This window comes from Camponotus floridanus, unplaced genomic scaffold (genome assembly GCF_003227725.1).
Source record: "Camponotus floridanus strain SB8 unplaced genomic scaffold, Cflo_v7.5 scaffold95, whole genome shotgun sequence".
In the NCBI taxonomy this organism is placed as follows: Eukaryota; Metazoa; Arthropoda; class Insecta; order Hymenoptera; family Formicidae; genus Camponotus; species Camponotus floridanus.
Genome location: NW_020229866.1, coordinates 275,446 through 419,624, shown reverse-complemented (window position 1 = coordinate 419,624; position 144,179 = coordinate 275,446). Strand labels below are relative to the sequence as shown.

At 38.3% G+C, this 144,179-nt stretch overlaps 4 protein-coding genes and 1 non-coding gene across 11 annotated transcripts; 2 read left to right on the top strand and 3 right to left on the bottom strand.

Annotated features, from left to right (window-relative positions):
* Positions 1-27,369: 27,369 nt before the first annotated feature.
* Positions 27,370-27,441, bottom strand: Trnap-cgg. Its single transcript has one exon. It is a non-coding gene; the product is annotated as a tRNA-Pro (tRNA).
* A 3,243-nt stretch (positions 27,442-30,684) lies between these two features.
* LOC105255721 (nuclear hormone receptor family member nhr-25) lies at positions 30,685-41,651 on the top strand. The gene is made up of 3 exons (XM_011265175.3): positions 30,685-31,447; positions 37,299-37,376; positions 40,211-41,651. Exons 2-3 carry the CDS (start codon positions 37,299-37,301, stop codon positions 41,351-41,353), a joined length of 1,221 nt encoding a protein of 406 aa, XP_011263477.1. The 5' UTR covers positions 30,685-31,447; the 3' UTR covers positions 41,354-41,651.
* Positions 41,652-45,825: 4,174 nt separating this feature from the next.
* On the bottom strand, positions 45,826-60,890 carry LOC105255720 (serine-enriched protein). 3 transcript variants are annotated; one of them, XM_011265173.3, is made up of 11 exons: positions 60,566-60,890; positions 58,488-58,701; positions 53,233-53,353; positions 52,363-52,528; positions 49,094-49,287; positions 48,786-49,003; positions 48,536-48,718; positions 48,261-48,339; positions 47,887-48,065; positions 47,551-47,793; positions 45,826-46,009 (listed from the first exon to the last, which is right to left on the bottom strand). In XM_011265173.3, exons 2-10 carry the CDS (start codon positions 58,682-58,684, stop codon positions 47,592-47,594), a joined length of 1,539 nt encoding a protein of 512 aa, XP_011263475.1. In that variant the 5' UTR covers positions 58,685-58,701; positions 60,566-60,890; the 3' UTR covers positions 45,826-46,009; positions 47,551-47,591. The 3 variants fall into 3 exon arrangements, with proteins under 3 accessions (XP_011263475.1, XP_019884488.1, XP_019884489.1); XM_020028929.2 differs by lacking the exon at positions 45,826-46,009 and having other exon boundaries at positions 47,462-47,793; XM_020028930.2 differs by lacking the exon at positions 45,826-46,009 and having other exon boundaries at positions 47,463-47,793; positions 48,834-49,003; positions 60,566-60,889.
* Positions 48,616-143,039, top strand: LOC105255718 (frizzled-2). Of its 5 annotated transcripts, none has more exons than XM_011265168.2 (3): positions 48,616-48,759; positions 52,121-52,215; positions 138,561-143,039. In XM_011265168.2, exon 3 carries the CDS (start codon positions 138,587-138,589, stop codon positions 140,897-140,899), a length of 2,313 nt encoding a protein of 770 aa, XP_011263470.1. In that variant the 5' UTR covers positions 48,616-48,759; positions 52,121-52,215; positions 138,561-138,586; the 3' UTR covers positions 140,900-143,039. The 5 variants fall into 5 exon arrangements, with proteins under 5 accessions (XP_011263470.1, XP_011263472.1, XP_011263471.1 ...); XM_011265170.3 differs by lacking the exon at positions 48,616-48,759 and adding an exon at positions 51,125-51,274; XM_011265169.3 differs by lacking the exons at positions 48,616-48,759; positions 52,121-52,215 and adding an exon at positions 75,814-76,165.
* Positions 49,784-50,655, bottom strand: LOC109610337 (probable small nuclear ribonucleoprotein E). The gene has a single exon (XM_020028931.2). It carries the CDS (start codon positions 50,551-50,553, stop codon positions 50,269-50,271), a length of 285 nt encoding a protein of 94 aa, XP_019884490.1. The 5' UTR covers positions 50,554-50,655; the 3' UTR covers positions 49,784-50,268.
* Positions 143,040-144,179: the final 1,140 nt, after the last annotated feature.

Sequence of the window (144,179 nt, the reverse complement as noted above, 5' to 3'; positions counted from 1 at the left end):
AATTGGCGCAAAGACGATCAACGATCCAGAGATGGAGAATCAAGACAATCTTAATTCACTTTTATATTCCGTGTCAGGATGGCGAAAGAGAGAACGGCCCACGCTTACCGCGACTCGACAGATCTCACGAGAAACAGCTGACGCGAATTACGGAAACTTTTATTTCCTATAAATCGATTCAATTCGCTCGCTTCTTAAGATGCATTAAATTGTAATTTGATTAAGTGCAAGCGAATCGAAATGTGCATCGGCATTGATCATCAAATATAACGAAAAATGTTTTTATTGTATCTATATTTAATATATAGAGCTTTTTTACAATAAAAAAGCTCTTCTTGAAACATTTTCAATGACGATCGTTTTTCGAAAAATCTTCGAAATTTCGTGCACAAGCGACGGTTTTTTGACGCGGCCGTCTCTTTTTTTCACGTAAACTCGTTTCGTATTCCCGTGCCAACGTCAGGCACAATGCCACCATGTACATTCTAAGAGACTGACTCAACCACCGAGTCCAGTGCCTCCTCTTCATCGACACAGGACGCTCGGCGTCTGGTCACGTCCCGCGGTACGGAGAGGTGCATTACCCACCCTTCGTACGCGCTTCTATGCGCCGAAGTCGTAACCAGGTGCATACGAGCGATGACACTTGGACGAGTTCCCTTGTCGAGCGAAGGAAACAATAAGTCGTTCGTCGCGTTTGGGTAAGTGCCTCGGAAGAGACACTTTTACATCTGCACCGCGGAAAATTTTATGAACGTGTCATTCAATTGTCGCACGTTGCCTGAAAGTAAGCTGAACGAGGCCAGCATAGAAATAAGCGCGTTAAATAACCGTGGCTTTTCGTAGCTCTGTTTTTTGGATTAAGTTGAGTAACATGCGATATTTAAAATATCCAGAATTATGCCTTTGATGGCAAACTTACTGACTTGGAATTAGATTATATCTTTGATATATCAAACCTGTGACTTTAAGTAATAAATTGCTACATGCGTGTACGCGCGGAACGTCACGCATTACATTTACGTCAGCGCGAGCATAGCCGTTGCGTATAGAGCTCGTGCGAGAGAGCCTGTCGATGCGTATCCGACTGTCCACGTGCCGAGCGTTGCACGCGACACGCCCAGTGCGTGGCTCGGACACCGTACGCATATACGTGACGCACGAACTGAGATTTATGCCATTGGCTGCGAAGCGTGCACCGTCGCGTTTATCGACGACCGACCGTTTTACACGTGCAGATTCGAGAGACGCGCGGCCGCTCGACACCATCTCTCGATCGATCGTTCGACGACCGCGAATCAGATCGGTGATCCTTCACGCCTGTTGGTCACTATTGTCCGTTCGGTCGACAGCGATCTTCCTCCGAAAATCGATATTTTGTAAAGAATATTATAATTATGACATCAAAACTTTACGTGTTAATTAATATATCTTAATTTTTTTTTAAAGGAATAAAAAAGATATTTAATTACTTGCTATTAATTTTCTGATCTGATGTGGAATCATGGAACAAAATTAAATTAATTCTGATGGATACCTAAACCGAGAACAATTAAAAATAATTATTCAAAAATAATAAAACAAATAATTAAAGCATATTACTTTTAAATGTTATTAAAGCTCGCTAGAACAAAATCGATCGCAACTGGCGAGGAGATTGATCGCAGTGAAATCCGGTGACATACATCAGAGGGGAATGAAAAAAAGGAAGGGAATGAAAGAGAAAAAGTCCCGAAGCGGCGATGACGACGACGACGACTTTCTTTGTCGTCGGCCCGGCGTCGTCCCGCACCCACGGCGCGGGGCTTGCCGGATGCGGCGCCCGCTGCATCTGTAACGAAGGGATGCGCGTCTCCGATAACCGCTGCATCGCACCAACCGGGCGCGCGCGCTGCATAAAACCGCCGGGCGGTTGCATCGACGACTGCCGAGCGCCGGTTGTCGCGCTCGCGATCTCGCCGCTGTTACTTATCCAGCCCGGGGCATTGAAATGCAATCCCTCGCGCGGATGATTTATACCTCGCCAGTGCCCGCCCGCGGGGCAGGATGTCGCACGTTCCTTCTTTATGTCTCTATCGCTCGTCTCGAAAATATCCTGCAGCGCGCGAATGGACGAGCGAACGCGGTTTGACACGTACGTTTATTCGCGCGACCAGCTCTTTGCGGATCAAAACGGGCGCCAACATGGCTGATCGCGTACCAAGGAATAATGGGAAATGTGGACTCTTCGATACACGTTTCATCTCTAGATGATTCCAAAATACTCGATAATTTAAGAATTGTATCAGTGAACATACATTATTTATATGTAAGATTTTTTATATGAATTTCATTTACAGAAAAGTTGCCTGGTCTATGGATTTGCTAATGTTAAAATGGCCTAAAATCAATTTGTCTTGCTTTATTTGTATTCCCGACCATATAATCTTCCGACATTATACGTGAAACCATTAGTCCTAATTGGCAATCATTCCGTGTTAGCGTTCCAGTGCTAAAATTTCATATTGCACTTAGCGTGCCGCGAGAGATCGAAACGAGATCTACGTCGGAGGAGCTCTCGCTAGGATCGAGTTAATAGCCGGTCGGGAATTTGCTGGCTAAACTCGGGGAGAAAGCGGTTTAACACGTCATAGAAGACGACGGTTCCTTTGTTTCTGCTTAAGATCGAGCACGAGCGGGCGGGATCAACGCGATATCAATGGGATAAGCGAGCGGAGAAACTTAGGGCGTCGTCCTAAAGCGAGCGGATTGCAGTATGAGTCCCGTCGCTCTACATCCGAACGTACTGGGAACGCCCGTGCGCGTAATAAGCCGGGACTTAAAAATTAGCATCTGTCGAGCCTCGGAGACAATAGCTGATTTGAATAACAATGTTCGCTACCGTGTGGGCTTCTAAGTCCTAACTACGGGTTCTCCAGACGCAACAACGCGAGCGCGCGTTACACATATATCGCGCTCCCTTACACCAGGCAGAGCAAATGACAATGTCTCTCTGCCTCCACGATTTCTTTCCCCTCGACGGTCTTGTATCTCTCGCGAAATAGGAAAGCAGAAAAATGTCGCGCGAATAATAGGAAAATAATAGGCATCTCTTCAACAAAGGTAATAAATAATAATTAATGTGCATTTGTTAAGAATATACGCGAAACGTGTAGTAAATGGTAGCTGTCATAAATTTACAATATACATACAATTATCGTTTATTATCTTATATAATTCTGCATATATCGCATCCATCTTATTTTCGCGGTTTTCAAATATGATTTAATAATAAATACATGTCATTACGAGGCAAGAAATTGAATTTATAGAAACTGAATATCCTTAATCACGCGACGGTATCTTAATCACGCTGCAGCGCGGACAGTTATGCGTAACTCGCGTGTGGTGTATGAACTCACGCGAGTGGTATACGAGGGCCACATATCGATGCGTGAACGGCTGACCCTGAAGTCTTCACCCTCTTGTTGGCGAGTCTTCTTTATGTTGCACGTTACACGACCAAACGCTCATTCGTGAGACAAATATAGTTTGTGCGTGACCAGGGCGACAAGTTTCATATACCACTACTTATATTCATCCAACAAACTTTATTCCGTACGAACAATCCATCTTCATCGGACTTTTATCCATAATAAAAGCCTTACACAACATCTTGAGGAAAATTAAGTTTTCATTAAAAATTCCAAACGTATCTTTGAGATGTTTTCTCTTACATACGACATCGTTATTCGAGGAACAGAAAAGTGCATGTTTATTTATTTATTTTTGTCTTTATTTATTCGTGATAAAATTTTTAGTTTGTTTGCAACTAAAAAATTTCTTCGCAAATCAAAATGAGACGTGATGAATCAGTCGGAAATCTTTCAGAGCCCAGATGCCGACCGACACCGCCAACTTGACCTGATGTGAATGCGCACTCCCAAGCGCTAAAAACCGATCCTAAACACACTACTCGACAATGGTCCATAATCATTTCTTCTCGACCGCCGCCGCGCACACGGGAGAATGCGGGCAGGTGCGCGGCAGCTTCCTTCTCGGGGGCCATAAAATCTGGATTGTTCGACAGTCGTAAGAGCAGAGATAAGATAGTACGGACGACCTCCGTGTTTGGGGCACCGACGAATCAATTTGAGCTTTGACTCGTCAAGGGTTTTTATTGCGGGCGGGTAGATTGCGAGCCGATAAAGTTAAAAAAAAGAGAGTGCCTCTCTCACAAAAGGATGCCGCCGAATGCAATTTGAAGTAATAAATCGTATTTGACCCTGCGCAAAAGGATCTCGCCGACAGGATGCGATGTCGCTTTATCGAGGCCGAAATAAGTTGAACGGCGATTCGGAGTGAGTCGACGTAGGCCACATCGTGTTTCGTGAACCTGTTAACGGATCTCGAATTCGCTCGCGGGAACATATCACCTTACCTAAGCCGTAGATCGTGCTGCTCGCTGGCTCTTGTTGAGAACGTTTTCTTCTTATTGGCTATGTACTGTCGATTTCTGGACTACCTAATCGTAAATCACGGCCGAGACAGTACTCGTGCGCACGTACATATCCATGCATTCTTAAACGTACACGCTATAACTCGACGGCCGGCATAGAACGTAGTCGAAGACTGCGCATGTGAACACGATAAGAGTGATTAAAGTGACACCGATAATAAGCTTTAGCGTAGGAACGCGTTCGATATATAGCTTGCTGATAATCAGCTGTTTGTTCGCTGATTTCTGTCATGTTATACATAAAATTATATTTCATAAATTAGTTCTCTTTAATGAGTCTGAATAAAGTTGTACGTAAAATTTCGAGAATTTTTAGAATCATGAAAGATGAATTGATTTTCTGCCAATTTATGACACCGTTATCTATGACTCTCGTGATGTTTATCGAAACTTTAATTCTCCTCGATAACCGCAACGAATGCAAGTGGCGCGACGACCCCGCTCATTCTTGAAGAATAGCGCGCATTTTCGCTTCGCTCTGTCGAGCAACGAGAGAGCGAGCGGCGGGTCTCTCGATCTCGATGGCTGCAAAACGGTTTCAAGGTTTCCCCTAAGAGCTTTCCGCGCGCGAGGTAACGAGGGCGCGATGCGCGTCTCCGCGGGGCACTGGTAGGTCAAAACACTTGCACAAGACGGTATCCCCGTTCACCGCCGCGGCCCATTCGCTACGACACGTCCGGAGGAAAGGAAAAGCATGGATCTCGCAAGGCGCATCGCTCTCGTCGGAGGTGGTAAAGGAGCTCGGATGAGTGAAATGAAATCGGTGAAGAGGAGAGAAGAGTGTGTGTACCTATCTACACACACGCGCGCATGAAAAAGAAGGATCGCCGGATTCGCCTCGTTGGTCGTCGCGTCGCCTGACGCAAGGACCCACGCCCGCATTGTGTTTCGCGTCCGACTCCAACTTGTCGCTCTCGCCTGTTCATTCTGCACCAGCCTTTTCTTCCTCGTGTTGCCATCTCACGCGCCGTCTTTCCCGCACTCGCTCGTTTGCTCGTTCTTCCGTCGCGGCGATCGGGCGAACGGCGAGCAGTATATGATTGGATTAGGTGGGTAGAAGACGCGTATGAGTCACCTGGAGCGCACGCGAGTGAGATTTTCTTGCATGCGGAGAGTCGACGCCCTAACCCACATAAATCCGTGGCATTAGCCGGCCAGGAAAGGCCTTTTCTCGCGGCTCTCGTATGTGTCGGCTGAACGAGCGCGGTTCGACCGAACCGGTGGGAGGCCCGTCCGTCGCCCCTTTGTTCGCCCGCGGCGGATGGAATCTCATCTGGCGTAATCGGGATTCTTTTATTAAGTCATTCAGCATCGATGATGCACGAACGAGGAGGCGTTACATTATGCGCCTGTGTGATCGAAGGCGTTGCGCGCTCGCTTTCGATATCGGTCGGAGATATCATCCGCGGGAGCGGGAGGATCCTTGCGAGCGCAGCCGGCGAATGCGAATCCTGCACCCGGTAGAAAGTATGCATTTAAGTTGGCGCACGTTAAAAGAGCGCATTGCTCGATCGTAGAGGATTGTCTTGAGACAGAAGATGAGAATTCCTGTGTAGACTTTTCAATGAGCGTGGGTGGCGGCGGCGGCCAGATTTTTTCTCCACTCGTTCGATCTACGCCGCGAGGTAATGCTCGACTTTTCGACGAGCGTGGGTTGCATCGTTTATTGCGGTGTGTGATCGATCCATTAACATGATAGAATATGATAGAACACCATTGAAATCCTCGGGGATTGAAATCATGATAAAATATAAATTAACAATCTACTTAGCTATCTTCCTCGTGTAGCATTCTATTATATACTTCTCAACGATGGCTTTTAAATTAAATATTTAAAAAATCCAAGTTTCTATAGAATGTCTACAATACTCTTCGAGGGAAATCATCTCTTTCTTATAGTAGTTGTTTCAGCGTGATAAAGGAATGAAAAAGAAGGTCAAAAAATATTGCAATCTTGTTAATTTAATTAATTTAATAATACAATAATGTACCTTTTATTAGTTTGATATGATTTTTTGGAAGCATATGACTTTGATCTCTCGTTTAATATAACATTATGCAATAGAATGATTGTGTTTTCGAATAAAATAACTTTCGACTGAAAACTTAAAAAGATTGTTGCTTCAAAAAGTTGTTTCTCTTATAATATATGGTTTGACAATGTATCTCATGCATCGAAAGTTTTCCCGAAAATCTCGGTAAATTGTATATGAGAGAATTCAATCTCGTTTTCTTACAAAGATTTTATCAGTTTTTACTAGTGACATATGAGATAAAATTAAGATGTAGATAAACTTTATTAGCATGTACAAGAAAACTGTTCTTGTTCACAATCGATCGTTCTTTTTGAAAATCTTCGCATTTAATTTATTAATTATTATTTAAAAAGCGCTAGTACTTTTGTTCTATATTTGATTGGATAATCTCAAACACTAATAATCTAATCTGCGTTTTACAAGCGGGAGAATGATCGCCTACACCGGCATATCTAGCGCAATCGAGCGATTCAGATCGCAACCGATCGAAGTCGGAACGTAGGTCGGCAAATGAAAAAGAGAAAGAGAGAGCGGGACCGCCGTAAGATGCGGGGTGGTGCGGCGGGGGAGTGCGTGGAACAATGGGAACCACTGTCGGAGCATTGCCTGACTGTGCCGCACAACTCGCGCAGGAGATCCGATAAGATAGGGAGAAGGTCCCTGTATCGCTCGTAGCCACCATTCATCGGCGCCGTATCGTCGTGGGCACCTCTTTACCCTTTTCACGGCGCGGCATATTAGAGCCATTGTGTTATCTGTCATGTCGGGGATATCCGAAGGGCCAACAGACGGGACGCGGTGTCCCGCCAAAGGAACTAGTCGCGTCAGAGGCGTGAAAAGCATCTCGCGTGGGTGGCACGAGGCCCGGCGCCCCTTTCGGTGCCCAAAATCGATGAATGCGCGGCCTATCGACGAGTATATATAATACGTGGCGAACCGGTAGAATAGCCTGTGTCGAAACGTGACGCCAGCTGCGATCGATTGATCGATCCGACCGATAATTATATTTGTCTCGCAATACCACGCGCGCGACGTGTCTTTCATAAAAGTGGTCCGGTTGAGTCACACATTACGAGGAATACTATACTATAGAGTCACTTCCCTCGTGCGGACAATTACGTACGCAAGATTGGTCTAACGGTCACGCAACGATAACTCTTTCGTCATCGGAAGCGATTATTATGCGCGACCGGCCCGTTCTGCGAGTGAGTCGTTTCCCTAATTGCGCTCCAGTAAGAATTGATTCTTACACGCGTGCGATCCGTTTTATATCGACGACAACGATGATAAAGACAGGTTGGGAGGAACGCCTGCCCACGTGCCTGCGTACGGAGTTATCTATTCATTCGTTCATCCACCTACCTATCTGACACCTACCCACCTCTAACCCTTCATTTCAACGTCTAGCGCTGTTACTTTCGCGCGCCTCGAATTATTGTAAAAGGCTGCGTAACACTTGCAACGGCGCTCGCGAGCGAGCTTGAATAACTCTGCTGTTGTGCTACAATAGTGGTACACGCCACTCTGACGTTTCTCATGACGATTAATTCGCGAACAATACACGGATTACACACTACGACAATTAGCGACAACACTTTTGCCGACAGGCAAGAAGGAGCGAATGTGTTGTGCGCGCGAGCGAGACGGAGAGCGTCGCGTGAACGCCGTACGCACTCACGCACTCGTGTGCACTCTAATACGATCGCTCCAGTGTGCGTTTTGCTTACGTTTATCTATGTGCCGTCGCTCGCGCGTGCCTGCCGCGCTTTGCGTATGTGGAGCATGGGATCGCCATTGTCTATTGTTGCACATTTTATTATTTCCCGGGTCATGGTCGCTTGCGTTGACTTGGCTTGCCAAATCGAAAAATCGCGCTACCACCTAATCCCTCGTCTGTAGATAAGCATGTATCTCTCATAGTGTTGATGTGTTGAATCGTTAATCTCGTGATAAAAAATTTCTTTTGGTATTCTCGCATGTATTAAGTTTCGATCTTTTGTAATTTTTATTAGCAAAAAATTAGCCTGCAGCACTTATATTTTAAATTAAAGGAACTATTATGTGGAATTATTTGAAAAAATTTTCAATTGAAATGATTATCTTGCCTCATCTTCTGACCTATCTGAATAAAATAGCGAATGTCTTCCTTCTGTCAGAAGTGGATCTATTAGATTGTTTTGAGACTCGTTTTTTTAAAAAAGATGAAGAAGATGAATTATCAAGATACTCAAACATGACACAGTTTGATGACATTTGACAGAATTTCTTGTAATGTTCACTAATAGTTTATTAAAAAAAAAAAAAAAAATATATATATATATATATATATATATATATATGTATTTATATTGTATTCTTAATAATGGCAATAAGAATCATCAAAAAAACGCGGCAACAATCGAGATTATTAATGTGATTATATTTCTAATTCATCAATTGTATATGTGTGTGCTCGTAAGATGCTCTGTAAATCACGTCGATTACAAATGAAGCAGATACTCGCTCGAGACATGTTTATTCACGCACGTCCGATTATTACTAAGCAATATATAGCATCGCTCGCAGATGGTTCCCGCAGCGGGAAGAGGGCGACGCACGGCAAAGGAGAGTAAAATAGAGAAGAGAAAGAAGAAAACGGAGGAGATCCTTATAGGAGGAATAAAAGAAAAGGCGAGAGAGCGAAGAAGGCGTTGGAACGGTCGCCCGCAGTGCCGCTGACTATTTATCATAAGATCGATCGGTATCTCGAAACGATACCGGTCCGATCGGCGTCGTATCGATTCTTCTAAGGGCTTCAATTAACGTTATTAAAGCACCATTAATCTCCAGGTCGACACGACGTACGGCATGCACGGCATGCCGCGTCCCGATCCGGCCTCCTACGATTTTTTCCTCGCGCTCGATCCCGCGGGAGGATTTACAGATATATAGATCGATCCAAACTCTCGGTCCATTTATTCTACAATCCCCTATTGCGCCCAGGTGATCTTTGACATGATCGAATCAACGATCACGTTGGAATGAAAGACGTAAATATTTGTAAATGTAAATGTTTAAATCATTCAATCATTTATTTTTTTTAAACAACCTATGAATCTCGCAGTGATTGAATTGTCGAATACAGAAATTAAACGGATCAAGCTATATCCACAACAGTTTTATAAGTTAACATTATATGTGCTATAATATATAAAATATACAAAAATATATAAAAAGAAATAGATAAAAAGAAATATATAAAAAGAGATATATTAATTTTTTTTACTCAAATCTTTCATCTTATTATTACGAAAAAGTCAAGATGTTTTTTCAAGAGACTTGGTTTAGAAATAGCATTTTTTGTGCAAGATGAAAGATCAAAGTCCAAATACCTTTGTCACTAGCGCAACCGTCACGCTTGGCTTTCTGCCAAATTGCATCCGTCGGAACTGACAGACATTACTATTGAGGCTTCTCCTCTTTTTAAGTAAAAACTATTGCGCGAATGCCGTAATACCATGCAAGTTCCTTGAATAATTGCCGCATGTCCATTACCAGATACATAATACGCGAGGATCACACGGCAAGGGGAAAAAGTATAAAATCAAGCGTTTCTTTCAGACGAGCGATGGCTCCTTGCCATGCGGTGCGTAAATCATACTGTGAAAGCTTTACGATAGGTCGCGAGTAAGTACGCACAGCTACTCTTGTTAGTTAGCAAATTAGAAGCATCGGCGGCGTAAAAGCCGTTTGCAAAATCGCGTTTCATCATGATTAAAGTTTGAACATTTGTTGAGCGTATTTGTGTAAATGTAGCAAGAACTTGGAAAAGGAAGTCGTAAATTTGCTACGCAATCTAATATAACGTTCTTTTTTTACAGTATTTCAATAAAAATAAGAGTAGTCAAGAGTAATTATCAGAATCAAGAGTAATTAAAAATTGCGAAAAATTTTTATTATTAATTATATTATTTTAATCTTCATAAATACACATATATGTTATATTTGTGTATATATGTAAAAAATAATCTAGTTCTTTATAATTTTTTTAAGTGTATTCAACCAAATATGCTTCCTTTTGACATGTTCTATGTAAATTTCGTCACATAAAGACGGATGATTCTTTCCGATCAAAGCTTCAATACGATGGAAATATATTGACATGAATTCATGCACGATTAGCTTTCGTGTTGTATGTAAAATCGTGTTTTAAGTATATACCGACTCAGTCCGCGCTAATGAAGTAGACCAGACGCTGTAGCAAGAAGCATGGTTCATACCGCACTACTACTGGGGCGTGGTTGCATACATGAATACGAAAAATGTGGTTCCTGAACGAATGAGTGCACGAAGCATCAAGAGAACCGAAAGTCAAGGATAATGTCTCTCGGGAGGCATCATCACATCACGATGTCTTCGATGGAAGTAAATCGCGCTGCTTATGATCCTAATTACAACATCAAGTGTACAAGAAATGATTCGAGAAAACAGTTATTCATTTATATTTCGCATTTCAAATAATTATTAATTGCACGCGAGAAATTTATAGAAATATATCGCGTAAAAGCGGTTCTTTTCAATATATTCATAATCAATATATTCATAATGAGTTGATTTTATAAATATTTAATTCGATTATATATATTCACATATATTTCTATGCCTAATTTTTTTATACATACATAGTTTTTAGTTGCCTTCTTATTCATTTATGTACTTTTATTACTCGTTAATTGTAGCATCGGCTTTTACAGCGGATAATTACATTTCATGAATCAAGGGGATATTTAGTTCCTCGAAACAAAACATAAAGATCTCCAACCTCTCTATGTACGCGTCCTCTTTTCCGTACATTACGAAAATCGTGGCTTAACTATATTGTTAAGAGTGCATCGCATCGCGACAGGTCGCACGGGGTATATTTGTGTGCTGCGAGCCGCGAATTTCCGTTTCCAGCGGTAAAAGAAGAAACCGCCAGCTTGTGCAGCGAAGGATGCATCTGGCGCGAGGTCCCGAATCGTCCTTGTCGATTCTGTCGCCGGAAACGCAGCCTCTTGATCCCCCTCTCCTGATCCTGTATGCGCAACTCTTCCGGCAACCAGAACGATTAGAGAGAGCTCGGATTCGTTTTGCTAAAGAATGTCTAAACGAAATCGCGATTGGACATATCTAAAGTCTACGTGTTGCAAGCAAAAATAGCATTAAAAAGTATAGTTATCCGTTGCAATTTTTGACTTAATTTTTTTAAACATTTTAAAGAATTTTGCGCATTGGAATAAATTAATTCAGTATCAATAGATTTTTAAAAATAAAATTTAATAAAAATGATAAAAAGGTTTTACAGAGTGCATCTACAAGAATCGCATATTTTTAATTAATCTAATGACATTTTTCTTAAATCACAATGATAAGCATATCTTACAATTAGAAATATCGCTCAATGGACTTTTGCCGTATTTGCAGTCGGATTTCGCTTCGTCTAATCAGAATTACGAATCGAGCGTGTCCTTCGTCGGAACTTTCTTGCGATCGCGATCGCGGCACTTGCCGCGAAGTAGGGATCGATCGAGAACGAGACAGCGAGTCGACGAGGAAAGGGTGGCGAAGTGGGGTTGAGGGAAGGTAGAAGGAGCGCGAAGAGAAGAGGAACGCGGAGAGGATGTCCAAACGGAATCAGGATCGGCATGGGCAGAGAAGCGTGCACTAAGCAGCCTCGTCGACATCCTGCCAGGATTGCGACACTAGCTTCGTGGCTCGCGCACGGAAAACACACTGTGCCTCGGGAGCGGAAGCAGATCTTGCGCAATCGGGCCGCCTATTGTCTTGGGATCCTCCGCCACGGGGTCGACTTCGGCATTAACGTCGACATCTTTAACACTGTGCCGTATCTGCCTGCGCGAACATCTCGTACTATCGGGCTACGCTCGATCTTACCACGAAACGTATCGATCGTATTTCGAACAAATTTGAATTGCAATCGCTCGAGTCTTACTTACGCTTCTCTCGCGTTGATTTCGCATCCTGGTGTATTTCGTCATTAACTCTCCCGCATGAAATAGTCTTAACGCAGTAAGCAATCGTGTAATTGCATTGGATTGCATATCACGTGTAGTTTAAAAACATTTACAATTGTTATTTCTTATTATTTTTTTGAATTATAAGCGTTAAATTTATGTCATTTTCAAGCATTGCAAGAGTAACCGCATTTCACGGTCTCAATCAATCTCGCAGTTTTCTCATAATGAAGTGTTCAGGTAATCATGATTACGGGGAGCGAGCCGACGACTCTACGATTCTGCGTAAGTACGCAATTTTGCGAAGGACGCGTAGGCATAAGGTAATGCTAGCGCGGAACACGATTGCTACACTATTTCCTCCTCGCGCAATTTTACACTTTGCGTGGTGCACATGCGACTGTGTAGCCGCGATACGCCGCGGCGTGGGTCGGGCGCCAGAAAAATCCGCGCATGTGAAATCTATGAATCACCATCTCTCGCTTGCGCGCCCGCCGATATATACAAAAGCCAGCAAATATGTAATAATCCTTAGACGCGTCTCCTCTCCGGGTAAATCCGGCAGACCGGAACGCGTTTATCACGCCGCGCTAAAACGCGATCCGAGCGTGGGAGGATTATGTAAAAGGCCGACCTCGAGAATGCACGCGATAGAAGTAAAATAGGTGAAAATAGTCTCGACGAAACTACGTGCGTAAAATGGCGAAATATCTTAACAAAGCGCTAACGAAAGTGCCTAATGAGCGATTACTATTTTCCTCACGCGGACTATTGCCTTTCTAACGGATAATCGTCGTCGATTTGTTTTTTTTCCCCTTTTCAAGACGATCTCGTTTCTACGACCGCGCGATTGTCGTTGCCCGCATTTCCTGGCGATGCACTTTGATTCTTTTGCGCCACTTTCTCCAGTCGAAATGTCCGGGTCCGAGTTAGACCGGCACCGAGATCTTGGAACGTCGCCGTCGCGATTAATTAAACACGACAGGCAGTCGCATAAGTGCACTTATCGCGAGTACAAATGGCAAGGCGGATTAAACCGACGTGCCATATTTTTTTTTTCTTTTAGAACCGCTCCAAGGCAGTCGGGTGGCACGATCATAATCGAGACGAGCTTCATCCGGCAGTGCAGGTTGCTGCAGATGCGCAAGGATAAAATATTACGCGAGTGCTAGATTTAGAATACGATAAGGAGATTGTTAATCTCCGGAACGACGTAGGAAGAGAGAAGACGCATATGTTTGTATAGCATTACATCGTTCTCTAAGTGAAATCGTGTTAAAAGTGAATGTCAAATCAAATCTCATCTGAGACAGAAACTTGCGCAAATAATTGACCTTGAGGATCTTTGAATATCCATAATATAATTATCTATTTAGATGATGCTAATACATAGTAGTTTTCACACACGGTTTAATTTGATCGAGTTTCAATTTCACGCATTAGATTCAGATTTCACTCTATATTAATATGTAAGCGGATCACTGTGACACTGTCACCCTCCTTATTCATGTATGCGGATGAATGAGCAACGGAATCACGTAAGGTATCAATGTAACGTAAAGAAGAGAGAAGAACTTGACCCTCCCTCCCCTCTCGGGCGCACACACGCATCTACATTAACCCCCCTTACCACGAGATCACATTGCGGCGAAAAGACGATTCTATTTATGCGCGCAACCGACTCGGACCTGGGGTTAATACGATGATATCATTCACGGGATATACTTACCTACGTAAGTCGATTAGCGCAGGAAAGGTAGGGACGAGTTTTGCGGTCGAAACCGAGCACGGTGGACCGAAGTATATATCTCTCTCTCGTAGTAAAGAGGGTCCGCTGTGAAACCTGAGGGACAAAACAGGTGAAACTAGTTTTCTAGTTCTTCCTCGAGATATTTAAGTTTCTGATCCGTTGTGAAAAAGTCTATTTCTGATACTATCTGCGTAAGTTGCATACATATCAAACGAATCAATCTGGGAATCAAACTTTTAGCATTTTGCAGGATTTAGATCTGGATCTAGTTTAATAGAAAAGAATAATTGAATAAGCGATTCTTTTAGCATTCAATATAGATCACATGATACGAAAAACTGCAAAGAAAAAAAGAGAGAGAGTTTTCTCTATCTCTATCATTTTTTATATTATGATATCACATTAACATAATTGTATAATTATATCTAATGAAACAAGTTAAAAATAAATATTATTTAATATTATTTATAAAATAATATTAAATATTTATAAAATAAATATTATTTTATATCTCGTATCTACAATCCATATATAAAGAAGAGAAAGAAAAACTGGTCTAAACCCGAATACACGAGCATGGTTTTGTATCCTCTTGCGTCTAGAAAAAACGAGACCCTAAACGACTGGTACTACGGTACTCGCGAGGTAGGCAATAAAATATATCTCGCTACGCCGTAATTATAGTCGCCGAGCTTTAAATATTTCTCTCCGCGCCTTCCTCTCTTTCGATCCGTCGAAATGCAGTGTACGAGTCGTTCCTCTTCCTTCTTCTTTTCGTTGCCTGAAAGGTAGCCCAATCGTTCTGTCTTCCCGCTCGTCCTTAGCTATTTTTTTCTTTTCCCCTCTGCCGCGTCAGACTCGTGAATACATCTACGAGTTAACGAATTTCGTGGCGCGCGAACTGGCACCCTTCTAATCCTGACTAACGTCCATGACGTCGAGAACGAAGCTGGCGGAACACGCGAGGACGCGGGGCGACTGGCGGCTTAAGTCTTAGGGATCCGCAGGATCCCGACAGCTCGACCCTGTTTCGCAGATCCCCTGCGTGAAGAGTGCGAGATGTTGTGGACGACATCTTTATCGTCTCGCATTCACCTCGTTTCCCAAGTAACAATTCTAACATTCATCACATATCTCTTTAAATGCATAATTATTTTGCAGAAAAAGAGTTCATTAAATGTTTAAGTTGAAATTATTAAAATAAACGACACTGCTCACGCAATATCAAGATAAATGAAGAAATTGACTATTATTTTTATTCTTCAGAATAACGATTTCTAGTAAAATACTTTTGAAATATTTTAATTGAGTAATTATCATTATTATCATGGAATACAATATAACATCTTCTGGAATAGTTTCATTTCATAACGGATAGAACTCATTTGCTTAAGTTTCCCTTAGCTACAGATTTTCTAACGAGATTCGAATCATCAAAAATTCCTCGTTCAATTCTCCTATAATTTCAATACACCACATTGAAGTCATTTGAACTCAAAAACAACAAACTGAGACGTGAGTACAAGCACAGAGTTGGGACAATACTGAAAGAAAGTGCTCCAAAAAGTAGCCTCAAACGTAAATACCATTTACTTGAAAGACACGTGTGTGAATGGAAAAAGTTAACACGACGCGCTATTATTAGTCTCATTGACAAAGCGTCGCGAAGTCTGGTTAAGGTCTGGCCGAGAGGACTCGTCGGCGCCGAGGGCGTCTCGTCGAAGCGACGAGACGAGAGCGCGTAGAGAATTGCTCTCTTTATTTTTCATCCTTTCCTCTGCTTTACATACACCGCGTGGTGACGGCGGGGCCATCGTCCTCCGACCGCTGTTGCAATGTTGCAACGATTATTGTGCCTCGCTACCTTCACACGGTAGCGCGGTAGCAACAAGCAACTTCTTTTGTGCTGCGAGGATGCTGCGCGTCTCGCGCGGCGACACAATGGCTCGTTTCAGCGACGACCGGATTTCGGAGTCCGCGTCGCTGAATGGGCCATTGGAGCGAAGAGCAGACGCACGTTGCCGAAGCCAATAAGGTAGTAGACATCACGATAATAACGTGCATGGGTGTTAACATATTAGGAGCGATTTCCGTTACATTGTTGCCCGTTCGGCTCACGGTTCCGCCGAACAGAGCAGAGCGATCTCTCAAGCTCGCGTCATTGCCTCTGCAACTCTGTTCAAAACTCCCAACTCGCGTATATGGACCGGCTTACTACGGACAATTAGCTGACTCTTCGATTCTTGTTTGATGCGATACGCGTCTTACCATCGAAAATATAAATAGATCGCGATGCTAGCCTCGAAAGAATACTCACGTTAATTAAACGAACCGATACATATATGTTGGCACAGATGCTAGCACGCAATGGCAGTTGCATTCACCTTGATTTTGTCCGTAAAACTATTATTCACGGACGGTTCTTCTTCGACGAATGCTAAGCACGCGAATTCGCGAAACTAAGCGGTTCGTTTGCGGCATTCGACTAAAATTCAAGGTCTCGGATTCCACTTCCGTGATCTTGTCTTCGTCGACGAATGCGTCCTCGGCTCGCTCCCCGGGTTATTCGAATTTTTTCAAGGACGCGGTCCCACGCGACGAACAGTGTTGCTCGATTTGGGAAAATCCGCTCGCACGATAAATATTATACCTGTGATATGAAATGCACGTGTTTTAGTAATTCACGAGCAGTCTTGAGTAGCATCCGTGTTGCGATAAGCGATTACGCAAGGTAACGTACACAGCATTCATTGCCGGGGCCGCAACAGCGAATCATTACGCGCAGCCGGGCATTACGGATATATGGAGCGGTGGATATTTTAGCAGTAACACGATCATCTTTGTCTACCGACTTTGTATAATCCTGATAATGAAAGACAGATAAAAATAATTTAAATAACACTCGATATTTTTTGGATTATTTTGAAAGAAATATGAAACAGGAAATATCGAGCTATAAATAGAGAGTTTAAAATAAAATACATGTCCTATATACGAAGTTTTGAAGAAAAATAGTGTCTCCAAAAAATAATAATATTTCGTTGAATATAATATAATTTTATAGAAAATTAGATTTAATATTAAAATTACCTCTATTTTATTTAATATATAAATTTTTATAGCTTATCAGTTTATTCCGAATGACATAAATACTGTTGCTATAATCGCAAATTGGCAGATTAGCAAACGAAATTGGATGATAATAATGTGCAAAGATAAAGAAACGGGAAAAGAGGACGCAGAAAGAGGCGTAGGGTAGAAACTGGAAGGAAAAAAAGAGGGAGTATAAAGAAGAAGCGCGCGAGATCGCGGTAGCAATCGGCGGACCCATCATTAAAAATCAGTTAACCTCGCAATTACCGTGCGAGTCCCAACCTATTAAGTGCGCGTAATCGGAAGAGGCTTTTTTTCGAATAATTGTCCGCGGCGAGCGCATGGAGAAACGAGCTCGCTCGCGGGCTACCCGCCGATTATGCGACCGCTCGGCGGGAAGGAAGCGCTTTGTTTCGTAGCGAGGGCACGAAGGTAATAGCCGGAGACGAATGCCGAGTCTTCTTCGAGACAGTACATTTACGAAATGCTGATGGCTTTGCGCAAACCATTGCCTGATAAATTCGCTCGAGTTGCCGTAAGAAATTTCAGACGTTCTCCTAATGACACATCTTTAGGAAAAGGAAATTTTCTCTCTAAGAAAAATAGATCATCTATACATATTTTCTTTTTCTATTCAAATCCCTAAATTAGTTTAAGATTTTTCATACAAAATATTAATCCTTTCTTAGTAAAAATATTTAACGGATTAAAGTAATTTTTCAATTATACGTCTCTTTTCTTTTTATTTCTAGGAAACATGAATGAAATCATTAAGGAAAAAAGTTTTCATCTATCGACCATTTCAACAATCATTTAAATGGCTATTTACCAGTTTATAATCCTATTTTATATTGCTTTAGCAAAGTGTCATTTTTTCTTCTTCTGATTTCCACTGTTTAAAATATTCGACGCATGGTTATGCGGCATTTGCTGGAGTTATTCTCCATTATTATTCTATGCATTTGATTTATCATCATAAAAGATTACTGGAAAAATTGTTTATTCTTGATATATTTCAAGAAAAGAAAAAAAGAAAAAAACAAAGCAAAGGTTGACTGGCAGCGAATAATTACGAGATAAACTCGTCGGTCTTTAAATAGTGCCAAATAGGGACACATAAAAGTGATCTGATGATATTGATAATATATATATTTACCTATATATGTTTATACAAATTAAAGTCCAGCTAGCTGTTTCGATTGGTATGAATAATCCGATACTTTAATCAATGCACTGGTCAAGAGTCGTTCATAGCTTAGCAAACTTGAAACATTAATCATAATGTATTAACTCTTAAGCATTAGATATATAACCATACTTATGCGCATATACTAGTATTCCACTAATTTTTAAATGCATAATTTTACAAGATATAATAAGGAAATACCTTAAATCAGAAAGGTATATATAAATTAAAATATTAATATTATTCAAATATTACTTGTATATAATATAAAATAATATTTTATACTTGATTGCGAGTTATTTTTCTTATAATATAATATTCACATGAAAAACATTGTTTAAAATTCTTAAACTTATTTTAAACTTTTTTTCTAAAATAATAATAAGTTTAAAAATACATCTCTACGAATAATGGAAATATATTTTTATTAATAGAGGATGATATTAATTCATATAGTGATCTCTTCTTGATAAGATAAGTCATATCATGTCGCTTGCTTTGTTGATTATTCGCGATGGGAAGATGGACGAAGCGAGTCGCATGGACCAACAAAGTCGGAGTCGGCCTTGTGGGCCTCGGTTGTGTATGATTAATGCGACCCACTGTGGCGAACGCAATATAGAACGACGTTCCTCATTTGCATCTGTGTTTCGAGGACCACCGTGTTTGACGTCGAAAACCTCTTAACGAGAAATTATTAAAGAACAATTAGACTCTTGACGAAACTCACAATGTACATTGTCGACATCTCGCAAAACGAAAACCATCCAAGAAAAAAATATTGAACGGTTGTAATTGATCTCGTGTTTTATCTCATGTTTTCTAATAAGATGTGTTTATTTTTTTCACGATAATTTAATGGAAAATTTAATACCTATTCTTCCATTTTCTCTAATTTTTCATTGATCTGATTATTTTTTATAATATGAAATATAATTTATATACATATACATACACGTACAAAAAAAGAGAAGCAACTATATTTAATTAAATAATTAAAATTTTTTATTATATTTAGATTTTTTTAACTAAATTATTTCTCTTTTATACTTTACACTTTATATTTTCTCGCTTCAACAAGTGTAAATATAAATAAATGTAAATATAAATAGATATATAAATTGATATCTTATCTGTTTAAGAAGGATTAATGTAATACTAAAAGTAACTACTATCTTTGTGTACAAACTTTGCAACATTGTCACAAGGATATTTCCAAATTATTACTTTATAATAATAAGATGTCTTGAAAGAAACTGGCAACATATCCGTGCAAACAGCGACATGTATTTGCAACCGCGTGGGCGTTTATTGGCGACCTGTTTAACACAGGCGACAGTTAGTGGATTCAATGATCGTGTAATTGTCAGCGGAAAACCGGATTACCTCTTCTTCGCTTTGCCCGCAAGCTATTTTGCAAATCTTATGATTACTCCAAGGTAAGATGAAGCATGAGAATCGATGGGGGATCACTAACATAAGTTCTTTTGTGCCAGCAATGTCGTTTATTTCATTCAAATTTATGCAAAACTGTTTGACAAACGTCGCTTAGTATAAAAGGTAAAAAAGACGCGATATTTCATCGAAATTCACATTTTTCTAGGATTATCATTTATTGCGTTTCCGCAAAGAATTCAAGTAATAAAACTGACAAAGATATATCCTTAAACTTGATTCTTTTAATTCACATTAATCTAGCAAAAAAGAGTTTTATCTTCGCGAGATCTTTTTAAAAAATCTTTTTCCCGATGCAATATTACCGACGATTTTCTTACGAGGTGTTGACGATTTTTAATGACTTCACTCAATCATAAGATATTGCTTCTCTCAATTGGAAATCGTTTCTCATATTTTCCTACGACTTTCCGTGATAAGCAGCTGCCGATGGATCCGCGGGCCACGGATAAAAATGATACACGCTCAGAGAAATCTTCCGCGAAAGACGAGCTTCGATGCAGATTCGCATACGCCTACGCGAAAGGACACGCGCAGGTGCGTGCCCACGAGTTCGCGGGGGTTAATGCGTCGAGTAATAATTAAAACGCCATTTCGCGCGGAGAAAGGAGAGACGTGAGGCGCGATTATAAAGGCGCTGCCGCGCCTATTTCGTAACGGTTTGGTAAATGGACCTCATATTATCTGTGGACAGTCATATTATATGTACATACCGTATTGCATATAGTATCTAGTGAGTACAAAAGGAAGAGAGAGAGAAAGAAAGAGAGAGCGAAAGATACATATAACGATGAGGGCGTAGATCTAGCGGAGTCGCGACAGAAGGGAGAGAACGCAACGAGATTGTTGGCGACCTCTCGAGAGACCTCGGAATCTCCTCTAGGATACCAGAAACCATCGACTTTCGGTCGAATCGGCACTCGATCTCTCGTTGATGTATCGCGCGTACGATCGCGGATACTGACGACGTTTATTAAAAAGACCGGCGGCCTCGGTGTATCCTGGTAATCTTAATAATGGCATCTCGGCGATTCTCCGCGGTAACGTAACGCGCGATGTTGAGAAGGAAAATTTTTCAGCTCGTATCGGATCATTCCGTATGCAGGCGCATACGCGCGACCGGTCATAAGCGCGGTAAACGCGAGTACATATTATAAGAATGATCGCGCGCGAGCGCATGTCGCAATTAACACTTACGTAAGAAGTAATTGAGAAACCGCGCAGCGCGCCTATCTCGTGGGCAAGATGTATCGTATCGAGGAGGAGATTTATAATAATTCGGTACCGTCGCGAGATGATCCACACGTATTCGCATTCGCGTTCAGCGCGTCTACGTTTAATTCCCTGACAACCGCCGCAGCCTCATTCGACTCAACAATCGATTCTGTGCTCCACGCATTAAAGTTTCCATAACTCGCGTACGTGAAACCGCGTACCTATAATGTTTATCTCGCGCCAAACGATTTATCGTTGCATACGTCTTCTAGTATCGATGCATCGTCTTTTTACTCATGGAAAAACTACTTCTCCATACTTTATATCTTGTTTTTTCTTCTCGGATACGATGTGTTTTATGCAAGTGCGTTTACATGATAATTTAATGTACACGTGAATGAAATTATCATATAAATATTTTGCGTGAATGAAATTATCATATAAATATTTTGCACATGTATTTAAAAGATCTGAGATAACTAAGTAGGAAGAATAAATTGATAGCGATAAGAGATACGTGAGGCGATTAGTTTTTGAAGATTTTTTTTTCTCAGACAACAGATAAAAAAATCTTAATAAAAACGAGTAAAATTGACACTTGAGAATTAACGAATCGAAATCAGTAACATCAAGATTACAGCGAAAACTTTCTTATGATACTAATGAATAAGGAAAGTCTGTTAATTATGAAACGCACGTTGTTAAATTTAGTCACGATCGGCGATCGACAGCCGCGCCTGGGACTCTTCGTCCTAATCATAGGCGATTAGACGCGGTGAAGCGTTCACGAGACATGACAAAGAACGAGGTGTCGATTTTTGCCCCTCGCGAGCAATTATTAATCGCACTTAGCACTAATGACGACCGCGCCGCGTTCGTATATATATGCTAATGAAGCGTTCTCCTCTATTTTCCACGGGGATAATATAACATTGAACGCCGCAATGTGATTAGCGGTGTGAGCCTCGACGATGAGGCGATTCCTCAGGGCAGCCACGAGTGGATAAGTGCATAAGGGGAATATCCCTCAATGTCGCGCCGGCTCGATGAAGACCTCACCTGGACCTCACCTCATGGGGGTGGCCGGGAGCCTTGACTTGGCTATCGCCTTAATCCCGCGTTTTAACACGAGCGAAGGAGGCATCTCTCTCTCAGGCCACTTAAACGAGCGGTCAAAGTGCGACATCCGGTTATGCGTTAACCGGCGTCAAAGCGAAGAAATATTGCGCTTGTATGCTTGCCCTTTCATATTTTCATGTATTCTCATTTATTTTCTTGCTCGTAAGAAATTATAGCGATTCGCAACGTCGTTAGTAGAATGAGTTTTCTATTAGATCGTCTTTAACTAACTAAGGAGACAGCAATCTAAAAAATTATGTTGCACTTTAATAATAATTATTTTTGTTATAATTAAAATTTTTTTACTGGGGGGGGGGGCTATATCGTTCGATATATTTCAACATATTTCAATGTAATTTTTAGCAACGATGACTATGTTTGAAACATACCACGCAAGTCGCGTAACGAGATGAATAATTAATGGCATTCTCGATAAAGTGAAACTAGAATAATTGAACGTTTCAAATACCGATTAACTACGTAAATTTATCGTGTTGCAACGTCGCAGCTAGCATGGCTAGCGATATGCGTGAAATTGATTTAAGATCAAGTCACAGATGCGCAGCTATTAACGGCAGAAGAATCATTATTTACAAGTAACTTACTACGCCGCGTATAGTATTTAGTATTTATTTGAAAAAACTGTTTTTCAATGCGAAATATATTTTATTTTAAAATATGCAGACGAGTATGCATATCCACGAAAATGTTAATATGCACATTGTGGTAGTAAACATTTATTATATCTTATTTCTCTTATTTAAAAATTGCATTTTCAGTCCGAGAAATAGCACGCCGCAAGTAAAGTTAGCGCAAAATTGCCGGAAACTGCATTGCCAAATATCCGCGGCTATGTACATCATTCGTGAGAATAGTTATTAGCAGTGTGACACAAGACGCAATTAAATTGCGCGGACGAGTCCCTGAATACGTGATGCACGCATCAGGCGACGCGTCTCTCCGCGTCTCGGATGACGCTACTTCGAGGGTGAATTAATAGTGAGACGCGATGCGCGCGCATTAAAGATAAGAAAAAAAGATCCGTAATTACGAATAAAAGTTTCAATTAACTCCCGTCTTAACGTAAGCGCGTCCCCGCTCGTGATTCATAGGCTATATAACTGTGCGCATCGTAGTACCGAGTATACGGTGTGCCGTCGAAGGATAGTGCTCCTTTCACTTTGTTTTCCCGGATGCTTGGCTAGATGTTAACCTCCCTGCCGGAGATGAACATTCTCCCTCGCTGCTCCGTAAAGAGTATCATCTACATTTTCGAAAAGTCTTTTACGTTAGATAATTTCAAGAAAATTAAGTTAAAATATACACGACTGTTACATTTATAATATCACGATAAAATATCATTGCATCTTCTACGAATGTTTAAAGATATAAACTAAAGCAGGATAAACCTCTCGACTGTGAAGGAAGGGAGGCATTTATATAAATACTAAAAACAAAATACTCGTAAGAATATTTCAATAAATATATTAAAAGATTAAAAAAAAAATATTTTGAACTGATTGAGAGGATTTCGTATTTTCTTAACATCTTTTTTCTAGAATTTTAGCGAAACATCGCTTACAAACGTAATTCGCATCGCGTTCAATTGCGAACTGGGAACCACGTATGTGACGTTAACGGGCGACGCGACCCTCATAATGGGATTACTTTGCGTAAATCACGAAACTGGTCGGTCGATCTCACCGCGTGTCATATATGACGTGTCTTCGACGGCTTCGCCCCTTTTCTGCTTTGAGATATGTCGGACGTTTAACCCCGAGGTCCGCGTTTACTGAAAACATCCGGAATCAACCGCTTGTCCATCGCACGTTGCGTGACACAGGTTCTTGTTGGCACGCAGGATGTCAGAGTTGCAGTCAATATCGTGCATCAAAGTCATGATATCGACAAATTTCCTTTAAATAAGCTGAATCTAAATGTAATGTAGACTCGACTCTCTCTTCAATGATAAATTATATAGGAATAATAAATTATAAATTTTTTTATAATATCACTTCAATATAACTGTTACTTCCAGATTTTATCCAGAGTTTATAATAGCTGTCATAAAAAAAAGAATATACATGTAAAATCAATTTTTAAAATTATAATTTGGAAAAAATACTTAAAATGTATTCTAATTTTGCAATGCAAACATATTAAAAAATGTGTATAATTTATTTATTACAATTTTAATTAAAAATAATTTACTATCGATTTTTTAACTAATTTACTTTGTTTTTGAGCATTTTGACAATAATATAAAACTTAATAATAATAATAACAACATAATAATTGGAATAACTTGCGTTTGTTCATAAGAAATTGTCCTTACAATTCATGTCGCAGTTCTTTAGTGCATCCGATAATAATTTTATGGATCAAAAGCATAGCCCACACGTAGAGAAAAATAAATTAACGACTTGGCCCTAATTGCACGTTCAGATTTTTACGGGCGACCCTGTCATATGCGAGATGCGTGCGAGATTACAAACACAGTCGAGTGGAGGAGTACGAGAGAGGGAAGACGGCGGGGAAGTATATGACGTAGGGCTATAATTACTGCGAGCGTGCCCTCGTGCGCGGTAAAAAATCGGGATAAAACGGTGCCTCTATTAATTACCTATTACTTAATCGCGCGCTCTTTCTCTTTCCCCCTTCATCGAGCAACGGCGCAAAAAGCGACGAAGAAGAAGCGTAAAGAATGGAAGTGCATTCAAACGCCTCGCATGCGCCTTTGGCTGTCGATAAAAGGACTCACGGTTCAAAGGATCACGTCCTTTTCCATGTGAGGTCGATTGCACAAACACATTTTTGCCGAATCGTTCACTTTTGCAATTTTTCAAACAATCGAAATAACTGCTTTTGCATCGTATAACCTTATGATTACGCAAAATTCAATCTTTCCTTAATTTTTTTCTTGGATGCGCATCCGACAGCTTGTCAAATGTCGAAATTTTTGCCCCGAATTAGCCGCGATTGTGTGGCTTCATGGATTCATGAATCGCGCGAGATAGCAATGGCTTCGAGACATCCATGTGCAAGGAAAGATATTCACGAGGCTATTTCTTACACGAAAAATAAGTAAAATAAATGGACATAAGATCGAGACGAGAATATTATGATAAAGCAGTATAAAATTAATATACGGCACGAGGCTTTATTTAACATTTTTTAAATTTAATTATATTCATCTATAGGCCAATTAATTTCATGCATTAAAAAATATAAAAAAATAAAATAAAGGAGAATGATCGCGTAATGTTTTCTCAAAAAATTCTCCACGTGTTACATCGCATACATATTCGTAACGAATTAAAAAATAAAAAAAAAAAGATTAATGAGCCAGGCTCCATTTTCAACGCGCCAGCGAATGTCGTTCCTCGCATAAATCGTCGCATCTCAGATATATTTTCCCTTACGAATGACTCATACAATTTCGGACGTATCGGCGATATGCGTGCACGGTAGCGGAGCCAAAGATTTAAATAACCGGAGTTTACGATCACGATGCGCTCCGCTCTTGCGAAATCTCGCAGTGTTCGTCGGTGGACAATTTATTATCGCGATAAATTGCGTCGGGACTCGCCTTAATATTGCAAAATTTCAATTCCACGCTAATTTGATATTCCGACATATAGATCGATTTTTCATATTTATCACCATCGCTGCGCGACAAGCTAAAAGGTGACCGCCGATTGACATTTATAATTCGCGTGGTGGCCTTTGCATTTAAAAAGGCAATGTAAAACAAACATATAAATTATACAATAAATAAGAAAATATATAACATGAACGAAATATTACAATTTATCGGAAAAACGGTCAATAAAATAAGTTTCGTCGATGTGATACGCTCGTTTCCGTCACTACGCATCGGAGAAAGGAATAATTGTCGCCGCTCGCACTATACCTAGTGTTGATTATCCCGCAATAACATCTGACATGCGATTAAGGCGACGAGTATTTCGATGATTTTAGAAGCTACGTCATCGTTAACGGGTTGGTAATCGATCACACGATGCATATCTTCGTTCCACACGGTAATCTAAAGGAGCATTCTTTATCGTCAAGGTTTTTTGAAATTGTATGTCTTTGTGAATCTGTTGCATACTGCTTTGATCACCTCTGCGTGGCATGTATGTATAATATTAACTAGCTGTCATCATTTATTTAGGTCTAGTCAGCGTAAATAAATTCAGTGTCAACAAGAATCGCACACGTTTCTAACGTTATACGTTATAAAAAAATCGTTAATATATAATATTCAATTTATTGTAAAATTTAAAAATATATAAAGATATCACTGATACAATATAAAAAAAATAAATCGTATAACATATAACAAAATTCACACCCATTATAACATGTTTTGTCAATTTATTGCATACAAAACTCATTCCGTTAAAAGCTGAGAATTTAGCACGATTTTATATGTGATCCTGCCCTTAAAAGAGCAATCAGGATGATCCCGTTATCGGGCAAATAAAAAGTCTATCTTTAGAAACGCATTAGAACATCAAAGAGACCGATGTTCGAATTAGAGGGCACCGACGTAGCGTGCGATGTCCTGATGTAAACCTGAATTAATGAGATATAATTCAAGGGATTATACAAGCCCTGGTTGTGCTAAAAGAAGGGTATTACCCTGACTAGACCGAATATTGATTGTCCATTTCATACATGAAGGTAACATATGTTTACGCAATATACTCGCACGTCAAAATATTCTTCTTAATATCTATCTTTATCTCACGCGTCACATATAAAGAATTAATTGACGTTGATGAACAGCATATAATTAACTACGTCAGGGCGGATGTAAATAGAAAATTGACAGAATAACGATTCGATATTTCTTTATAGACAGAACTGTGCTTTAGAAGAAAAAAAAGCATGATTTCTAAAATTATACATCTAAAAAATTTAATAAAATGCGAATACTCAATATTATTTGTGTGTTTGTGTTATAATGTTATTTATTGTCAATAAAAGAAAGAGGAAGCAAAAATAAAGCATTCTACGGGCTCGTCCGGGATTTGAACCCGGGACCTCTCGCACCCGAAGCGAGAATCATACCCCTAGACCAACGAGCCATCTTGACTGCCTTTTCCTTAAGGAAATACTAATATAATAGCCACAAAGTTACGTTGGTTTAATTGATGATCTTACAATACGATTATATGAAATATGTGTGATTAGTGTTCCAGTTACCGCACAAGTCTAGTCACGCTTGTGTGCGACTTATTATCTCGTAAGAGATGGAAACAAACATTCTTTATATCTTCAAAATATATTTATAATTTAGCTTTGGAAATTTCGAATTCGAAACATCCTCGATGATTAATCAGTTTATCTCAATATTTAATTATAGAATTTTATTTTTTATCCGTGTTTTCTGATAGTATTAAAAAACATTTTTAAAACTATTTTTAAAATCACTCTTCCGTGAATCTCAAATCGCCGATCATTACGATAATAATTTGATTACGTACCTTATATCATTTAGATAAGTGCTTCGTATAAAATTAATGTACCAAAGAACACAAACAAAAAATGTGATAAAATAAAACAACTTAAAACAAAGCCACACACAGAAAGATATACTGACATACATGCAAAGCGTGCGCGCTTGATCGAGATAGCAAAAGATATAGAGAAGGAGAGATGACAAGTAAAAGGCGGGAAATCGAAGTCAGTGCGGAGCCCATGGCTCCATCTGTAGTCAGCAAAGTAGATTTGCCTTGCGTGTTACTCGCCTCAGTCTCCGCACATCATCCCATCGTGGAATAAGCGGCTCGTTTTGAGGAGTGCATGTGGCCTACAATAAAGTTGAAGAAAGGTCACGTGGTGGAAGCGTGGGTTGTGCAATTACTTTTCATCGAACGTAATTGCGGGACCTGTTCGCGCAAAAAAAGAGCAGAAGAAGCAAAGGGGTAGAAAGAGGGAGGAAAAACTTTTTTATGTAAAACGTTTCTATGTTTCGTTTCGCTCGAACCTTGTGTAGGCCACATGCACTCCTCAAACGCAAACGAGGCTTTCGTGAGGTAAATTTTCAGCCAAAGATGAATAGATCCTTTCAGAGATACAGCTTTACTCGAGACAGGCGAAATAAATGAAAACGAACGAAATTATTTACGTTGTGATGATTTAAAAAACGATACCAGAATATATAAATGCTATATTAACCAATCATATCATAGAAATTTCCCTATTTTTATGATTAAAAGTTCTATATATTCTGGATATAGATTATAGAAAAAAATTTCTACCGACAAAAATTTTAAAAACTTTGAAAGTCATTCTTCCTTTCTGTCTCTTTTCTTTGTATTATTATAATGATAGTAATTTATTCCAATTCTTGTGTTATTCAATTGTCAAAAATTTTTCTTATAAAGAAGAAAAATGACAATCTTTCTAACTTTTTAGAAAACTGCTCGACTATGAAATATTAAGATATGGTATTCGCAGGTAAAAAAAGGAAAGGGTTCGTGTTATTCATAGATGCAATGCTGCGAAAAACTCAATATAAATGCTAGGACCAAAACGAGAGCAACAAGTGTTACAGATGCCGTTATAATACAAAAGGTTTCATAACGTTATTTTAAAAAACAATGTACATAATTTTGAATTGGATTCTCAAGTGATTTTTGATCATAAAAAAATCAAAGGATTAAGTTATTGTTCTTTTTTGTTTTCTTTTTCTGTTTCTATGACTAAAATTGCATTTTAAAATAAGATCTCAGCCATTTAAAAATTCTTTCACTCAAAAGTTTGCCAAATGTATTTAAAGATTAACTAAATTAACTTGTATTGTTTACTGTATTTGTTACGCATGCGTCACGCACGTATTTATCTTAATTTTAAATTATTTATATGTTCTATTTTACAATTAAATTTTATATAGAAGAAAGAATCTTGAACAAAAGATAGGAATGGTTATTTTCAATAGTATAGCTATAGTATAGGTGATTAGGAAAACGATGATTAGGAAAAACACTCCAACAGACAGGCGGCTCCAATTTCATAATGTCAGCAATATTTGTCAGTTTTAAATTTAGAATTTTAGTTTAGAATTTTAGTAAAAAAACTTATTATTATTACGCCAGTTATTTAAGCGATTTTTATACCTTGTGGTGAATTTTATATCACGCGATGGAAATTTTATGCTAGTAAAAAAAAACTTTCATTTCACGTGTTTTTGAAATATCATTCGGAATAGATAAATACGAGAAAAATATCGCACTTTGAGGGGAAATAATTATAGAAAATCTTGAAAATCTATGCAAACGAGCGATCGAGCACGTCATAAGCATCGAATTTATTTATTATTTGAGAGCGCAATCCAATTGCCACGTGTTATCATGATCGTCCTTCGAAAGATGTATCTCGAGAATCATCTCATTACATATGTAATGTAAATGCGTTCATGTCAAATCATATAAAAACGCATAGTCGATGTCTTTCGCATAAATGTCATAATCTAAATAACAAATTATTATATAAAGCAAACTGCTGTAAATTGTTTTCTTGAAATAAAGTTTCAACATATGGTCGTTGTCACTTGTTGAAAGTGTTTCCCATGTTATTGTTTGTTCGAAAGAATAATACGAAAATGCGTATTTAATGCGTGATGTGAAATAGGTCGACATTATAGAAAAAAAGATAAATCACTATCGAGCGACTAACAATTTTTTTTCTTTTAATGATTGATTACTTACATCTGAAATTTGTAATACATTAAAAAATTAGTCTCATCAGTCGAGATTATTCTTTCTTATATCATCAAAAATTTCAAAAAAGCTACTTCAAAAAAAATAAAAGAAAACTTGTAGATTTCTTTTAACATTATTCTTCTGATATAAAACAAATTATTAAAAAAACTTCAACAATAATTACAACATACAAAATGGAGAGCTAGTTTATAATATAATTTTTGTACACTATGATATTCAAATCAAATCAATCAGTCTGTCTTTGAAGTACTGGGAATTTTACAAATAACATTATGTTGTTCTTTCGGCTTTAGCCGTTAATTTTTGGATCAATACCTCATTGAAAAAATATAATCTGCAATAGAGATCGTAAATCTTTATTTCTAAAAAAAACAAAAAGAAAGGATATATCACAAAGAGTCTACGTGAAGAATCTGAATCCATATGTCGTAGGTAGATATCTAAGATTCACAAAGGGTAGGAGAAGATACAAAGAAAGGAGTAGAGGAAAAGATAAGTGGAAAGGGTAAAGCGTTGAAGCCCCTCCCTCGTCAACCCCCACCGCGAAGTGTAGAAGGATTATCCGGTCGTCCAGCAAAATCCCCACCAAAGCTACGACAGGACCGCAACCCACCTGTACCACTTGGATAGTGCCGATCCGACGCACAGTATGCCTATAAGGCCCATTCGAGAAACACTTACGAGAGCGAGCCGTGCCGCACGGCAAACGAGCGAGCGAGCGGAAACTCGATCCAAGTGGGACCGTGGAAAATAAATGTGCAGAAGTGGGGGCCGATTCAAGAATCGACGTGGACACCCTCACCTACCAAAGTCATTCACCTAACGGTCATCGGCGCGTCAAGAGTCTTCATTTTCTTCCGTTATCCGGTCGCACCAGTCGCGAGAATTTGCACTCGCCGTCGTCGGTTCGCGACCTTTTGCACGAAACTAGTCGCGGCAAGGTGCAATCAAGAGGCACAGACTGGTGCGGTTCAACTTGACGTTCAAACTGTTGGATGTTGTTAATAGTGATTTCTCTTCGATGTCGAGCGGATGTCTTTTCGCAAAAATTTGACACATTATAATAACAGTAAGAGACCTTACTTAGAGATGTATACATTGTGGAAAATATCCTGCTAAGTGTTGATCGACTGTGGAATTTGGTGTCGTGTTGCTCTTATCTGTGATCCCCTAAGGACAATGAACAACAATTGTCGGTGTCTTGTGTCTTGTCAAATGCGAATGTTGAGGTGACCAGTGGCGAAGAGCGCCACTTTCTGGAAGACTTGGCTTCGAAAATTAGTAGTGATTCAGAATAGAATCCGGCTAAGCCAAATCAATGCTGAATGCTGTTTACATCTGCCGTTGATTCATCGCAACAACAAAAGTAAGTAATATTTCATAATAATATTGTCGTTTCATTGAATTAAGAATCTGTTTCACACCAATATCGGAGCAAAATTTTTAATGCAGCGTTCAGTTAGTTTTAGAAAATTGTTGAAAAATATCTAAATAAACATCCAATAACATACATAAAAAAATAGAATTAACTATGAGAAAAGATAGATTTATTCACAATCGCGAGAAAATCATAGCGAATCATAGCAAACATAACGGTTTTGACTCGGTAAAGTTGTCTGATAAAACTTTCGATCGATTAAAATTATCGATATGATCACAATTCATTGCGATTAATCAATTCTTTCATATTTCCTCGTATTCGATACAATCTTAATGCTATCGAGTCGCTAGTGCCTCGAAATCGACGATCGGGAACGATCGAGAACGCGAGAGCGATGAGAATTTGCTTCGGAATCGTTTCGTCGCGGATTAGATGCCGTGATGAATTCTCACTCGTGACTTGTCAATTCTGACAGACGCGCGTGCATCCGCAAAATTGTCTGTCATCGTAAACCGTAGCATTTGTCCGCGACTTCATACAAGCCGCGACAAATCGTCCGCATGTCGATCGCGCGTCGGTTGCGATATATAGAATAGAATCGGAAACATCGTCATCGCACACGCAGGCCGATGCGAAGGCCGGAATTGGCGGAACGCACGTTGCGAAACGTCGCTCCGTTTCGAAAGAACGGAAGTTGTTCTTCGCAAACTGGAGCGCCGTTGCGCCGTTCGCTGAGATGAGGTTGCGAGATGCCGGGGAACCGTTTCCTCGCAGGCCGATCGATCGCCGCATCGATTGGCGTTTGAGCGAAATTCTCGCATCAATTCGGATGGACGTGCACTGCGAGTGATGGACTGATATTTGGAATGGTACCGAGCGGCCTGTAATCAATAGCAAGATGAATCGCCGTCGGCCGCCGCTGATGACTATATACATGTTGCAAATCTTACGTAGCTATATATGTCAAGTTTTTTCATTCGAAAGGAAAAAGAATTCCTCTTTGTTATTTAATAACACATCATTTGTGTTTTTCTGTTTTTGACCTCCCATAAAAACAAGTAATAAGAATATATCCATCTTTTTACATTTTTGCCGTGTTTGTGTTCAAAAAAATTCCACTGCATTATTAATATTTATTTCTTCGTTAATCATTATTCGCTTCAATAAAACTGATTTACAATAATTAAAAAGTAGAAGCACAGTTTTTTACAATTTTACAAAAAGATGCAATATGCAATAGAAAGAGAAAAAAATGATAATATATTTTCATAATATACACACTACATGTGATAGTTCGAAAATTTTTTTCGCTTTTTTTCAAGAACGATTTTTAAAGATTTACTTTCCTTAAAGAACTTTAAGAACAAAGAGGAGTTTTTAAAGATGAGTTCATAATTCGAAATATCTGTCCTTTCATTTTCTGAAAAATTCCGAATATCAGATTTTTAGAAAAATTTCAGCTATTACAGTGCGTAGTGATTGTTACAATATAATAGACAAAAGAATTTTAATTATTTCTGGTTTATTTCTGAATACTTCTTGGATTCTAACTGCAAAATTTGGGATCAGTTAAAATAAGTCTTTTGGAAAGAATCGTGTTCTAGATTTTCCGTTATTATCATATCTTTGAAAAAATATATTTTTCTAGAGACAAGAAAAAGCGTAGTATTAGATTCATTTTTTATTTAACCGCATCAATAGCAAGCGAAAAGCATGAATATGAAGTGAGAATGAGTGTTTTCTTTTTTTCGTTAGGCTCATGTTTCTCGTTTATTTGACCGAAAAAACGTGAAAGTCTATTTTTCGGCGATGAAAGACACAGTGGGTGGTTGTTTGTAGAGAATATCGGCATATGAAAAAAGAAAAATATGACATGGCCCGCAAAGGAATTGCAACGATCAAATGCTTTGCGACCATCCTGACAGATGTGCATCAAATGTCTCGCAGTCATCGTCGATGATCATCGGTCAGAGATTTTGCGATTCGCGGGAGTCGTTACGATTCTCACGGCTCGCTCGGATCTGCGCAACAATCGCGCAAGGTCAGGCCTCGTGGCGGTCCCCGACGATCTTGGCGATGATCGTTGCCGCCGAGATCCGCTCTCGACGATAATACACGCCGAGTCTCGTCGTCGGTAGACAGGATTGCCGAGAGACGAGTGCTTATTACGGAGCACCTTTGCGTCCGCACGAGCGGGCCGCCGATCGGCGGCGAATCGAAGATCGGGTCGCTTTTTATTATTATCCAGATTCGTGTCCGGGTGTCTCGAGAAGAGTGATTCGCTTTCACGGGAAAACTTCGTTGCGACAATCGTAAAAATCGATATAACTTAGCGAACGAATAGTAAACGAACAGGATATCCATCTTAAAGAGTTCAGATTTTTTCGCTGTTATGAAGAAACAATCCTCGGGAAATTGGAGGAAAGACAATACGTAGCTCGCGATAATAGCTCGTAATTTCTAATACCGCGCGAGCTATTACGATTAGCGAGCCGTGAATCAGCTGTTTGCATGCACCGACTAAGGCGGATAGAGATCGGCGTAACAAGCACGCGGCAACCACTTACGTTGTCAAGTGTAATTGTAAAATTCCCGATTACGCCGAATAATTCTCGCGAGTCGAGAAGGCATAGGAGGAAATAGGTAGATAGTGTTTATTAATTACCAAAACCAACGATTTTTGAAATTCATTTATAGAAATATTATGTATAGCAAATAAGAATCACCTTTCACTATTGGCGTTTTTATGTCTTTTGTCAAGATTTTTCAATTAAATTTTTAAATATTTTTAATAATGATTACTTTATTTTATACATAATATTTTAATTTATTCCTTCCTGGCATGCAATCTTCTTCTTCTCTCTGTTTCTTTAAATCTGCGGTTGCTTTTCGTGCGTATTTTAATTTGTTTATTTTGTTTCACATTATTATTTTTCTATGCATTTTAATTTATTTGTTACGTTATTGCTTATTTTTATCTATTCTATCTATGCTATCTAACAAACTTCTTCCTGTAGTTATGTTTTGTAAGTTACAGTTTTTTTTATTACTAGGTCTTGTAGCAATGGTATTATTATCATCGCCTTTTGCATGCATCTATTGATTTATAATTTTTTTGTAAGTAACCTTATCATCTTAATATATTTGCACTCAATAAAGTTATTACTATTAATAGTTGCATGTGATTTTTTACATTTTGAATATTATTAATTTATATTGCAAAATAATTAATATATAAAGTAAATGGACGAAATATTTTTATATTATCAATTGATTATATTTCATAATTTGATATTTTTATTTGTTTTATTTATTTAATATTATAATTATTTATATTTTGCGGTTATTTTTTTTCAACGGAATCTAATTCACTAACCTCGTTCGATTTTATCTGACGATATTGTATGTATCTTGTTGCGACACCTCAACACGACACAATATCATTTAAACATCGCGATTGCATCGACGTGGAACGCATGGGCATCCACCGAATGAGATTTACCTGTTACCGGATGTACTCTACCTGTATTAACACAGGTTGCCATTGATCAGGCGTCGGAGCCTTGTTGGGCCTTGTTGAGCCATTTTATCAAAACGAAAACCAGTCCCTATCTATAAAGAATGCACAAAGAATTCATTTTGTAAATAGATAGGGCAGGTTCTCCTTCCTTCCTCCCTCCCTCCCTTTCTCTTTCTCTCCCTCCATCCCTCCCTCTCTCCGGATGTAATGCAACGCCTTAGTGAATAATATACTAAATAATTTAAAATGGAGAAAGACTCATTTATAACGAAATCGATTAACGATATCAACGAATACAGCACGAATATATCCAGTTTTTCCACATATTAGGTATTTTAAGCAGGAAGTATTTGGGAACAGTAGACGACCACACTTTAAGAAAAGTATGTGCACACTGAGAACGTAAGACATAAAATAAAATAAATTATTAATTGTCAATATAAATGATGAATTTATAACAAACTATTAATTGTCGATATAAATCAATTTATAACATATAACATGATTGAAACGTGGTTTTGTGCTGTGTGTGTGTAACGTGATAGGAAGTAAGCGTGCGAACGCAGATAAGTGAAAAAATACAAATGCGGAATTGTGCGGTGCTTACAAGCGTAAACCTGTAGAATATACCGCGGCAGAAACGGCGGCATCCGCGAATGACAAGTGTCAACGACTGTTGGGTGTAGGTCAGGAGAGAGAGACTCCGTTGATCAAACAACGTGGATGTCTCTTCCATTAGTTGAGATTTACTTTCCCATTTAGCGACAGTCCGTCACGTATGAAAGTCGTCGAAGATGGGCACAGTTGTGCCCTCGGGCCGTGGTACAAGCATCTAGGTCACCGCTATTGTCCCATATATTCGTGATCTTCTGACATTTTGTTTAAAAAATAAATAAATAAAATAAAATAAAAGCCGGAGAGACGCGAGTGGACGAGTTCGAAAAAGGAGAAACGATGGAGATAAAAGAGAACATTTCGGAGTAGGAGTCGATTGTCTCTGTTTCGGAACGTGGCATCGCTTCGCTGGCCTACACAAATGCACGTTATGCAAGGGAGGAATAAAAGCGACGAGGTGTGAAAACGAGACCGCGGAGCCACGGTCCGTTTTCTGGACGATCGGCCAAAGAAGGCGAAAGGAGCCGGCTCGGCGGAACCGGCGCGAGAAAGAGAGACAGAAAACACGACTGAGGGGAAAAAAGCAAGCGCAAGAGTTTTCCGCTCGTTGAACGTAACACGCACCGCTTTGCCACGATCCAGCGATTCGCGTGCGCGCGCGCGCGCGAGCTGCACTGCAAAGCGGCGCATTATGCAACGCGCCTCTTCTCTTACTCAATCGCGCGCTCGATCGGTGTAGACGCACGATAAAGATTGCATCGCCGACTTGTCAAACGTACGTGTATCTTCGGTCGATCCACTTTCCGTTTCCGTCGCGTAGGAAGTGATTCGTTAGAGAAATATCACAATATCGTTGAGTTTTATGCTATTGCAACAAACTTGCATTAGTTAGGTTTTTATAATTTCGGTATCTATCAGTTTCTAATGTCTGTTCATGATATCCATTTATAAGTCATGTATTTACTGAATATTTAATACAAAACTGAAGATGTAAAATTTGAAGAGAAGCGTAGAAATAATGACTAAACAAATTGTTTAGCGTAGGACAAAATTGAATAAATTTTTGCTACGGGGGTGCCTCTCCTTCTCTATGTTACTTATTATTTTGTTACTTATTATTTACTATCTATAGGTTATTATTATAAAATAGTATAAAAATAGTGCATCATTTAGGATTTGGATACAATTCATTTTCAAATATTGTATAATTTCATATGTAATTAACTGATCAAATTTTAGCTATTGCATACAGCTATTGCCCTACTCTGTTAGCAAGAAATAAGTTTAATTTTTATACGAAAAAACAAATTTCTATATCTGATAAATTTAGGAAATAAAACGACAAATAATATACACACACGCACAAACACGAAAAGAGTGAAAAGTACAATTATTATATTTTATTCATCTTTTTGGTTTACTTTGATCATTATGAACAATACAAAAAAAGACTATTAAACACTACAATATAAACTATTAAATATGATAAAAGATTAATGTTAAATAGCAAGTTTTATCTTAATCTTTTAACGAGAAAATATTTTTTATTTATATTTTTTACTTCAGTCTCTGAGATAATATATGTATTAGCATTTTTACGAAATATATACTAATTCATACACAGCTCTAATTGCTTAATGTAACTAGAAATCGCTACAATACAATTTGTTGCAATTGTTTAGCTATTGTTTTCTCTTGCAGATGAACCAACAGTGCAAGGTATGCGGCGAACCAGCGGCTGGCTTCCACTTTGGCGCGTTCACCTGCGAGGGCTGCAAGGTAAATCTTGCCATTTAATATTAAAATCTTTTTCTCTTCCTCTCAACTTCAGAATATTATTACGTTGAAAATTATCGATTAAAAAGTTGATTAAGTTTCCTAGCTTCGCTTAAATTTAATAACTCATAACATCTTCTGCTATAATTTTCGGAAAATTATTATTTGGTTTAAAAACTGTTCTAAATATAAATAATATCTGCAATGAGCTCTAACTATAAACTGATTTACATAAATTAAGTAAATATAAATAAACACTAAATAAAATAAAATAGAAAGAATGATATAAAATCAAGTCCAAACTCGTTTCTTTACATAATGTGATCGGGATATCCGCAAGCGGAGAATCGCTCTATCGAATCGAGAAATAACGAGCATGAAGGAAATCGATCTCGCCGTGAAAAAAGCACGGCACGTTTGTGACCGAGAGAGGAGAACCTCGCTCCTGATCAATCGGTCTAATAGCGAAGTTTTCCTCGGTGGCTCGTTCGCACTTTTTCTCGGTCGAAGCGACACGCTGCGCCGAACGGGGCGACGCTCTTTCCCGTGGTTTCGCAAAGACCCATAGCGGTAGGTCGGCGAGCGGTCGCTTTCACGAGTAGCTCCGTAGCTCCGAGGTTAAACGTTCGGTCAGGCATGCGTGTCAACCTGGCTCGAGGGGGTCCAAAAACGGCAAGCATACGCGCGCGATTCGATTAAAAAATGACGAACATCGGGCGGCATCAGCGTCGAATCGCTCGCTCGAGAAGCGTGAAGCGAGAAAAACGAGACCGGTAGCGGCGAGGAAGAGCCTGGGGATTGCGCGGAGGAGGGAGAACTGACATGCTACGATGGGCCTGAAAACGAAAATAACGAAACGAAACAATGTCGTGCTGACGTAACCGTGAACTAGGGCGGAAACAATCGTGGCGGACAAGTGCGAAGCACCGGAAGCGGCGTCTCGAGGCGGCACAGTGATCGGAACGAGAAAGGGGGCTCCCCCTCACGCGTGTGTCCGGTGTGAGATTCTCTTTTCTTCTTTTTTCTTGTAAAATTATTTAACGATTGTAATTAAACTCTTTCACGCATAGAATTATAGATATCATAGCAAAGTATTGCGAAAAGGCGTGCAGCAAGAAATATAAGAATAGAATTAGAAGAAAATTTAAAAAAAAAGGAAAAATTTAACTTTACTTCAAGGAATAATAAATAACTTTGGCTTGTTAGCTCCAACTGCTTCCCTCCAAGTATTCAATATTTAACGATGGGAGATAACGTATCATATAATTAAAATTTTCCAAATTAATTAATTTCTTTTTCGCGAATAGATATATTAAAACAAACTTCCCAAAGATTCAATAATCGTCCAAAGCTAGTGCTACGAAACGAGCGTGTCATGGCTTTCAAGTAGGGCTGTTTGCATAACTTTGTGCACGACGAATGAAGGGGGCGTGCGGCTGGAAAGAGGGGGGCACGTAATAACGGTAGCATTTTCTCAATTGTGTCATCACTTCTGAAGCGTCGCGCGTTCCTTTTCTTACTCGCGTAAGCGACGTCGGCAAGAAGGTGGAGGACAAGCGACGACGTCAACGGCGAAAATAAGTGGAACGCGATGCCGGCCCATAGGTCTCGGCAATCCGCGCATCGGGACCACCAGGCCGCAGGAAGAGCTCGTTTCCAGGACAAACGAACCAGAAACGATTAATAATATAGCGTGCGTACGGGCAGAAAAAGCGAAAGTGGACAACGCGGTCGCGCGGGCGTCCCTTTAAACGCTCGACGATTCGCGATGTGACAGTCTGTTGTGCGCCGAGCGACATATTAATCGCCGATTGAGAAATTCTAGCTGTCAATTCAACCGAAACTGTTGTCTCGCAACGATCCGGTTGTAAAAGAAGCAACATTTCGCAATAACGATACGTTTGAAGTTATTATAAAACGATTATTTAAGCTTTTATAAAAATAATTGATGTATTAAATACCATAAAATCTTCTCTACATACGACGAAATTTGCAAATTTTTCTAAAATTATCTTTAAAATGAAGAAGATAAAATTCACTTATATTTCGATCGAAATATTATATGTATTATATTAGACAGTAATTTTATATGCGTTTTCTCGTATGCAAAAAAAAGGAGGAAAGAGAAAGAAGCACATAGACATATTGTTGCTCGTGACACGAAAGCAACGAGCACGGTGTCGGAATCACGTGGAATTGCACCATTTTGGGCAATTAGCACGAGAACAACAGGCCGCACGCGCCTCCGACCGTCGACCTCACCGCGCTCCCCTGGCACTCGCACGCCATGAATGAGACAACGAGAGCGTACGGTTACACGCTAACAACTCCGACGTTACGTACCTGTTACAAGTGTTACAATGCCGTTGCAATATCGTGCCGCTGGTTTCCAAGCCTTTCGTCTCTCGTCGTCGTCTTGACTGAAACGTGGCTCACATAATGATACCGATTTGACAAGTCGATAGTAACTGATAGTGTCTTCAATAGAAACAGCGCAAATGTACCTGTAAAAAAATAGACAATAACAAAAATTGAAGCAAACGTATTTTTAATAAACATTACGTGGCGATTACTTTAATTTAGCTGATTAATGTAATTGTCATAATCAAAGAGATTTCGTTATTTCCCCAAAATATTGCTAATGAATACGCTTCGAGCTTTTTTTATATCATACAAATAATATATACTATAATTAAAATTTGATATTTTACAAATAGAGTTAAATTTTTAAACTTTTCATATAATATATTCTTTTCTGAAAGATGATTTAATATCGCACGTCCTATGACGTATATTATATTCTGTTAGTGCTAATTGATTAATGATTCTTGTTGCAGTCATTCTTTGGGCGCTCATACAATAACCTGAATAGTATCGCCGAATGCAAGAATGGTGGCGAGTGCGTGATAAACAAGAAAAATCGTACCGCGTGCAAAGCCTGTCGCTTAAGAAAATGTCTCCACGTCGGCATGTCCAAGTCTGGTTCACGATACGGCCGCAGATCAAACTGGTTTAAAATTCACTGTCTCTTACAGCAGCAACAACAACAACAAATAGAACAACAACAACAGCAGCAGCAGCAACAACATCATTATCAGCCGGCTATTATCAGTCGACAACAGTTGCCGCATCAGCTCTCGCAACAGCAACCAACGAGCTCTCCTATTCATGGTAGCCAACGCAAAGACGAAACCATGATGCTCAGTCTAGACGATTACAAGAATTCGAACTCGCCTAGCATCAGCTCGCCTGAGTCTCACAATAGCGATAGCTCCGTCGAGGTCTCCGAGAAGAGAGCGGTTTTCATCGGACACCCGAGTTTCCGACCACTGCACCCGTCATTGCAGTTGCAGCAGCCCGTGGCTGATCTATCCGTCTTGAGCAAGGAAATGATAAGTCTAGCAAATCCACTGGGCTTTTCACTTGGTAATATGTCGCTACTGCCATCGGCCTTTCTGCAGCCGCCCGGTCTTACCATGTTTTCCCCTTACGCTCATATCTACGCGTCGCATCACGGTGCGTCCCATCCTCTCGTGACGAATCACTCATCCAGCATGTTGCGGCGTTCCCCGGTGCCGACGAACGATGAGAACGACAGTCCTGCGACATCCACCGTGACAGCAGCATCGACGACGGCGACGATCGGATCAAGAGTCTCGACTATCAACGAGAATGATTTTTGCGAAAGAAACAATAATAACGATCGATTTTGCTTGGACACGGTTCTGAAGAGCGAAAGAACATTGTCGGAAAGATCACCGACTCCGAAGGAAGTGCGAACTTCCGAGGACGAATCGTTCGAATGCAGTTCGGAACGAGAAGACGTCTGTCAACCGCTACAGGATAATCCAATGGATCTTTCCATGAAAACCATCGCGATACCTGTAAACAATAATTTGCAAGATGATGAAATAGAAAACGCCAGCGACACAGAGAGTTCGTCTGCGAAAAAACCAATAGATTTAACGACGAGATCCTAAAGTTTAAAAGAAATTTTATTAAAAAAAACGAGAACGCTTAAAAATTGGAAAATAAAGATTTATTTGGTCTTAATTTCGCTATTGTGTAAGATGACTCAATAGGAACAAGATATCTAAATATCTCCATTGCAATCGAAAAGTGAAAAAAATATCTGTCCAAGTCGAAATTTTGCTCCTATTTTTCAATTTAAAATTTTTCACATTTATTCTAAAGGATGTCAATAGATTTTAATTTATACAGAAGTTGAACTCTCCCTCCTACTTTGTACTTTAAATAAGGTAAGTGAACAGTTTCCCATTCAAAGGTAAAGAAAAGTTTTTAACGAAACTATATGTTAAATAGTTTAGAAAAAAAACATAATCTGACTGTTTAAAATATCAAAATGTTGAATTGAAAATTAAGATAAAAAAATAGAAGAAAACTTTCGACTCAAGTGAAAGAAAAGTTTTGCACAATTTCAAAACGCAACTTTATTGCAAACTTTTCCCTCAGATATTTTTTTTATCCTTAAAAAAAACGAAGATATTTTAATGCTTGATCATTTCTAGTAAATCATTCTCTATATAAGATTTATAGATATATAGTGTAATTTTTGTATCTTATGATTATTTTATCATTTATATAAAAAATTTAATTATCTTAAGTAACAAGATTTAATATTTAGTTTATGCACACATACGCATACAATCTTAAATTAATATACATATATGTATATAACACACACATATATACTATATACACATAGTATATATTTTTATATATACATAATTTATATTATTTATTTTATTTATATGTCGCAAACTCTTTATATAATTTTAACCTTCTTTCAAAGTATGACATAAATAAATGTATATATACGATATATGTATGACGAAAATGATGGGACATACATATGTGTATAGTATAATATGTGTATTGATATGGTGTATGTATGTCTTATCATATTTTTTCAAATATCAAAGCAATTTTGAATTTATTCGATAAGCATGTTTTTAGATAGAACATAATAGATATATTTATATTTATTTTTGTTATACGATCAGTTTAGATAAGGTTTTTTCTTGTGTACCTATAATTAATTACATTTTTATTGTAGAATTACATCAATTAACTCTTTAACTATGGATATGTATTCATACTCGCCGTCTATATTGACGACAACCGTAGTTAAAGAATAAAATAAAATAATTTATTAAATAAAATCAAAGACTTCTTGTACATTAAAAAGTAGATCTATTCAATATTCTATTCTGTTCCATATTCTTAATAAAAAGAAATACCACGTACTTGAATGTATTTCTGCTAAATCTGTTAATTCGTTGCTCTTCGTTATTAATTGCATCTTCAAAATAATAATTTTTTTTTCAGAATCATGTACATATATAAAAAAAATATGCATATATGACATATACACACATATATTAATATATATTCATATATATACACCTATTATTACTAATATTATATGTGCTACATTAAAAGTGTGTAATATATATATATATATATATATATATATATATATATATATATTTTACACGCTTTTAATGTAGCACATATAATATTAGTAATAATAGGTGTATGTATATATATATATATATATATATATATATATATATATATATGAATATATATTAATATATGTGTGTATATGTCATATATGCATATTTTTTTCTGTTTAAGATTGTATTATGTGTATATGTGCATAAACTAAATATGAAGTCTTGTTACATTTATATACATAGATATTATTATATATATTATAAATAGATATATATATATATGTTATATTTCTCTTACAGGTACAAATGTAAAGTATGTTCTAACAATAAGTATTAATAGTGGCGTCAATAATTAATGTTAGACATAATGGCCATAGTATTGTCATGGTTATTTGCGATACAGTTAAAAAAATAGGATTTTCAATTTGACAAGCTGACATTTAGTAAGATTTAATTAGAATGTTTGCATTATGAGAAGTTACATAAGGAAATTATACAATGAGCAGCAAATTTTCAAATACATGTATGCAATATTTTCGAAATAAAACGACAAAATATAAACGACAAATATAATAAAAAAATTTGAAATGCTGCAAAAAATCATAAAATAAATGTATCATATATTACATATATATATATACACACATATACATACATGTACATGTATATACATTTTATAAAAATGTATAGATGTTATGTGTCGAATATAATATCTCTTTTTTTCTAGAATATATTTCTTCTAGAATATATTTTTATTCTTTATCTTTTATATTTTTCATTATATATTTTATTATTTTCGGGATAAAAATTCTTTAATTTTCAACTACAAGAAAAGATAATTTGATATAGAATAGATCTCTTTTCACACTCTTTATATAAAAATGAAATCGAGATATAAAATTAAAGAAGTTCGCGCAAAATCTTAAAAGATTTTTAGTACGTAGAATTTGACTAACAAGACAACAACTTTTTAATTTTTCATCTTAAGATTGAAAAACTGCTCATAATGCAAATATTTACGAGATAACTGGCATAAAAAAGCAGCGCACATATGAGATATGCATATACCGCATGAATGGCAAGTTTCGTTTCGCATCCTTTAATTACTTTCTTGCGCGCGAACTTACCAAACTCCCATAGCCCCCTTCCTTCTTGCACCCTTACTCGTGAATAAGCTTAAGTAAATGCAAGACACGCGCGCTCTATTCGCACAAACAAGCCTTGTGAAGAAAAAATTACGACGGTCGACATCTCAATTCCGACACGAGCAAGCCGTCGATCGATGGTCGCTTACGCAACAGCCAATCGACTTTAACGAGATTCCACCGTTTTAATTAACGAGCGCACGCGTTTTACTCGCTCCTTCATTCGCGGTAATCATGCGAGACGAAGACGAACGATGGAGAATAGGAACGTCGTCCGATAAATACGTCGTTGCAGCACATACATTGGTGCATGCATGTCTCGTGTACGTTCACATATGTACATCAGTGGTATGTACACCGTTTTATTTTACAAATGTATTACCGATGTCGTTTCCGCCGTCGTGACCTTCTTACCTCCTCGTGATGTATCCGGGAGGAAACGTTCGCGAGAAGAAAACCTCGGAGATATCGGCATTTTCATTTTTTTTATTAATATGATAATACGCAATACTGTCACGCTATATGACAGATTTTTCTTTAAAACATTAAATTTTTGCTTGTAATTCCTAATTAAAATATTTTAATCCGTATTAAAATATTTTAATGTAAGCATATAAAACCTGTATAAAAATTTGTGTAACTATCTTAGTTTATTAAACTTTATTTTTTAACTTTGAATTTAAACTTTAAATATGCACAGTATATATTAATTATTTTGTTATTATTATCAACGTTCGTACTCGAGAATTTTATTTCTTTGAGTAAATTCAAAAGGAAGAATTCATCGTTAAGAATTTCGATGATATTCTCCTCCCCTGCGTATCCAAATTCTCACACAGGTATCACGGACGATACTTTTGCCGTTTCTTTTCCGACAGCGTAATTGTCGAACACAACTTCGCTTTTAAGACGGAATAACGGCGCGATTTGTAGACCGGTAGTGCCTTTCTGGAATTTAAGACAAGCTACGTGGCAGACATAAATAGTTCCGCGATCCGGTAGACGAAGAAATCGTCTACCGAGTCGTGTACCTCAGTTACATGTCCGGTAATTGATGCTTTTCATCGGGGAAATAGATAAGAGAACTTACTGACGATTGTATGATGATTCGGTAGTGATTTAATATTAAAAATCAAAGTTTTATCATAAACTAGACATTGAGGATGTAAATGTAAATATATGAAAGTTCTCGTCCTTCAATTGTTTCTAGCTAGTCGTTAGCTTAATAAAAACATCTGATATTAATATATGATATTATATGATAATCCTGTGGTTGCCACCCTCCTGAATTTGCTTAAAATCTCCAGCTAATAAAATCTCTCACGTGAATAGAAAATCTCCGGGCTATATGGAACGAATCAATATTTCTTTTAGAAAAAATAATTTAGAAATATTATTAAGTGTGATAAGAACATTTAAAGAATTTTATGTTGTAATTATTGTTGTTGCGTCCATATATTTTATCTTGTAAATAATGTGATCCTGTCTTAATACTGTATGTATATATAATAATTACTTTGAAGAAATAAAATAGTTATATGATTTAAAACATTTGGAACATGATGTCTCTTTTTCTCGTTGTGATGAGACTGTAATAATTTTCCTAATTATCATGCAAAGATTGATATTGAGGTGTGGCAACCGTAGTAATAAAAGCTCGAATTATCTCGCGGATGACAAAAATTGAATTGTGCCGTACTACAATTGATCCCAAGTTTTACATGACGCTTCTGGATAAATACTCTAGAATATTGTATTGCAAATACAATTATGAATATTTATGAAAAATCGTGTACATATGCATATAAAATTTGTACATAAGGCAGAAGTATATTAACATTTATTCTTACATACATTTGTTCGTAGCGCAATCCAAGATTCCTCTCGTATTTGATGTATATTTGTTAGATAAAATTTCAACGAATTACTTATTATTGTTGATCACTGTTGACACTACGTCTCGTTAGCACTTTTTGTAGATGAATGTAGTCAATAAAGGCCAGTATAATATCTGCAATTTAAAAAAATCGTTTTATCCCGGACACATGTATGATATAAATATAAATATATATATATATATATATATATATACACAAATACATATATTCTAAGTTTATTGTATTTAATTGATCATTTTGATGAAACGTATGTGAAACATACAAAATATTTCGTATACGTTTAATAGTAATAAGATGAATGCAATTTGTAAATAAATGATTGGCATGGGAACGGGACCGGGCCAGTAAGTACTTGTACATTGATATTAGATGATAATAAAAGTTCATTATTTTACCATCTTTTTGTAAAGCATTAAGTAATGTAACCTGTTTAAATGATATATACCTATTCCTTTAATTTATCTTATTACATTATCTTTTTTTCCTGCGATAATTATACTTCGTTATAATATTATATGGAGTAATAATTTGTCTTCTGGATTGTTTCTAATTTGGTTAAAAGATTGTTACAAAATTTATTATAAATATTCTGTATAAAATGTGTATAAATTTGCAAAATCGGGATCGTGAGAAAAAAATAGAGGAATAGGTATACTTTCGCTAAATAGATTAAGTTGTATAAAACATGCCAGATAAATTATACTTCGTTATAATATATATTTTCAATTGTTACATGTTATGACAAAAAGAATATTTTTATTATGTTTTATCATATTTTTACTAAAAAATGGTTCTTGAGCTCAAATTAAAAAAAAAATAGCAAAAATGTATGTGAAATAACATTTTAATATAATTGTGATATCGAAAGGAAAATATGTTTTTAAAAGAAATTTTGTAATAACATTAAAACAAAAAATAAGAAAAACATTTTTAATAATCTACGAAAAGAATGCAATATTATATTATTAAGGTTATTATTAATAATGAGTCGTGTTCTATAAAGCAAATATGAGAAATTGAATTTTATATCTTGACGTTAATGCATGTATACATAAATGCACTGCGAAAAACACGAGAATACGAGGTCGGCTAGACTAATTTTACGAATGTAACTGTTTAACGTTGTAATGTTAGGTGACAGACGGCCGCATTTAGTCGTAATACTTTGATATGAATATTCAATGTACGTATGTCAAGAATACTCTATAGGACGGTTTCATAAATACACACATTCACATTGCCTACACTAACGTGTGTCTTTTTCGCAATGTTCTGTTTGGCGAGCACATAAGTCATGTATTACGTATAGTTCCGCGAGAGCACAGAACATTTATATACTTATTTTTTTAGACTATGGAGTGTCGAAGCCAAGTGAATATTACGTGAATATATATTGAATAGGTAAATTTGATATTTATTTGACATTACAAAAAATACATATAAGTATAAAATATTATTATATAAAAATATAAAATAACAAAATCAGTCTTTTAATTATGCTATTTTTTTTAAGAATAGATATATGAATATATAGAAATACAATTTTAATAAGACGGATAAATTATCGCTATTTTTTAATATGTAAAATTTTTTAAAATTTCTTAAAAAACCACGAACAAAATGTAATGAATAAAATAAGTAGTAAGTTTCTTACAAGCAATATATTCGTCAAATGCTGATTTTACGATAATCAAGTCAATGATTAGACTTCGGAACAGGATGACTCGGAGTGAAAATTTCATAGTCAACTACTGAAAAGTGATAGTCTCCCATGAGTAGCTGATTAGATGCGTGATCTCCCTCGTAACTATGCGGAAGATTGCTGTAACTTTCTTTGTTGACATTACAGTTGCTCGATATGAGCAAATCAGCTCCGGCACCAAAGATTGGTCCTATACTGTAATATATAATATATAGATTAAATAAAATTAATTTAATTTAATTTTTTTTGAGAATTTAATAAAAATTTTTTATGAAAGTCGATTTTTACTCGGGATGATAGCAGATTGCGAACGATTTCTTCACAATATCGAATTTTGTTGGTGGTACATCTTGATTATTCGTCAATGAGAACAAAAAACTCTTTTCTGAAGCAATATATTGTGCTTTCGAGTTAGTTTTACCCCATGGAACATCGCTAAATCCTCCGCATATTTCGCCGCGCACACCCTGAAATATAACGGATGATACTTTTTGTAGTAGATACACAAAAAATTAAAATAAAAATATTACAGGTTGCTTTCCATTTAGGAACATAAATCAACACAAGTGTCATTCAATCTTTGTTTGTTGTTATTCACTGAAAAAAGATAGAATGATGTTTGTGTCGACTTGTGTCGCTAAATGGAAAGCACCCATACTTACCAGCACTATCACATATGTTGGGCAAACGTTATCACAGTGTCGATGAAAAGACGCAGCAGAATAGCCATGAGTGGATGCTCTGAAAGTAATAGAATATGAATCATATATAAATATATATGAATAAATTGTCAAGAAGATCATTGAATCACAGACTGAAACAATTTGAGAAATAAAAGTAAAATTTTTACGCAAAGACTGATTTGATTAAACTATTTAATTCACCGTTTTAAATGAATTATTTCTTATATGATATCTCTATGACTCTTGAAACTTACCGATAGACTAATCGCCAACTCTGTTTAGGCACTCCATACCATTGATTCAAAAGTCGTTGAAAACCCACTTTGTCTCTGGAAAGGATCTGCGAGCTCGGAAAAAGGAATGGACTCACTCGCGGATGCAGCCGTTTATCAGAGCAAATCTCCGAATACTTATTTGGCAGAGCTGCATACCTATACCTAAAGCGAAACGTCGAGATCGAAGGCGATACCACCAAACGGTGAGTGCCGCCCCGTTAGATCATACCTTAGAAATTTCGAGCCGCTCGATCGATCGGGACTGAAAAATTCGTACCTCTCCAACGACATTTCTATCGGCACTGCTCCAGTCGGCTCTACTTCTTCCGCAAACACTTGGCTATCTATCAGCAATAATCTTACATGATTTATCACACCAGACAAATGTTGACACACTCTTAAACGTTCCTCTTCAGTCCAGTGTTGCGTGGGTTGTGTCACTCCAGCCTAAAATGGTTAAACAATTAAAAAGCATGTCCTTAAATTATGATAAATTTGAAGCATATTAAGAAATTAAATAGAGCAAAATAAGCAGACCTGATATTTTGCCCAATTGAGAACAGCCCGCCATACATCCTCTTCTTCCAAACCGAGGTAGTCTGACGATATCAATTTTACCAAAGCATCCTTTGGAAGATTACAAAATGCTGTTGTTTTTACAGTATCTACAGCATTTTCTCCAATAAAAGCAAAGCATTTTTCAATAAAAGATGAACATGCAGCTTTCCCACCTGAAACAAATAGTTTTTACATATAATACAAATTTTTTTGTAAATATTACTTAAAATTAAATAATGTTTAAAAATGATTATACGTTCTTTTTACAAATAATTACAAAAAGAAATAGAAGTTTATTTAAAAACCATAAGTGATAAAATTTCTATAAAATATAATAAATAATTAAGTCTTTTTTGTAAATAAATGAAAACCACAAACACAATCTCACCTTTTATACCTATTTTTTGTGAAATATATGTAAATATTTGTTTCTTAGAATTTTTTTAAATTGCTCTTACATCAGTTTCTTTGATAATCATTATTCAAAATTGTACAACTTAAATATCTCTCTCTACATTAATTAAGATTTTTTATTCTTATTTCTCGCTATATATAGATTATATATATTTATAATGTATATAACTGTAATAGATACATGGACGTTACAATATAGGTGAAAATAAATAGAAAAACACTTTTTAGAGAATATGGAACTATTTAATAATATTGTTATATGTTATTTATCTTTTATAAAGCCACACATTATCTTTTATAAAGTACACATTCAACATAGATTTTTACAAAAGTTGTCATTCAAAATAGAATCCTACATTGTTTGTATCGCTAATAAAGACGGGCAATATATGATAATATATTGCAAGGAATATTTGCTCACATAAGTTTAAATGAGACTAATTCATTAATGTAAAATATTGAATGTTTCTCTCTCATGACAAAATTTGATTTCTTATTTGTCAACATTTATATAGAAATTTGTACTGAGATAACTAAAAGTGTTACAAGATATAAATTTAACGCATCCATACATTCGTCACGCAAATACATTTTTCTTAAATGATCGTCAACTTTTGCAGCTAAACAATCTCCCTGAACGCTTTGCTCACAGTCCAAGAAATTCTGAAGAATTGAGAATATGATAAACTCCTTGGCGCCAATTTATTGCCGAGTTGAGGTTAGGTTACTCTTCATCGCCATTAATTTGTGCTGGGATTAGTATTTTGTATTAACGTAATATTGTCGCCTTTCAGCATGATTCGTCCAAGTTGCTTCCTATTTTTCGTCTTTTGGTGATACTCCTCGGCATCATCCAGCACCAAATTCATGTATTCATCGAAGCCGACGATGTGTCCCTCGATTCGCAAGTTGATGTTCTCGAATAACCAGACTTGCACGCGTGAACGGTTTTGCAGATAACGAAAAATCAAATTAATAGGTTGTACCATTACCTTCTGGACTTTCTGCGGTCCTTTGTACGACATTTTTCGTGTTTGTTTAAAAAATGTTTAAAAACTGGATAAGGGCGAAAAAAGAGCGTGCTCTGTAACGCGGAACGCCGACAAATATGGCGATCTCGTAGCAGTGATGCCAACCTGACAATATTAACCGAGACTAGTCGCTTTCATGGTTGTCTTGTTCTGATTGGTCAATCGAACAACTCGAAGTGCACTTCGTGTCTCGTAGTCAATCGACGCAGGACGCGTAAAGTATTATAAATAAATTGTTGCAATTAAATTTATATGTATTTCGAGAGATTTCTAAGTATTTACCAAATATTTGAAATTTTATTTCTATTACATGCGCGTGTATTGCAATATTAAATCATTCTTTTGAACGTTTCGACATTTCGAGAATCGTAAAGTGCAATGTTTCGCACCCTTCGATAGATTTCAAATCGCAGTGAACGTGTCGAGACGCGTCGCGGCGGCTGCAGAATCGTGTTTGTGTTTTTTTCGCGAGTGTTATTGTCTCAAAACAATCTGCCGCGTGAGAAATTATTACGAGTGTTTCTCGCGAAGTGTCGGATGTTCATGGTGTCGTACGTAACGGATGAAGTATCGCGTGCAGTCCGTATTGCGACTTCGATAATCGTTTCTTTACACTCGGACAATCGCCATTTTTCAACGTTTTCGTACGTTTCAAATTTTCTCACAAGTGCAGTAAATACGTCGTAAATGCAACGAGATGCACAATAATTGCCAAGTATGCGCATATTTTTGTTTAAAATATTGTTCTAATTAATATTGTTAACAATAATAAGTTAATGCTGATATAATTTTGCTAGGTTTATATATGGATATTGCATACAATATACTGCTTATTTATGACTAAATAAAGATACGACATAAGGTTCTTTTTCGCATATATATAGTATCGAAAATTAAACCGAAATCAGTTTTAATTTTGATAATATATTAAATATTAATCACATTCCTGTTTCTAATATTTAAATAGCAATAAATAAAAGAGTAAATGTCTTTTGATTTTATTGCAGGTCGATAAAGCTATATTAATAATCATAATTGTAACACACAAAGTGTCTAATTCAATCAGAATTGATTTTCTAAAACTTGCGATATTAGAAGCATTAAAATTATATAGTTTTTAGTCGTAAACAAATGCATTGTATTTTATCATTTTACAAATGTTTTTTAGTAAATAATTTTATTACTAAAAATATTTATATTTAATAAAATATTTATAAATAATTATTTTAAATGATATTGGATTAAATATAAATAGAATATTGTTCGAGTCGTTTTATTTATGAATTAAAGTGTATTAAAATAAGATGATGATTTTATTAAAGATTTAAATAATATAATTTTTTATTATTTATTTTATATACTTTTATATTCTTTTATATACTTTTATATTCTTTTATTTTAATGTAATGTTTTTTTTTATAGAAGATAATACGTACATTATTATAAAATATATATTTAAAATAATGTTTGAAATATTATTATATATATAATTCTATTTAGTTAAATATTTATGCAGTAAATTTGTGTATACATATATTTCATATTTTATATTTTATTATAGGAAAGATGGATCGAAGAGATGCCTGTAACGTGCTGCCGAGGACATATATGCGGTGCAACATAGTATCGATAAAAGAGAAGTCTTCGTTTGGTATCGTGAGTAAAAAATTTTTATCTTTTTATATCTTTTCCATATGATATTACAACGCAATGGGAGAATCGAAAGTTTTCAAGTATCTAATTTGCCGCATGCAATACGCAAACTACGAGAAACTATTAATATATATATATTTAAATAAGTACCTGGAACTCGTTCCTGAGCTTCCAAAGCGGCGGTTAAAAGTGCACACGCGTTTCCGGGGCTTAAAGTGGCAGATACATGTTCCTCGCAACTTCTCCAAAGTTCCTCGATATCGAGTTCTTGTGCCAATCCTAGCATTTCGAAAATCCCACTGTCTTGTAGTATTATCTGCAATCAGTTAAGACAGAATTTATGACTATTTGTCGTAATCTTGTGCAATATAATAGGCTTATAAGATTTTGCAATATCTTATCGTTTAAAATATATACACAGATTTAGGAATTTATTTATCCGACATATGCAGTAATTAAAATCTAATATTGAATTTTAAGAGATAAAGTTTTATTTCTCTCACATGATTAATCTCTCTCTATAATCATCACTTGAAATAGGTAAAAAGTACTTTAAAAATCATATTAATTTTTCTATAAATATATGGAACAGAGCATAGAAGTCTTACTAAACATTATGTAATAAATAATAATTTAAGTATTTTATAAAATTAATACAAATAATATTTTGCAGATATAGTATAATATTTATTCAAATTTTCTTCGCGAAATTATTCTCATAAGAAATATTTTTTTATAATTTTAATTTTTTAATAAAATTTTTTTCAATAAAAAGGAAAATCTTAAATATATACTGTTAAATTAATCGTGAGGATATCAATGAAAAGATATGTTATATTTATTTATAAAATTTTCGATCATTTACAATTCAAAAATGATCCCTTGTTCAAAAAAGCGAGATGCGAGCAAAGTACTGTACTTAAAGAGTGCCGAATAACAAAATGGTAAATTGCAAAATCACAGATTTAATTTTATTTGATTGTATATAGAAAGCTATCAAATTTTATACATGATACCTACCATGCCGGTGTAGATGTAACGAATAAACTGACGGAATGTTTCCGGATGCGCGTGCGGCATTCGCACCGGTGTCGGATTACTGGCTGTGCCGATTCTCTTGGCGGCCGTGAAATTCTTGCACCTGTGAAATAATTTTTGAAAACAAACCTGTCTCTATCGCACGGCATCGCATTGCGCTTTGCGCAGTTTGTTATCTTAACGCGAATCCTTTTCTCAGAATAAACAAGCGCCTTTTTCGCCATTCCTTGTACGCTACTTCTCGCACACTTTCGTAACGAAAGAGCTTAATTGACTTCGTCACGAAGCTGTAGAGACACACGAAACCAAGGTACAGCGGCAGAGGCGTATTCTTCCTACGTTAAAAATTAATGGTAACTTTCAGAAGCACCCTCACGCCATGTATCTTTGCACTGTTGGAAACAAGGTAGTGAAAATAGAATGAAAATATAATCGACAGAATAACAGAATATCCTTTCTTTTCAGATATTCCATTAATTGTTTGATCTAGATCGAGTCACACTATAAATCATATCATTAATGTAATGAACGCGAAAATATGCGTGTAAAGAATGTGATTAGATCGATAAACCTTAAAAGCGTAATAAAAATTGTTGCTTTGTCGATATTTTTTATTTCTATTTAAAAACATAGAATAGTTTCTCCCTAAATATGTGAATAAGTTATATTTGATAATAGCAAATACCTAGGCAGCACACACGTCCAAAAGACATCTAAAAGACGACTTAAAGGCATCTTTAAGACATCTTTTGGCCTTTTTGTGCTGTCTGGGTATCGAGTTTTTATTTTATTATCACCTCTGAATAAACGCGCATAGCAATTTATCAAATATTGATATTGAGTTTGTATAATATAAAATCCTGACATACAATGTGTAAAGCCAAACGTTTCATATATCGTTATTCTATTTGGCAAGTTTCATAATATCCCATAGAATAGATTGGAACGAAAACTGATATATAATTAAATGAGAAATCGAATAAACGTCGTGTCCAGAAAAATACAATTCAACATTCTAGTGGTATGCTATTGTGACCTCCTCGATATATCGAAACAAAATTGAATTTACGAACTGGAGTGTTTTCCAACAAGGAGAAAAACAGAAAGAAGCGAGGTTACGTAGAGTAGAAGAGCGTAAATTGATTCGTTTTTTTAATCGACTCAGACAGACTTTGTTTTTATTCCGCCTAGTCTTAGCAACATTAATTAGTTTTGCCAGACAGTTTTACAGAAAGAAAAAGAAAGCCATGATAATTCATACTTTCAATAACGACGCTCAGAAGTTAAATCCGTTAATAGCTCTTGTATTATTCTGCTTATTCGCTATTCTGCGAGCACTCGTCGCAAGCATTTTCTTTATTAAAGATAGCTCGCTGTGTAATAATTTTTCTTTTCACGAAGCTCTGTAAGATTATATGACTCTAATATTGATTTTAGTACACGATTCAATATAATATAGGATGTCGTATTTTCCCACTACAATGCATTGGTATTATTTTAATTTCATTTCGACAAGCAGGGGGAAAAATATATATGTATTCTTATTTAAATACCATTATATATCAATTTATAATGCAAAAAATATTATATAATAATACCTATTACTATCTATAATATCTTATTGCTATAGAAACTTATGATACAATAAATCCTTTTTTTTAAATCACGTATAAGTAATTATATGTATATCGAATAAAAAAGCGAGTCGGAACGTAATCAGTCGAATAGTAAATTAAATATTTATATATACCAAACGAAAAGATGAATCGGAATGCATTCGTTCGATTAATTCGTATATATATAAGTCGATATATTCGATATATATAAGTATTGAATCAATTAATCGAACGATTACATTCTAGTTCGCTTTTTCATTCGATATATATAAATATTTAACGAATTAATCGAACGATTGCATTCGGCTTGCCATTTTACTCGCCACGTTACAGTGAGTATCGCGCGAGAGAGGCAAGCAACATGCGCGGCGTCGTGCACGATTTCGACCGTCCGCGCGCTGACAAAAAACGGCCAATTTATATCTCGACTTCCGGACGCGATAGCGATTTCGTTCTTTTTGCATAAAATTCTACACCATTTCGCGGTAATACCGTTTAAATCTCGTCCCGATCGCCCGAGGAGCGGATGACTTACAGTGAATATCCGAAATCTGCTTCTTGGACTCACACTTAAGTATAATATTTATATACACCTCCTCCTCCTCCTCCTCCTCCTCCTCCTCCTCCTGCTCCTCCTCCTCCTCCAAAACATCCGAATTATGCATAAAGATTACGTAAAGTATTTTTCAAAGAGCATGCAGCCTTGAAATTACACGAAAGTGCTTTAAATAAAATCAATATGTTATCATTATCATGATTATCATTAATCATGTTATCATTAAGCATGATTAAGCATGATTTAAATTATAAATATAGCATTGCAAACACAATGAAATTTTGTTAAAAGAATCAGTGATGGCAGCTTTTCAAATCAATAATATCTTAAAATACATCTTATATTATAATATAATATATACTATAAATAGCAATATATTTTATTATAAAATTATCTGAGTTTTTTGTCTGAATAAGAATGTTATGAATTTATTTTTGTGGATTTATTACATCTTAAAAAATGTGATATATCTTATTGCCATAATCACAGCGAAACATAAAATGGAAGAGTAAAGCATGAATGTTTTATTGAAGATCAATAAAATATTGTACAGATCTTCGTTAAAATCTTGTCACTGCTTTAATCAATAATATTTTTATTAATCCAATTTAAGAGAACATAATTGCAAGCGGGCGTTAGGAAGAAAATATATGAAACGCTGCAAAATATATGAAACGCCTAGATCGTGCGAGAAAACCAGAGATAAAGTGGATGAAAAGCGCGAAAATACAGCTGAGCGCTCCGGTCTCGGTTAAGCTGAACGTTTTCGACGAACGAAACGTGGCAAAGTTTCGAGCTCTCGACGCGAAACTCGAGAGTGTTGACGGTGCGTATGAAATCAGGGAAGGGTGAAATGATGTTTATCCGAATAAACTGGTATTTTGTAAACCGCGGTTTTACCCGAAAATATTATATAGCAGACTACCTCTGCGCCGAGATTTCGCGAAAAATTTGTTTTGCCATCCGATAATCCAAATTATCAATAATTCATCTCCATGATTGATTCATATATAGATAGATTGAGTTTCTATAATTTATATAATATTTTTATATACGGTGTAAAAAGAGCGTTTATTCCATTTAGTCAATTATCAAATTGTATAATTGTAATAGGAATTTAATAGAAAGTGTTTATTCCATTTAGTCAATTATCAAATTGTATAATTGTAATAAAGGAATTAGCATGATTTTTTTTAATTGTTGGAATGTTTGTAGAAACTCAACAAGATCGAAAAAATTATATATGTATACATTTATAAATATATATATTTTTGGCTGTATCGACTCCAACTTTTCTGTCACTTACATTTGTATTCTAATATCCTCCGGAACTCCGTCGAATTAAAGGTAATCCGAGGTCTACTGGGAGAGAACAGTAATATGCTCTTAGAAAATTTTATTTCCACCTTTTTAGCCAGTATTCCTCATCGCGGATGGGCGAATTCTCGAGTACGCGACTCTTTATCACGATTTTCAATGCGGAAGAGCGTCGTAAAGAGTTTGAGCGTGCGGTAGCATGCATTGTCCATTCGTTTCGACTGCGGACATCTGTCACGAGCACGCGTAACTTAATTTTCCCAGGTTCGCATTGGCGGACGGCCGAATGGAGAGAAAGAGACAGAGAAATAAAACAGAGATAGAGATAGAAAAAGAGAGAGAAAGAGAATAATATCAGAGGGTGGAAATGACGGCGCGATGACAAAGGCCCCGCCGTTACTTTCCGCGCCCGATATTAAAGGGATTCACGGAAATGTCATAATTGACTTTACAATTAGCGCCGCCTTGTCTCACGATGCGCCAACCCTTCGGACAAGTTCGCCTTTCCCCTAAATATCGGAGTCCTCTCCTTATGGATTCGGGTAAAGGAGAGAAAATGCGTCGAAAGATGGAAGAGATGCAGAATTCCGGGAAAAAAGAGTGCTTCTTTCAATCTACCTAATTAGAACAGCCGATCGATTCGTTTCGCCGTAACTATCTTCATAAGCCGTAACATACCCTTAATTAAAATTCATTAGTCGCACGAACTTTGGCGCGGAAAATTTCAATAAATCTTTGCCTCTTTCGTGCTTTATTATTTTTTCTAATAATATTTTCAGTGCGTTAAGAACGATTGACTTTATTCTTCGTTTCATTTTCAGTTCATGTGAAAGGAAATCAGTTGTTTTTCAACGAAATTATCTTTAATTCTTACATTAATATTCCTAATTAGTGACTGCTGAACTAATAATTTTTTTTATAACAGTTAAAAATTTGCAAAAATATTCCTTTTTTCCAATTATTACATCTTTTTTACTTTAAACTCCGCGTAATACATATATTCGCGTTGCAAATGTTGTATTAATATTTGCAGTGGAAATATCTTTACATATCAGAGAAGCATATGAGTTAAAATCGCAATATTGACTTTCTCGTGTATGTGTGTGTGTGTGTGACGATTCATCGCACGTTGTACAGTATTTAAATTCTCCGAGGAAATCTTACACGTAGTTCGATCGACAAAATAGCGCGGCGGGATTATAATAATTACTACTGACAATTAATGTAATATTCCCAGAGTGCATCGCACTTCACCATTTATCGAAGTGATTTGCACGCTGCCTCATAATTCGAATTGCTCGTAGTATCGGAAAATATCGGAAATAACTGCTTAATAGAAATGATATCATTTTCTTCCTCGAGAAATTTTCATGAGTAATTCGTCGGAATTATTATATCCAATAAATCTCTAGAGTATAAAACTTGTAATTGCCGTAATAATGTAATGCCTAATATTTTCAAAAATAATATGCGGTTTTCAATATTTTTATTTGTAAATATTTACTTAATTATATATATATATATATATATATATATATATATATATATATAAATTATATTTAAGAATATCTCTTAAATATTTTTATTTAAATATTATTGAAACTTTTCTTGCGATATTTTAAGAATTTCATTCGCTACTTACATAATTTTCTAGAAATATATCTCAGAAAGATCCTGTTCTCCTGCTTCTTTTTAAATTAAGAACAGAATTAATGTGTTTTCATAAATAATGGCTCGTTAAGACCGACCTGGCTTGAAGTATTATTCTGTGGGCATAAACTGGGGTCTCGTCCCTCCCTAGCAGAAACACGATATCAGCTGAGTCCTTATCCTCGGAGAGTCGCGCTAGATCTTCCAACAGTCTCGGTACACCAGCCAATCCTGCCTCGCCAGACATCCCGGCAGCACCTGCCGCCGCCGCAACGGCAACGGCCCTAGTACCCATTGTTCTCGCACTTGTCCCTGTATACAGACGATCGTTAATCAAAAGTGAATTAAGTAATATCGGCTTGAGTAATTAACAAAACAAATCCTTCGGAGCACAAACTTGTCGGTCGCCCTATAAATATTCGCATTATGTTCGTAGATTCCACTTAATTCCCACATCAAAAGCATAAACGTGAATAATTATAATTTATATTTATGCCCTTTTAGAAAAACGATGCAAATGTATTGCGGCTTTTTTGTCTAAAAAATATTATTAATTAAAACAATATGCATGATGGGAAAATAACTATATCCAGAATTAAAATCCATATTTTGAATCGGTCCTATCCTCAAAGAAATAACCGAAAGAACGTATTTGCTCTAAAAGAAGCATTAATTTATCATTTATTTCTTATCCATCCACATTGCCGGGAAAATCTCATAACGGAGAACAACGCCAGCAATTTGCGATAATCTGAAATTAATAGGACTGCACGTAAAAGCGGCAAGAAGATGACAGTTGCGCGCGCGCGGATTGCGGCGCGTCCGGCTGAATTTTTTGCGAATGGTTTGCGACGCGTCGCGGACGTGGAAATTTGTGGGTGTTGGGAAAAAGAGACAAAACCGATTAAGGTACAATTGCCGCTAATTGCGCTATTAATATTTGATTTGCGCGCGCGTTCGTTGATACGTTCGGTCGATCGCGACATGCGGCCGAGAGAGAATTCTGTATTACTGCGATGGCGCCAACGATCGGGTCTCCTAATTCTCTTTTAATTAGTTCGGGTTTTGTAGTTTTCGAACGCATTGGACGTCGATTGTACTGCCACACGAGAGCTCGCAATCAGCGGCAGTCATTTATCCTTCCGGCGTATCACCACCGTTCACATCCTCGTATTGCGTTCCGGACAATGTGATTTGATTAAAATGTCATTGCCAGGGATGCTCTAACGTCCGTTTCTGATGATTCCATAAAGAACTAATTAGCGTTTAGATCACTTCTGCACACGCGAACGGAAGTTTATGGGACAACATATGCGTAAAATTGATCGCTACTGCTTTTCGCTATGGGCGCTTAAAAGTTTAGTATACTATATTTCTCGTTGATGTTTTTCCAAGTTGATAAGTTTCGACTTCAAGCTGATAAATTTCGTAATAATATGTCAGACATTATGACTTACTCCGGAGTTTTACATTCCTATATATATACTTATACAATAATCATGCAAATTTTTAGATAGATTTTTAAAATACCTGTATTTATTTTATTTAATTAAAATAGCTTACAATAATAATGACACACAATTTACTTACTTCTTCAAGAAAATCTATTTTTATATCATCCTCAATTCCTTCAGGAAGAAAGAAAGCAAAACAAAAATTTTATCTGTTGTAAAATAATTAATCTATTCATACTTAAAAATTGCAACAGATAATAACAGACATGAATAAAATTTTTCAAAATTATCTGCACATTATCACACTGAATGTATATCATCATATTGGCGTCAACGAAATAATTTCAGTTTCTAATGAAATTAATATTTCATAAAAATTTTACGCAAAATTAAAATCACGCATAATTATTTTTAATTAATCCTCTAACAACCCTCACGACCGCTTTGACGGTCATTCTCAATTGTAACTTTACACTTGTATCAAAAATATTTGAGTATATTTTCTATTTTAAATCCGCAAATTCAAAATATCACACTATCGGCTTACTAAAAACTCTTCAATAATGCACAAATAAATGCAATATATAATTGGATTCTAATTACAAATTAATACGAATATTATATTTTAGAATACAACGACGATAATACTATCGGTAGAAATATTGTTTCTTTGTTAAAATTTTCGGAAAATCCAAGCGTGGGATCGATTGGGCGGTGCTTACCTTTACGCACGACCGCAGATCAACTAGACGCAAGTCGAGAGCAACAGAACCATGTAGTAGATCACATGGAGATGATAGTCGTACGCGAGTCTTGCACTCCCTATCTCTTCTTCCGTATGACTGCTGCAGCGTTCTCGACTTTCGATCGTCTCTGGCTTGTTCGGGATCCCGTCAATAAGAAGAAAAACCGTGAGAAAAAAGATATACGGGAAAACTTTAGCGTCTCTCACTCGTTTCACGAGCGCTGGACCAGACCCTCACGCTCAACTATGCTGCTTCTCAGGTATACTTCCAGCAATCCGTTACTCTTTCTCTCTCACTTTCCGCCTCCTACCTTCTTCTCAGCTCAGTCGCACTATGGCTGGGACTTATACGGTTCCTCTTCTCGCTCGTGTTCATCGTGTCTCTTTCTCACGAGACCTGTACTCCCGCGAGATCACTGCTTCTTGGGGCCCCGTTGTTGCCAGATCGTCCGTGAATCACACGGTCGAAAAGCGTCCACGGTTCTACATTCTCTCGCTCTTTCACCTCTTCCAATTTCATTATGCCTTTATAAATCATCATGTATATGTACAAATTTAGCAGTTCCAATATCTTTGAAATTAATCTATTTGAGAAATTAGTTAAAATTCAATTTCTTAATGTTAATTAAATTAAATTTTCATATATATGTGTATATATATATATATATATATATATATATATATGCTTAATAATGTAAGAAATTTAATTATCATAAATTTTAGTCAAACAGTCTACTTGTAACTGCTTTTTATATTTCTTCCTGACAGAAATTTCGCATTCCTTCGAACTTGACATTATGTGACAGAAAGTATATAGTTACATTTAAAGCTAATGCCATTTCAAAAATGACTGTATACTTTGCGGTTAAAGCGATCTATACATTGCGGTTCCATTTATTTCTCAAATCAGGAAAACTCTGTTCACTTTTACCACCGCGTTAAACTTTCTTCCGATTTGAATCTAATTGTTAGAAACCACGGAAACGAATGCTGTCATGCACATTATAATTATGCTTTTAGTATTCTTAGTCAATCAATGATATAACTGAAATGTTTTTGTATTAATTATTTAAGATAAATAGTTGACATTTAAAAAAACATTATTATTTTATAAAAGTGAAAAAAATGTTTAAAATAATTACCAAAAATAAATTCTTAGGTCTACTTTAGATAATGTACACAATTCATGAAAAAATTCGAAATAAAATTCTATTATCTATTTACGTAATTGTATATAAAAAACATTTAAACAAATAAAAAATATGTACAAAATATATTAAATACAATATATATAAAATTATAAATAGATTTTATAAATAGAAAATTATAAATAGAATTATAAATAGATTCCTTTCTCGAATTGTGTTGTATTAAATTTATCTGAAATAGATTTTAAACATATAAAAAATCATTTTTTGTCATCATACATTTGCATCAGAATATTATATTTTATAAAAAGAATTCATGCGTGTGATATATGATAAAATAGATTTTTTATATTGACTAGAAAACGAATTTGAAATCTGATTGGATTTTTAAAATGAAATTTGTAATATTCTAGTTGTTTATTTTTTTCCTGGTTTTCTCACATGTTTTTCTTTATAAGTCGCTTCTCCTTCTGTAACTCTGCAGATATTGAAACTGGCATATCGTCAGGTATAATACAACGAATATACAAAGTCGATTGAGGGTATGGGGAACCGGTCTGTCAGATCAAAACAAATCATCGGTGGATGGTAAAACAGCCTTAAAATTTTCACGATCCTTAGATAGATGTCCAACATTGAGCATTGATCGTACAGTTCAATTAATCGTACAATAGATATATGAATTATTTTAATAATAATTAATTTTACTATCACTATGTAATCTAAACAATGGAAAAAAATAGTTATTTTTCAATTAATATATTTTCTTGAATTTTTTAAATTTTATTAATATGATATAATATTACTAAATAAAAAATATAATTAATATAATAAAAAATATAATAAATATTCAAATATTTTAAATAATAAATAGATAAATTTTGTTACAAATATAATTAACTTAATTTCAGATCAATCAGATTAATTATTATGCTTGTATGCAAATATTATTGCAAAGATTACTATCGACGAATTTGCACAAATAAAGCTCGTCAAATTATAAGAACTTCAATGCCGGCAACGCCCAAGTCTTTTTTTCTAAAAACAGAGTCACATATAATTATTGCAAATAGACCATAATAAATCCCTGGGGCAAGGGTCAATGGCAATTGTTCGTATATCTGTGAATTCGTTTTTCTAGTCGCTAACAAAGTTAGTGGATTATAACTTACTGTAATTCAGCAATTGCACGAGACACAAAGATAGACAAGCCAAAAGAGATAAAAACGAGAGAGACAGTACAGAATTTTCCCAGAACGGATCAGTATGATGGGAAAAAAGAGATCTAACAGACATGGAGAACTATTTTACATAATAGATTCCGTACTGCTTGCATGCTAGTGCAAATAGAAACGAATTCCTCGGCGCATTCGACGTAACAATCGAATCGGTAATCAAGCCGGCCTGGATAATCGAATCAGACCGGGTACACGTGTAATTGAAATTTCACAGTCGACCAATGCAAATACCATAGTGCGTAGCCATTCTTCGAAATTTCGTTTTGCTTATCGGGGACATAGATGACACATGATGAACTCGCGGGAATTTCAATAGCAAGTGTATTCGATTTAAAAATTAATATGAACTATACGGATCAATAATTGGCAATGGGATATTAACCGAGGAAACATTTAATGGAAATTTAACGGAAATTGATGATTTACCGCGACTTAATTAATTTTCGATATAACTGTTTTAATAATTAAACTTTATACTGAAATTTCTACTAAACTTTTACTAAAACTAAGATCCACTCGAAATTAACTGAGTAATGAGAAGCTTCGCGTATACACTTATTTTACTTCTAAATTCATACTTATTATACTCTTAAATTTAATTCACCAAGAGCTTTAACTCTCGATGTTAAGCAATTACTAGTAATTGAGATAAAAGATATTCATTAGAAAGTTTGTTATATCCTTAATGGAAAGGGTAATATTGGTGAAACACAGTTTGTGTAGCTGCGATAAAAATAATTCCAAGTATACTGTGACTTCGCCAAAGAATCTTAAAAACGAGACAAAAATAGAAATCTTAATAATCGAAACATCGAGTAAATCAAGGACCAAGTACCGAGTACTCTGGTACAAACAATTAATTACAACGGAGCGGGATAGACACTCAATTATCGCAACCACTCGCGAGGTGCTTTTATTCCCGTAGGCGGAGTCGGTATCGGGATGTAGTTCAACGCGGTAAGCAACCGACGTGGCCGAGCTTTAACGTAAAAGAAAGACAACAAAGCGACGGCGAATCGCCCCTCGACCTCGCCGTCGCCTTCGTGCAAATTGACCCTAGCGAAGAAAGCTTTTCTCGCAAACTACATGCTTTTCCGCCACCCCCGCGAGCGCGCGAGCATTACCCACCCCCAATGTGCGGCTTTGTCTCGGAAGTCCTGCGAATCCGTGGAGCGTGCACGACCAGAGAATAATACGCCAATGTCGTTGGCGACTCTAATACCAAGCGATGGTCGTTATTACCATGGGGCCGACCCGAATAACCAGCGCCACGAATCTCGAATAACTTTCTATAGTCCTGAACACCTTGTTTTCAGTATGTTTATTACGACTGCGGGAATGTCGAGAACGGTGAACGCGAGCAATACATTCTCTGCGTAACGACAGGTGCACCAACATTGGTTAGCATAAATCACACTTAATCTTTCACGTTTATCTTTCGTGTTGTACAGAATTCGAAGAAAATACAAAAGCATAGAAGATTAATAGCGCTCGTAAAAAAATAAGTAATAAAATGTTTATAAAATTAAATTTGAAAACCATTTGTATCTAGAAGTCTTGTCATTTTTATGTGTACAGTCTTTTCTATCTACTATGCATCCTATAGTGTATCGTATATCTAAAAATTCTACAACAAGGTTATCTATTATTATCTATTATTTTGTTTTCAAAATGATTTTATATATTCTATTTTACATTTTATATTCTACAGAACTATACTGACGGCATTATTGCCAATGACTTGCCAATTTCAATTAATTAATTCGCGAGCCCTCTATCCATGCGTCCTTTCATCTTACATCCGGTGTCACAGCATCCATCCATCCATCCTCTTTCTCTCTCTCCTTCCTCCCCTTCTCTCTCTCTCTCTCTCTCTCTCGTCTCTGTTCATGATTATTACGATGTAAACACAAAACTCGCATCATGGAAGAGAGATATGCGACGTAGCGACGGTCTTCCACCGTGTACACACCTGCGGAACGCGTTGAATTTTTTTCTAAAGACGGAAGACACACACAGGGAATATGTAATACGCTGGACAATGCTCGACACGCTTTCTAGCGACTTCACTTACATTCACGCATGGCTCGCACCATTATCTATTCAAGAACATCCACTTTGTATCATTTACGCGACTCGCTCGGACCGAGTAGTCCATCTCTCGCAGATACAAGAATCTCCGGTTCTCTAGCAAAGTACAAGTCGGAATGTACGCATACATCACGAATTTCATATCAACGATTAATCAAACTGGAAACTGGTCTCAACCCTCATGCGCTTCGTGAATGATGACGCATCATCTACGACTTTTAACTAACTGCGCGTATGTAGCGAACATAAAAATCTAATTTATTATTATCAGACATTTGCTTCAAAATGTTAAAAGTACATATAGAGATTATAACTTTATAAAAAAAAGAAATTAGAATATTTCTTCAGGAAGATATGCTCCAATCATCTTTTAATTTTATAATCAGGCGTTCGCGGAATGTAATCGACTATTAAATTTCGTGTGCACGCGCGAAAATTACGTGTGTTACGATACGAGAGAGGCTCGTTCGTGACGTACGAACAATAGTCCGGTATGCAAAATAAACGCGGCCACCGCTGGCTCGACAGCTGAGTGTATCTCGAAAACGACGAGGCGTTCCGCGCATATAATATTCGGCGACGCGCTATTGTGACCGCTAATGGAGAGTTTGGTGAGAGAGCGAGAGAGAGAAAGAGAGAGAGGAGGAGATTGAACGACGAGGAGAAATGGAGGAGGGATATCGACGTATATTTCCGCTTACGCGTCAACGCGACGAGCGTCGCCGGCACCCCTCGCTCTGGAGTTGGTACTAGAGCGTCAGAGCTCTCCGCTCTCATAGAGCTCATGGAGCACGTTCTATGTCCCACAGGACACAAGCTCTCACACGCGAATCCACCTCTGTCATGACGACCGCGTTTGACGCCTGGGTTCTATCTCTACCTCTCCCTTTCCGTACCTCTCCGTGCGTTCTATCGCGGCCATTATGTGCCGCTATGAATGGAGTCCGCGTTCGAGTACGAGATTCGAATCGACGCGGCACCCCCGGCCCACACTGTCGACACTTCGCCTCTATTCGAATCGTCAATGGAGTGGGACCCGCGCCGAGAGGGAGACGCGGGAACCGACGCTTCTCGACAATGGGAGACCCGCGTGGTCGACTCTAAGCTTTTTTTCTTCCCGATTCCCGGTGACTGTCACTCTCATGGCTGACACTGACGTCGTACTCCAGCGAAAGGAGGTATCGACGTTAGAATTAGAGAATAACGCAAAAGAAAAAGAGAAAGAGAGAGACTGAGCCGGATCATGCGATGCATACATGAGCGTTGGGTTCATTATCAAGATGATCATCACATATCCACGAGACTTCGAAAAGCATCTTTGAGCTCGCGGCAAAACAGATTATGCTCGTCCACGATTTTTATAACATTTTGCATTTTTTATTAGAACGCATGCATTTTATTGAATTCCATGACACACGTATTTTATATAAAAATGTGTCATAATCATTAGATATCTGAGAATTACAAATTGTTATATAAAAAAATTTATCATATGCAATAATATTGCGTCTAAAAAATATCTAGCAATTAAGAATATCTATCTAGCAGTTATATTTGTATCTTTCGACTTTTCTACTTTAAAATGATTGTGCGCCAACGATAATAATTTAATTTCATAAAGAAATCGCTTTCTTTTGTTTTATTATCAATACATTTCGTATCTCGAATGAACACGCGTTGATTTTAAAACAAGCGAATTTGCACTGGTAATCGAACGGTGAGAGCAACACAAATTTCACCCGAAGTTCGTGGATTAAATCGCTTGCGCTATTCTGCCCTCGAGTTAATCCGATTACTTTCTTTGATTCGCGATTGCTCGCAGGCACGCATACTAGGTCACCCTCCGATCGTTCCGTTCGAGGGCGATTCGCGTTGCTCGTGACATTACAACGGGACGGACGTATGGTCCTGCTCCGATCTCGAGGAGTAGATTCGAAATTGTGGGTTGCTGGCGGTTGTTCCGGTTCGTACGCATGCAACTATCGAAACGTACGAGACGATAACGAAGAGAAGGACTTCGCCCCCCTGCGGCGATCAATTGCTCGTAAGGGGTCCGAAGAAATGTCTGAAATTCGCGCGCGTCAGCGCTTTGTAACGACAAAATCGTTACTTCGTTTTGACTTTATATGACTCCCGTAGCTCTTGTCAAATATGCGGACAATCGCTCTGCCGGTGGTAGCAAAGCGGTTTGCTCTTTAACTTTGAGTGCTCGTCATGCTAAGGGTTTGCTAAGGATCACCTGCTGAGTAACGTACTAGATGTATCTATACGCGTAAGAATTTGGCAATGTTATGTATGTACATATAACAGTTACACTTAAAATTATTTATGTAAGAATTCTCTTTTAAATCCTTCTGTTGATGCATATGTTTAAAAAATAAATTGATATGTCTAGACATTTTTATACTGATTTCATATTGATTTATCTAGACATTGATATATCTAGACACTAAAATCTAGACTTTTTTTTCATTTATATTTTTAAGCTGAACATTTAAATCTTTAAGTAGACGTTTTACCTGTTCAAAGAGAGTAAAGTATAGCCCGAATTGTCTATCAGTTAAGAAATCGAGATATATTTCAATTCTTAATCGGATTTACAATACTTTTCGTATTTTATCTTGTTAAAATTATAAATATAATTATACTTGACTATCTTTTATAATTGATGTGTAGTTGTGATTCGAAACATATATATAATTTCAACGTATCCCAGACTGGCTCTTATCGTTCCATGAATAATTGTTCGTTACGTGTCAACCCTCCGGCATAATTATTATCGTCGCTATTGTATCGCACGCACACAAGTTTATTCCTCGGTATTCGTTTGATCAATAATTCGATCGCGTATTCAGTTCGCGGCATTTTTTTTGCAGAAGAAGGGAGACGATATCTCAGTGCGATTTCAAGGAGGCGGCGATATTTCCGTCGTAATTCTCGTTTCGGAGTTGCTGGGTAAAACCACTAATGCCGCTTCCATTATAACGTCACATTCGATTTGGCATACCGTTTTGGTGTACAACGGCGAGCACCCTCTCCCATGGGGCGGTTCGCGCGAGATTCACAGAGAGACGAGAGCAGGGCTCTGTTGTATGTATCGAGATTCAAATTTCCGTGATGTAATTCCAAGACTACGCATATACAATAGCGGCTCTCATTTGCATTCATTGGATTAAAAATAACCGCGTCGCTACCCATGACTTATTTGCGTAAAGATGAAAGCACAAGTGAACGTTTCAAGTTAGATAAATGATAAGATTCTTTTTCTCTCTCGAAAGATTAAATAGTATCTTAACTTCAATTTATAATGTTATAATTATATATACGAATAAATGAAAGAAAATTGAATACAATAAACAGGATATTATATATCTATATTAAATGTATATAAAATATTTTATATTTATAGATAAAATTTTGATTTTTTAAATTTTGACGGAAATATTTTACGAAGATTTGTATTACTGCGTATGATGTTCAGAAAATTTATAAATAATCGAGGCTTAAGCGCTCCATAAGTTTTTCCCAGCAGCTCGACTTTCTCCGATTTCTTTTCATTTCACATCTTCAATTTTTCGTTTGTCAAACGCGCTCGCAGGGCAAAGTCATGCGATATTGCAGTATATGAGCTTCTCGAAAAGGACGCAGCGGCGCATCCCATTTCACACGGATGATATTTAACGCTCATGCGAACTGCGCCAGGACGATTCGGGGAAAACAACCTCAAAAGAAAATAAATGAAGCTTCGTGGATTACGTACGGAGGGAAAAAAATGTGGCAAAAAGAAAGCGCGAGAAAGAGAAGGAAAATGAAGCGATAAAATGAGGGTGTGAATGAGAAATGTAAGGTAAAGCGGAATGAAGGGGTACAATCGCGATAGAAAAAAACACCTATTTGTAAAGCTGCTATCATAAAATGCGGAGAAAGAAAGTAACGCGACACAAGAACGTCATAAACACATATCCTTTAATCCTATAATTCAGTTTTCGAGGGCTTTCCCTTATTTGCAGTTTAGTATAATGGATATATATATCAGAGAAATAGCAATATTTCTTACCAATACAGGTGCGGTTGCATTTTTGTAATGGATTTTGCTTCACGATCACGCATGACGAGCGAGAAAAAAAATCCGGAAGATGAAGAATATGACGGTAAAGAGAATGCGTGGCAAGAGTGCAAGAGTTGATGCGCCATTATTGATTCTACAAGAAATTGTAGCATGGAATGAACTATTTTAACATATCTTTAAAAAAATTATATAACTTTTACGATTCATTGTTACCTTTTTCAAGTTTGCATAAACCAAATTAAAAAATTAAGAAAAATATATATTTTTCTTAATTATTTTCCTCTTCAAAATTTTTAAACATATAGCGTTCAAATATTTTTAATACATTTCAAAAATTTTCTCATATTAATTTCATATTATTTATGATAAATATGACTGTAATTATATTTTTTCTATTAATATTTTTATATGAGTCTCTCTCTTATTGAGTTCTTTTAATATAAATAAATTTTCTATACACGTGACTTTACAAAATAATTTTAATGTTCCTTTAATTTATTTTTTGATAAATAATGTTAGCATTAATTTTTAAATAAGACATAAAATATAATCTCATACACAAATAGGCTAACATAAATAATATTTACGGAGAATTCAAACTAGATAAAATTAAATCCAAAATTAACAATTTATTTTTACGAAAAATAGTTTATTTGTAAATATTCAATATTTTATTATCATACGAACAAACGGTAAAATATAGAAACGTGTATTATGACAGCAATTGCACATAACACGCATGCACGCTTGAAATTGCATAAATGCAAAATATTTACATACGTAACAAGCACTCGGTATCCATGAATAACAAGACTGAGAAAAAGACCAAGACAAATAAGACCGCACTTTTTCCGAGTAATTAAAAATTATGCAGTCGTCGCCCTTATGTGTCAAAGCGCGCAGCTTCGTTAATACATTCAGTTGTGGCTTTGGTCTTGTAAGAAGACGTAACAAAGTCACTGCTTATTTCTATTTTTTTATGCTTCCTCTTTTTTTTCTGCATCATCTTTTTCATTTATGTTCAAAGCTTTGTTTTCCGCAAAATCTTTTTTGATTCCATTCTCATTAAAGAACGTACGTTCCTTCATGAAATCGTGTTATGCGGCAATATTTTATATTTGTTAAATAGATTCTTTTAAAATTTCCGCTTTAATATTATTCGAAATTTTTTAAATACAAAAGAGTGATTCGCAAAAACATGTTTTTTTAAAGCTAATGGTATGTTTTCCTTGAAAAGAAATTCTTTAGAAAACAATGTGATAAAAATATTGTACATATAATATTAATATGCCTTTGTATACAGTTTATCATTTCTTTTATTAAACGTTTCAGTATAGTTTTGGTATTTATACTAAAACTTTTTGTATACATATCTGTATTCGTTTTACATATGTGTAATAAGACAAAAAACAAGCTATATTATATTTAAATTTTATTTAAAATTGTCTAAATTGGTTAAAGATTTGTAAAAAATCTTTATAAGTTGTAAAAAAAGTATCCATGCAATTGATAATTTAACGAACTATTTCCACGATTTACAATCATGCTAGGAGGGCAGATCTCGTGTTCCTTTCTTCGTAGTTCTGTCGCTGCGATAGGGCTGGAATAACAAACAGGCTGGAGAAAACGATTCCAGAACGTAGATTATTATTTTTTCGGCATTGCCATAAAACTGTCTGGAACATCGTCTGACGATCATCGCTTTCAGACATGAACACGCTTCTCAATACATAATACGCTATGTCTCTTGCTGTATAATGCTTATGAGAAAGAACAACAAATAGTCACTTTGCATATGTGACTCCTTGTTTCTACCAACATACATACGAAAGCTTTCTCCACAAATTACAGAATTATTCAATTATATAAAAAAACAATTGTGTAACAAGTATTATAAATAAATAAGTTAAGAAAATTTATGCAAAAAAATTAAATATATAATTTAGAGTTTATGAAAATTGTAAATGCACGTACTATTAATTCCGTAATATTTCAGTTTAATCGCTAATAAAATATTCAAATATATTCAATAACTCATAACTGTCATTGTGAAATTTCGATGAAAGGGATTAATAGAATAATTTGTCGTGTTTTATGATATCTACACGCAAAAACAGTATATTATGACTTGCAAGATGATAGAATGTTTACATGCTTCGGGTATACGTTGAAAGTAAATAAGAAGCTCGATTAAACGTGTTATCTATGCAATCAATACATTAGTTTCTTGTTGCTTGGTAAAGGAAATAATGTTTAGGTAATATAAATGGAATATGAAAAAAATAAGTGTAAGTTTCGTGTAAGTTTTATCGTTAATTTTGTTGCAAATGTTAGTAACGCGACAAAACTAGAATGCCTTATTATATGCTCTAATTCCTTGCTATCAGCAACTAGCACAATGAACGACCTATATCGACGCTTACTTGCAATTTTCCACTTTAATGAAATTTGCCACTTCAATAAGTCACTTCATACGATCCACATTTACACCGGCTTAAATTTAGGTACCTGTTGAGGACACTCTTCTAGTTTTGAAGCGTATCAAGAAACGCACTTTGCAAAACGCAATCGAGTGATAAAACAAAAATAACCTAATATAAACGATGCAAAAATAGAAAAATATATGATAGATTTATCAAAATGCGTAAATTTTATATATATATTTGTTTTTTAAAAATATATTTTGCAAAACAATTTTTAGACAATTTATTATTTGGTTTATATGATTAAACTGCATTCTTTATTTCGCAACATCACGTAACAAAATCAATTTAACGATAATGCAACTAATTGAATTTTTTTTTCATCAAAACTAGATATCAGATAATTAATTTCAATAGCCGCGCAAATTTACAACGTATAATTTCGAACGTTATTAGTATGCGCGAGAGCTTATACAGCTCTGTTGTTGGTTAATAATTATTGGTCGATTATCGCGATCTCCGAGCGGATGCTAATTTTTTCGCGGTGAAGGAAAAATTCATATTAGCGAGAACTCGATACGCGCGCAATCCTCGACCCTTCTACGACGATCGTTATATAATGTTTCGCCTTAATTGAGGATTCAAACCCCAGCCATCCGCGCGCGCGACAGAACTGCCGTCGCTGCCAGTGATACACTTTTAATTGCATCTAAATTTACAATTCAGATTTGTCAGACTCAAATCGCACGTTCGGTCCCTCACGCATACATCCTAAATTCGCCCGAGTGCATGAGCCGAAATATGACACATTGCAGGCGGCAGCGATACGCGCGCGGCTTTCAATCGATGGATTAACTAAAAAAAAAAAAAAGAAAAAAATCGGTTTGATAAAAGTACGATACATTGGCGCGGATATTGTAACAATATTGTTCCACTGGATTTTCATCCAGAAACGAGAATACAATACGTTTGTTATTAATCTATCCTGGTTTACTATGAACAAAATTGAAGTGCTCTCTTTATCTTTCTTCCTCTTGCGAAAATGTATGACGGAAAAATTTGCGGAATTAAAAAAGAAAACAACCTTACATTTATTTATTAAAATTTTTTATAAGCGCCCATTTTAGAATTATTTTGTGTTCTTCATCATGTTATATGCGACTCTTTGAAATAAAATTTTGCTTTGAAAAAAATAATTTAATAAAGATGTAATAACTATGAATGCAACAGGAGTAAAATTTCCATTTTCAATTTTTTTAAAAAGCAATATATCTTTAAATGGCAATAAAAAATTAAAAAAAATAGCTAATAACTGCCACAATAAGATCTTTTTACGGAATATCGCACGAGACGCGATGGTGAATGTTCGAGCAACGTAATTCTTGGCCGCCTTTCTTATCGTTTTTCCAATATGCTCGGCACACGCTACCGTCCGCCCGATAAGACGGCGAGAGCATCATGCCGGATGGGAACTCGATCGAGTGGCCGATTCTCCTTTTGAAGGAACCGACCGCGCTTCTTCATCGCTGTGGTGCATTCTCTCCTCTTCTTTCCTAGCCAACCCTGTTGGCGGTGTAACAGGGAGCCAAAGACGTTCTCGACGGGTGTTGCCATGACACCGTGAAACCTGCATCCCACGTCGAAATCTCTCTCCTTCGGAGCCGCGCACATTTTTCCCCTGCGGCGTTCTCTTTCCCGAGGAACTGGCGTTTCTCCGATAGGCATCTAAATGAGCGAGGGTAACGCGCATCGTCGAATTGTATGAATTGTGTATGAATTGTATCTATTCATTGAATCATATATGTCGAACGGAATGTTGCGGTTATAAAAATGCTCGCAACATGAATTATTTTCAAAAACATCACAATGCAGCTTTACAATCACTGAACTTGCTCACCGGGCAAGCCATTCCATTAAGCGAAATTTGCCACGACGCGCGATCATCTTTCATGATTTAAAGGATGCTCCTTAATTCTTTCTGGCACGGCTTGCAGTAGCAAACATTGGTCCCCATTTGAAAATGCAACCTGGCTGCGTTCCAGCAATTTCTCCAGTTCTCTTCTATATCTCTCGACTTTTATTACAAAACGATGCGCTTCTCCTTTTCGTTTTCCAACATTTCCACTCTGATGTTCCACTCCGCAGCTCGGTACATTTTACAATTGCTTCCGAAGCAGTCTGAATCTGTTTGATCGCCATAGAACTTTATCCACTATTTATTACTTTGCTCCGTCTGTCGCCATTCATCGATATCAATCTTATTTTTATCGCAGTTACACAGTCTAACCGAATCGATCGAGTCTCCGAATTTATATGGTTTATATAGTTACACATATAACGTTTTTAAATAGATATCAATTTATTAATTTTTTAAATAGAGTTTTAATTGTTAAGTTGATGACAATCAACGCGTGATATTTATCTGACAAATTTGTAAATAATTTCTGTCAATAGAAAAAATTTCATGGTAGCGCTTTGCTTGTATCAAAAAAAAATTTGATTAAAATTATTCTTAAGTATTAACATGTAAACTAATATATAATTAAAATGCAATTTTAATTGTAGTTTAGTGTGTTTGATACATGCTCCTAGCTTAAGTAATAAATTTCTTTCCATTTCTCTTTGCAAAAATTGCAATTATTTAAAGAACAATAAACATTCACAAGTTCCTACCATATTTGAGACCGCGTTGTCGCATTTTACTGCAGCCCCGCAAATAAATCTTGAGCCTATTTCAGCGGTCAAGTTTAAAATCGCGAACTATTTTGCGTCTGGACACGAGAAATTTATCTTTCCCCCGCAAAAACACTCATACCTGTAAGAAATGAATCTCTGGATTTTTCTCTTCTATGAAAATTTGCCGATGTATGCGCTGAAATTTACGACTGCAGAAATTTACTGGAAAGTGTGCCCCGCCGGCTATCCTTTCCGAACGATAAATTCCTTGGACTTTATCCAGCCACGTTTATCCGTGATTGTCTTACGCATAGTTTGTTCTACTTTAGTTTGCTCTCTCGCCGCTCCGTTGATTCCTCACCGTTTCTCTTACGTCGTGCGTTACCGACAACGCAATATTTCGTCGCACTAACCCTCGAACGAGGAGGAACAAGCTGAGACAAATTTCATCTCAAGCTAGATCGCACCTCTCTGGTACAATCCAGCGTAAAATTTAGAAGAGAGAGAAAAGAGAGAGAGAAAAATAATCATACTGTTTTTATTTTTATTTAAGTGAATTTATAGTTTATTAACGCGTAAATCCAAATTTGTTTTTCTCGTAAACGTTTCATATATATATTACATTAGATTAAGAATAAAATAAAAGAATGTTAAAAAAAGTAGGAAATGAAAATATAAAAAATAGAAAATATATAAATATATAAGTGTGAAGGATGTATGTGTATCAAGGGGGCTTTGTAAATTTAATTAGTTCATAAAAGGCTTAGACTTTTTATTTAAAACAGTTTTTTTACTTGTATAAAAAAATTTTGCAAACAGTTGATAACAAACAGCTGATAATATATACATATATACATATATTGTATGATAAATGTAGCTGATAATATATACATATACTGATAAATGTATTGATAAAATCATATAATTAGATATATATAATTAGAATAAACATTTGATAAGAGAGTAGTTCTTTTTAGAGATAACTTCGCGTACTTATACTTCATAGTAAATACGCGCTGCATTGAACGTTAATATTACTGGTATTATTTCTAACTATGATATTTTAGAGTGTATACGTGAATCACTCGCAAGTATAGATACTCTCTCGCAGAGTTCTTTAAAAGAAATATCATCTCTAACACGATGCGCTCTTTGCGCAAACGATTGTAATACACCTTCAAGGGATGTACGCTCCGCGATCATCGTAAAGAGTCGAACGGAGGCACGAGAGAGGGCGAAGTCCTCCCGTTTCGGAAAAAAGCTCGCCGACGAACAGAGGAAAAGGAGGAGGAAGAAGAGATACACACAGAACGGCAAACGCGCGAGAAAGAAATTCCCATTACTTTGGCGCCGGCGACGTCTACAACCCTACCGCCCGCGTCTTCCTCTTCTTCCGCTTCCTGCTTGCAACCCCCGCCGCCTTCGCCTCCGCCGCCTCGTCGTCGTCCTCATAGGTTTCCCCCCTAGCAAGGGAATAAGTGAGAGAGGGAGAGGGAGGGAGGGGGAAACCGTGATGCACGCATGTGCCAGAACCATTCTATCGATTTCTCTGTTTCGCGTGGTACTCACGGGGAGTCTCCGGTGTGTCGCGTCCGCGCTTCTCCCGCCGCACTAAACGCGCCACCCAAAACAGCCTCGCGTATACGATCGTCACCAGGTTTCCTTTTCAAGGTTAACCCGTTAACCCTCGCTCGCCATCTACGTGTCAAACAAACGTCGGTCGGCCGCTCGATTAAAACTACCGAAGTGACCTTCGCGCGACTTGTCCCGTGTTGCTCCGATTGTGCGATTGTGCGAGTGACCGAGACAGTTTTTCAAAGGAGCACCGAGGAATCACGAAGGCAACACGATCGAGAATACCTCTGTCGCCGTGTGAGACCGAGAGCCGGCGAATATCCCCAACAGGATCATAACACGTACTTTTATTTTCCGGTAAGTAAATGTTTCGAAAACAAGTCTCTGCGAGAGATCGCGAAATTGAAAACCGATAACGAGTTCGATGATTTTAAATTTTGATGGAAGAAATATGATAATAATCTTTTTGTATATTCTGGATAATTAAGCTAAATGCTTTTTCTTGCTAAACTAAAATTACAGCAGTTGAAAAATGAGAATACAAACTTGACGATTATCGGTTGGCAGTCTCAACCTCGAAGTAGACTTCTATGTCATATGACGTTTCATACTACACAACTCTTTAACATCACATTTTTTACTTGTCATACATTAGCGTCAATTAACAGTAGAAGAACTTCTTTTCTCACTCGACAATACAAAAAAATCGACGATACATAAATATTCAATTCTTGGAATTTGAGTTTGTTTAGCCAATTATGTTGTAGCTGTTTGTGAGAAATTTCGGCTTAATTAATGGTATATGCACGTTTCTTCAATCTTAAGATTTTTTTGTTATAGCAATAAAAATATATGTTTTTCTCGCCATCCTTGAAATATTCATATTAAAAATATGAATTTAATACATTAAATTAATGAATAATATATTAAATACAATCGAATCCAACGTTATTCATTTGCATTTACATATAATCTTGTTTTCATTATATTTCAAAATATTTTTGCTTGAAAAATATTCATTTTTCATAAAAATATCCGTTCATAATAAATCTGAAAGTTAAAATAAATTCATGATAAATTTATGATATCTTTAATAATAATGAAAAGGCGAAAAATACATAAATATCAGTTCTTGGATTGTCATTTTTTTAAAATATATTTCACACACTAACAATAAATTTAACATTTATTCGTTAATTGTAATTCTTTTAATCTTTTTAATCTTTTTACGAGACTTAAACGAGACTTTTTTACAAACTGTCACTGTGTATGGACTTCATTTGCATTTTAACTGTCTTTCTAACCGATGCGATTTAACGGCATCGTTAATAACAAAGTTCTCGCCGTATTCAACCGCTGTACAATGGCACGCGACAATTTTTGTCAGCGAATACCGTTACAAATACGTGAGGCTGTTAGCGTAGCCGTGAGCGATGTTGGCCGACAATGTAGTTTTTTTCACGGCACTTTTTTTCCCTGTTTCTTCCATCCGCGATAAGCGCCGTTATCTTTCACCGCGTGGATAATCCAAAGGATCGTTTCAGCCCTTTAGGGACACGTCGACTGCGGGCGTTATCGCCGAACAGACGATGCATTCGTGCAACGAGTAATTCTTGTTACATAAATCGTATCCAGAAAGACCTCCCTCTCGCTCTCTCTCTTTTTCTTTCCGCGTTGCCTCTCTTCCCAACCGATCGGAGCAGTCTGGAGAGACTGCATCGCTCATTTAACCACTTTTTAGCACCTCTATCTCTTGTACATACGCACACGCGAAAAGCATGTTCTCGGTGCTAGGTAATTCGAGAGCAATTTGAATTGACGTGCCGCGCCATTAGAGGAAAGTAATTACAGGGTGGCGAACTCTGCGCGAGAGAGCGACGGACTTTACCGTCCGGATTGTACGATATGTACCAACCTGTCCACCTGTGTGTGTAATCTATGCGAGGAACGTACGAGCGACGCACGTGTACCCGCACAGCTACGCATATATTGTAGTTTGCGGTAACGTTGATTAAAATTACTATGCAAATTAGATGAAACCGGGAGATAGAGCGTGCGCGAGAACCGGAACGAGGAGTAAGAAGAAGTAACGAAAAGCCAACTCTCTCTTTGTCTCTCTCTTCCTCTCCCTCTCTCTCCCTCGGGAAGGTGTAGAGAAGCTCGGCGGCGCGGTCGTTAACGTTTTTAGTAGTTTGTCTACAAATTTTGTCGCCGTCCGATAAGCGGCTTGCTCTTAAATGGCGCTGCGACACAGATAAAAAATGATCTTAATCTTAAGTGTGCTGTGCCGGTTATAATTTGATTATGTGAATATTTCTTCATTATTGCTGTGCACGTATGATATAATTGTCTCGATAACTTTACAGTATATTTTTTAATTATTAATGAATGTGTCAATAAATACAAAGCTATTTTATTAAATGCGTTGTTGTTGAAAATAATTTTTGCATATTGATGTCTATTTATATTTTAAATATTAATAAGAATAATTCTCTCGATGCTTTTTTAATTCACAATATGATAATGAAAATTTACATTTTAATTGTATATTTAACTTATTATAGATTTGCAATAAAGTTTATGATATAACTTTGCCGCGAATATAAATATTTAATTCTACAACTAAAAATAAAATAAAAATAATTATAAAAAAAATGTATGCAGCAACAATGATGAAGTTTTATCTTACAACACACTTACATTATACAAGTGGATTTCTTTCTTTTTTTTTTCGTGTTTCGGTTGATTTCTCTATTTCATTTTTATCTAGAAACCAAGAATGTAGAAACATTTCTTCTATACTATTTCGGTGACTCGTAGCTCCCATCGATTTCACGAGGAACGTATGATTCCTTCCTGCCAATTCGGGTGCTTGCAAGAGAGGAATGCACCTTCTCGCTAGATCGAGAGGAAGCATCGCGATTCCTCAACAAGCAACGAGCGGCGTACAAGGCACGAGGGTAAGCTTCACCCTCGAGGCATGTGCGCGTAGGGCAGGCGAATTGATCGCGTTGGGGTAGAATCATCCATCACCGAGTGACAGTCCCGAGCTACCTACCTACCTACCCTATCCCGCAATCCCCTTCATCCCCTCGCCGGCTTTGCTTCTCCTTCGACAAGAGGGACGAGGTGGCGAAGGGTGCGGGAAGGGTGAGTGTAACCGAGGCGGCGAGGGAGGACGATGGCAAATGGTGGCGGCCTCCAGCGACGGGCGACGAAGCAAGCGAGCAAACCCTCTCGACAATGCTCAAGCTGATCCCACGGGACAACGCGTGCCTCTCTTCATTCTCCCTCTCCCTCTTTCTCTTTCTCTCTCATCTAACGAGATACCGGGTGTTCCTTCTCTCAACGCTCGTATACCTATCGCTACCCGCTTGTATTCGACTCCTCTGCAATGAGCTATTTTACCTTAATCGCTGGACTCTCGCCCGTCGCATTCTCGTGCCTCATCTCGTGGTATTTAATCCAGCGTTCTTGCAAGCTGTTACAACGTACGGAACGAGTAGTAGTTTTGTTGAATGCTGGTATCAGCGTTCTCCTCTATCGTCATTTACCGCTTGCATTATGGACGCTTCTCTACACGCTCATTTACATACATTACCGAATCATTAACAACTCTCTGCAGCGTATAGTGTATTTCGCCCATCCCAAATACTACTGTGGATTAATAACTAGTTTAGCATCGCGTATAATTTTGGTATGTTAGAGCTATCGTTTCAGCGAATAAATTTCAGGATTAATTCCGTGTAATTTATTTGTCGGGAAAGAAATGTTTTAAATCACCTTTTGCTCACTGACAATGATGTGTCTCGTATTCATAGTAATCACCGCGAGCGTCACGACGGGCTTTTTAAAAATATGCAAATGCAAAAGGAATCGAAACGCGGCCACAAACGGTCACGCAGAGGATTACATACCACTTGTCGAGCGATGAATATTTAGTCGGCTTCTCTGCCGCGCGGCGAGCGATCCCGCGGAAGAACGATAATGACATTACTGTATCACATCGGGCTCGCGATGCATTACTCAGCGACGGGTAATCGCATCACCGATTTCTGACCCCTCCGATGTTGCGCCTCCTTGCTCTGCGCTGCCGCAATTTTCTCGATCACGCGACACAAAGGGCGGAAATCAATAAAATACTGGGTAAAGTTCCTATTTCAAACCAAGCGTTTCTTTCTAACCAGAAAACTTTCAGATATGGATATTTCCTTGTTATCAATACGGCTTTAATTTATAGATAATCGATTATTTATTTTAGATCAAAACTATTGTGATATGCCTCTTTCGTGTTTTTTTTTCTTAAATTTTAAATCCTAATGAATATTTATGGAGTGATATAAATAATATTTCAGGTCTTGTGAATTATATGTTTCATTCTATGAATTATGATCCTGAAGACGCGTTCTTCAAATTGTCACAAGGACAATGACCGTTCGCGCTTCGGTTTCTTGGGGCCGGCACTCTCAGAAAAGACCGCAAGTATTAGATATCGTACCGACTCTGCGCTCTTGTAATCTTGAGGCAATATTTGCGCTGCGCGTATTCAAATCCACCCCGGGGGCGATATCACGCGCTCTATCTCCGCTACGTTGCCGCCTACTGTTCGCGAACACCGATGATTTTGCGCGTGTGGTTAGAACTATAATTGAAATGCAATGCAGGATATTCAAGAATATCGCAATGATATCGGGAATAAATTCCCTGAATTTAAAATCTTTCTCTGGCAGAAGATTATCACTCTATAACCACTTATATCTAATATTCAAAAAGTGTCTGCTAAAAATTTTATTTGTTATCTTATCATAGATAAAACATTGCATATATCGTATTGTAATTATGTTATAATGTACATTAATTCTTTATATTTAAAGAACATTTGAAATTCTAACTCTCTACAGGGAATCTGGTAGCACATGTCATGCGACAATCGATAATAGCCTTTAAATATGAAAATGCTTAACCGATCATTTTACGTCAACGGTGCACCATTAATTACATCTTTGATGCGTAAAGCGAGGAGGAGTTGCAGTTTTAGTACGTTGACAGTAGGAGACACGAGGGCGTTTATCACGTGGTGGGCGGAGGACGCACATGTGCGTTTTACATACGTCTCAATTATGCTCTATTCGCTCTCCGATAATGAATTTAGGAACTGCTCGCGTGGGATAGCAAGCCCACCTACGTGATATTCGCGACATTTAATATGAATCTCGTCTGTTCACTGTGAATACAACGTTGCAATATATATCCGTTTTTTATTATTTTTTTATTTCGATATATGTATATGTACCTAATTACTTGATTGCGCATGTTAAACGTAAAAACCTGAACAAATTTTACAAAATTATTTCATCGTTTGTTGCATGTTATTGATAACATCGAGTATTTGTATGCCTTGCATTCATCTTTATTTATATTTATCTTCAATTTATTTTATAAAACCAAAGAAACGGAAGATAATTTAATATTTCGAGTTATTTCATGTATATGTTATTTTCACGTATATTGAGAGATGTAGATTTTATTGTGATATATAAAACAAATAAATAGATAAAAAATAAACTTACAATATATATTTTCTATTTATCATTTATCGGTTAAAAAAGTATTGTTAAAGACTTTTGACAAATTTTTGTGAATCATTATATCAATCAAACTCATACAACACATTGCAATCCGATTCTCGCGGGACTAATCAATTTTATTAATAGCAATTACTTTAATAAAGCAAATAATGCGACGTCTCTGAGAAAAACGCGTTTTTCAGCTCGCGCTTTTATCCAATTTTTCGTGATATCATTGCTCTTATATTTCGCTTTAATTTGATTGATTTCATCAATTCATTTGATTGCGCTTTACATAATTTCGCATCGGCGCGTGCAAGGCCTGTTTCAATCGCCTGTGAGGAGCTCTTTTGAGGTTAACACTATGCGTGGGTACAGTCAAGGTGAGAGAGTATTGTGATCTCATAATGGACCAATATTTGCACACTAGGGGGTTACCGCGGCTTACATTCGCTCGCAACCCTTGCTAGTTAATACATCGCGAAAATTTAATGAAATAAGTACGAGATTTTTCCATGCGGAAATAATAATGGATTTTATAACATTACAATGTTAATATAAAATTTAAAAAATTTCGTGCATTACATAAAAGTAATATTTTTTGACCACAGTATTTAATGTATTTTATTTCATATCTATACTAATGTTAAAATATAGATTTCAAATTTTAAATCTTTTTTAATGATTTTATGAAAATGATTTCATAAAAGCTTCTTCATTCTTTGATTCGTAAAATATATATGTAAAATCATTTTAATTAAAAGAAAAAAAAGTTAAATATCAATCGAATGTTTAATAATCTTTCTCTTTCTGATTTTGAATAATCTTTCTCTTTCTGATTTGAAATTGGAATTAAATATGAAATGAAACAGACTTTAACCCTTCGCCTTTACAATAGCTATTCACAATATAGAATTAGGATGTCGGGACGAACGTGTGAAGACGCATGTTTGTACGGCTCGCACAGCGAGCTATTTTCGCCGGTTATGCCGAATCTGTCGACTTTATTGAGCATCGTTGCGCGTGGGACGGGTGTTTCGGTTGGTCGGCTATTCATATGAAGACGTAATTGGGCCGGTTGACAGTTTCCGAGTCACTCATTTGACATGTGACATGATTCAGACGCGTCGAGTCGTTGTCACATCTTCAATTGGCTCCTCCGTTCGAGCAATCAGCGTCCCGCGGCCAACAAGAATCGCATCGCCTTCGTCATCTTTGTCCACTATCGTTTTGTCTTTGTCGCATTGCTCTTTGCCACTTCGAAGTTTGTCCAACAACCGCGGTCCCCTTTTTTTCACGACGTACTTGAGCAATTTCTCTCGCGACGCATTCGTTTAATATACGGGAGCATCTACATTTTCTTGATTAAAATCGTTTATCGAAGCGTTTATATAGAACGAAGAATATTTCAGACGAGAAATAAAAAATGTTTTTAACAATTCCGCCATTCACGTATGAAAGATGTATTTGAAAAAGCGATGATTATTTAATATTTCCTCGATTTTCTTATAAACTCAGCGAAATCGATTTATGTAAGATATTACACAACAAGAAATTAATATATCATCGTTATAAATCTGATCGTAACTTTCAAAGAACAGGCGTGTTATCGACATCTTCTTTAATGTCAGGTGGTGTCGGATAATGCGAACGAGGAAATATCGTGCAACCAGGGAGATCGTGACAGCTGAAAGGTTAATTGTACGGCATAGATTTTCCATCGATATGTCAATCATTGGTCGCAGGTGGTGCGTTCCGGATATCGATAACGGTATATGGTCCTCTGCGTAATGCATGTTATTATGCACGTGTGGTCGACGTTACACCTGTCTAATTCGATGGTAAATAGAAATCCTACGCGATAACGAGCGACGACGACGAACGACGGAGAACGCGAGATGTTCACTGGTGTTCGGTTCGGTATGCGGCCCTCCTTGGAATTTGTTTATCAAAGCGTTTAGTCGGAAATGATAATTCCCCGCCAGCATTAATCGTAATTATATCCGACGTGCTAACTATACGTTATTAGACGTCCGCCAAGTGCCTGACAAACAACCGCGCGCGATGTCGAGATCCGTACATATCCGGTGTTCCCGTCTCATCGGAGGCCGATTGTTGGAAGAGCAGCCACAATCCGACACTGGAAATCCGCAGTAATCTCTCGCGATTCCCCGTAAGCTCGTTTGCAAATGTAGCAAAACATCGGACGAGTCGCAGGACCTGGATAACGAGACATCGACGACGCGCACTAATCGAATAAAGCGTTCATCGTGCGAACTTGATGCGTTATCAAGCGGGATCGATCTTCGGCGAAGCGGGCGCATGATTGAGCACCTCTGCGCGGTTGGCAACAAATCAGCATGACAAAGAGTGCGGGAAGGAAGAGGTAGTGGTGGTGCTCGAGCGCGTTCGGCTCGGTATACGCGTTGCCGGTAAAGACTAAAGGGGTGTGTGGCTAGTGAAATCTGTCACCCGGATGTCAATCAATATTTCGTGGGGTTCGTACGCCCCCCTCGGCCAACCTTCTGTTCAGCCTCTCTTATCCGCACGTCCCCTCCCCCGTGCGTACTTTCGTCTATGCCACCTCTCTCATGTGTACGCGTCAACAGGCTAGGCAAAATTTGCAGGACCGCGTGTGCGACCGCCGCCAACGAACGAATGATGAACGGACAACAAACCCTTCCTCGAAGTGATTAATTTTCTAGTGGAAATTAATCAAGAGGAAAAAATACGTGGCGGGCGTGCGCGAACGGACAATGGAACGATCTGATGGGAATGTAACAGCCGGTCGTAATCGTCCGACGTAGTCATATCGCCCCCTACGACGCATAATGTCTAAGCGAAGTACTCTATCCATTAATAAATCATAACAGGTTCTTCCGATTGCGTCGCGTTAATACGCCAGGCGAACTATGGATGGCTGATATGTTTCTACATTATCATTTTAATTTCTAATGAGATCGATTATAGATTACATTGTCTTTTAATCGATCCATTAACTTTTCACAACTCCTTATATTTATTCGCAAACGAGATACATGTAAAAAAATAATATTCGTACTATTAAATTAATTTCGTATTTTGTACTTCGCGAACTTTTCGCACTATCTTTATATCGCATTGTTCATTGTTATTACAAATAATCATCATTAATTTTCGATGGACGTAATTGAGCGAGGAAAAAGAATAAGAATCGTGATTTTCCCATGGATGCAAACCGACTAGGCTTTGCAATACTTTATACAATATTCAATTTCATGTCAACGTTCCTCACCATCAGCATCATCATCATTATCATCATCATCACCATGTTAGCCAGCCGACTCTCGGTTATCTGCGCGCCATGGAATATTACGAAAATCAGGGGTGCGCGTTACTCGTGCGCGTCCTTCAAAATAGAGTTACGAAACTGTAACTACGTTTCGATGCATTAATGCGACATAGGGCCTAGGGTCGGACCCTGGGAACTTCGTCGGAATTCATGGCGGCGTGGCACGGGCACTCGCTGTAACGAATCGATCGCGGTTACATCGCTTTTTGGTTCAGAAGGGAAAGCCGTTTATGGCGACCTGATCGCTTCGCTCGCTTGTGAATGTAACTTTACCATAATCATTGAACAAGAAACGACAAAATAAATATTGAATAAGGAATAGGTTGAGAAACGTAGTAGCATAGTGAGACGGATTTATAAGATTGCCTTGTAATCCGCTTACAATAAGGATATACAACGCATTAGGATTATGTCTGCTTCGGCAGAAAAATAAGACAATATTGTAATTATAAATATGAGATATATGTAATATTTAATGATGAATTATTTTAAATATTTTCACGCGCACGCCAATCAATTCAAAAATCAGCAAGGCAAATAAGAATAATTCGCAAAAAAAGCATAACTATTTGTTAGTTCTCAAACAGCTTACACACGTTCTTGTTAGTTCTCGGCATATATCCAATCTTTTACTTTGTTATACTTTGTTTTGCACGTGCAAAGTTTAACGGCGTTCTCGCGTAAGAGGATTATTCCACGACGTTCAGCAGCTAACTAACGAGTGCCGTGGAAACACAATTTGCTTTATGCATTACGCATTTCTAAACTGATCGAAAAATATAAAAATATTTTATTTAAAGAAATTGAAGTATTTTAATATTTATTTTAATTCTTAATGCGTAAAGACGATAATAAAATTTGACAATATGAATGTGATGCATCTCTTTCTCTAAAAATATCTGTAAGACATGACGAAACGTCAGAAGATGCATATTTTTTCTAGATCTCGATTATACCAGCAATGCGGATCACTCGCAAATGGATCGCAAGCTATGAATACAAAATGAAACTGATTTTGCGACTGATCTTGAGAAATTCGAATGGCGCTCGGATTATCCACGCTTGGTTTCCACACAGATGCATTAAATTCCTGCACTGAACCGCTTGAGCTTTCCACCGCAGCTCACCGACATCGCAGAATGTCTCGTGTCGTGACGGTACTTTAAAAGCGTGGAGTGCCAGCACTCGACAAGTATCTTACAAGCTCCAACCTTCACTGGCTCATACATTATATTCAAGAATATTATTTTGTCACTCTTTTAACGTGAAATGAATTTCATTGAAAATCGTAAATTTATCGGCGAAGTACTCATAATGTACTATTAAAAAAAGCATCAAAATACGTTGCGCGATAAATAATTTTTGCTTAGTATTTTTGCTTAGTATTTTTGCTTAGTATTTTTGCTTAGTATTTTCTTGGCATTTTGCTAATAATACAACAATTAACATAACAATATTCTTAACAAATAAAGAGAATTAAAATAGAGTACAGAAATTTATAAATAATTTTTCACAAGACCAAGTCTACATGTTAAAAAAATTTATTCGTATACATAATACTGCCTCATTTGTCTCTCGTCGTCAATGACGACGACGATGTCGTGGGTAAGAAGGGAGGGTTGTACACCATGCGGGGGTGTTCCTTTCTGTTTCTCGCAGTATTTTCTCGATGCGACAAAGCACTCGCGGCACAGGCTACTTTGATCGCCACTAAAACATTTTCGCTACCCTTCTTCGCCTTCGTCGACCTTTTGCCTTGCCGTCACCGATAGTATACCTGCTGCTATTTACGCGATGGCGGGCGCGGTTGCATTGCCCGTTACCAACTAATTACAGCGCAGATCAAAGAATTCATCGACGCGACAACGCGAATGTACGAGAGAAGCGTAGAAACAACATCAAGCAAAAGGGTAGCAGTCAAGCTGCTTACGTGTTATGTAAAACTCTATATAGAAAGGCTCGTACTTACACTAGAGAACGCGTTGCTATACATTTCTATTGTATATGTAGCGTATTGTAGCTAGCTTGAGACTAAGGTTGCTAAGAGATAAATTCGTTTATGGATACTGAGAGATTCATGAAATGAAATTGATAATAATTAATTTCATGAATTCGACACAAAGGATTTTGACACAAACAAATCGTGATACGGCTTTGATGAGCGAACAATTGTTCTCGAAGGTTTATTATAACGTTATCTACAGTTGTTTTCACTCAAATAGCTTTTTTTATCCGCCTACACTTGTATCTCCAGAATTCTCTAGAAAAGCCATGAGAAAGCAGTACCGTGGCGTCTCCTTGACGCTTGACAAGCGCGCATATAAAAACATCGAGAACATATTTTTCTCCTTTCAAGCAGTCTTCAATTCGTTTCAACATGTCATTGCTGTCGACCCATTTTTCCATCTTAGTTTTTTTCTATTTTTTTCCCCTCTAATCAAGCGTGGTAACCTAAGTAAACGAATTCGTATGTTGTGTGAACGAGAATCAAAACCGGTTTCCTTATCACGAATAGCTGCGTTCGATGTTATAATGTGATTTACATCGCGTCTCATCAACGCGATCTCTCCTGTCGTAGCCTTTTCTTTGCAAAAAATTCGTCAGGCAAACATAACGAGCGGCGGGAACTACGAGAGAGCTTTGGAGAAACTTAGAGACCCGACGCATCAAAGCAAGAATGCTCCTTCTGTCGGAAAATTAGGCCGCGTTACGTCTTTGAGGATTCCTCCCCGTCGCCCACCCGCTATCGACTACTGCGCTTCGACGTTAACGAGAACATTCCGCATCGGTAAAAAACAAAATTATTTCTGCGTGCTCATCGGAGTGCGAACGAGAGTTGCGCCCATCGTCTTTGAGATCGGATTCCTCCTCCCGCAGTGGCCTCGATGAGATCGAGAAACCAACCATCTTCCATCGAGCTGCGATACGCGCGCTCGAGAATTACGAATTCATGAAAAAAAAACAAGCACACTCATTAGGGTCTCATCGTGGATTTTTCTTTTTTTTTCATTCCTTTGTTCCTGCGTACGCGAGCGAATGTACTTTATGCCGCGCATTCGACCGTCATTCGTCACAAAGACTTTTCGACCGAGCGACCGTTGTTTCCCGTTTTGTTCCTTCATCCATTTGTACGAAAATTAGCGTGCAAACGACGAGTAGCTGATGGAAAGGGGGAAAAAAGGAAAAGAGAAAAAGTGGATTGCGGTTCGATATATGTACACATGGGAGCTATCATCGAGTGGATGAAGAGCGCAAGGTCAAATTTGTAATAGAATTCGAATGAGAGAGAGAGAGAGAGAGAGAAAACATAGGCGAGAAGATGAGGAATATGAAGAAAAAAAGACAAAAAGGAGTCTCTTTTGCTCTTGACCAGCCGATGTCACAAAGTATAACACGAACTAATTACTTCATCGTCGTCAAAGCTATACTCGACTACCACTAGAGGCACAATAAGTGGGCACTTTTGTCAACTTTTCTGCATACGTGGCATCGGAAGCGAATTCTTCTTTTGACCCGAGAAGATAAAAAGAAAGAAATACGAATCGAGAATCTAGAACAAGAAAAAAAAGAAAAAGAGAAAGAAAAAGAACAGTCAACCAGTGGAATGTCCTCGGGAACAGGAATTCGCAAAAGATCGACAGAGATGGACGGAAAGAGCTTCTTTTCGACTGATTAGACCTGCAATACGAAAAATGTTGAAGAAGAACGAGCGCATGTATATTGTCGCCACAAAGCTTCATCACCCTCGACTTACTTTTGCTTCCTCCCTTTCTCTCTCTCTCTCTCTCTCTTTTAACGTGCAATACTGCGTACAAGGGGATAAATCAAAGCAGGTACCATCCAGCTACGATGACCATCGTGCAAATCTCCAAAAGAAAAAACACTGTAATTAGCCTCTTCAGCATGCCATCCCATCTAGATCCCGTTTTATCAGGCACGGAGGCACGCTTGACAACATTATCGCTGTATCTCTCATACTCGAAGGAGGGGCAGAGGATTAAGGATACGAGAGGGTTTAGGGGGTCGAATATGGAGAACCTGTCTCTTGTTATTATCGACGTCGCTGGTCGTCGTTCTTTCTCTGCAAACGCAACACATTCGAAAAGGCCGACGCAGGGGGAGAGAGCGGGAATGGAAAACTTCAAAGCCACCGAAACGATTGTTCGGCAACGCTCGCTCCTGTGCGTGTGTACCTCGAGAGGCGAAGGGACGCAAGCACTCGCGAACGTGCGCGCCCACCCCTTTGATTACCTTCGAGCTTCTCGTTCTCCTGCTCCTTTTCTCTTTCTTTGGGGAACTCTCTCCCTCTTTCAGTAGCGAGAGGAACGGAGAGAACCGATGGGGAACGGCGAAAAACACACCGGAGAGACGCATACGGTCTTCTTTATACGCGAAGAAAAAGCATCTACACGATGAAGAAGCGTCCCGACGTGTTAAGACGATGAGGAGGGCGTCGCGATGGAACGGAGTTCATTGATTTTACGAGCATTCTTTTGACCTCGCCTTCGAGAAAGGAACGGCGATAATTAGTGCATCTCAATCTCTTCATTTATTTTCACCGAAATGATAAAAAATTTTACATTATTATTGGCTCGATAAAAATGCTTCTTTCGTCATTTTATTGGTTGATTTTTAGAAATCCAATAGCAATAATCTGTAATTCTCAAAATTTGTGTTAATCTTTCGAAAAGCATAATTGTTTTCGATAGCATAATCTTTCGAAAAGCATAATGTCTGAATTTTAAAGTTGTAAAAATCGTAATGAGACTATAACGGGTTAAAATTATCCGCCTCTTATAATCCTATAAGCTTTAAAAACCCGATAGTAACTTGAGAAATTAATCTATTATGTATTATAATTATGAGTTCTTGTGGAAAAGACACGAATGATTAAAGTTTTTAAATAATTCGAGTTTTGAATAATTCGAATTCTTAGGTAAACTTTACGCCATATCAGCTTTAAAAACTACTACTAAAAAACGGTTTCAGAAAATCAACCAATCGATATTTCTTATGAGAATAAAGCTGTATCTGTTACGAATATCATAACTTACGTAGTATCGGTCCTGAGAGGCCACTGCGATCATTATTTTGAATGTTATCGCCAAGAATTACGAGTACCATTACATTGACTGGAGTAATGTAGGGTCCGAATCTTTTCACGCTTCAAAAAATATAGCTCGATCCTTCTATCCTCGCCATTATGATAAAATATGTTGCGCACTATACGTAACATGTCATGTCAATTTAATGTCAAATATTATTATATAAATTTATAATATTATTATATATTATATAATATTATTATACATTATAATATATGGCTTTTAAATGTCGATAGTCCAGTTCTATAATGTTCAATGTTGCTTTATTTGAGATATATATAAAAATATTTGATACTTGGATGTGTGACATGACATATACATAATGACGTTATGTATATAGTGTATATAAATCTTGACACGATGATAAGATGCTACTGATTGTATTCTTAATCTATAATTAAAATTATGATGTATACACACATTTATTTAGATGTAATCGCAAAATAATTGGCAAGTCTATAAATTCAACTTAATTTGCGATTTATTTATACTTTGTTTCTACTCATTTAATTTATGTAATAATTTTACTTCGATAAAAATTTTTAATCGATTATTTTCAAGGGATTTCCTATGTTTCATTCGATGCTCCGTAGAACCGTTCTCGATTATACGACGTGAATAACAGTTGCGCTCGAGAGTTATTAATATCTTAATTACACGATAGGCTTTCGTTTTTGCGAGGATGTCTGGTCGATCGATTCTTCGAGACAAGAATCCACTTACACCATCAGCATCAGATGGAACATGCAAGATTGCTGTTCATTTTATTGCATGCGATCTTAAATTCCTGAATCCCATTATCATTCAACTGGATTATTAATAATTATTATAATCATGTTTTTAAAAAACTCGTAGAAGTGTTGATTTAGATTGATGACATTAGATAAAAATGACGAAATGACAGAAGAACGTAAATCAATTTTTTTCTCTCACACATACACATTCTCTTTCTCTCTTCTATCGTTAACATTCGCTTCTTAAAAATGTGCGCTTTTATGTTGCTGATATCGTGATTTTTAAATTTATTTACTTCTTTATCATTTGTATTCATTGTATTTCCGAATCGTAAATCGCAAGTCATAATTTTACATAATTGCGCGGGTTCATTGGCGCCGTCGATGCAGACGACAAGGACTTAATCGCGGACGGCATATCAATTTGCGGTACCCCTCCAGTAGGTCGTGTCGCGTTGTCGGACGATCGCGAGTGGTGGCACGCACGCGCTCGCGATCGAACGCGCCGAATCGGTGAAAAATTCGCGGCGACGAGCGAAGAGATGGAACGTCGGCGTCAAACGGGAGAGAAGAGTTTGGAAAGTGCGAGGGCACACGCAGGACGCGCGCAGCTGACGCGCGAGGAGCGTCGATAAAAGCCAAGCGTCGCCGTGCGTCACGTGCATTTATCACGAAACCGTCAATCGACACGTGGGGAAAACGAAGGCGCGTATGTGCGCGCGAAAAAATCACACGTAAACCACGATTCCTCGAAATCATCGCACGATGGCTCGTCTCATTTTCTGTCACTGCGAGATAAATCTTGCAAGATAATCGGCGCGACGATAGGAACGACGAGAGTAAACTTCGTGCTCGAAAACGCGAAGAGAGGATAAACCGACTGCTCCATTTTTTCTTTTATCGTTCTGGACTTGGAACAAAGATAAATCTAGTCGCGTGGGCAGCTGCTCGTCGAAGTTATATGACTTGAACCGGTGGCAAGTGATCCGAAAGTGCCGGGAGAGCGATTTACTGCGAAGGAGCGACTAAGACGAATCGAAGGTGACAGCCCGAGGGCTTGGATTCAGTTGAGAGGAAAATCGCATCGGTGTCACCCGGACCGTGACATCGAGGACATCGTGGAGAACATCGCCGACTGCGCAACGCAAAGATCGAGAAGTCGAGAAAAAGAAAGAGAGAGAAGAAAGAAAAAGAGAAGACGACCAAAAAAATCATTCGCATGATTGCTCAACGCATCAATATGACATCAGTGAACTGAATAGTGAGCGAAATAATCGTTGCGTGATAACTGAAGGTTACATCGATACTTTATCAGTGGACAGTTTGTAAGGAAAGAAAATATCATTCGAGAATCGCACGTCCAAGGAGTCCATCTGTATAATCTAATCAGCATTGGCTGTCAGGTGAGAATTCAAGATAACGAGATATGGAATCAGCAGTGCGTATATTACTGTTACATGGTATTATCGGAATTAATCAGTTGCCACGCGATCGAATTATCTCGCCGAATAATTCGCGATGATTAGATGCGTCTCGGTCGTTGCCTCGAAACGAGACTGTAAAGAGTCTTGTAAAGAAAATAAATGTCTTTCACGGCAATTAAGAGCAGGAAAATAGATATTCATCTCGACAAAATTCTCATTTTTCTTTCAAGACAAAAGAGAGATTTCCGTGTCTTATTATCAATTTGATAGAAAAAAATCGAGCAGAATACGAATGACGGTTTTATTCTGTGCACATATCAGCAATAAACATTCATTATAAGAGAATTGTAACCGTAATATACAAATGCAAATCACAGGGATAACCCATCCATATCTAATCGTCGTTAATTAAAATGATTAACGAGGAAAGCTCATTAACACGCATGCAGATAGCAATCAGATTCAATCAGATTAGCGAGATTTCAATCTCGATGTTGCGCACCTTCGCAGATATTTACAGTTTATTTAAAATCAACGTTGCATGCAAATCATGAATATTTATGGCTAGCACACAAACTATCTGCACGAATTATTCTTACTCTTCGCAAGAAATCACAACGATAAGAAACGCATCCCCAATCTCCCAATCTATCCTCATTACGTACGTCATGAGTTATCTAAAATCTCGCTGGCTTATCGCTCAAATTCATTTTACATTCGATAATTCATTAACATCATTAGGCTAATTCAGTTCTGCACACTGGACTTATCAGTGACATAATCACAGTATTTGAAATACTTCGCGCGAATAAGTTCGCGCTCCCGTCGTAATTTTAAACTAAAACTCGCAGCTGTCGTACTTTTTAGACCCGATCGTATCGAAAAACGCGCGTGCTTCGGCGCGCGAAATAAGTTTCGCGAATTTTTCGCTTGTGTCGGGATTTCGCGTCACGGAAGAGAGAGTCACGCTAGAAGGGGTGGAAAAAGACCGGCCGGCTTGGCCTGGGCGTTTCTCGAATTACCGGCGGAATAACCGGGCGGAATTAGCCGCGGCGACGGTACATCACAATTAATTCGTAATTAAATCCTTCGGGCGGAGGCAGGGGACGCGGTATCCCCCTTTCGTGTGTACATCTCGCGTGGGCGGTTGGAGGGTGCTCCGAAAGTGTGCTTCAGCGAGCGAGCGCGACGATGAGGGAGAGGGGCCGCGTATCACCGCGCCGGTGTGACAGCAGGAAATAAAGGGCAGGCCGTGCATTAGCGTCGACGGTCAAAGGGTCGCTCGAATATCGACCGAGACGGTGTTAAATTGCCATTTGTCGGTCGGGGAATGCCCTCGCTTGCGCTTTGCACTCGCGTCGACTGTCGTCCGATATATTGTCGTTCGCCTTGTACGCACTTTGGCTTTTCAACGGCAAGATAATTAACGTTTCGCAAGACGCAGTGCCATTTCGAGTACGTATCGTCAAATATTTTTTATCGTTTCGACTCATTTTTTCACTTATCTGTCGGATTCGTGGCTCTTATCGCGTGAAATCTTTAATCGCGATGAAATATTCCATTGGAGTAAGAATCAAATGAATCGTAACATTTTTCTATGAGACTTCTCAATTGTACTTTCCTGCATTTTATGCATTATCAGGTAACACGGAATTATATTTAGAATTTCAAGAGAGAAAGGGAAGAAAACGATCAAATCCATTATTATACTTTATTATTATACTTAGATAAATCTGTATGTGTGATTCTGACACAACTTGATTCTTTCTCCGATACTTTCATTAATTGCCTTTTAATTATCACAATAATTTATAATTTACATTTATTAATAAATTACTTGTATTCATCTTTAAGACTCTTTAAAAATCTATCTGTCTAAACATCCAATTATAACGTTATAAATTGTTATTAATCTGAATAGTTTAAAAAAGGAGATTTATTTTATGATTTTGCGGCCCGGTTGCACCAACGTTATTTTAGCTTTAAGCGAAACTTAAATATATGTCTGTCTTTATTTATTTAGAAAGAAAGATAAAGATAGATATATATTTAAATCTCACTTAAAGCTAAAATAACGTTGGTGCAATCGGGCCTTAGTCTTATAAAAATAAAATCTGTAAACAGAAAAATGTTTTCCTCCTTTCTTAAATTACTTAAATCAATAATAATTTATGAATGTGATATTATAACTAAATGTTATAATCAGATAGATATAAATTTAAATGTGAATGAATGGCTATTTGAGAGGAAATTAAGATTAGCTACGTCAAAAATAAATCTAATACATTTTGAGATTCATAAATTTGACATTGTATAAGGCACTTTTAAAGTATAAAACAGCCTTTTAAAGTATAAAACATAATTAATTTGTGTCAGTTAAAGATTTCCTCTGTAACTTAAAAATTTTATTTTCACGAATTTTTGTCATAGTTAATAAATCGTAGTACAATCACTATAAATACGTTAGTTTGATGCAAGATAATATTTATGATTTTGAGATCAGGTTATATATTTTAAAAGATTCAAAGTGTTTTGCGCAATGTCAAATTGATGAATTTCGAAATGTATTGTAATAGATTTATCAATTTTTGACGTAGCTGATCCAATTCTTAAACAATTTATTGAAATTTATTTATTTAAATTAAAATATTTTACCAGAATAGAGGCACTCGAGAAGTGTGAAAATAAAATACGGAAAAAAACTCGTTCTTAGAGAACGCTTTCACAAATATAGTAGTCCTCAGATTGTTTACCATAGAATCGTGTTTGACGCGGCCGAAGATTACTTTCGCCATCCTGATCGCGTTTCCGATCGAGTCCCCAGGCAGCACGAAAAACTCGATACGAATTACCGCCTCGGGATATAATATCGGCCGTTCGAACCGAGTTGCATCCCCTCCGATGCCAAGTGGAAATCCCGTCTGATCCTTTTTACCGGTTTCGCGTACGTCACGTTCATCCTCCCTTTAATCCACAACGCTTTTATTGCGCTCTTATTATTAAGACGATACGAAGTGCCAATAAAGAGCATTGATGAGAGGCATAAACCTACGAGTAATCCTGGCACAATTTCCACAATTGAATATTACTATTCACACCAATTATCGATGGATTCTCGATATTTAGGATAAATATGCCTTATTCAGTATTGATTATTTTATTCTCACGGTCCGTTGTTTTTGCTACAGTATATATACATACATGGATTATTTTAAAATTATTGTCCACAAAACATAGTTACAATCCTCTTGTAGAATTTCTTGTATGTTGCATTATCTCACTCTTTTAATCAAATATCTAATCTGTTAATGTTGTGCAAATTATAAATATTAAAGGACGAGAATTCATATTTTTCTTTTTCAAAAGCTCGATTCTCTTTTTATTTTCCACAGTAGGCTGATGTAACTTCAAAGCGCTGTAACAGACAGATAACGTGAGCGGCACACAAAATACAAACGAAACGCGAATTCCCACGTTTCTCGTTTAACATACACTACCGTAAAGTGCTTATCAGACATGACTATATACAGATACAAGATTTTCGCCTTTGTCTTCTGAATCCCGCTATTCTCATTCATATCATGCACAAGTTTTAAGCCAAGTCCTAACTGAGAAACTGAATGAAGTGTCGCAAAATACCGCTTTGAAAAAAATCGTCTAAAATTTTTTAAATACGTAAAATACGTAAATAATTTTAAAAGATACCAAAAAAGATCGATGTTATGCACAGATTTATATTATTATGTATTGATTTATATTTAATAATTGGTGTATATTCAATAGATTTATGAATTATTATTGTCTTGAGTGGATTCTTACACAAAATTACATATAAAATATATCTTCCATCGCGAAAGACACGATTTCTTAAAATAATAAGAAATCATATTTTTACAAAATCGCATCTTCCGCAATATCAGATCCGCAATCTGATCAGCTGATCGGCTGTCATCTTGCACCTTCTTGATTCTTTGATCGCGGATACGTATGTCAATAATATCATTTTATTTTATATTGCAATCGCAAAAATACCATCAGAATGAGAAAGATGAAGTCGCGTTAGCGATGGTAGCGCCATTAACGCTTCGTCAAAGGGGTAAACCGGTCACGCACACGCGTCCACTTGGGAGCGCGCGCATAATAAATCCACCGTGGTGACTCGCAGGAGTGTACTCGTTAAAAAACGCACTCTCGTTTATTATACATATTGCGTACATGTGTGAGCGCGCTGCGACGCTTTTGTCGCGTCGGCGTCGCTCGACTATTGCGGCAAACCGACGCCGGAATTTCGGTAGCGCGCTAGGAAATGCCCGGAGAAATCATCGCCACCGAGTTCACGTATTTTCATGTAAATTCGTACCGTCGCAGCCACACGGTCTTTCTTCTCTCCTTTTTCTCCGACGTTCATTTGCCTTCGCGTTCTTAACTCGCGTCGCGTCGGTCTCCCTGCCATCGTCGTCACGTCTTTTGTCTCTCTGTTGGTCCGCGCAAAACGGTCCCTAGAATTAGTATTCGACGCCGCATCTCCACGGCCTTTTTTCGTATGCCTCGGGGCAGCTCCGAGGCCGTCGAAACATGCGGGGGCAACCGAATTTTTTCTACGACTTTTCCCGCTTTTTCGATGCCAGGACGAGTGATGCACCCGTTGCACGGACGCTAGGTACACATATATACCTCGAGCCGGACATACCTTGAATGCGAATCGCCGTTTACCACAATCACGGTTCAAATGCCGAGAATACAGTCTTACTCGACAAACTCGTTCTACGCACGTATGCGAGCTAAAAAGTTTATGCAATTATACACTACCATCGAGCAACAGCAAGAAAAGTTTTGCAGTAAGAAAGTATATTATTTAAAATATTAAAATAAACGGGCAGATAGAATGTTAACATATTGATATTAGTGATTTTTCGTCAACGACAATAAGATAAATATTTTTTTCCTCAAATTTATTAATCCTATATGTTAATCTATGAGCTGATAATTCTGAAAATGTAAATTCCGTGAGCAAACTCTAGAAATTTGAAAAGCAAATAAATTTTTCACTTATCAAAATACATATACCTGCCTTTTTTATCTTTGCTTACATTTTCTAATCCTAAATGTAAAAAGTTACTTACCTTGTTACTTAACTTGTGTCTCAAAATACATCCGGTTATCTATCTAGATGTTCTCTTTTTGGCAAGCGAGTATCGATCGAGAAATATGTTTCATCGCGCGCGCGAGAAGAGCTACATTTAGTCCTTCACATAGAAAAGAAGCTTTCAAATAGGCGAGATTAGGCCGCGTCGAAAGTAGGTAAAACCTTGTCAAAACAGAATTCTAAGCGCGTGACTTGAAAAGCGGGTTTTATCGTTTCAAGTCTTTAGGCATGCCAGATTAGTTTTATGCGTTGACAGGTACATCGTGCGCCCGAACGACATGAATCCAAGTGATCGCGACGCATATTGATTAGGCTCGTCCGTTAAATCGCATCGGGCAAAAAGATATCTTGATTTTTCATAAATAAATTAATAGCATATCCAATTTATATGATAAATTTATATGATAAAGTGATTTTTCCATAAAATACAATCATTTACGTGAATATAATTTATTACATTAGTATAAAATGTTTATTAGTATAAAATAACATGTTTTTAAACAGACTACTTATTTGATATAAATTTGAAATTATATATTAAAAATACAGAATTTATTTTTTACTCGAAGAAGAATTTATTAAGAATTTAATCGATAAATGTATTTACTTAAATGTTTAATGAACTGTTATTTTAAGCTTTAAATTAAACTTTTAATTTTATATCTTCTCGTCGCGTAAACGAAACTGACTTTCATACATTCATTGTATCTTCCCTGTTACATTTGTTCATACTTTCACGAAAATCTTTTATACAAAAATATTCTGTCATTTCTGTCAGCTTCGCGTTAACATTTGACGTTATTCCTTAAGGTTCGTGACTCGTAATCGCTTTGTTCCTCCTCGCTTCATTTCTCATCGATTTTGCAATTATCTTCTAGTATTTCTGCTTGCTAAACGACGATAGGTATCTCGTAACCGAGCTTAAATTGCCATTATTTATACGCGCGGCACGCGTCTCATTGTCTCGTTGCTCACCGGATAGCTCGTCTACGATGCGGCAATAAAGTAATGAAACATCCGCGCGAGCTTCCGCAGCATTGCTTCGTATAAGATAATCGCAATGTCCGATTGCGAATTCCAGTATTAAGTTACGATAAAAACCACTCGTAGTACTTGAATTGACAGAATTTTATATTATATTATAATAATAAAAGGGGAACACATGATATAAAATATGCAGAATTCAAAGAATTTAATAATATTCGTGTTTGCTTCAATTTGCATTAATTCAAAATCTCGTAAATTCAGCAAACATTCTATGTATAAGAAAAGATAAAAAACATAATATAATAAAAATTAATAAAGAAGGGACAAAAAATGAAAAATTTGTATATTTCATCCATTTTTTTTCGCTGATAAGCGAAATTTTGCGAAAGATTCCATTTCTATATTTTATCAATTCTATATTTCGCTTTACTCATTTCCGCGCTATTAAACGAGGCTAGCGCACCGCTTTTAAAGCGGTTTCGCGCCGGCGATATATCAACGTGGATACCGCATACAAGCATACCGAAGCGGCGCATAAAGCGCGCTCGATGAAGAAGTAGATCGTGGAGGAGGAAGGAGCGAACGAGATGCGAGAAAGGCGGCGGCCTGTGCGGGGGAGGCTCGCGGGATGGGAGAGAACGAGGAAAAGGGGTGCAAAAGGTAGCGACAGGGAGCGCCCGTAACTAACGCACCGTGAAATCCACTGGGCACGCGCCATTTCACTTAGCCCATGGCGGCTCCTTTTCCATGCAACCGCGAACAGTATGCCGCTGCCTCCCTTTGCCGCGCTGGAACAGCGCCCGTTGGACTTTCCATTCCCATCGTCCTCGTCGACGGTCATCGATTCTCGAAAGTCGGGAACACGCGAATTCAGCCGTTTCGCGGGAAGCGTGGAAAAAGAATCAACGTCTTCCAACATCCCTCTATGCGTTTATTCGTCTCAGCGATCCTTCTGTTTCCAAGACAAGACGAGCATTCGAGTTTGCTCCGCGATGATCGAGACGCTGATGTAGTTATCATCGATCGTCGAGAATTTTCGTCGCGTATTTTCCGTTTTACGAGCGTCGCGAATCGTAACAATGCGTCGACCACTTTACCACTGTAGCTAACGACCTTTCCCGATAAGTCGCGCCACGCCGTGCAGTCGTACAAAGCCGTGGAATATTCAAAAGAATTTCTAACTGTCTCTCCATCGTTGCTGCCTGGCGAGCGGAGCGCGAGTTGAAACGCGAGGGGCAACGAACTTTCGTCGAAGTCACGGCAGCAGACACGGCAAACGCCACGTTAGGGATTCCGTAGTGGTATGTGTCGCTTAAATAAACTTCAACGAGAATAGATCGTCGAAGTGGAACATTTGATTCCGGCTACGATTGTCAAAGGTGTACGTGTGATTTTTATCACGTTGCGAACAACGATGTGTTTGCGCTTCGACGATTAGAATTTAATTTACATAACTCGTTGCACACCTAATCGTTTTTTCATAAAACGTTATTCGGTTAAATCGCTTCACTCATAAATTGTTCTTTTTTTTTTAAATTTCTATAGAAGTTAGCACTTTATACGCCGGAATGATCGATCGCTTCGTGAATGTGTATTTTTAATCGGTCGAATAATGGACAATAAATCTCCACTTGAATTCAGAAAAAAAGTCATCAAGTTTATATAACAGTTTTTCAATATAAAAATATTTTTAAATTTCTACTGATATTGTAATGTTTAATATGATGCTGTTTTTTTTACAATTTAAATAAAACTAGAAAATAATTTTGACAAACAAATCAATATTCTCTGACTTAGTTTTCTAGGTGAATCGATCAGGTGAAATATTATATGACACGAACACACACATATGTACGTATATATTTATCCTTCCATTTCCTACAGCAAAATGTTAGCTTCCGGCATTTAGATGAAACTGAAAAGTCATCGTCAATCGTTCGACCCGTTAAAAATACGCATTCACGAAGCAAAAGATGTAATCGATCACCGTGACATATACACAATTGAGTTTGGACGGAGAATGATGCGCGCAGTAAATGTCGTATGTGATGGACTATCGAGTATCAAGATTACTTTGCCTAAATCACATATAGAAATAAGAAAAAAGATCGATATATCCGGGAAAAGATTTCAAAAACACTCGCATTACATCTATCATTTCTCCTCTTGAAACGAATAGCGCCATTTAATATTTTCTATAGAGCCCGGCGAATCCCGGCTGCAATTTATTCTCCCCCCGATTCACCCCCGCGGCAAACGTCTTCGCCTTCACCTTTTCGTGCAGTGTCGCGTCGTTCGCGTCTTCGAGAGTCCTTTTACCGCGCGGTTAGCGAAGGGACGAGGTGTGAACGAAGAACCACAAGTGGCCTGGAAAGGGCGTCCCTTCTCATCCCCGGTGGTAACTCAATCCGCCGGCCGACCGACCTGGCCGTCGCCCGCGACTTTCACGGAGTTACGCGTTTTCCTGCCGACATTACATTCGATATATACGGGGGCGTCGGTGAAGGTCCGATCAGCCACGGTCGATTGGAGCTACGCCCTTATGCCACGGGAATAAGCCGCGTGCCAGAGAGAGACGGATAGAGGAAGAGAGGGAGAGAGAAAACGGGACCTGAGGGAGTTTGGCGGATCGCCAGGACTCCCCTCCGCAGCCAAAGCGGAGATATCACGGTGCGATGGGTGATTCACGTGCGCGCGAGCGAACGGTTACCGAGCGACGATGCAACAAATTAACCGGCAGTAATTGGTTGTCGTATAACGTTACCTCGCAATTCGCGGAATTCTCTGGGGAGGCCCGCGGGGTGTACCCGTCAAATAACAACGTCCGTCGTATTATTTCAATAACAGACCGAACCGTTACGAACCGGCCGGCAAATGCCTGTGTAAATCTCACTTGGCTTAAATCACTTAATCTCTGGCCAGATTACGGAATTTCTTTTCTAAACGGTGGGTCCTGCGTAACTTTAGGTAGACATGTTTATTTATGTTAGGGCTGCCGGAGCGTGTGAGCTAGCATCTTTCGAGGGGTAGAAGCACGAACAATAGCATACCTTGAATAATGGGTTGAAAAAAAAGAAGTAAGCGGTTAACTTTTTTATGTATACATTTTATGGTGTGTGTGCACACGGGCTTTCACTTTATATGTTAATTATACATCTCTATGTATGTGTGCATCTAGAGAGAGAACGCGCATAATTATGTACATCTAACAGGACATTAATCTTGATATAACTCGTCGCTCATTTATCTTTAGAACTTTAAGATATAATTTAATTACCAAGTTGATTAATCGCGCAGGAAATTTATATTAATTCAGCATTTACAATATTCGCTCGCTTTTCTTCTCATTTGTGTATGAGAGTACTTAAATAATTTATAACGAATAATATTAAGTGTTACGTAAACTTTTGTGAGAAAAGTCAATCTAAATCTTTGAATAAATATTTCGCCGATTCATAAATTTTTCGAAACTTCAAAGATGGGACAGCCATGTTACAGTTATGGCATTAAACGCGTAACAAGTATCACACGGATTAAAGAGCCGTCTCCGAAAATTAATTGGCGCGCGACGATTTTCACGGCCGACAACCGGCCGACGTAGTAATTGGGAAGAGAAACGAGCGGGCCAATTGTGGCCACCTGTTTTGTTATGGGTGCGTAAAACGGAAGGGGCGCCTTAAACACTTCGCGTACGCGTTTCACAATTCCCAACCGTTACCTCGCTCCCTAAAGCGTTGAGTATACTCGAATAATCCCCAAGCAGGACCTCGCGCACGAATACGAAGGTAAATACTCGGTGAACTTTTGCATACATGTACAGAATCTATGAATGTGAATTAATATCAATCAAATATCTAGCATTACCGAACAAAGTTAACAGAATTATTAATTCACTTTCGCTTGACGTTTAATAATATCAATTAATTTGAAATATAGATATTTAAATTTTTTCATTCATTTTTTTGGGAAATAAAACACTTTATACATACAATTAAAATGTGATTTTTATACTAAGAGAAAAAAATTCTGAATTAAGTTCCACTTCTTTGAATTGAGAAATGAGATAAAAAGGAGGAGATATACATAGCTGTTAGAAGTCATTAGCCGCCTATGTAGGTTACATAAAAAGAGGAGGCATAAAAAGAGGATTTACATAATTTACGCATAGATTATTGTTGCTCACAAGGCCGGTTGAAAGTTTCTTTGTGCCGCTCATCACAGTAATCACTTATTTATATTAATTCTCGAGAATCCCGAGATATAAACGTATTTACGTGAAAAGGTAAGCGTCACGCACGTCACGAAACGCGGAACTTTCACGTGAGAAAGTTTCCCTTTATATCAGAGAAATTAAGATTGCGACTCTCTATCGGGCGGTTCCGTTAATAATTTTTTGTCTCGCGCGCGTCTCGAGGGGATAAGGACTCTTTCGAAAACTTAATAGCGAGGAAGCAAGCCTTGTGAAACCTGTCAACTGTTTCCAACGTGCCCAACGAGCGACGGCTTACTCTCCCCTCTGATTCTCTCCGTTAAACGATGCTTACTACGAGATACAAGAGACGTAGGTACATCTTGCCGGTTCCCAGGGTTGCATGCGGGCGCGCGCGATAAACATCGAGATCGGGAGGACCGCGTCGAAGAGGGAGCAGGTAGAAATCCTCGGGACAATTTTTAACGACGACCACTAACGTCACACACCGTCAAAATGCGCCCGTGTCTACCAGCTGTCCTCGAGATGATGGCGCCTCTTCTCTTGGCAGTCTCAAGTATTATTCGTTGTTCCGGCATTTGCTACCTACACTTATGCAGCGACCATATTTTTCGGAAATAAATTTACGACATTCATGTTGCGGTTAGCATCCTTTTGTAACCGCAGGTCTGTGAAGCAAATTTCGCAGTAGATTCGAAACACGTTTTAAATAGAATATGATCAAGATATACTATTCAAATTCAATACAAATTCTTTTAAAAAGTTCGGCTGCTTATCTCTTTCGATCAATCAAGAAACTCACAGGTATTCCAACAACACCAGAAAATCAGAGAGAACGGAATTATAACTACTTTTGCATAAAATAAATTTATCATAAATCTTGCTGTGTCCGAGATTAATTGGTAGATGAAGATTGAGCCATGAATCTTTCCGAAGAGGAAGAGAATGTTAATAAACGTCGATGGATTCAAGCGCGTCTTCTCTTGAAAAATGTCGTTGCCAGCAGCGAGAGATGATTACACAGTCAGAGATTCCATGGGAAGTTATAGAACGAGATTGCATCTTAATGCCTTCGCGCGCGCGACGGGGGGAACAAAGTTTATTTATCGCCACTGGTGTGCACAGCCGCGTGTTTGTCATTAATGCAGTTTGCCGATAATGCAGTTTTAATAACTCAAAGTTTCTATTCTTCTCCAATAACAACTCCTACTTGTGCAATTCTCCGTCCGCGCCATTGTCTCGGTGCTCGCTTCCAGCGGATGCAAAGTTATCAGCATGGATGCGCGCGGTCAAACAACGACCGCTGCATCCAGCATTTCTCTTTCAAGCTACACGGCCGACATATCATATGTCGCGTTCGTTTTTCACTCGCATATATCTTCCGCGACGCTTACAACCTCTTCGGCAGAGTATTCAGGCCACGGCGAGTGTCCCGTTTCACGAAACCGATCAGCAACCAAAATGGTGCCTCGTAATAGGATCTACCACTACGAGGAGTAATCGGAAGTCTCTTATGCAGATGGACCGGTAAGAGAATTCAAACGCTGCCTCTATAAAACCATCCGCGCTAACGACGCTAATAAATTCCGACGTCTTCCGAGGGGTAGGGAGGAGAGGGCATCGCCGGACGCTGCAACACATTGCGGGAAACGGCGGGATTCGCGATGAGAACCACTGCGATATCGCTTGTCATAAGTCACTCAGCGTGTGGCGTACAACGAACATGGGCAGCGTACGTAGGATCTCTGCACACAAGCCCGTTCTCGACTTCTTTCCTTTCATTCTATTTTCCTTGGTGCCTCTTCTCGCCTTCCTTCTCTCAGCCTCTGGCTCTTTCTTTTATCGACCGTCCTCCTCCAGCTCGCTCATCTACCTCCTCCTCTTCGTCATGCTCTCGTCGTCCATTCTCTCGTTATACATTCAACCAGTTGATCTTACGAGCATTTTACGGACACTCCCAGACCGCGTTCAGGACAACGCGCGTCCTGTGCCCCGCTGAGCTGCCCCATCGCCATCGAGCGAGCGGTTCATCTTGCGCGCTAATCCAGTCGCACCATCGAATTCGATGCTGTGATATGGTTTAATCATTAAATGGGACAAGTAGAGAAAACACCGATAATTTATTTTACGACCCACATTCGTATAAATTCCGCGAAGAAAAGGAGGAAGAGAAAATGAAATGAGAGAGAGATGAGTCGAGGTATTTACGTATTACGTGCCAATTCAAATCTCACGACTAGTCGCGACGACAAGAATCTTTTAATATAAGTATTACTAAAAGAATTTCTAATTAAAATAGGGCGAGCTCTTACGATTTGCAATAGAAGTATCATTTCGAATAAAAGAAGAGATTGATTAAAATATAACATCATAAGAAAATATAATTAAAGTGAATATTTTTCTTTTTTACATAGAATTCTTTATATAGAAAGAGAGAAACAATTGATATCATTCTAATTTATGTCTCCAACATGTCTAATTTATTTTATTTTTCTCTAAGCGTCATATAAAAAGATAATTATTATTTGTTTTCAAATATATTAGTCTTAATAGTAATAATATATAATGTGAAAAATTATCCTATTCTCTTCGTGAAAAGAGTATATAAAAAATAATATATAAACTGAAAAAGGCTCTCAATACCTCACAAACGTTTATAAAAAATAAAGGATATAGATGTGTGGATTATTTGCACAAATGACTAGTACAAGGAGGAAAAAAACAAAGATTTATAATAGCCGTAAAATCGGAGAGAACTCCAGGAGGTATTCTTGAATATATCTCAGGTTTCCGATTTCGAATAATTTTTTTTCTCCTTGCGCGGGATCCAGCGTGCTGCTACCTGGGAAGAGAAAAGTTTCTTAGGCTGCAAGTCTAACGTGACAACACGGTGTCATGTAACAGTTTATTTCGAGTCTCGAATTTCCCGGCAATATTTAATCGATCCCCTATGAATGAGAAACGTTCGAGCCGGCATTTCTCAATACGCGCGACACCTGGAAGTTAATTTAAAGTTTCAAATTTCCAAGATATTTTCTCGCGATCTCTCCGATCGCAGAAAGCGCAGTACACGTCGATATCCTCGACGAAGACGCGCGATCGCTCACGCGGGTATCGTTCAAAAATAGCATTAAGGCATCTGGTGCGTTGCTTTGAGACAGTGGAATCGATTCGTTCAGCCACTGGTAAAATATACATAAAAAAAAAGATCGTATAAATTATAAAATCCGCGCGCGTATACGTTAAAGAGACTAAATTTGCAATTCATCTTTTCGAGACCGTCTGTTGTATTTTCGAGAATTTACGTGGCAGCGTGACTTGTTCCAGACGATGTAAATCCATATATTCCGTGATCAAATTTTTTTTAGCATCCAATTTATATGTAGCGCGACGTGTTCTTACTTACACGATTGTTTTGACGCCTTGTGAATATGAAACATTCGACCGTACGCACTTCTTCACTGTATATATCTCCTCTCTTTTTTTTTCTCTACGTTTCTCTCATTCCTCTGCCGGAACAGTGCTTGCTTCCGTTTGCCACACCGACATGACTATCGTCTACGAGGCAAAAAACGAGAGAGACGGAAGAGAAGAATCGGGGAAAGGGAAATTGGAAGAGGTAGCATGAAGAGAAAGAGAGAGAAGACACATAATGTCTATTCATCGCCGATCGAAGATGGACGTTCTTTCGAAGGGTCTGCTAACGTAGCACGCATTTGAATATGAAAATATGCCACGAATTAAAATAACACTGACTGTGGCGAGCTACGCGGGGCGCGATCTTAAATAATTCATGGGATTTTTCACTTTACCGCGAGTAACCGTGATCTTGATGCCGGAGCGCCCCGCCCGATCACGTCAAAGAATATCGTAGGAGTCAGTTGTATTTTTTAAGCAGTCTAAAGAAAGAAACTTTCTATAGCTGCGAGAAAAACTTCCCGAATTATATTCTCTCAAAGAATTTAGAAAAAATTCCACACATTTCTTTACAATATTATAACATATAACATTTCATAACTTGAGCACAATACAAAGTTGACATGTGCATTATTATTCGTGAAAGTTCAAGACGTTATCAAGAGGAAAATGTTATTTGTGCATCGTTATTGTTTTATAATGCGGTCACCAACCATCACAAGCTATTAATACGACTGATACAAAAAGGCGTTGTATAATATTAACTACTAAATCAGGTCACGCATAAATCCGTACATTAATATGAAAAAGTCCTTCGATTCAATGTACGGACACATAAATCACGATTCCATTTTTAACACAATTGTGCAAAATTTATTCTGATCATTTTGATATTTACAATATTATTATTATTATTATTATTATTATCATTATTATTATTAAATTATTAAAGCACTGTTTATTTAGCGTTATGAAAGAGAGAAAGATTAAATTCTCTCAAAACCATGTAAATAAATAATAAATAAATAATTTTAATGAAAGTACAATATGGCAAGAATTATAAATGTAGACAAACGGATAAAAAAATATGAAAGCAAAGTTTCAAATAAGAATAATTAAAAGATCACAAAGAAAATTAATTTTTAATCAATTAGAGAAATCGAGAAAAATTAAAAAATAACTTTGCCATCTTAGATGAAAAATTTGTATGTATGATATGTTCGTGATCTGAAGAATGCGGAAGTTCAAAGAATCCAGTGATCTAAAGAATGCGCAAGTTCAAAGAATCAGGTCTTAACTTCTTGATTTTGAAAATAATTGTCATTGCTCTAATAAAGAGGCGGCACGTCTGAAAGATTTTACATAAAAGTCAATGCAACAAAGCATCAATTTATCAATACGTGTTCTACTTTCGGACGCTTTTCAAACTTTTCTATATATATTGTGTAACATTACATATCTATAAAACAATTTTTTTAAAAACTTCCTTAATAGAGATCTCGGATATATCCCGGATATATCGTTAGATAAAAATCTTTTAATAGTTTTCCTTAGTGAAGACCTCCGTCCCTAACGTAAAACTATTATGTTACGGAAAGGTTATAAATTTTCGACCTAACTTTTTGTTCCACAATGTCAGACTTCAAAGAAACGCATTGTGTAGCTCTTTAAATTATAAAATTTATGAAACGTAAACGCTTAAAAAATTCGTCGAAAAACAAAAGTCATAAAATAAATCCGTAGTTTGTGGACAAGGACAACTCGCAGAAAGCTCAATTGAAACGACTTAGGTGAGACGATAAATATAATTTGGACAAGCTTTTTTACATTGAAAAAAAATTTTTTCGTCCGTAATTTATGAGCACAAGCGCATGTTGTAGATCTGTCATAATTTACGCGTTAATCTATAACCGGACATGCATTATCTCGCGCGCCATCGTTTCGCAATTTTGTAATCGCGAGTACGTTGCTATAAATCACGTAATAACTGATCTACATATATACTCATATATACTACTATCTACATATATACTCATATATATTACTATCTACATATATACTCATTAAAGTCATGACATTATGTTGGTCCTTTGAGCGTAACTTTCTCTACGGTCGGCTGCGACACGTGTCATATACATTCTCGCCTTATCGTTATTTATCTGACCGATGTCCAAGTAAATACGGACCACCATGCAGCTTACAATGATACAGAGATTTCCTTATGCCCGAGTGTCAAAAAGGGTTCACGAAGATAGGCTGCATAGCTATTCAAATTTTTTCGCAAAACTACCGTAGTTACGCAAAGAGAGAGATAAGGTTTATCTCCGTCACGAAACGGATAATCTCGTAACACATTCTCGGTTTATCTCATTCACACGAACAATTTCCTGTACTAATATTTTTTATCTAATATTTTTTATCTATGTAAAAGAACTTCTGCCTATATTTTTTGTCGGTAGATCCTACGATAGAAGTTAATCTGTACTTTCAGGCAAAAAGGCAGATTAACTTCTATTGTAGTATTCATGGACAAAAAAGTCCTTTCTTTTTCTTTCTAAAATTCCAAGTTTTTTTTTTACGTAATAATCATCTGGCAAGTAAATGAAGATAGAAATACCTGGTCAAGTGATGTCGTGGATAAAAAAATATAAGCAGTCCTAGTAGCAAAAGAATCTGAAGTAATACAATTCTCATACGTAATACAAGTCTCATGAAATATACATTATATATTAAGAGACATCAATACTTTTTTCTTTTACATTAAGCGTTTAAACAAATATAGGCTTTAATAATATACGTACGAAATCTTTTTTTTTATTTTTTAAAAATTTTTTAATGTTGATTTTATGCTAATGAATAAGAATTTGATTTAATGATTCATTATCAGGATATTTTGCTAGAAAGAAAAATCAGAATGCAAATGGATAAAAAAAGGTATATGCATATTGCGCGAGTGTGGACTCGGTGGGCGCAAAAATGTAACACGTCGTATAACAAAAATTCCGTTTTACGTGTAACATTTTCGCACGTCGCGCTTTTAATGGTCCGTTTTAATGTACATAAAAAAATGTAGCAGCGTAAGCTGGCCGTCGGCGAGCGAGAGAAATTAATTGCGAATGGCGGTGCGGGAGAGGCGCGCGTTTCAGAAGATTACATCGTATCCGTCCCTGGTGTCTGATGCGGATACCGTGTAGCGGTGGTACAGAAACCGGTGGATTTGACTCGCGCGTTTCTCTGATAAATATACGCGCGAGTGTGTACACACACGTCGCGTTTACACGCCAAGGGCCGAGAGGCGTGCACGCGCGGTTATACGATGAGAGCCGACACGTCGGTAAATTTCAGCGTGATCACTAGCTACAAGCCTTACGACAAACGAAAGGCGTACAGGCCGCGTACCGTAATATTCTGTCGAATTTACGGGGCGCCGTACGTTACGACTTTATTACAGGACGCGGCACCGAGGTAACCCACGAGGGTGATGTTACGTTCCAATGTGGGAATGTATTTCCATTTCGCTCCGATTCAACGTCGATTATCGTGAGACTGGGTGTACGTCGCATACGAGAAATCCGCTTGTCGTAACAATTACGGCTCGGATTGCTCATATAAAGTCGATATTGTTAACGTTGCTTTTACGATATATGTCACGGATGATGTGCTGTAATTTTTCCAGATTTCGTTATACGGATTTTATTGTTTCAGTGTTTAATAAACATATAAGTCCAAGGTGGAATATTTTTTGTCAAAAGTCCAAATTATTAAACGCACGGTCGAAGGAAAAACATTTCTTAAACATTTCATACATGTATGAATATATGTAAATATTATATGTTAATATATGTAAATATTCGCCAAGGTGGATTTATTAAATTTGATATTAAAATTAAATTTAATTAATTAATTAAATTTAAATATGCATTTGATTGATTAATTAAATTTGAATATGCATTCTTCGCGATATCATTAAACACCATATAATTAAGTCAAGCAAGCTACACTTGCACTTGATATAAATTCTAATTTATGGACCATAATAGATCCTCGTTATCCACTGATGGAATATTATCGGCATATCATGTAAAGAAACTATCAGCCTGATACAGTTTTTTTTTGTTTTTTTTTTTTTAGAAATTATGGATAGAATGTAATTATATTCTCTTCCGACTCTTATCTAACTAAAACTCTTTAATTAACTGACGATATCCGGCCAAAACGACGCATACAACGATCGTATAGCCACGGCATATTAATGAAAAACGCTTCGTCATTTAACGAGCATCACCGTATATACGATGCGCTGTCAATTTGATTGACAATCCGGGTTTATTATGTTGCTCTTGAATAAGATAGAAATTTACAATTTTTTACAAGTTGTTGGAAATCGCCGCGCACGGATATTATTTGTGAAAAGAAGCTGGTAACACGAGAAATCGATATAACGGTATAACGAGGTCGCGTCATGTAGCACGGAAAAAATAGGAAATAGTTTTACATGAAAATAGAGGGCGAATTAAGGGCTTCGTTCTCTCGAAGAACTATAGGGAGGGGCTCAAAAGAAGTGATCTCAAAAGTCGCAACTATTGGAACTGACGGAGGGTGATCGTTGAAATATATTTTACATGTCAAAAACAGAAAAGAGACTTTTGCTACGCACCGCAAGCTGAATACTGTTGCCAAGAAGTCAAACAGCCAATATTGAAAAGAATTTCCAGAAAACAATGACCCTCTTTTTTACGCTTTCACATCTTACAAAAAGGAAACTGAAGCAAAGATTTGTATTCTATTGCTCAAAGCAAGTTGTATTTTTTTCGAATTCTTCTTATTTATATACCTTATATAAAAAATATAAATATCTCTTGAAATATAGATACCACAATCAACATACAAAAATATTTAAAAGTGGAAACTAAGAATATAAACAATTTAATCAGATTAAATACAATTTGTTTAGTAAATCCTATTACACGAAAACTAATTTAATTAATTGGATTTAATGTTATATGAATTTATTGGATTTAATATTATATTATTAATTGAATTTAATAATTACATTAATAATTACATGAATTTTTTTTTATCAGACTTTCGTAGGTGTAAATATTTTACGAAGGAAAAATCTCCTCCCATGATATTATAAGAAAAGCTTTTTTTTCCTCTGTAATAAAATATTTACGTCTGTAAAGGTCTTATCATGTATTGAACGAATTGTCGCCGCAGGAACTGTTAATTAGGACCTTCATCCCCGAATCGATATAAGCCTGAGGTAGAAAAGGGATCCAAGGGGTACAGCCTAGTAACACAGATAGAATCCGATAAAGCCATATAGTGGATCATGCTGATACGATCGGGATTCCGTATTTTCGCGACTAAGCCAGCGCGGACTGCACTCTCCGGGCGTGCTGTTATATTTTGGTGAGATGCATCGATCGTCGGGCGGATACACGTCCCACGAGGCTCGTTAAGGGGAGACGATCGCGCGCGCGCGCGACAAGGACAAAATTATCGTAGAATGGCAAGAAATCCGACTCCCCGTAGGCGGCTTTATAATGCTAAGACGTCGCCTACCTGTGCATCGTGGCACTTATTAAATCTCGCTCTGGCATCTCTCCTCGCTGCGTACCTTTCATCTCGGGTTACCACTCGACCAGTACTCGCAACCAATCGTGCTGCCTACGCTTTGAATGTCAGAGACTTTGCGTCGCGAGATTTGTAGGAATCAACGTCTTTTATTCTCACGCCGCGTCTTGACGCGCGTGTTCTCGACGATGAATATTCCATCGTCAGTCGAATGTTCAGGTTGTTCGAGGTTCTTTTAATCTTGTATCTCCGTCGACAGTTACTTGCGATCATCCTCTTTTGCTACGTGTAACATGTTCAAGATATATGCAGCTGAATACGTGTATGTATATGTGTGTGATCAGGCGCAAGAATCAAAGGAGTCCTTTCGAGAGCATCCTCAGCGATTCGAAAAAGTCGGAAAAATGCATGGAAAAGCGAATCGGTTCGTCAAGGACTCTGTTATTAGATTTTTCACTGGAAAACTTTCTCCACAAGTTAGATGCGCGTTGCGCAACACAGTTGCTTCGTGTAAATTTGCTTGCTACATACAAGTTGTAAAAATAAACGCGTACGTACGCGTATATATGAAGGATTCTTACAAGAAGCATATAAGTGAAAAAATATTTTGATATACAATATCACAGAATTTACAATTTGTTCTTAGATATTCCATGTGAAATTGGAAAAACGACTTTTTTCACGTAAAATAAATAATTGCAATCATCTCTTAATACGGAAGAAAATTAAATGACAAATATATTAAATAAAAAACACCAACAATATAATTAAAAGAGAAAAAATATATAAAAAATAATGATAACATTCTACACTTTTTATCTTATTTATTTTTTATCTTATTTATGTGTATATAATCGCCGACTCCGATTGTTCGGAGCAACGTGTGAGTTCGATTGAGAAGGAGTGGTCTTTTTACGTTGTTTGCAAACTTATGCGGAGTACATCGCGCGGAGGGTCATCACGCGCTTTCCAAAAGTGAACAATAGAAGGGAAGTTGCCGTCTAGACATAAAAGCCGAAAAAGTTGTGACTGCATCTTATAGCGAAAGACTCATGCGCGTATCCTGAAGATGGCCGACAGACCCCCGGAGAGCTTGTATAGTATATCGCCCGGATAGTATCCTTCGTCCTCCTTTCTCTTCCGAGTCGACCGACCTGCAGGCAAGGAACGAACGTTTTGGACACTTGACTCTAATATCAATTTGTAGCACTCAAAAAAGAAACATCTCTACCTAACCTAACATATAACATGATGAGGGTTCCTGCGAGAGCCTCATCTCGCTCGTTTGGAAAGCACTTAATTTATATTAATTTTATTCCACGCCCAATAAAACGTAGACTCTTAACAAGACTATATTTCTTTAAAAGTAAACATCGTCCGTGCATTTTGATTGGCATTCTGATGCAACGAACGGCTTTCATAATTCCCTCAACAAACAGCTACACAAAAAAAAATTAAAACGTATGTTGTAATTTAGAATCATCTTATGTTAAAATTATTTGCGAGAGATCCACCTAAGCGATGCGTAACAAATTTTTGTCAGATATGTTTACGAGTCTCAAATGAACCAAGACTAAATTATACGATCGGTATGACTCATTATTATGAGAATCTTGCATTGTTATGAGAATCTTAAAAGCGCGATGCAAGAGTGCACCTGGAACTGGTGCAGTGTTCGTGCTGATATGACAGCGTTATCAACGACGGGCCCTGATCATCCGACTCTACCGGTGAGTGCGACGCGTTATATAGCACATACCATACGGATGATAGGTGACAGGAAGTCGTAATCTACCCCTTCGCTATCTCCCGACAAAACCAGCGATTGTTTACATCGTGAGATTTTTAAATAAGCTGTTAAGTAATTTATTCAAGCCCCTCCCCCTCTTCCATCTCGTCATTATATGTACTCCGAACTTCTAAAGATTCACACGATAAACCATAAGACAACAGCGTGCATCGCGTGTCGACTCGCGATCGACTCGTGAGACAATGTTTCCTCGGCCATGGAGAGAAATCCGGGGGGGGAGGGAGATTCGAGGGACTTCCTTTCTCTCTCTCTTCCTAGAGAATCTCGTAGACGGTTCACTCGATGAGAGCTGTGTCGCATCTATAAGCTAATTTCACGTTGAATAAAAACGTAATCCTCTAAAAGGGAAATCCATTTAACGTTCGCCCCATCCTCTCAAGATAAATTGCTTTTCGGAGGCACGTTTCTAAAGCGACATTGCAGGAAGTTTGGGGATGACAGAGTTTCTTTGCGAAAGACCTGACGAGATCTCTCCCGAGAATCCCCTATTTTGATTTCGTTGACTGGTGGACGCCAAACGTAACTGTCAACCGTGACCCGACAATGAACGCGGTCGTACGTTGCCGAAAATCCACAAGGGGCAAATACCTCAATGTAAACTTCAATATGCGTTGTAGTCGATGTGTTTTCTCGATTCCCTTATATACGATATATATACAATATGTCTTTTTCTTTCTCGTCTTTTTATGCGTCTCGACAGTATTGAGTATTCTTGAAAACTCGGAATATTTTCGGAAAACTTATCAAATATTGGACATAACATCTCTATCGTATCCAGAAAAGATTCATCGAATTTAACAAAATAGCAACATCAATATTTTTTTAGAATAATTTTTGAAATAGTCAGTATTTATTTTATTCTATGAAAAAGAAGATTCATGAAATTATCATGGATAATTTTGGTATGTTTATAGCTATATTGAATAATAAAAAATATAAGCGCTCTATCTTTTTATAATAGAAAAAAGCAACAATTAAAATAACAAATTGAAAAATAAATGACAACTTTGCATATCGATTATTATCCATATGTCGATTATATCATCTTTGAAATTATGTTTATGCTTTTTTAAATCACTTTTGCAAATAATGCGTTCCGAACCCTACTAGCAAATCATTTGATGACTTGCTCAATTGTATTGATTCTCATAACACAATGAGTGGTCTGAAATGACATTTTACGCGTCTTTAAATCTTTCTTATTTAATCTTACAAGTTACATTATCATCAGTATGGACAAAAATAGATTCATCGCATTTTCTTGTGCAGTTTATTCCATCTTGCGGACGCTATCATATACCTGCACAGCTCGCTGCTAAATTGGATCGAAACTGCTGCGACCGCAAACCCGCGAAAAGGAATAGGCAACCTCGCCGTGTTTTGACCTTTAAACTCCCGTCAAGAGCTTCCTTCTCCTTCCCAGCCTCGATCCGATTACCAACCGAGAGAGATTGCAACGGACCACCTGGCTCGTACGGAGAATTACATTCTCTGTCCAAGACGAGTAACGCGTCTGTAGAAACTCTAACGTCTAAAGTATCGCGAAATGGTAATCGGAACCAATCCTGAACCGATCGTCGCCGTTCCTTTGCGGACGCCAACGGCAGACGCTGAGAAGGAAACGCCAAACCCCGAGACTCCCCCTCTCGTTATTGCTCTATCAGGGAAAAGCGTATGCCCGAGGGTCTCGCGTCCCCTCACACTTCGTGGGGGATACCGGTCTCTGCGAGGATATTACCTTCGCCCACAAGAAAATCGACGATGTATGTATATATTATATATTTGCGGGAGTGAGAATATAGAAATATATCTCTCGAATAGCGACGTTTGTGTGCGAGCGAAGGAAGGCGTTTGGCGTCCGATCACGATACGATGCGAAATTTATTCGACGTCAAGAACGTCGGAATACGAATGTTTAGCATGAATGAATCTATGAAAGCTATTGACAACAAGATGATGGCAAAGTATGTCATTGTCAATATGTCAAATTTTAAAAAGGTTTCTCCTGACAAGCGCGAAACTATTTTTTTTTTCAAAATTAGGAGGAAATTTTTTATTTTAGCTTTTTTATACTTTCATTACGTCTCTCGAATAAAAAGGCACAAGTTATTTAAAATGGATCAACATATAAGAGACTTTGCTCTCTATAATTATTTTTTATAATTAAGCATCTGGTCATCTTATAATTGTCCTTTATTATCGATATTGCAGATGCCTTACATAAAAATAAAAAAGTAACATTACAGGGATATTTATAGAGATTCCAGCGTACAAGATATAATGATACTCGCCTCCTCGCGCTCGACTTTACGGCCGTAATAAACATGCCAGTTCGCAATTTTTTTAAACGCGGAAACCCTAATTTTTCGCACGCGTGTCCGCCACGGACGTCCGCGAAAGCACATAAAATTCGGACAGTAGCTGACAGTTACACGGTACTCCTTCGCGCGACGAGCCAGGACGGTTCCATTTTACATCGGCGTAATTCTCGAACGCGATAACGACGATCAAGTAGGGAAAAACGAAGGACAAGACACGAGGTATTTTTAGCAGGAATTCTGCGACAAAAAATTTCTCACACGCCGCGCTTAATCAGCTTCCCGCATCGCAGGTGTTCCGAATAACGACGACGCCTATCACTCATTAATCTCTCCCGATAGACCATTTTAATTATCGCGCATTTTTACAGAGCCATTGTAGGTCATTAGCGGTCAAGTTTACCGCACGAATATCGGTGACAAATCGCTCGTGGCGAGACGGCGAGGCGTTATTTACCGGCAGCGACGCGCGAATTGGAAAGTTTATCGCGTCGACCCGGGATCGTCGAACTCGCTGCCTCGTGTCCTCGAGCCTCGATCTCGATCTCGAGGAGGTAGGTAGGTCCTCCTCGGAACCGGTCGTGACCGTACCTACGCGAGACGTCGTTAATGCCGCGCGAGAGCGAATCCACCTACGAGTCGAGGGGGTGCCCGTGCCGGGTCTCGCTCGTAACCAGCCTGAAAAGAAAGCAGTAAGTCGTTCGACTGGAGAAGCGAGGTGGAAAGAGAGATGGAGAGAGAGATGGAGAGAGAAAGAACCGCGGTACCGATAATAAGCGCTCGTGAATCCCGAAGACCCCGAGCAAAGAGAAGGATGGAGGAAGAGAGAGATCCTGCCCGTCTCTCGTTATCCACGCCACACGGCGCCCGAGTCGTGACGTCATCTCGCGCGCGCGCGCATGGATGCGGCCTTAGCATGCGATGCATCCGCGGGGGGATGCTCTCCCCGTCGTGTGTGCACACGCCCGTGTGTACACACAGGTGCGCGCGCACACGGCGATACGAGTCTCGTCTAGCGGGTACGCATCTGCACGCACCGCGTGTACGCGTATGCGTGGTTAAACGCGAAGCCAGAGTCGGACTCTCGCGCGAGGTTGCGACAGCCAACATCGAGAGATGCACGAGATGCTGCGTGATTCGTTCGCGTGTACCAGTCGAGCGCTGGTCGGGAAGAGGGATGAGGGGGGGAGGGGGGAAGCCGAGGGGCCGGTAGCTCTATCGCGCCGAAACTCGGCGAAAACGCACGAGCGCTACGGCCGTCGCTTCCCCTTCCATCACCGACCCCCACTCCCTCCTCGTTCCCTCGCTCCTTCTCTCTCTCGCATCCGTATCGCTCGGTCTTTGTCGTTGACTTTGGCGCTCTCGTCGTGCCTTCTCGCTCGCGTTTGCGTCACCTCGGAGTCAGTGCGTCCGTGTCCGTCGTTGGGGTGGGATCGCGGCGCGTTCGCTCGGTCGCACGTGCCTCTCTTTCTTCCTCTCGCGTTCTCGTCGTTCGCCGAGAACGCGCGTCTGTTGCGAGCAAAATATTTGGAGAAACTAGCGCTGTGCTGTGTGTACCCGCGCTCGATTCGGAGTAGATACGTGGAAACAGTCATGACGTTTGATGCGCGCGAGTATAAGACACCGGGACGCTTGTTTACGCATCTGATTTAGTGCCGCGCGTACATCGTGTATACATAAGCCGCTGGCTGGCGCAGCAGCGAGAAGGCGACTACCTACGACGAATGTGTTCTTCTATCCATCGAGAGTAAACACCACTCGACTGGACATCGCGCCTCATCCGACAGAATCGGCGCTGCGTCGCCGATCGCGCGTTCCATTTTTTATCACGACGCCAGGGATATAATGGATTAATTTTCGCCGAGGGCTGGTAGCTACCCGGCGCGGCGGCCGCGACTATTCGACTCTCCGCAGGCAGGACAACGGAGCGGAGCACAGCGGGGAATTTGCGCGATAAATCAAGGTGAGAATCCGGCTTTGTTTTCGAAAAGGGTTGGCGCGCGTGATAGCCACTCTCTCTCGGGCTTGCATTGACCAGCCTCACCGCGCCGCACGACCGTTTTGCGTCCTCTTCCTCGTACCTTTCTCGAGCTCTATCTCTCCGTCTCGCTTTCCCCGTCTCTCTTTCCTTCCCAGCCGCATCTCGTTCCGACGGGGCTTTCTCTTCCCCCCGTGGCTCTTTCCCGTTTCTCTCTGTCGGGACCCTCTGCGAATGCTGCAAACGAGCATCCACGAGCGTAGCATATATTCCGCGAATCTCCTCCGACTCCTCGTCCTCGTCCTCATCCTCCGTCCGTAGCCACACGCTGTTCCTCGCGCCCAGCGGACCCAAGGGAGATAGAGATAAAGAGAGAGAGAGAGCGTCGTTTCTCCGGGTTCGGCTCGGACGACGGATCTTGATTGCAATTCTGCTCTATACCATAGGCCGCCGTCTCTCCCTATGCAAATCCGCGCCGGCGGAAAGTCGTCACAGTTGAGAGCCGCGCGTGAGGATCTATGTTCCATTAAATAAGTCCTCTCTTTTGACGAACGGAACATAACCATAGACCGAGAGAGTTCGACAACCTTTCTCGAATTTAACGACTGTGAAAAATTGACCGTCTACCGCTATTACGAAACGTGACGTGAAAAATTGACGATCTCTCGATGTGCCAATGTTTCATTGCTCGGAAACAGCGTCGGGCGATCGTAAGTTAACGGAGAGATCGATGAAACTAGATAAATCACATCTAAGTGAGCGTCGAAGAGATGGTTTCGAGAAAGCGACTGGTGAAATCGTTAATATCCAACAGTAATTCGAGATAATAATAGATTTCTTTCTGCGATTTCTTCTACAAATTAATTTGACAGATATATGGAATGAATATACATTCTTCTATTGTTTAAATTAAAATTTTTCTCAGTGCAAGTAATATATAAAATATATCATTAAAATATATACTATAAAATTATTACTAAAATATATATTATAAAATTATTTTTAAATTAAATTTTCTCGCTTTTCCAACTGTTAGGTTCATGAATAAAATGATTCGCGAGTAAACGTTATGCTTTATTGGATATGTACGCACCAAGAGTGCTTAATACAGTGCAATCATTGTTATCCCACGGGATATAGCGGATGCTTATTTGCTTAATATCTCAGTTAACTGCATGAATCTGTTATTGCGCTTTCTACTGTCTCAGAATCTGCACGGAATTTTAGCAAAATATATACATTATATATCACACGCAGTAATATTAGATACAACTAGTAAATTTACGATGGGGACATAATTAGATTTATATATCAGTATAACATATATATAAAGTAATTTATTACGTAATAAAATTTCTTATCAATTTCTACATATAAATATAAAATTCGGAATATAATTCAAGGTTTCGAACAGTTGAAGTCTGTAGGAATTTCTCAATCGTCACTCTCTTCAAGAAACTCATGTCAGAGAACTTAAATTAAGCTAGACGTGCGAAAGATATTTTTAAATAGCTAACTTTCTCGAAAAGAGATGACAATTATACTCGTTTACCATGGCCTCAAACAACGGCACGCTAACGTAAAATTGCGCATTACCATAAATGCGCGACAACAATGCGAAGTCGCGGTGACCTTGGCTTAGGGTTCGCGTCGACGAGAAAGCGGCGATGCTCGCGTATGCCGAAGTAAACCCGTACAATCGAGAATCCGTCGAGGGCCGCAGGTATTATACGCTCGACGTTGCCGCGGACGTAAATCACCGGGAAAAAGTCTGCCCGAGCGATAGAATGTAACGCTTGTTTGGACTCGAGTGAAATGTGGACGCGACGAGGAGAGAGAGAGAGAGAGAGAAAGTGCTACAAAACCGCGCATCCGACGTTTATCTGTCAGCCTTTTTAACGACTATCGCGCGCAGCTTCCGGCGTATATATCGGCGCTCTCGTTAAATTTGCACCGCAAATACACACACAGGCTATTTATGAGAGCGCGCGCGTACTTTTCGCGCGCATTATTTGCGTATCCTCGCTATCGTTTGGATTGGCGCTAAACGGCCGCTTTGTCGCGCCTTAATTTTCCCGAATGGATCGGATATTTACGAGCGACGATAAGAATGACGTCCGCCTCGCCTTTGTGTTCGTAGGGAAAAGTTGGTCGTAGGGAGCCCGCAAAAGGAGTCCGACGTCGTAACGCCTAATTACGTTCGCCGCGGATATATTGTACATATTTGCATCGCAAATCTTGCGCCGTCGACGCTGTTAATCTTGTTACGCCGGTCTTATATAAGTACATCGAAACGAAATACCGATGCGAGTATCAAAAGGAAATTTTGATACGCGAGAGAGATATCGATGTATCTTTTAAGAATATAATCGAAATGATATATTGCATTCTACATAGAAAAAAATGTACTGTATTCAAGTAAATATTATTTATTTGAAGTATACCATAAGTTTGTATATCCGCAAATATATCACAAGTTCACCACAAGCATTAAATTTAATTGAATATATTCTAAATTTTAGTAAGTGCAGTATTTTAGTCAAGAGAGATTTTAGAATATTAAATTGAAACAAAAATTTGGTTTGCTTACTACATGAGTTGGCGTAAATTAAGTTTGATTTTTCTTTGATACAACTTTACAATATTCTTGAAGAGAAAATAATTTCTTTTTCTGAGTACTTGATAATGAAATTTTCTAGCACTTGTGATGAGTATATTTTAAGAATATATTATCAAGAATATATTCTTTATTGAAGAAAACTATTAAAAGAAAAAAAGAAAAATAAATTGAGTAATCGCTTTTCTTGGTGGTAGAAAGATATTTTTCTCTGTGTAGTAATAAAATTGAATCGAGAGATATTTGAAAATGATTTGCATATATATAATATACGTAATTTTTATTTTACTTGGAGGAAAAAGGAAAGATTGTCATTCCTGTATAATGTAAAATGTATCGTATTAATACATATTTGATACTAAGGTTCTTTTATACGATATATTGTGGTACATTATACTTTTAAAATATCAGAACATCCCTAAAGTATCGGAATATTGAAGCACAGTATCTTCGATATTTCGACCATATTACAGTATCGTTACTTATGCTGTCGTAAAAAAAAGAACTCTCGATGGAATTTCTACAAAACCCTCCGTGGAATTTCACATTGGAAAATCCTCGAATGGTCTTACTCGCATTTAGAACAATCTCTTCGATCGTGTTGTTGGAGCGATGTTATCTTATCGTCCTCGGAGCTCGCGTGACTCTCGACTGTTTCGTTACGCGAAGTCGCAAGTTTAACCCTCGACCGGAGTCGTGCAGTTTCGGAATGAACTTGGAATCGCGGAGTTCTCGCTCGAGTTCCACGTATAACGTTGGTCGCGCGAAACAAAAGCCTAAAATAATGCAACGGTAAAGCAATACTCTGAAGTGTACTTGGGAGAATAAACAAAGCATCAAACTTTGCTCGCGACTCTCGTTGAACTCTTCTCTATCTTCTCTATAAAAACTACGAAAAATATAATACTGAAACATTTGACATTTCGTATTAAAGATTATAAAATGACATTTGACATTCTGTATTAAGGATTATAACATGAGAAGTATAAAAACTAACTTCTCTCTCTCTCTCTCTTCTTTTTTCGAAAATAAAATCGAAAGATTCGCGAGCGACGGTATTTAAGGACAGTAATAATTACCGCAGGCTTGTTTTGGTCGTGTGCCGCGATCGTCATCTAGCAAGGCAATAAAAGGAGACCGAGTTCTCTGGTTTAAAGTGATATATCGTCCCGTGCAGGTGGGAGACGTCTATGAACGGGCGATCTTCCCCTTTTCTCTTTCTCTCTTTCGTCGTGACCCTTTTGGATATTTCAGAGCCCGTCTGGATCCTTTTACAACTCTCTCGGGCGAGGCTGCTATGTCGCAATTAGAACACGCTATAATTGACTCGTTCCGAATGCCGGCGAGAAGGTGAATTATGTCGCGAACGCGCCGGCTTCGGATAAAACCGGGTCGAGCGTACCGAGCGTGCAACACACATCGGAAAACGATACAATTCGCCCGGCACCGCGATTATTTTATGGCCGCTTCATTGGGGGGCTGGCTTTGGGGCGACAACGCGCTAAGCCACATAGAGCGATTTTATAGACTTGCGTTCCCGCTGGAAGAGACTATAAATCATTAACACGATCAAGGGTTTGCCGTTGCGGTTCTTGTATTTATTCCCGTAATTCTCGACTAATTGTTGAAATTGAATGTTCTTTATTTAGCCATTAATTCTTCAAGCGAAATGTCAAGATTTACCTTTTGTTCTGCTTTTTTATTTTTATTTTTTTTATAAATTGTTTTTCATTTCTCTTGAAATATTTATTACATAATTTTATTTTAGTAGATGTGTACGTAACTTAATATATTCAGCAACTAACATTCTTGTCTCCGATCATACTTTATTCTCGCTTTACACGTTTTGCGACACACAAAACGAGCTTATCGAGGAGGGTGGAAGAGACGAGAAAATACATTTTCATTCGCTTTGCTTAGTCCGCTCTGTCAAACGCGTACTTTGGCGCACTCGATACACGGTCCTCGTGGAGAACGTGTCCAATCGTCTTGCAAATGGATTCGGCGAGACTCCAGTGACTTTTTGAGGTCCGCGTTTAAAAGATTCCATGAATAGCGGAAGCGATTTGGAGCCGTGTGAAAGGAAGAAGGATTAATGAAAGAAAGAAAATGTTTGCGGAGATGGAGGAAAGGAGGGAGGGAGAGTTTTGAAATCTGCCTATGTTGTCCTGATCGCGTATATTTTTTTTTCTTTTTTACTTGAATGCTCGTTAAAGTTACTCTTTATATCGCGATCGAGCAATATGGACGAGAAGTTTTAAATTTGCAGAAGAGTGTCATCGTCGTATTTGCGATCTCGGAGATAGTAATTATTTACTTTAAAACTTTTGCTTCAATCTCGTTTGCGAATGATGGAGCATCGGGTGAAGTTATATTTTCACGGAGTAATATTAAATTTTCATTATTTTTCGTTTCTGATTATTCGATAACTTATCGAAGTGGATCATCCAAGTCTGTATGAGATAATAATTTATAATAAATTTCTAGATTATAATATATAAAAATACATTGACGGAGAATTATTGAATGTTTAATATTTTAATTGCATTTAGCATTTATATGTTTTAATTATTTCAAAACCGACTAAATAGATAAATGAATAATGAAATTAAATATAAAAATTGACTCTATCAAACAAATTTAATTTGTTGAGAAAAACTAGTGAAAGGCAGCACGAAAACTAACTGCGTAGCATTAGTTATTGGATATACGCATATCTTTTGCGGTGAGATTATCATTTCGTCATTCTGCATTGCATTATTTTCACATTACGAAGTTAACCACGTATTTGTAATGACTCACGTTAAAGAATCAGAGTATATAAAGGTTTCCGTATTTAACAAAGAATCATATATATAGAATATACTTGTATAATATATTTAAAAGTACTTCTAATTTCGCTGCAACCTCGACGATAACGTGGATTTCGATAAGACAACCGAGTAGCGATAGCAAGAGATACTGTCTATCAAATCCAATATTTGAAAACCTATGATTCGTCAACCGTATGTTTCTACAAGCTGTTAATATTTTTAATCCCGTTCTTTTATAACAGCTTTACTCGTCACAAAGTTTGCACGCGACACATCCATTTTGGCGGCAGAGAAAGGGAGAAAAAAATATTTTGCGAAGGCTACATCAGTAACGCTCTCTTAAATATCGTAATAACGAAAAATCTAACGATGTAAAAATTTACCATCGACGCACGAGTCGAGCGAAGACATAGCACTTATTGTTCCGTAACATTTTTTTCCAACTGACATTTTTTACGGCGCCGTAATTTTTGCGAAGTGGACGCGAATTTTTCCGAAAGCGCGAAGGTTAAACGTATTATTTTCGACCATTATACGCGTGTTCACCGCGGTGTTTCCGTTCCTGTTGTTTCGCGGAAAAGCTCAACGAGCGTATCTCACGCCGCCGGATTTTTTCACCTTCTTCCCTCCGCTGTTGCTGCTGTTTCTCTCGCGGGCGAAACGTTTTACGAGGGAATTCGCGCGTCGAGCCCACTTTCGAACCACTCGTTCTACCTTCGTCGGCTCCTACGGCAGTTCGGTATGGTGTAAACAGAGAAACGAGAAGGAGCGAAAGCGACACCCTCCCTTTGTCTTGCGTTCCTCCCTGCGTCGAGGCAGGTGAAACCAAGATACGCGTATGCGTATGTTGTGCGTGTGTGTGTTCACTCGTGCGTGCGAATGCATCCACGCTGCAACATTAGTTATTCACTAACTGCAGGCTACAGTGAAGACTATAGAATCGAATTCGCGATAACTGCTCATTGTGATAGGGCATATAGTAGTTACTCTTATATAGTCGATATTCATTATAAGAGGTATTGTTCGAGGTGGACTGAAAATATAACATATTATTATTATATTAATTCATTATACATATTTCCATTTTGATTTATCTTTTTTCTAATTTTTATGAATTTTTGAGTTTCTTTTTCTTAAATGTAATAATTTTATTTTTAACTTGTGTATAATGTTTAATCTATATATATTTAATTGATGATGAAGATAAATATAGATGGCTTTCTTTATTATCTATTATATTTTAAACAACTGAGACGTGAACTAAGGTCGTTGTTCTGTAAGTCGTAATTTATATTTCATTTAAATTATATTATGTTAAGTTTGACATTTAACGCAATATATATTTATATATTTATAAATTGTACGACCTACCGTATTATAGCTGTACTTTTTGTCCTGTTCTCTCTAAAAAATTCATGAGAATAAAATATTTCTAATGTTTTTCATGCATAATTAGTAACGCAATTGAAGAGATTCTTTTATTTCAGAATTATTAAATTAGATATAACGACCAAACATAAAGAAAAATGAACACATTTAAGAAAAACTGATATGTAACAATTACATTGATTGTATATTTAATATAATAATATGTGCTGCGATTTTAATAACATATATTTTCGTAGACACGAATTAATTCTATATATTAGATAAACTATTTTTCGATAATCATGAGGAGACGAGTTTCATGTAGCGACGATGCGTTTTTCATCATTTTACCGCTGTTACTCTCCGTTTTAAAGTGGTTTTCACGTAACAATTACATCGTCGTTAGAGCTCTGTCGTTAGCGGAATTGTTGCCGCGTTCGCGATTCTTCTCATTTCATTTAAACCGGAGGCGAGAGATGAAGAATCGCTTGAAGGTGCGCTTTTTTTCAGCGCGCCTAAAGAAACACGATATCTCGCACACCTCGTCGCGTTGACCGGAAGAATACGCCATTAAGAACGATTTATCGCGGATTTGAGGCAGCCCGCGGGCTTTATTTACCTTACAAAGAGCGCCAGTGAGTTAAACGAGACAATGTCGAGCGAAGCGCACGCAAAACTCCTTCGTTCATCAGCGCGAACCGGTTGCGCACCGACAACAGTCCGGTTGAGAGCTAACTCTTGGTTAACGATTCGCCATGCCTCTCTAGATTACAGTGTTAGTCGTAATATGCGGAAAAACTCAGCATCCAGAATTTACCAAATCGAGAACACGAGCACGCGTTAATGGCTACGCAATCGTTAACTTTTTTTCACATCCCGTCTTGGAGTACTTATGTAGGTGAGGAAATTAAATCTTTCCCACTTATTGCGTAACATTCTTTTCGTATTAATTTATACACCAATGTTTGCAATATTTAATTAAATTGTGTCGATAGGTATGATATTCGATAAATTCAACGATGCATAATCGGTTAAATATTTATCGCATGATTTTTTAATCGATTCACGTAGAGCGTTCCATATACATTAATTATTTGCATTATTACTCAATATAAATTCTACGCTTATACCAAGAAAAAAAATGTGGTTACTGAATATATGAATATTTCCAGAGAGAAATATGAGAGAGGGGGGCTTAAATTTAAATTAAGTTAATCTAGATTAACCCACGTAGGTGCAACCCAGCCCCGTGGCGCCCGCCCTCGCTGTCGCGATACCCACAATGTACCACCCCCGCATTTCCTATGCAAGAGAAAGACAGATCACCGCATCTTAGTGTAATTACGCAATAACGCATAATTCGCGCGTTTCGCTAACGCGTGGGCTGCGCGTTTCCTCGGAATCACAAATACATCTCGACAACCGTGAGCGTCGTCGAAAATAATCGAGAGAAGAAAAAATACTGGCCATCTCTTGTCGTTTGTCGTTTAATTGCAAATTAACAGCCGGAAGAGGACAGATAAACGCGAGGAGGGGAGGGGGGGAGTTAGCCTTTTGGTCTTCTTTTCATCTTCTCTCTCATCCTTCATTTGTCCATCTCAGTCGACTTTATCTCTTCCTTTCTCCGCCTCCCTCTCCTTTTCCCTCACTAGACTACAGGAATCTACATCGAAACGCGGAGGTTCCTTCTCGGGAGGTCAGAGGACCCCCGTGGGTCGCCACGAGATTCCCGATTGTGATTCTTCGGTCAGGAATCCAGCGGGGTCCCTCCGTTCCATGAAGCAGCGCGCTTCGCGAATAAAGAAACGGAGTGTCGCCTCTCGCGCTGCAGGCTGCCTGATTTACTGAGCGGGATGAGAAACAGACGAGATGCAGACGCGGGAGGGTCGGAAGATATAAGAACAGAATATGTATAGAGAAGAAAAGAATAAGATATATTACCAATGCACAATGGAGCAACAATAATACATAACTATACGGTTTATAAAGATACAACAAAACCATGAAAAAATATTACTCCCTAAAAGTGAATCAGTGTATTATCACTGATTTACAGTGCCGTACTTATAACTGCTTGTAATCAGTGACTATTTCCTGTTTTTCAGTGATAATACACTGATTCACTTTTAGAGAGTAGGATATAAGAATAATATAAAAAATATAAAAGAATAATATAAAATTTATAAAATATATAAAAGAATAATTGTGCACACAACACACACACACACACACACACACACACACACACACACACACATATATATATATTTATATATAAATTTAATTAGGAATATCTATATCCTTACATACTCACATATTGTTTTTAAACAATCATTCTTTGCATATATATATATATATACGATAACTGAAATTGAATAAGGACAAGATTACGGCGATCAGTTTGATCGCGTGCCGCGAAATCATAACTTTGACATTTCGTCGGGACGCGTAATTCTAGGGCAGACAATTTTGTCGCGCGAGATTTTGTTCACCGTTTTACCTTCAACCTATACTTTAAGCCGCATAATATATCGTAATAAAATGTTCGTGCAAGTATTGCTGCAAGCTACTTTTCGAAATTGCAACTTTGAGAAACACTTATCGAAAATTAGAATAAAAAAGCTTTCTTTTAAATTATTTCAGTAAAGAAATTCCTTTGATGAACGTATATATACATTTAAAAATAAAGTTTATCCAAGTTTATACAAGTAAAGTTTATACAAGTTTAATGAATTAAATTGATGATGAATTTATTTTTTATAGTGCATCTAGAACGTAAAATAAATGTTTATTTTATTCCATTATATATCCTGTCTACATGAATCGCATTGTATATATTGCAAAAAATATAAATATGAATTTTTCTTAAAATAGTGAATTTTGGTCTCATCGTCAGAGATACAAAATTTTCTTGACACAATGTATATATCTTGTTCGTAATAATCATTTACGAAATGTCGAAAAGCTTTCTCGTTGTCGTTTTAGAATACAGTAACATACATATATGTGTATCTTTCAATAACTATAGTTTACGTTACTTCCGTATGTCCGAAGTATGCTGGGCTGCGTTGATTCTGAAAATTTAGCATACAGCTCTCGTGGGAGGCAAGGTTGGGTCGATAGCAACACCACCCTTGGAAAGCTCTTTCAAGGGTGAACCCTACGGTAGAGGGTGGGTGACTCGTCGGTGGTAATGCTGGCGATGGAGGTGGTGGTTATGCTACGCTGATGGTGGTGTGACTATCGACCGAGTGCCGACGACGTGGAACATCGTCGTGGTTGCGCCATAAGATTTCTTGTCGTCTGGAGCGCGGTCTCTTTTTATTTCTTTCTTACTGAGAGTTTAATCAGGCGTACGTTCTTCTGGAATATTCCTTTATAAATAACATTTTTTCCGCCGGGGAAAGATGGATAGGATTAGAATGAATGGAATGTTCACTTTCTCGATCAAATTTCCATTTCTCTGTTTCTTGCGAGAGGGATGATATCTTTTCTATCAATTATTTTCCACCGTATAATTTTTAATAACGTCAAGTGGCTTTATTTATACTTTGGAATAAATTCCCCCTATAAATTCGTTAGAGTTAAATACTTTTCTTGTAAGACAAAGTACATTGATGAAAGATCTCGGTATTTCCATCGAATTTCAAGTTCGGTTCAATATTTATCATGCAACAAAACCACTTTACGCTGATCCTCGTTTTCCCTGGAAGTAAGTAACGTAACTGAATCTTAATTAGTTTCCTTGTGGAAGCTGCGGAACAAGAAGCGGCAGCGTAGAAAGCAAACTTTGCCGTGTTCCATGTTGGTCAGCACACGTTTGATCACGGCGGCAGGTCTCATCTTATCCGTGATCAATTAATCCTCGTCGAGAGTCCGCGATCGCGACCGAAATAAGATTTTTTCTACTGGATAAATAATTCCGATCGCGTTCGCGATATACATATACATATGCATATGTGTGGATCCAGAGAAAGGCCGCCGCTGCGCCGGTTTTTTCCTTTTTCCTCGCTCCTGCGAAAAAGCCAGCATTTCCTTAAAGGAAACGCAAAATAATGACGAAGTTACCTGTTTCGTTTGCGAGTCATTTTTAATCTTGTCCCAAAAATTCGCAGATTAATGCGTACAAATTTGTCGACATATAAAATAATGCAATATTTCGGTGATCAAGAATCTGGACTAAGAATTTTTAACTTCGAGAAAAAGTTGCAAATTTAGTACTTGTAATGCATTCGCGTGCCTTATCTATTAAAATCGTCAATAAATTTTAGTCTTAGAATTGATTTATCTCTCCGATTCGTATATATATTATGAAAATTAATATCCATGCATCACGTCACGCGTGCAAAGTATGAATAAAAATTCCCGCCGCTCATATTTTAAGTCATAAATAAATCATCTTCCCAGTCTTCCCATAAATTATCAGTCTCATTTTTGCGATTAAATCCTTCGGAAGGATTTTTCCACGGAGCTTTACTTACTTGCGTCTAACTTTTCAATCGAAATAATATCCGACGAGGGATTCGAAAATATTATCGTCCGTCGACGTCGTGTTATGCGCTTTATCTCGTCGGCCCGCAGATAATCCGTGTAAACGTGTTGGATTCGTTTTACGTTGGGCACGTTAAAGCAGGGACGACACAGGCGTTGCATATCGGTCGTGCCCGGCCTGTTTCTCCCCGGGTCCGTTGAAGCGGACGACGAGCGGGAAACTTTATCGCGAACACAACGAACGGTTGACAGCTCCGTGATGCATCGGTGGCGATTTGCATAGGCGTCGACCGCGCGGGAGCCAGCCCCGGTCTCGGTAACGTCGACGATGAAATTCTTACCATACTTCGGCCGGCATTCCACTCGTGCACTTATCGCTAAACACGCCTGTTAGATTCCCATCTCACGTTCGTATACGAGCTTCGTTATTAAGTAAATTAACTTTGAAACGAGATGATATCACATTTGACGCTAAATGTGTGTGATAACAATACGATAGGAATTTCTGATACCACCGACACTTGATTTTTATATTAACTTGATTTAATATTAAAATATGCACATGTATATTAATATTTACCTGGTATTTTTTTAATTCGAAATTTAACTTCGAAAGGTGTGAAGTTTTGATTAAAGGTTTAATAATTTCTAATTATTTAATCGTCGATGTTAATTCGCTCTAAAAATTCCTGATTATTCGAATTAATATATGTGGAATGATTAATCATCAACATCCAATTTTGACAATTTTTTAATTCGGATGTTTGCAGATGTGTATAAATAATAATTAAAAATCGGATTTAGGAAATTGATTTGCAGGTTCAAAGGGAAAAGCAAGCGTTCTCAAACAAATAAACCGTATCTTAACTTTGTTGACTTTCCTATATATTCTCCATAATGTTGGCAAAGTCGAGTAAACACGACAATCTAATTCAATTACGGAATCATGATTGCGAAGAAATCCTAATATTCGCAATAGTTCGACACTTTGCTATCACTTTATCTCTGCAGTTGTTTTTATTGTTGTTATCACATAGGTTCGATCTTATCATTCGATTATCTTGACTTAATATATATATATATTGTATGATTATTTTGATAATTATTGATATTTCTTATTAAAATTTAATTTTTATACATAATTATGTTTCTATCTAATGCGATAGTATATATTTTTTTTTGCTTTATTTGTGCTTATAAAGTAACATATATGTGTGTAATAAAAATATATTCATATCTTTCCGTTATTCTTAGAATTTAATAAATGGTGATAACGCTGATGAACGTTGAGACATAATTCTAGGCAAGTATAGACAACCTTTCTGCGAAAATTACTTTGAATCTCGTACATTTGTTAATTCCGGTACGCAAACTAGCGCGTGAATTATCTTTTATCGAGCTTGTAAAATTCCCACAACGGTCCGATTATCATCGCGACACGCGCAAATTCCGCAGATAGCCGATGCGATAATGTCGTTAATTTGTCTCATGGAAAGCGCTTCCCACGCGCTTGTACTCGCATTCATTCTCGTGACGACGCAGTGCCGTGGGTTTCTAAGGCGCGGAAAATAATTAGCACGGTAAAACGAGGTGACATCGATTAAAACTCGTGCACACACCGCATATACAATGTACGCCAACGCAGTCAAGCTAATTGTATATAAAATATCGGCAAAAAGAAATCATTATTAAAGCAACGTAAAAAAATTTTAAACACAAATTAGATCAAAAATCCTGTTATAATACAAAGAAAACGAAAGATTTAATACTAATAATAACATAAGCGTACAAATTTACGAGATATTAAATTATAAATCATACATGAAAAATGATCAGGAAAAATAGAAAAAAGTCTTCCTTTGTAATTTATAAAATAATGAACATAAAAGCAAAGTGTACAATACAATGTAAAAAATTTCTTGTCTCTTTCTTTTCTCGCAGTCCATGATGACATTAAACGCGATCTTCATATCAGATAATTGCCAGATGAACAACAACATGCAGATTAATTATGCAGATACGCAAACTTCGATCTTTGGCCGTGATCATTTTACGTGGAGAATAATTAGATTTACACTATAGTTAGATAGATTTACACTATAGTTTTCCCTCTTTCGTCTCTCCTTCGGATTTTCTTAAACCAACACGGAGACTTACGACATACAACTTTAATTCTTACAAGTAATTAAACGGCGCGAGACTATTCGCAAGATGCTTGTAAACGTCGTCCCAAGCCGGTCGCTTATCTATGCTCGTCGCGTTAAGAGCGCTCATAAAGGACACTGCTATAAGTCGGGCTTCGCTGTGATCTTAATTAAGGGCCGACTGCGGAATCTCCTTTCAATGCACCGGGCGCATTGTCGAATGCATTCTACTCATCCCTAGCATCTCGAATATTTCTTACCTTGAAAAATATCGTTGTGTCAAAACGTCAGTAAGATACCGTATTCATTACTGAGTATGAATAAAATCGCTGTAATAAATTTTAAATATTGATGATTCAGAATAAAATTTAAAAAAAGTTGCATAGAGAAAAACGATAAATATCTAAAATTGAAAAGATTTAATTAAAACTCCACACAGACATAATTAAAATTCTACACAGACACATTAAAGTATTACTGAAACAAAAAATTAAAAATCTCATGGCTGTTGCGCGATAAATATCATTGTGAAACAATCTTGTTATCTGATGCGTATAATCGAAGGTCGAAACGTAAATTAACCTCGCGCATTCGTCGAAGTTTGCATAATCATCCGAAAGGCTTGGTGGGACACTTCGATCGGGGTCGAAATGTCAGAGATAGGTGACAGATCATCCCGGATACGAGTTTTAGAAACCGAGAGCAGCCGCATAACGAGCATCTCTCTCTCTCTCTCTCTCCTCTCTCTCTCTTTAATCCCCTCCACATCTCGACGCATCTCATCCAGTCTACCTGTTTGCCCATTTATCTCTCTCCCGATTTCTCCTCCTTTTTTCTCCGAGCATCTCTTTGCTTTCTCGCTTCCCCACACGTACCGTCATCCGCGCGACGTGTAAGGACGATGATTTACGGTTTTAAAGTCTCGTCTCGCTCGCGCTCATCATCGTTCGAGAGAGCGAGAATCTCTCTCTTTCTCCGGGAAAAACTACTTGGCCGGTTCCACAGCTGGCTTCTCTGTCGCGTCGAGACGCGCCTGGATGGTCGCTGCTAATGCTGCTCGTCGCATGTGAAAAGTAAATAGCGAACGTGGCAACGACTCGTTCATCTTCCATGGTTTGCCCTTCTTCTCCTTTTGCAGGTTGGCTCTATCTCCTGCCGTCTTCTCCCTGTTAAAGCCAAGCGAGCTTTTCTATCATCGTTAAAAACACGGTAGAGCGCGTACGTATACCTTATCAATGTTTCCATCAAACATTGAGGGACGTACGAGCGTGAGACGCCACTTTTTTTTCGCATCGCTGCCGTTTTAACGAAAGATGAGATACATATATTCGAAAGCGGCGACCGACTTCCACCTTTGCCACTGTGTCCGATATTCTTAGAACTGATCAAACGATCGCGTAGGCCGTTCAAAGAATCTAGACCGCTTCGCTTAACTTTACGGCTCGCGATTTTCGCTTTGACGAAATTAACTCGGCCGGGTCGATGACCGAATTTTATAATCGGCGAAGCGGCGTTTAAAAAAAAATCTCCTCATTAACAGTCTATTTAAAACGAAATTTTCTTCCGGCAGTCCCACTCTTCCATCGAAATAAACAAAACTCCTCAACGATAACTCGCTAACGATCGACTCATTATAGGGCGGATGCTATTCAGCGCGAAGTTTCGGGCAACACGCGATACATCGATAAACTCGTCTCGATGGCAGAGATATGTATGTCGATAGCAACACGCGATGCAGTCAGAACTACCGCTGCGATTATCGCGAGTGTTCTTTCTCCCTCTCTCTTTCTCTCTCTTAAGCGCGAGCCAAGGTGAATCGCGAGGTGAGAGCGAGCGCTCTTTCCGAGACCGAACGCTTCGCGGCTTCACGGGGCGACGGATCCAATTAGGCGAGCGCATGAATCCATAATTCATTCCCTGATTAATTAGCGCGCGTACACATGGGAAGAAGGTGAGCGAGGGGCGACGAGGGATGGGGGAACGTTGGAGAAAGGGGCGTGACGAGATCGGTGATCCTTCTCGGGCGCAGTTTACTCGCGAGTTGTAAGGTGTGCGCAGCCTTGTATAAGCGCGTCGGAACAAAAGATATCGCGCTTACCGCCTCGCTTCTGCGACCGCACAATCCCGCGATAGCACCTACGTACGCTTTATGTATTCGCGACCGCAAGGTGTGTGCGGACGCGCGCGCGCGCGCCTTTACATCGTTTTATAGGGAGATAAAAGGTATCCCGACATGACAATCTTGCTTACCAGACCCCGCAGGAGATTATTACGAGCCCGTGTATATAAAATTGGGATTCTCCACGCACACGGGACACGTTGTAACGTTATTATGGGAGGCTTGGTATACTTTACATAAGCGTGGCGATAACGCGCGCTAAAGATATGATTGAGCTGATTATAATTTTCACTTGTAAATTACTCGATATACGTAATTTAATTTCTTTTGTCCTTATCTGAAATTTTAATTTCAAATTGAGAAGAAAATCTTATACATATAAATTATGCCTTTTATGGAACGTTTAATAGAAGGAGATTAGGTGCTCGCGACGCATACTTTAACCAATATTTTAGCAATTTTTTAAAAATTATAACCAAAATATAAAGCAATGAAGCGAACAAAAATGCCCCGACTTGGAGTCCATCGACTCGCGCCTCACAATGGAACAGGATACGACAACGTCCAACGTTGCTCGCGCGAAAGAAGCGTTTTCGCATTACCTAGTGCTCGCTGTATTAAACGCGATGATTGCTGAGAACGTGATGAGTGTAGAGCGCGTGCTCGCTCGCGAGAAAAAGATTGCTACACCTCCGGTTTCACATCGAACAGACGTTACAGAAAGGAAACTCGAGACAGGAAATAGTTATATCAAGATCCGCCCCGACAAGCATTAGTGTCGACGATTACACGTAGGCAGAACTTCATCTTGGACAAATGATATGCTCGCCGCGTGTGCACCCCGATACTCGGCGATGGTGCGATTATCGAGCTTTCGTATCCTGATTGAACGAGCGATGTATCATCCGGCTGTTACGATTCCCTTATCGCGCTTGAACGGTGCCGAGATGAAAATAGAGGAAATGAAAGGTGATGAATCGAGTGCGGTTTGCAGCTTGCCACGTCAACGCAATTATAAGATATAAATGTGTAGCTAATCGAGCGAGCACGAAGCTAACATTTTTATTTATACAATATTTAATTATATCTATTCGATATATACTTGATGGAGCAAGATTTTATCGAAATAAAGTCCTGAAATTGATCGAAAATGGCACTTTGCTCTTTGTAAGCGCCTCGAATCCTTTAATTTTCAAGATTGATCGAGTCAATAATTACGTTTCCGTTTGAACTGTCACGAGGGAAAAGCCGCTGCCAAATTGATCAAAGAATGTTAAAGCTTGACGAAAATTTAATCGGAACACCCCATGTATATACCATCGCAAGCGTGCCACGCTTTTACGCAGGCTTTGGTAAATCCGATCTTATGCGTGTATTCTGGGAATCGACTAACAGCACGCGGTCTTGCATAGCTGCAGCGGATATGCGAGAAGAACGGAGGCAAGAAAGACCGTATTTTCAGTCGCAGAGGTTCGCGATATTGGAAATATCCTCCTTTTTATCGGCGGTTGAGTGTTCCCATAATCGCGTTGCATGAAAAAGATGTATCTCTTGTGTCGTATTGGAGGGTAAACATGATACATTGTATATTTTTCTTGTAGCCATTACGTTCTTTCAGAAAAATTTGCACTCGTAAAATTTGAATTTTCGTAATATTTTGAGATTATTCTAATAAAATTTAATTTATGTTAGATAAAAATTCCTGTAATGCCTCTCTTTACTCAAGAATTATATAATCTGGTTTTTTTCCCTGATTTTTGGCGCGCAAAATATCTATTATAAAGACGAGAAGCGACGGGATACGTATTCAAAATGTCCTGTATATTATGACTCGTGACGTCTGATAGCGTACTGTGTATATTCGCACAAAGGCCCGAGGTATACAGTAGTCGGGCGCGAATGTGCGTATCGCTCCCGGGGGCTCTAACAAATAGTTCCGGTTATCGGTGCTTTCGCGCGACTTAGGCTCTCCCTTTCTGCCTCTCGCACGCTCCGTACCGTTGCATCGTTAATAAACTCGTCCAGAAGGAGAGTACGTTCGAAGGCCAAGTTTAGATGTCCAGATTTGTCGGGGAAGATAGATACCAGAAGGAAGTTGCTGCGCGCGTAAACTATGCCAAGTCCTGAGATACTCTCCATATATATAGCTTACATCAAACGTTCTATTCATACCGGAATAATGCCATTTCATATTTCAAATGAAAGTTATTTCTGTGACATAATCGATAATCAGTGCATCCTGTGTATAAAATTGCTTAAAATATATTTATATTCTTTCGTGAGGTCACGCAGATTTGCACATTGAAATAAAATTCAATGCATTTTTCGTATGACATAATAGAAATATTATCGTTTTTATTCTACATTTATATTTATAAATTATAAATTTTATATTTTATTACAATATATTTTATTAAAATTTTTAAATAATTTTTTAATAAAAAATTATTTAAAAATTTCTTCAAATTATTTTTTAAAAATTCTTTAAATTATAGTATCATCGAGAAACCTCGGTTGTCACGTTAATTATGAAAGTTTATCACAGATTTAACATACAGCTGAATTTTCCTCATATTATTTCTACAAACGACTATGAAAACTCTTTCGGTCGATGATGCAAAATCATCGAGAGACAGCCGGGCGTTCCGTTCCTTGTTTTTCTTAGCCTTCGCCGGGGTTCGGGGGCGGGGGCGAGCGCGGTGAATTCGTGATTAATGCTCGTGACGCGGGATTTGATATAAAACCCGACACCAGTTTGGACCGCCGTCAGTTTTACCAACTAACGAGGGAGCGTAACGCATACCTTATCCATACCTCGCTATAAATCTCGCCGCGCGTTTTGATTTACGTATCTTTAGCAACAGCGTTCGCAAAGAATCTCGCGCGATATTTCGCCGAGAACTGCCGCTCGCTCTTCTTATGCCTCGCTGCTTGTCCCTTTTACGAGCGAATACAATCCTGAGATATCCTCCCTGCGAAAATTGAAAACCTCTCCAAGAGACGGATCGACAACTGACAAATCGCTATAAACGCGTTGCATTTTAACGCGAGAAGCGCGCCTTTTGCAGACGCTTTTTCCTCTTCCAATTCGCTGATGGGAAACGAGCGGTCGACCTCGCGTTGATATACGATCGATCGAGCATGTCTGAAAATAAATTCCATGTATATTGAAAAGGATTTGTAAGATATTAATATGTATAAACTTTAATTAGCTGCGTTTCGCACCGAGGAACAAATCGCGATCGCGTAATCGAGAGTCCGCGCACGTTATTCATAGAAACTAGTTATGGACATGGAAGAGCAAAAAGAATATGAAATTTCCATAAAAGAGAAGTATATGGTAACCCAAACACAACATTGGCCAGCAGCCCATATATTCCAGGCATCAGAGGCTAGATTTTGAAATGATTCATGGCCGAATCCCTCTTGCCTCTTTCCCCATATTACCCATATTGCTTTATGCAATACATTAATGGATATTCATTTCATCAAATAAGTTTTGTGTATAATAGTTCCACGAATCGCTTGTTAATATACACAGGACCAAAATCGATACATCATATTACATACGATCCTTGTAGTTTCGATCGCTATTTATAATCCTTTTCTAAAAAAAATGAACGGTAAAAAAAGCCATATGAGAAGCAAAACGTACGTATTTCGTATGTATTTGGTAAGCTAATCAAATAATTATTTTTAAAATGACGCAAGAAATATGAGATTTCGTATAATATTTGCAAAAGCGAAAATATTCCCTACATGATCGATACGGGAATATATCATCGGTGCAATATGATTATAATAATGCGTTCTCTGCAACATTAATGTGCACCAGCAGAATAATATCGAAGGGATACATGCTCGATATGCGTGCGTATCTCGTTGAGGAATTAACGATATTCGGGAGCAAACGAAGCGAAAATCGAGAACGCGTACAACTCTATTGAGAGGCATCGGAAGCCTCGCGCTGCAGCTGCAGCGGATGCATCTCACAGATGCATTTCGTACGCGCGGACGCCAATCGGCCGTATCGGGGATACGAGCCACACACGTAGCGGTTTCTCTTCCTTTATTTCAACGTGGTTAAATGCACGCCGTTCGCGACGGCGTCTTATAAATAGCGACGCCCGCGTCGAGGCGTTAGCACAGTTAACAAACGGTAAAACTAACACCGCCTCCTACAATAACATTTCGCTCCGGTCACGTGTTTTCCGCGGGTCGACTATTATAAGATCCATGACTGCTTCGATCCCCTCTGTCTTTCTCCCTCCGTCTCTCTGACTCTCGCTCTTTTTCTCTTTCTCTCTCTCCTTCCCGTCGTACCTCCGTCCTATCTTCCTCACTCTTTGCCCTTTAGCCTTTGCGTTCCCCCCCTACCCTTTCCTCCGACCTCCGAGTTTCCGTTTCAACAGAACTGCATTTGTCGAATGAATTTTTAGTTAGCTCATTAGCGAATAAAATAAAGATAGTAGCATTTATTGGCGTCATCTACTTTTTATTTCAATTCAAAGCGACAATTTGAAAAAATATTTTATGCTGATCAATATTTATATAATTATATAAACGTATTATTAATTAAAATTTTATTCGAATACGATATTTGTCGACGATATAAAGTTATATTTGAGTCAAGTTATTTCTTATTCACGAATAAGAGACTTTATTTCTCTCTCTCGTTCATTTATTATTTGTTATTGGTTTAATATTTATGCGGGTCCTCTCAAGTCCCGGCACCCCACGATTCTGCGAGAAGCGTACCGGTTTTGGATCCGGGTATCTAGCCGGCGATCGAAGCACCGACGTTGATTTATGTACGAGACATTCGAACGCTACGCCCTTGCTCGTTAAGGTCGAGCGAGCTGCCAGACGCATCCCGCACCGGCCGGCTATTTAGGCATCGATCGCCGGCTCGGAACTTTTACGAAACAGCGCGGATACACGCAGCACGACTCGCTACAAAGTTACCCGACCGGGTTACCGAAACGGCCGCGTTGTGCTTTGATAGTCCGAATTGCAAACGAAGCGGCTCGTGCATTCGACCGGCTGGCTGTTCTCTCTTTCTCTCTCTCTCTCTCTCTCGAGATTAAATTCGAGTCTATTTGGTATTCCCGGTTTCTCTATGGAACGCGTTGAATACTCTATCTCCAGTAAATATTCTCTCATTATACATATGGATATCCTATTCGGAGAAACGAGTTATTAGCGAAAATTTGCTCTCTTGATGCTGGAGAAAACATTATTGAAATGATTTAGATGATTAATATGTATCACATATATAAAAGAGATTATAAATTATTCATAAGATTTTAAGTATTAATGTAAATTCTCCATAAATTTATCTACTGCGTATATATATTAAAATAGAAAATATAATTTATTTATTTATGTTTACACCCATAACCCAAATAAAATACTTTTATATTTTTAGATTTTTATTGTTTTATAATTATAATTATCAATGTGTGTAAAACTGAAATTATAGAGACACAATGACTAAACATGTTTGCGCCACGTCTCTATGCTTCTTATAATAGAAGCAATTCCACTGTGAAAACGACAATGATAAATAAGTATCATTTGCTTACTGTTGCAGGCGGCAGTTATGCGAGCTATGCAACCATGAACCATATGTCCTTGAACACGAGACCCGCGCGACGGACGAAGCTGTTTCCCGCACGAACTATGACGAGCCTCTTGACGTTGCTCCTCTTCTTGACGTTGTCGAACGTACAATCGGAATCGGCGATGAATCCAATGGGTAGCATCGTCGGATCGGGATCAGCAATCTCGTCGTCCTCGTCCTCATCCGGCGGATCCTCGTCCTCCTCATCATCAGTGATCGGCGTGGTGTCCGATGGCTCCGGTTCCGGTGGCAACGGGGTAAGCGGAAACAGCGGTAACGGCATAATTGGCGGCGTCAGTGGGGGCGGTATAAATAGCGGCGGCGGGGGACATTCCGGTATAGGGGGTGGCAACAACGGGAACGGTAGATGCGAGGAGATTACGATTCCCATGTGTCGTAACATCGGTTACAATCTCACCGCTATGCCGAATGAACTGAATCATGACACCCAGGAGGAAGCTGGTCTCGAGGTGCATCAATTCTGGCCGCTCGTGGAGATCAAGTGTTCGCCGGATCTCAAGTTCTTCCTGTGTTCCATGTACACGCCGATCTGCTTGCCGGAATATACGAAACCGCTGCCAGCCTGTCGCAGTGTGTGCGAGAGAGCTCGTGCGGGTTGCGCGCCTCTTATGCAACAATACGGCTTCTCGTGGCCGGAGCGAATGGCATGCGAGCGTCTGCCGAATCACGGCGAGGATCCGGAAAATTTATGCATGGAGCAGGACAATCGCACTAGCAGCAGCACCGGACCTAGCGGTGGTAACGGCGGTATGGTAAGCGGCGGTGTCCCGGGTCCGCCAGGTCCACCGGCGCGGCCCACGAGGCCCAGCAAAACTACGCAACCGGCTCGCTGCAAGCCGGGCAAGAATCAAAAAAACTGCCAACATCCCCCAGGGGAGAGGACGAGGGATTGCGCGTGCAGATGCAGAGCGCCCCTCGTGCCTCTGGGGGCGGGTGGCGTGATACCGGGACCGATAAGCCCCGTCAGCGGCACCGTAATCGGCACCGGGGTCAACACGGGAGCTGGATTAACCGGCATGGCCGTAAGTGGGGTAATTCCAGCTCCAGCGCCACCGTCGATGGGGGGCATCGGTCGAAGCATCATCCAGGAGATCGCGGGGGTGCCGGATTGTGCCCTCCCGTGTCGCGGCGCGTTTCTCAACAACGAAGAACGCGAGTTCGCGGCAATCTGGCTGGCGTTGTGGAGCGGCCTGTGCGCCGCCAGCACTCTCGTAACCGTCACCACGTTTCTGATCGACACCCAGCGTTTCAAGTATCCTGAGCGACCGATCGTCTTTCTATCGGCCTGTTACTTCGTCGTGTCCGTGGGTTATCTGTCGCGCAGCATTTTCGGCCACGAAGAAATCGCCTGCGACGGTCCGGCGTTGAAATCGGGCGCGCAGGGCCCGGGCACGTGCGTCACCGTTTTCCTGATGATCTACTTCTTCGGCATGGCTTCCTCCGTATGGTGGGTAATCTTGGCGTTTACGTGGTTCCTCGCCGCCGGCTTGAAATGGGGCAACGAGGCCATAGCTTCGTACTCGCAGTACTTTCATCTAGTGGCATGGCTGGCGCCGACCGTGCAAACAGTCTGGGCGTATGTCGCGGGTGGCGTCGCCGGTGACCCGGTGGCCGGAGTTTGCACGGTCGCTCCCGAAGGAGTGCGCAACTTTATCCTAGCGCCTCTATTCGTCTACCTTCTGCTGGGCACGAGCTTCCTACTGGCCGGTTTTGTGAGTCTCTTTCGAATTCGATCCGTGATAAAACGCCAGCCGGGCGCCAAGGCCGACAAGCTCGAGAAGCTTATGATACGAATCGGCGTGTTCAGCGTTCTCTACACCTTACCAGCCGGCGCGGTATTAGCTTGTCACATCTACGAATCATCCCTCCGGGACGAGTGGCTCAGCTCGCTGGCATGTCCTTGTCGACCGCGCGCGAGACCGCTGTATTCCATCCTGATGCTAAAGTACTTCATGGCTCTCGCGGTTGGCAGCACCTCGGGCGTCTGGATCTGGAGTGGCAAAACGGTCGACTCTTGGAAGCGGCTATGGAGGCGTTTGTTCGGCGGAAATCGCGGTCCGGGCGGTCATATGGGCGCGGGCGGCGGCATGGTGGCTGGCGTGACCGGCATGAGCAGCGGCATCGGCAGTGTCGGCATCAAGGGCGTCATGGGTCGCAGCATCGCGGTGCCGTATCAGACGGCGCCTGGTCCGGGCAGCGCTCTGCTACCACCGGGAAGCGTCGCCAGCGCGTCCCAGCATCACCTGCATCATCACGTACTCAAGCAGCCGCCTCTCTCACACGTATGACGTCACCAGTCGGCGGGAGGCGACATGAACACCGCTGGATGCGGCGAGCAGCAGTTACAGCAGGAGAGACCTTCCGCCCTCAGCAACTACGGGCCCATCTAGCCCTTCGCCTCGGCCTCGCGCAGGCACAACGCGACGCCGCACACGGCGCCGCATACGGCGCCGCACACACCCCATTCGGCGGCGACCATCTACTCCAGGAGATCGCTCGCGTCCACGACGGGGCCGCTGACGCCGGCGCACGGGATCGCGCCCTCCTACACGCAGGCCACCGAGGTGTGAAGGAAGATACACGTGCGGAGACGCACGTGGAGTTTGAACGACGAGCGGCTGCGGTGCTTCTCGATTACCGATATACGTATTTAGCCTGTACATGTCTTCTCCCGCGGGAATCTCGAGGAATCCTCTCTTCAGCTTGGACCATCGATTTCTTCAGTGTCTTCATCCTGTTGATTGATGCGAGGAAATTATACCTTGCGAAAATAGCTTGGAAAAGAAGGAATTTCGGTGAGTGATTGAATAGGTAGAACGACATCTTTCTTTTTACATCGTCGATGGGGAGGATCGCTCGAGTGCCGCGGTATAGTGAGATTTGTGATTTAGAAGAAAAACTCAGTGACACGCGAGAACGTATACGCGTGCGCACGATAGCAATGAACGTGGTGTCAATAGATTGATCTGTCTTTATCCGTATCTATCTATCTCTCTTTAATCTTTCTTACATTCTTCTCGTAAAAAGCGGTGCTCGTAAAGTCCGCTAATGTGTCCGTCTAACGTGTATCTCGTCTCGTCTATTTATCTAATCTAGCCATAAAAAGCCATGTCGGGAATGTACACACATGCGATGCAACGCGGAAAACGGCAGCCTGCTCTTTTTTCTCTCGTTCCTGAAGGGAGGAAACTGCTCTTTCCTCGATGTCACGTATGCTAAATCCATTTTCATATTAATTCTTCGTTCACTCCTCGCAATCGAAAGGAGTTGCGAAACTTTGAAAGTATTTCCGATGATAGCAAGCTGCCGCTGTTCGCGATAAACGCGCGATGATGGGCAAAAGCGAGTGTACAGGACAGACGTTAGAGTAAGTGGGATGGACTACTGTAAATATTGTTCGTAGATGTTAATTGATGCTGTAAATAAAACGGTCGCCAGGTATGTTGTAGGGTGTTGACGCGAGGACGATCGTGCTCGTGGCAAGCGTTACACATTGTATCTTTCTGCAAGCCCTTATTAGCCAAAAGTTGCCGCACTTTATGTAACCAGACAAGTTCGCTTTATAATTGAGACGCTTTATGCAAGTTGTCAAGCTAAACTGGACTCCGTCGCTTTTGCCAACTTTTCTCAGACAAAGACAGATCACATTCAATCACTCTCTCTTTTATACTTAAAAAAATCTTATTTTAATCAAATAAACTTCTTTTGTTTCAATTTAATTAGAGTTTATTAATCATCAAGTTTCTTCAAACTTGAGCTCAAACTGTTAAGAACTGATAAATCATCGATCTAATTTTTGTTGAGAAAAGCTTGAGGAAAGTTGATGAAATTTGGCATAAATGTCATTTTGTTGAATACTTTTATTCGATTAGTATGTAACTATACTATTATCAAATTATATGTATAAAGTTATATTTTGAGTTTACTATAAGAATAATTTAATTTTAATTTGTATAACACGATTCAAATTAATCGATATTTTTGAGATCTGCTTCCGCAATACTAGTAGACCGATCAAGCGCCATTATATATGCCACGAGGGTACGATCGTCGTGAAAACTAGGTCCACAGTACGCATTTACAAAAATGTGTAATACATATATAAGTATACATAATATAGGTCTGCCTCGCGAAGATCATACAATATAATTTAACACATCGATGTACTAGATCGAACTTTTTTTATATCGTAAAGTAAGAGCATGTCCCGGATTCTTATCCCGTTCACCTACACCAAGTTATGATCTTCATAGGAAACCTACGATACGGAGAAAAAAAGAGAGGTGCGGCGTTTTTTTATTCTTACTACACACTTCGTGCGGTGATCGGCTCCTTTATGCACGTGTCGCGAAGGATGAACGATAGGCGATGGCGAAATAAAGAGATGGTGGTTTACGAAGGGAGGACGGTTTACGAAGAAGCGCGAAAGGAAATCTACATGTACCCCGAACGTAGTAGGTGGAGGAAAATTATGCACGTGCGCGTATGTCATTCTCATGTAAATCCCGACGATCTAGAAGTAGCCCCCGAGCGTGAGATTACGCGCGAGATATAACGGAAGTAACAGCTCTCAAATACATATTATACGTGTGACTACGTCTTGTCACTATCGTAGCAGTATCGTAAATCCAGAATTTTTTCTAGTACCGGAAATTGTAGAAAGAAAAATTGAATCAGAAAACTCTACGGCATCTCGTAATAGAACTACAATCGGATATATTGAAAGTTAATTATGATGACAATATATATATATTCATATATATATATATTCAATATATATATATTTAATATATATATATTTATTCTCAATATATGTATATTTATTCAATATATATATTCAATATATATATATGTCTATATATATATATTCAATATATATATTCAAACAAGAATTTTAGATAACATATATCGGGCTTTTCAAATCCTCCGATCAAAGTATTATAATATGTGATAATGCATATTAATTGTCTATGGCTAAAGATGAGAACAGAGATATGGCATCACAATTTTATATCACTGCCAACTGTATTTCTTTACGAGATGTTGAGAGTGCACAAAAGCGAAAGGACTGAAAAACAAAAACTGCCTCATCCAACTTAAATGCGTTAACCGTCGTGTTTTCGACGGGAACATCTGCCAAAACGGAACATACACGCGTAATAATATTATAGAGTAGCGGGAGAGTAAAGACGTCTTATAATTAGTATTCACATATCACGCCAATACATAACCAGTAAGAGAGAAGAATAATCGATATCGTTTGACGAAAGTGTGCGAGAGAGAAAGAAACATGCCAGAATGTGCGAATATACTCGAAAAGCGATCTCTCTCTCCCACAAATATGTGAGAGATCCCCGAAATGGATCTATTGACAAGTGATGTTAGAGAAATCGATCGAGAAGGAGTCTTTATAAGTATTTGTAAGCTACTTTTTGTCACACTAATTGTCAATAAAAAAGAGAATACTGTGTGTATCACGAGTGTGTGTTTCGAGAACACGTGTTCTCTCCGAGACCGACACGTAAAGTCGTCTTTCCGCAACATTATCCGCGCTTCACCGAAGCGCTA

Excerpts from the sequence above, each read along its gene's own strand:
- LOC105255721 (XM_011265175.3), top strand. The coding sequence starts at position 37,299 with ATGAACCAACAGTGCAAGGTATGCGGCGAACCAGCGGCTGGCTTCCAC. Across the intron at positions 37,377-40,210 it reads TCACCTGCGAGGGCTGCAAG|TCATTCTTTGGGCGCTCATA; the intron begins GTAAATCTTGCC and ends TTCTTGTTGCAG.
- LOC109610337 (XM_020028931.2), bottom strand. The coding sequence starts at position 50,553 with ATGTCGTACAAAGGACCGCAGAAAGTCCAGAAGGTAATGGTACAACCT.
- LOC105255720 (XM_011265173.3), bottom strand. The coding sequence starts at position 58,684 with ATGGGTACTAGGGCCGTTGCCGTTGCGGCGGCGGCAGGTGCTGCCGGG. Across the intron at positions 53,354-58,487 it reads AGAATAATACTTCAAGCCAG|GTGCAAGAATTTCACGGCCG; the intron begins GTCGGTCTTAAC and ends ATTATTTCACAG. Across the intron at positions 48,066-48,260 it reads CAACATATGTGATAGTGCTG|GGTGTGCGCGGCGAAATATG; the intron begins GTAAGTATGGGT and ends GTTATATTTCAG.
- LOC105255718 (XM_011265168.2), top strand. The coding sequence starts at position 138,587 with ATGAACCATATGTCCTTGAACACGAGACCCGCGCGACGGACGAAGCTG.